Source organism: Epinephelus lanceolatus, chromosome 8, assembly GCF_041903045.1.
Source record: "Epinephelus lanceolatus isolate andai-2023 chromosome 8, ASM4190304v1, whole genome shotgun sequence".
NCBI lineage: Eukaryota > Metazoa > Chordata > Actinopteri > Perciformes > Serranidae > Epinephelus > Epinephelus lanceolatus.
Window position 1 is genome coordinate 10,585,334 of NC_135741.1, and position 106,064 is coordinate 10,691,397.

The window sequence follows — 106,064 nt, forward strand, 5'->3', positions numbered from 1 at the left end:
CAGATTAGCTGAGCGTTTGAGTTTAACCATAAGGATGTTTTTCTTTCAGACTTAAACTTTAATTGTTTCTTACGAAGTCGAGCAGTATTATACAGAAATACAAGTTTTCAGGAGCTTTGACATGCATCAATTTACAAAATAAAACCATATGTTATAGTAAGTTATTGGATCAGTTGGCCTTTATTGTTGGAAAAAGTGTATGTTTTTGCATCACTTGGCAGCAGAGGAGCATAAAATCTACCACAATAGGCCTTTTTCACAGCAGACAGTTTGACTTTTCACATTAGGAGAAGCGCAGGTGTCACCAATAACACTAATGATGGCTCTGCTCTCCTTAAGTGTTCCAGTGAGAGTAACCATGAGCCAGCATGCACAGCACCAGGACCCTGAAATCAAAGCAGCTAAATGATCCTCAGCAGTCATTCATTCATTATTCAGAGCTGTGCTTTTCCTATTTTGACATGTCAAAACGTCTCCTGTGGAAAAGATGATGATAAATGAAACATTTCTGAGAGGAGCTCATTCAGCAAAGGTTGGACCAGACTGCAGTGAAAATTAATTGCAGTGTGCTGGACTCCTGTACTGGAAACTAGAGGTAGAGTTACATCATTAAATATAAGCCTCTGATGTTTTCTTCTTCGAGGTCTAGTTAAAAAATAAACTTAATTTTGGACCAGTTGAAGGTGCTGAATATGACAGTTTGTATGATATCTAATGAATTAACACCCCTAAAGGTGGTTGGGCATGTCCTTTTATGTACCTAATGTAAAGCTCCATGGTTAGTTTTAGGAAAGTAAAGTTATGTAGGTTAGGGTTAGAAAAAGAATCATGGTTGGATGTCATCACATTATGTACTTAACGTAAGTTACGTAGGAGAGTTGAAGGAAAACTTAAGCATTGTCACATTGTGTACTTAACATTAAGTTAAGTATTTAATGTAAAGTTAAGAGGTTAGGTTTAGGAAAGCAAAGTTAAATAGGTGAGGTTAAGGAAAGTTAAGTTATGTAGCTTGGGTTTAGGAAAAGAATTACGGTTGGGTGTTGTCACGTTTTGCACTTAACGTAAAGTTACATACTTAACATAAAGGTACAATAGTTGGGTTAAAGTAAAGTTATGCAGGTTAGGTTTAGGAAAAGAATCATAGCTGGGTGCCGTCACATTATGTTGGCTTATAATGTAAAGTTACACTGATTAGGTTTAGAAAAGTTAAGTTATGTAGGTTAGGTTTAGCGTTGGGGCGTCGGTGGCTTAGTGGTAGAGCAGACGCCCCATGTACAAGGCTGTTGCCGCAGCGGCCCGGGTTTGAGTCCAGCCTGTGGCCCCTTGCTGCATGTCATCCCCCCTCTCTCTCTCCCCCTTTCACACTTAACTGTCCTGTCAAATAAAGGCAAAAAATGCTCACAAAAAAAATCTTTAAAAAAGAAAAGAAAAGTTGAGCGTCATCACATTGTGTACCTAACCTAAGTATGTGATTTTACATTAAGTGCGTACCGTAACAACGGCAAACCATGATTCTTTTCCTAAACCTAACCTACATAACTTTACATTAAGATGGCATATGTAATGTAACGACACCCAACCTATGTAATTTTACTCTCCTAAACTTAATCTACAGAACTTTACTTTAACCCAATTTACGTAACTTTTTTTAAGTATGTAACCTCACATTAAGTATGTAACACGATAAGGCCCAATCATCTTTTTGTTTCCTAAACATTACCTACATAACTTAACGTTCCTCAGTCTGTGTTACTTTGCTTTCCTAAACCTAACCTTGTAACCTTACGTTAAGTATTTAACAAAGTTATGCAAGTTGGGTTAAAGTAAAATTACATAGGTTAGGTTAAGGAAAAGAATCATGGTTTATGTAGTTAATGCAAAGTGGTGTACTTAACGTAATGTGACAATGTGACAATGTTTCTTAAAATAATTTAAAGTTTACTTTGTTTCACATGGGACACGAAGTTGTGCATCTGTCCGACCCATCCTGCCTCCTTATGGGCAATTTAGTTCTTTATACTACTTCCTTCTTTAATCCTGTTAGCTCATTGATCCCATGATCACAGCCTTCATGATTACGTGAGTTATATACGAATTACTGACACAGCATTATGTGGGTTACAAACAAATTGCTGGCTCATGATTACATGGGTTATATGAATTCTGGTACATTATGTTCTGTAGGTATACATTCAAACAGTGCCTAAGAAAAGCCTGATTTGTTATGTAAAGATAAAGTGGACTAATGACGACCTGAAGAGAGAATGAAGTCACGCTTCCTGCGTTGTAATCCAAACTTCTCTGTTCTTTGTCAAGGTAGCCAGTCTGGCTACAAGTGAGTTTTCGTGCTTGTCTCTGTGTTTATCCCACTGGCTAGCTAATCACTGCTGTTCTGGTTACCGCTGATACCACGTTGGCGGAATGGCGTTGTCATGGAAGCAGAACACCCACTTTCTGGTTTCCACCAGGCTAGTACTGTTAGCCTCTCAGCCAGGGTTGGAAATCAGCAATAGCCAAATTCTGGTAAAATATGCAAGTGGCTGCTAGATTGTCTTTACTAACAAGCCAATAAAAAAACCCACAAAAAACAACTGTAATCTATTGAGTGGCTGGTAAATTTCAGAATCCACCAGCCACACTGACTGGGGGACAAAAAAGTTCATCCCCAACCCTGCTGTCATCACTGATGCAGCTGTTTGCACTGTTTGTGCTGTTAGCCCAGTAGGCTAAGTTGCCAGCTACCTCCATGTTGAGAGCTGTGTGCAGACAATGTCGGCTCATACTCTAAATTACAGTCACACTCTGAATGTCCCGTACAGTTCATTAACGGGACACTCCACCGATTTTACTCATGATCAGTTTACTTGTCATGATGAGTCAGCTTGTGAAAAGAGTTGTATGTTGTCCTTTGTGACTCTGAAAGGTGCTTTTTAAATTCTGGGAAAATAACCCAGATGATGTCGTCACAGTTATCTCAAATATGAGACAGGTCAAAACTCCAGCAACACTTGTGGTATAAAGAACAGCTCACTGGTGTTGTACAGTGACTGTGATGAAGGTGTCACTGTGAAGTAGCTCTTTGTGTCAGAAATCCCCTCTGCTTCATATTTTTAACAGATAGCTGACGTTAAATACTTGAAGGTGGAGGTTGAAAGACACGTTAGGGTCTAACGACAGATGTTGCACAGTGACTTGCATTATAAATTGTAGGATGGCGTTTTGTACTAAAAGTCAGGATATCTTGGGCTTTGCTGCATTAATCTGTTGTAATATGTCTTTTGTGTGTGTCCCAACCTGGTGAAAGTTGAACACTAAATAGCTGCTGTCTCTCTTTAAAGGATTAAGAGGGGAAAGCAATTAAAATTGGGTTTTACTGAATAGATCTTCCATTGTAAAGCACATCTGTTTTTAATTGTTTTGGGGCAAAGGGAAGTCGCTGCAGGATCTGGTAGATTTCAGTCTTGCATATCAGCCGTCATCTTCGTTAACGAAGTTAGTATAGGACATGAAGGTGAAACAGTTTACAAAGACACTAACTGAGAAATAAATTTGTTCAGTTACTGTAGCAGCACATCATATCTCTTCATGTGGCCATCTCAAAATAAGACCTTAAATGACTTCTCCCACCCACCCAACCTCCCACACACCCACACACACACACACACACACACACTTATATATGTATATCCTGTTTAAGCGAGTGACAGGTGTGAATGTCTGTGTCATTGAATATGCTTTTATTTCCCGTTGCTGCTCATATGTCACACAGTCATGACCATTTAGCTTAACTTCTAATACAGGAAACACAGCAGCTGCATGTGGCTGATCTCAGTGTAAATTTAGGGGTGAATGAATGAATGAATGAATGAATCATTTGTATATTAGTAGGTAGTCATAGGCTTAGTCTTAATACAATACACATGTGACTGTGTTTGGCTTAAATGCTGCATCTGTCTGTCTTTTTTGTCCTGCTTACAAAAGCACCAGCGATACATCAGATGTGGAACAAATCTGGGAGGTTAGATTTGGATTAAACCTAATCATTTGCAGGTTATTTTCTTTGATTTTGGACATCTGAGGCAATTTTCCCCAGGATGTGAAACATGTACGCCCTACACAGTGAGTGAAGTGTGGGTGTACAGATGGTATACGATAGGCCTCAGATTGAACGTTCAGATATTAAATGGGTTCCTCTTTTTCATGATGGTTTTATGATGTTTGAGAACACAAAGTCAGATAAGGAACCACCTGCCAGTCACTTCCACTCTACAACCCAGCCATCCACCCACACAGAGAGAAAACAATACTGTAAGTGTTAGATAGCTTATACTTTAAACAACTCTGAGACCAGGGGACTCATGTTGATACAGTATGTATTTTCAGATAAATATTAATTTTTGAAAAGAAAAAAAAAATCCAAAACATTAGGGGTCCCAGACCCTCAATTGAAGACCCAGGTTTCAGACTCAAATGGGGCAGTGATCAGACGTCAGACTAACATTATTACTACCTGTATGAATCAGCTGTTTTTGTTAATGATAAATCAATGGTATGTTGTAACTTTTCTTAAATTCCAGACCAGAATTATTCAGACTTTCACAACATGTATTCGTCATTATCATGATTAAAGGATCAAAGAGGCAAATCTCTGCTGCTTATACTTAGGCTACTTAAGATAAACTACGTAGTAATATCTTGGACTACTTTCTCTTTCAACTCTCTTTCTTTCACCTTTAAGGGGAGTTCTCTGTACTCATAAGGGATTTTTTTGGTAATTATTTTAAATCCTATTACAGCTTTTCTTTTACTTTATTTCTTTTAGTCTGTGTGATTCTATTGTATTTATTGCACTGACACATGAATTTCCCTCGGGATTAATAAGTAGTAGTAGTAGTCTTTAGCCTATTTGTCCCCGTAGGGAAATTGGGTTGCAGCAGGTCACACAAGGCATTTCAGAAATATATAAATAAATAACAATACATCAAACAGTGACCAAACCTTCATCACACATGTACGTATTCACATCTCCTGTACAGATATAGGAGGAGAAATAGTTTTTAAGCTTTATAAAATAACAGTAATTAATAAAGTAACAGTAACCTGCCCACACACCTACCTACTAACCCAAAAATCCCCCTTTCTACCTACCTAATTTTAAATTAGAAATTTTTGAGTAGCTAGTGTTTAATTTAACCAATTAATGGTAGCTAGCTAATTACCTTAACACTGACTAGCAACTGCCAATTGGCTAAATGATAGCTAGCTAGAGTTAATTACCTAAATACTAACTAGCTACTGCTAATTTACTAAACCATAGTTTGCTAGAGCTAATTACCTAAACACTAACTAGCTACTGCTAATTTACTAAATCATAGCTAGTTAGAGCGAATTACCTAAACACTAACTAGCTACTGCTAATTGGCTAATTGCTAGCTAGTAGAGATAATTACCTAAACACTAACTAGCTACTACTAACTGGCTTAATTCTAACTAGCTAGCATTAAGCCAGTTAGTAGTAGCTAATTACCTAAACACTAACTAGCTACTACTAACTGACTTAATGCTAGCTACTTAGAGTCAGTGTTGCCAGATCTCGCGAGACAAATAAGCAACCAGACCTGTGAAAACAAGCCCAAAACAAGCGACTTTTTCTACAGAGCCCCCCTAGGTTCCGGGGAGAGAAAAATAAATAAACTGTGTGCACGGTTTTACAATCCATGGGGACGGATTTTAAACTGTGGATACAGATTGTCAATATACATCCATGTGGACAGTTAAGTAAACTGTGCGCAGTTTTGCAAAACTGTACCCACGGTACACAGTTTATTGATTTTTCTCCCCCCTTGAGCTTCAGAACAATGACCACAAGAGGGAGTTAAACCACCTTTTAACATTATTTAAAGGGCCAGTGTGTAAAATGGGTTGAAAACCATTGAAAACAGTGACATCAGTGGTCAAATTCTAGATTGCAGGGCTCACTTGCTCACCCCTCCCGTAGGGTAAATGACGGTGGCCTCGTAGGGACAAAAAGCCTTGCGCAGACACGAGTTTTTCAGGAGTAGGTCTATCTAGCGACGAGGTGAATGTTTATTTAGAAATCTACATGTTACGATATTGTAATGAATCCCTCACGAGTAGGAGACGTGAGTATAGAGCCATACCTGTTTGAGCCAGAGCATACAGATGAGGAATTCCATGTCTTGGATACTGAGCGGGCGAGAAGAGAGGCTGAATCCTCCGCTCCCATTTTGCTGCACAGAATGGGATTCGGTGCTACCATCGTTGGGGAGATATATCATCAGGAGGAAAAGCGCCGCAGAGAGTGCATCACAAGGAGTGAAGTTGCGTCTTCTTTTCCTCGCAGATGACAGTTCATTCTCTCCTGTTGCGTGGTAAATGTGGTCCATTCGCAAACTTTATAACTAAAAAAAACTTTCACTACTCTCTATCGATGAACTACTAACACTCTCTGCTGTTTCCTCCTCCTTCTTCCTTCCTTCCGCTGTCTTCGTTGGTTTATTTATACACGCGAAACGCGTTCTCTGGCTGGCTGGATTTTCCGCTCGGTCTACATGGTGGTGCAAGATGGAGACCTCTCTAAAGCAAGGCCCTTGCTATATATATATATATAAAAGCATAATTACAAGGCTACGAAAACCAAATGAATTTTATTTTATAGTGATTATACACTTATATAAACATATTAATGGGTAGAATATTCAGATTCAGATTCAGATTTTACAATAAACCATGCCAAATATTACACACTGGCCCTTTAACATTAGAAAACAGATGGGATGTCAAATATGGACTGATGTACCAAGTACATTATATACACAGTAAACCTCTGATAATTAAAATTTGCACACACAAATAAATATCATCCTGAATTCACAATTTTTTTTATTTATTATTGCTTTTTATGCACTCATCTTCTGACGTTTTCCTAACCAGAAAAAAAACAGATTGCCCTGCTCTGCCTCTGATTGGCTAGTACTCGTTGCCATCAGGGTCAGAGCCAATTAGAAGCAGGATGGTGGGAAAAAACTCTGCTGTCTCCTGTATGTATGGGGAAAGGGGAGGGACAGAGGGAACAGGCAAGACAAACTATGTTTAAATAACATATCGAAAATATCTGCTTGACAACTTATTATGGAGCTGGGAACAAGCCCAAATAAGCAACTACACTTTAGAAACAAGCCCAAAAAAAACGTGACCCGCGACTACCAATATTTGTAAGCGACTTTACAGAAAAACAAGCCCAAAGTCGCTTATAATAAGCGGACTTGGCAATACTGGTTAGAGTTAATTACCTTAACACTAAGTAGCTAATGCTAATTGGCTTAATGCTAGCTAGCTAGTGCTAATAAGCTAAATACTTGTGCTAATCCAAACGCTAGCATGCATCTCAATTATGGCAGCAACAGTTACGTTAGCTAGATAGCTAATGTTAGCTAATTAGCTAAAAAGTAGGCGAATTTGATTATAGCAGACACCCTTATACATGATTCCGATAATTGTTAGAAAATTGTCAACGTAATGTAAGACAATCAATTCTGTAATATCAATTTCTGGGGTAAAGTCTATTGATAATACTTTATATGTAAAATACTACTAGCCTACTAAAAGAGTGCGGAGGCCGAAGCAGAAGTTAGCATTGCCCTGGTTTCCTTGTCAAAAAGCCTATGGGATTTTTCAATTGGATTTTAATTGCAGAATATAGGTTCTGTGGCAAACAAACGTTCATAATACTTAGACTACACGTTTTGTTCAGCAAGAAAATCTTCACAGATGAACACCATTTTTATGAAAAAAATGCATTTAAAAGCTAATGTTAGGCTATAAACGAGAAACATCAAAGCTTCAAAATAAACAAGTATGGTATTTACTGATGAATTTTATGTCATAGAACAAAATGTTAAAGTCTTGTGAGCTTGTATGAACCACGGACCTTATTTCAGGCATCTAACAAGAAAACCCATTCAAGGGGTGCCGGTGGCTTAGTGGCAGAGCAGGTGCCCCATGTACAAGGCTGTTGCCGTAGCGGCCCGGGTTCGACTCCAGCCTGTGGCCCTTTGCTGCATGTCACTCCCTCTCTCTCCCCCCCCTTCACACTTGTCTGTCCTATACATTAAAGGCAAAAAAGCCCCAAAAAATATCTTAAAAAAAAAGAAAAGAAAACCCATTAAAAAAAAAATCGTTGACTTCAAGCCGATGGAACTGGGATTCATGAAATGCTAACTAATTTATGGGTTTAGGACTCATGACTGGCCACTCTATAATAAACGAGAGGACATGTGGTCCACAGTAAGTAAATGCCTGACAGAAATAAATTATAAGGATTGAAGATTCCTATTAATTTCCATAGGAAATGTATAAAATGCTTTTTGGTCATTTTTGACCCACTTATGGAGAGCTTAGGTTATAGTAGACAATAAAAAAATATGTAAAAAAAAAAAGAAGGTAAAAACAAAGAAATACTCTAGATTAAGGAAGAAAGACATGAATGAGGGAATTCAAAACATTTTAAAGGGGTAGCTCGAATATGAAATGCTGAAAAGTTTTGTAATTAAAATGTTGCCAAAAAATTCAGGGCAGTTGTTTTTGACCCACCCATGCATCCAAGGGTTAAATGCTGAAATGCTGTTATATAAAACCTCTGACAGCTGTGAGTGTGAGGGAGAAAGTCCTCAAATACAATGTCAGGAAGTGTCATGGGGTTGTGTCTTTACACACAGTGTGGCCTCCGTTTGAAATCATTTCCCAGAAATTTTAACAGCTAAATATTTTTAGAGAGCCATCACTGTCTTCACTGAAATAAAGCCCCAAAGCTTTAGATGTGTCATATCTAGAGCAACATGTGGACTGGTAGGCATCCACACGTGGGTAAGAAGAAAGAGAATGGCGACAGTTGCTCCTTCCTGTCTCCAAAGACAGGAAGTGGTGGGGATCACCCTGTTCTGAGTGTCTTTTTTTTCTTTCCAGAGGATGCTGAACAAACACAACCACCACGTCCACACTGACTGAATATTACAGCCAACAAGAGAGCACAGCATATTGTCCTCATCTCCCACCACGCAGAGCAAATGAAACCAGCATGCCCGCCTGAAAAGCTCAGGCTGCAGAGCATGAGTGTCTGGACTTCAGGAATGCTGTAAGCTGTGGTGTTTGTCCAAGTCAAGAGGAGAGAGGATGTTGACTCACCGGGGTATTTTCAAGAGCTGGCTCCAGGAAAACAGAGAGGATGGAGCCCAGAGATACTGTACCATGTTCCAAGCAAACTGAAAGTCCCTGTTCTTAGGAAGATGACATTACGCTTTTGTTTGATGACCCACGGAAAGTCTCAAACAGCCCCTCATCCATCATTAAAACCACCTGAATCTGACACAGGGTGTGGTCTATCCATGAAGCTCAATATTATTCATATAGTGTGTGGGTACTCTGTATACAGACAGTTGCTGTTAATTTGATGCAGTTGAAAATATTCACACTTTTTGCCCACACACACTCCACCTCAAAGTCCTTCACTCTCAGTCCAAGAAGGTAGAACTGACTCATCTGCAGTGACAATGAGCCACTCACACTCTTCATATTGAAATGAAAATGTTTTGAGTAGGATGGCGATACGCGAATGACGACCATGAAAGGAGACACTCGGCAACTTGTGATATCACGTTGTTAAAACTACCCCAACTGATCAACACTTCTTTTCAAAAACCTAATGGGAGAGGAGGAAGTTTGCGTGTCTGTCTAGTCACTCTGTGGTTTGTTGGCTGCTTGTTCCTCTTCTTTTTGTCTCTATTTGGTTTTACATCACATGATTACTAGAGTACATCTCACCGCACTCTTCTTGTTTTTCCAATCATTTTAGAGCAAAGGTCGTTTCAGTGTTACATTCCAAAAAATCTCTTTTGTGTTAAATCTTTAACACCTATAGACCTGTGATTTTCACAACTTCCCGTTTCATCATTTGGTCTCTTCAGTTTGGTGTGAGAGCAGTTTGTTGGGCTGGATTCAGCACCAAAATAGACACTGACTGTACTCTGCATGCTGATGAGACTGGGGAATTCATTGTGATTTGAAAAGAGACCAAACATAAGCACATTGGGGCAAAGCTATTATCCATTTCCAGCTGAATGGCAGCTGTGGTTGTAACAGCTGACATTTACATACAAGCCAGGCTTTGTATTGTTTGGGGATTTCAGTTGCATCAGTGCAATCAACCCTGGTGCACACACACACAAACTCTTTATAAAGTCCCCCTGCTTACTCTTAAACAACCGGCTCCTGACCTTGAACAGGTCCAGGAAACTTTGAGACAATAACACCGCTATTTCATCCATGGACTGTATCTGGAAAAACAAGAGGAAACTCATTGAAGAAAAAAGTTTAGGATGAAAAGGGGCCAAAGTCAGCCAAGAGCCAATATGTGTGAGTCACTGATGGCGACTGTCCCGGGCCTGGAGATGAATCAAAACAAAAGAACCAGCAGCCCACAAGGGCGGCCGCGCAGGCCTGTGAGGAGATAGGGAGTTCCTGGAGGTGTTCAGCGCTGCCTCCAGCATTTCTGGCTTGGCCAAGTGTTTTGCGGCCTCATGTAATCCTTCCTGACTGTTTTTCTAGGAAAACATTCCCAACCCTTATCCACACCTCTGTGCAGAGACAGCAGCGATGACCGCAAGTACGACGACATTTCCTAAAAACCACGAGACATGAAACTCTGGATAAAAGCATTAGTGTTTCCTGTGACCTCACTGTTCGCTTTAACAATCAGAGTAGCAGTTTTTTGAAGAGGTGGATGTAACTAAGTGTTTTTACTCAAGTACTGTACTGTATTTCAACTAGGAATATTGTTCTTTCTACTCCATTACATTTATTTAACAGCTTATTACCAGTTACTTCTCAGATTTTACATGAATAAGCTTATTAAACACATTTTGGTAAATGAAACCAATAATTTCCGATGACTTGTGACCCCATTCAAGAAAGCAGTCTATACTTGTATCTGCTCTGTCAGATGTCTATGAGTTAAGCAGATCCACCAAAAAGACATTTCCCCTTTAAAATGCACAGATGGTTCCATTTAAATCACTGTTTAAGACCCAAAGAAGTAAAATTATCCAGTAGGCTATTTCATTAAAAAGCTGATTTATCTTGTCACACTTTGGAAGGAGCTGGATTAAACTTAACTTCCTAGCTGTATAAAAAGTAGTTAAATCTAGCTACAGGCTACAGTTATGAGCCAGTTATCTTAGCTTAGCTTAGCTTAGCTTAGCTTAGCTTAGCTTAGCGAAAGAACTGGAAGCAGGGAAACAGCTGTAGAGGTTTTTATTGGATGCTAATAGTTATAACCAACAGAAGACAATGTACAAATGTGTACTATGACCAACAATTATTTCACTATCCACAAACGTGTTTGTTTGTTTTTTTGTATTGTGTAATGTTGTATGATTTGCAAATACACCTTACTCTGTAAACACATATTTTAATTTCACATAAAAAATGTTATAGGTTGCACAAATGTAAACATTTTCACCACAATACATGAAAAGTCATATTTAAGCATTAGCTTAAGGTTAGCATATGGGTTGTGACAATAAAGTGCTCCAGGGATGACATTTTTCTGTAGGCCAACATGGAAGTTAGCATCGCACTGGTTACCTTGTCAAAAAGCCTGTGAGATTTTATTATCAGATTTTGGAGTATTGCAGAAAATAAGCTCTGTAGTTCACCAAATGTTTTTTTCAGCAAGATAACCTTCACAAATGAACACCACTTTTATGATTTCTGAAGTGTAAATGCTAACGCCAGAAGTAAAAAGCTAACGTTTAGGCTATAAACGGACTACACTACGGTTGCATGACTTAACGTTGCCCTCTCATCAAGGCTGTTAAGCCGTGTTTAGCGTGATGACGTTCTGTATTCTCATTTAGCTGCTTATTAGCAACCGCCTTTTTAAAGTAACATAAAAGCTTCAGAATTCACGAGTGGGGTATTTACTGACGTATTTTATTTTGTAAGCTTGTGTGAACCACAGACCGTATTTCAGATAAATAACCAAAAACCCAATCAAAAAACTTGCTGGTTTCATGACGAGGGAACAAGGAGTGCAAAAATGCTAACTCATGTCTGGGTTTTAGGACTCACTGGCTACGGTTACATGATGGCTTCTCATTCGGAATGAAATAAATCTGAATGAAATCATTCGGAATTAAAGTCTTTCCAGGTAGTTTACATGGGAAATATTCATTCTGAATGAGGGTTTACATGGGAGATCAGTTCAATCGCCTTTATTCAGGCCTGTGCAAGGTTTGGGCCAGGGAACGTTTCTGATTGGATAGGGGGCAGGGCAGATGTTACGTGTTTACGTTTACCGGAAGAAAACACTGTAGTCCTCGCTCCGGATAATAAGATGCTTGACAACGCCGTTCTTAGTGCCTTTTTCGGGCATGTTTTGCTTATATTCTTGAAGCAGCAGTACAACAACAACCTTGTTCTGCTAATGCTTCATCTGTTGAGGAGGAGAAGGGAGGTAGAAGGTCGAAGAAGGGAGATAGAAGACCATGCTGTGGCGAATGGAAACCGGTGAGTGCAACGAGTCCGATTGCTCCATCTCAGCCCGTTGCTATGCAGCCCGTTGCTATGTGCGCTATATACGTCATCGCGCCAGAAGGGCAAGGAAACGAGCATGCGCAGAAAGACCGGAATGAACTTAAAGAGGAATGAGTGTATACATGCACACAAAATTCTTTCATTCGGAATGACAAAAGGAATAAACCACCCCCTTTAATCGGATTTAATTTTCAATCGGAATGACCGTTTACATGACCACTTTTAATCGGAATGGCCTTTCATTCCGATTAAAAGTGGAATTAAACTGTGCATGTAAACGTACTGACTCTGTTTCTTGGCTCTGAGCAGTTGCCAGGCAACCAGAGGAGACAGGAAGGAAGTTAGCTAACTGACTGTCTGGCTAGGAAATATTCAGCACACATCCCCTTTAAAAATGCGAAATGTTGTTTTTAAGCTTCAGTTTTTGTGCGGTTTAAACAAATGAGGCAGAGCCAGGCTAGCTATTCCCCTGTGTTTTCTGCTAATAAGATAGGCTAACCGGCTGCTGGCTGACTGCTACATATCTAAGGATGTAAGTAGTACTGTTTTCTCATATGATCAACTGTAGCTCAGCAATCCTCAACTGAAACAACATACTGTGTCCTGAGACTATCAATGCCTCTGCCCCAGTGACACAGACCCAGTGCCGGTGTTTGGCCCAGTGTGTGGCCCAGTGTCCGTGGGCAGTTGCTGAGGGAGGAATGTGAGAGTGGGAAGACTCAAAAAGGGGGGACATTCTTGTGACCTACAAATGGACGACAGAAAAGATTTTGTCCTCTTGAGTTGACAAAGACAAGCATGAAGACAGAGCTCATTATTCAAACTCTACTGTGATGAAATGTCTCTGATGACAGGCCAGCCGGGCCTTGTGTCATTTTCACTTTGTGTAATCTTGATGGAAAGTTATTGTTCAACACTGACAGCTACTGTAGCGAGTCTGTCATGAGTTTGTGGCATTTAAGTTCCATGTCGGTCTATTGATTCTCTCACATTAGTGTCTGTATGGTGTTAACCTCCAATATTTGATAGATGAAGTAATAACAAATCCAAATTTATTCTACAACATCATTTACATCTTACATTATTCAAAGTAACTAATCATTTTAAGGATCTCAGTTGCGGAATGAATACCATATTTTAACATAATCTTCTCACATAAAGTCTAAATTCCAGTTCAAAGCTCATCTTGTACATTGCAGCCATTTCTCACTACTTAGTTTTTAGGCCTATTAGCAGCAACTGGAATATATGTGTTTGTTTTCCTACCTTTGTAAATAGCTAAACTGATTAATTAACCAGTCGTAGTGTTGCTTAATACATTGCTAAAGTTGCTGATGATCTACAGCGATTGATTTTCCAGCCAAAATCAACTGACTGTCACAATGTTTCCTTATAAGACAAGACAGAGTATTTACTGGTAAGTGCAGTGAATGTAAAATTTACAGTGATGAGATTACTCAGTCATGTCAGGATACTGCCCTCCAGTGGTAAACCAGCTCACAAACAGTGGTTCATATACAGTGTCAGTGGTGTTCAAGTTATTGAGGATGTGCTGTACAAGGGTTAGTGTGCAATAAAGAATATGCATTTAAATAGGAGTAAAAGTAAAGTCTCATATCCAGATATATATATTTAGACAATCAAATTACTGCTGATTTAAATGAAGTAAATGGTCCAATTTTGCCAATTTCAGTCCCATTTTCCCACTGTACATTACCTGAACAATACTAAGCCTTGCTCTTTGTTTGGAGCATTAGTTTTACATTTATGTTTTTTCTTCCACAGGGGTAATTGCGACTTGTCATGGTAGGAAAAGCACAGGTGTTGCTAATGACACCAACGATGGCCTCGTTATGTCCCAGTGTGACAGTGAGCCACATTACCAGGACCCTGACACTGAGGCAGCGAAATGGGATTCAGTCCAGTCATTTACACCTGTGCTTCTTTCTACTTTGACATGTTCAAATGTCTTTATAAAAAAGGGCTACTTGTCTCATTGTGTCATCTCCACAACCAGTATTAAAACCAAGATTTTACCCATGTCATTTTAAATAAAAGTAAAATGATTGTAAAGCAGTGAAAATATCAACACCTACCTAAAACTGGCTAGAATTTCTTAGTGACTTTTCATAAATGTCCAAATCCTATGGAAAGAAATTAAATGAAGGATTTGATGCTCTGATTTTTTTGTCCCTAACATACGGATATGTCAGACAGACACAAAAAAATTTAGTGGTTCTTAACTTGTTTGACCTCTGTAAGAGCTTCATTAGAAAAAAAAGGTCTTTATATATTTGTATTTCAGTATAAACCTGTCAGCTGTACAGACAGGGGTTTATTGTGGTCATTGGTAGAAAGCAGTTAAGTACTGTGCTTATGTACACTTTTGAGGTACTTATACTTTGTGTGAGTATTTTTTATTTCATGCTACTTTGAGTTTCCACTCTTTAGAGATGTCACTTCAGTGTGCCTCAGTCCTGTTTCTCCTATTCCAACTCTTTGTCCCTCCACTTCCACAGTCCCCCTGCATTTCTGCCATCCATCCACCAGATGTCCTCAGACTCACCTGAGTCTCTCATCTACCTGTTCACCTGTTTCCACTCTCCCTCATCAGCCATCACCATTCTCATTCACCTGCTCACCTGTTTCCACTCTTCCTCATCAGCCCTGCCTGATATAACCAGCTATTTTCCACTCCTTCCTTGCCACACTGTAACTGAACCTGAACCTGAGCTCGAGCTCATCCTCGACTGCTGTTTTGGTGCCTGTTCCTGCCCTGCTCACCTGTTGTTCCCCTCTTAGATATGACAACACATGAGTACAAATCTGAGAATCAGAAGGTTTTCTTTCTTCTTTCCTCTCTAATTGCTCATCCCATGACCTCTCAGATTTATCTGTTGTTATGACCCTATGGAGAGGGCCTGACTCTCCGAACCAAAAGACTAAATTAACTGACATTATATAAACTATTTAACTAGCTCCAATTCAACCACCCACAGTTCAGCTGTTACTGTCACTAATACATCAGTATTAAAGGTCTGGTGTGTAGGATCTGGTGGTGCCTTGCAGCGAGGTTGCAGAACTGAAACACTTCTTTGTGCCAACTATGTAGAGCAACTACTATGGCAGAAATACACACTCCCTGCAGTTAGACAAACCAATACACTTGTCAACAAAGTTGTGGTAATTGTGTGGTTAGGTTAAGGCCCAAAAAAACACCTGTGTTTTGGCTTAAAACACTCACATTTGGTGGCACAAAAGTCACTGGAAAAGCAGGGACAGGTTGGTGAAAAACACCCAGGATCGATGGCTCAAACACAGCTGAGAGACCAAACTGCAGGGAGTTTGTCTTTTTAGAGAAACAAGACTTCAGAGTGATAGGTGTTTTGTGTTTGGATTACTGGGATGCACCACAATTCATACATAACCTACGTAATCATGGGCCAGTAATTCCTGTGTAACCCAGGTAATCAGGAAGGTTGCAATCATGTGACAAATGCACTGATAGGAGTGAAGAAGGAAGTAGTTTAAAAAGCGAAAGCCAGTGTATGAGGCAACAGGCAGGACTTTCCCTAGGAGTCTGGTTTTAGTGTAAAACCAAGTGAACTTTGAGTTATTTCAAGGTATAGTCACCCTGTTTCTTTTCCTAAACCTAACCTATGTAACTTTACTTGCCTTAAACTAACCTACGTAATTTTAAGTTAAATATGTAACTTTACATTAAGCATGTAACATCATTCCTGGAGTGCTAATTCCTCAGATATGACATGGCTCTCTATGGTCTTGCATGCTTCCACTTCTTCTGTTTGGGATTTCTTGTTGAATCAGCAGCTCTATTTTTGCAACAAGTCTGCAGTCAAGACCAGAAACAAACTATGTTAACCTTCTGAGTTACACTTGAATGTCATGTTACTGTGTTGGACCACAAGATGGAGCACAGACAGCATGTGAAACATCCTCCCAGTGGTGCAAACGTCAGCAGAAGTTGAGAACTCTAACGTGACAACAGACATAAAGGATAATGTGTCACTTGCTGCTGTACTGAAGTGTCTGATAATAAATTGTCTCACAGTTTACAGTCATGTTACTTTTCACAGCTAATTAAAAACACTAACTCTGATTATATGCAACAATGAGTTAGACAAAAGGACAGTAAAGGCTTTAGGGAAGACACGTGGAGGAAGATCATATTTTATGTGATAGTATATAGTCTATGAGATCTCTTTACTGTGTGATGTCTGATCTTTTTATTTGAGAGTGGAAAGTGGAACCTGATAAGGACAGTGGCCACTTAAGCCTCACAGAGGAATGTGAGAGCGACAGAAAAGTGTCTCACATGTTTGGTCAAAAAAAGAGGAAGAGTCACAAGGAAGGCGAGTCATGTTTTCGTCACGGGCACAGCAGTTTCTCCAAATATGTGAATTTCATGGTCTGTACATTCAGATTTTTTGCAATATGTTCCATACTGTTGTATTGAAGGAGGGATGTGGATTATCCCTGACAATTCTTCAAAATGCTCTTACATTTCACATGTCTGTTTTACAAATGAAACATAATAGAACAACATGGTTATGATGCAGTTGGCCAGAGTATAGCTCTAATGTGTTTACTGAAGTGTCAAAACCTCCCTGTGTTAGAGGCATTCACAAAAATGTCTCATCCTACTTATTCTTGTATTCAGATCAGACCAGATCAAAAGATTAAAGATATAATAGATATAATTGTCTCCATTGTAGAAATACAAACCAAAGACATGTTTAATAAAAAACATGAAACAGCAACCACTTTGGTTCTTAGACTGAAATGTATTGTCCCCAGTTGATTCTACTTACCTAAGTGATACCCTGACTTTTCCTCTAGTACTACCATATGGTTCCCATTTTTAGGTTTTAGTGAAATGTCTCAATAACTATTGGATGAACTGCCTTAAAATCAGTTCAGATAATCATGATCCCCAGATGATATATCCCTAAAGACTTTGGTAACACCCTGAATTTTCTTTTAGCACCTCTGAAGATGTCTATTTGGGCTTTAAGCCAATTGTCTCTATGTCTTTTAAGTGGACTGCCATTAAATGCAGAAAAAACATTCATTGTCTCCAGATGATGATCTGACTTTGGTGATACCCTTACTTTTCATTTAGCGCCAATATAAGGTTCACATTTTTTTGTTTTGATTTAATGTCGTAATAACTGTTGGATAAATTGCCTTGAAATTTCACACAGACATTTATTGTCCCCAGAAGATGGACCCTACTTACTTTGGTGATACCGTGACGTTTCCTCTAGCACAATGATGAGCTTGATATTTGTGAGTCTGAGTGAAATATCTCGACAACAGTTGGATGGATTGTCACGAAATTTGGTACAGAAATTTATTGTATTATGATCCCTGAATTTTTTGTCCAACACTTTGGTTTATGACAAAATAAAACAAATAAGCAATGGCATTTCCATCAGCCTCAGCTGTACTTTATGTCTACTTCCAGTTATCTGCGAGTGTGATGAACATTTAACCTACAACCCAGTGGACAAAATAACCCGCTAATACCCACCAACATCTGGTTATGTATGAAATGGGAAAGGTTATAATCAGCATTCACCCCCAGGAAAAATGACTCTGCAGTAATCATGTGTATGTATCCGCTCCAGCCCAGATCAGCTCCGATCGGCAGTAATGGAAATACAACACCCAGGTGGATGTGCTAATTTTAGCCTGGTTTGCCAGCGCAATGCAGTGGCAAACTGCCACAAAATACCATCCGTCTCCGTCTAAGCAGTGCTCGAACATCATTCCAAATTCAGTTGGCAATGGGTTGGAAATGAAGACAGAATAGAGCGACCCAGAAATTAGTCAGCATTTTATGACACCCAGTTTCCTCGTCTCAAAGTCAGTGGGTTTTTTAAATAGGTTTTTGGTTAAGTACTGGAAATAAGGTCAATGGTTAACACGAGGTTAAGAGACTCAAGCGTTTTTGTTCTACGATGTAAATACATCAGTAAATACCCCACTGATGAATTTTAAAGCTTTTTTGTTTCTTAAAAATGGTGGTTGCAAACAAGTGGCTTGATGAGGCAACAGGACATCATCACATCACATCAAGGCGGCTTTACAGCCTCTATGTGGTAGTGATGTTAAGTCATGTGATCATAGATTATAGCCTAATGTTAGCTTTTTACCTCTGGTGATTGCATTAGGGCTTCAAAACTCAAAGTGGTGTTTATTTGTGAAGAATATCTTGTTAAAAAAAACATGTAAGTATCGTAAACATTTGTTTGCCATGAGTTTATTTTCTGCAGTAATCCAAAATCTAATGGAAAAATCCCAACGGCTTTTTGATGAGGGAACAAGGGCGAAGTTAGCTTCTGTGTTGGTCTACAGAAAAACGTAATTCCTGTATCACTCTATAAGTAAGAGATATTTTAAAAAGTTACCATTGTAACATTATTACTTGCCTCAGTGATGCTTTCTACTGTTTACTAATCTGCTTTCTGGCTCGTCCATGAAGTCAAACGTGACACACCAGGAAAAAAAAACAAAAATAAAAAACCCCAGAAAGGCCTGCTCATCCACTGCAGAGCCTTGCACACGGTTCTCATGTACTGGCAATGGGAAATAAGTCTATTGCCTATTTTTAGCGGGTTTTCCCTTGTTAAAAAAAAATCTGCATACACATGCTGTCTTTGGTGGAAAAAGGGTATAATCATCAGCATGTTAGTCATTTTGAGCACGTTAGCATGCTGATGTTAGCATTCAGCTAATCACTGCACCTAAGCACAGCCTCACAGATAAGCCTGAGTGACTTAAGACTGTCAAGCCATATGTCATTGACATCAATCCATACTGCTTGTTAATTTACACTTACTGAGCAGAAAATCAGTAACCTTAATGTCAACCTTGGAAAAACAGCCTTTTAAACACTACTTTGTAAAATTTGTCACTTTTAACTACTATCATTCTTTAACTGTTGATCAAAATGTTTTTAATTCAATTATTATATTAATGTTTGAGGCTATAGTTTGTCACATTCTTGTATTATCCCATTGAAATGCCATTGTAATCTAAAAGAAGTGGGCAACATATTAGAAATACCTTCAACCCTAACCCTTCAAAACACACCATAGAGTCAAGCATGGTAGTCTTCACTAAAACTGAACTTTTTAAGCATTTATAACGGGCCTGTTGCACTACATTACATCATACAGGTGTTTCTATATTTCAGAACGCTCTGTGTATAAGAATAAGTAAATATAACATCAAGTGCAGATATAAATAAAACATCCAAGGAAATACATACAGATTCACACACGTACAGAACATGTCTTCATATCATGTTGCAAAGCTCCGAACAATCCACACCCTGCATACCCTATAAAACCATCAATGTGACTGCTTAGCATGAAGACGCCAGTGGGCACAAAGGCATGTTTGAACCCGATCACCTCCTACTGGTGTGCCCGATGTTCCGCCCACCAGGAGATGCTGATATTTTGGGTGCAGAATGTGAGCTGCATCGGACTGATCGAGGTAAAGTCTGGCTGAAGATATAATTGCATTAAACCACGTGTTCATGTAGACAAGCGGCTGTGTCTTGCACATATTTTGCATACTGGCTTATCTACTACGTGTGTTAGCCTACTGGCAATTTCCAGTAGGCCAGAAAGCTCAGACCTGACACAACTTCCAACTTCACATGATAAAAATGTGACGCTTTAGGAGATTAGTGTACTGTTTATTCATAGATGATGGCAGAAAAAGCAACAGCAGTGCCATCATAGATGTATCTAAGGCCTGTCACTATGGATCTGTACTGGAAACCCTATTTGTTGCGAACCTGTCCCCTGACCAATGGGTCATCAATCATGTCATCACCATACTGCTCCTACACTATCCCCACCTTTCATGTGCGTATTGCATCTTGCAGACGAGTAGCTGAGGAGGTGGTCAACCAACGCTCAAAACGGACGCAGGATACATGAAGCAGCCGTCATGCACATGCGAAGGCGTAGTTAAAAGCAAGTATATCTCCGACCTAAAGAGACAGGTGTGACTTTACTAATGTCACATTCACACGGTGTGTTTTCAGACAGCGTAAAGCTGAGATACATGTGAGAGGAAAGCAGAGTGATGGACTTGTTAGGTTACCCACAGGTTTGTTTTTATCCTTTTTATATCTAAGATAAATGTTGTCATGTTTCAAACACTGATAGATTGCTTTACATCAGATATATCTTCACATTTAATGTCATGTTCATGTGGTGACACATAAACAATTTGACAATCGAAATAGAACAGGAGATATGACACGTCCCCCGGAGAGTGTTCATACTCTGACTTCCTGTGTACAACTACTAAGTAATGAATGACGCTGCTTAACTGTAGAGGAACTAACCTTAAAAGGGAACAACGCCTATTTTCAAAAGTTGTACATGTCATTCCTATGATCTAATACAGTCTAAAAATATTAGCTGATATGAACAACTCTTTCAAATCTAAAAGTCAAAGTCAGAGTGCTAGAACTCATCAAGTATAAAGTGCTGCTCCATAAAAAATGAATTAGAAAGATGTCCTAGATGACACTGAGGGCACCCAGGGGAATATTCTGAGTATCTGGGTACATTTTCTGTTTCAAAACTGAGAACACTACAACAGAGTGAAACTCATTTGGGTATAAAAGAAGAAAAATATTCTGTGGGTTCAAAGACTCAGGCTCCCATTCATTGTCTGACTTTATACCCCATGACATCACAAGTGAGGCTTACTTCTGGTTTCTGTCTTTAAGAGTAGAGTGTAGAGTAGAGTGGCTCATGTTCACAAGTAGTGGTTGAACTTTTCTAGACCATGGACATAACATATAAGAATTCTTCATTTGGCTGGTGTCCCCCTTTAATCTCTGTTAACTTCACAATCAGTGAGTGAAGTCAGAAATGTGCACAAGCAGTGGAATCCTCTTAAGTCTGAAAAAAAGATGCAAAGCACAGCTGATAGCATCATCTCTGCCTCATTTACATCCGTATGCAAACTACCAGGGCGCTAACACACAACTGACTCTAACAGCTGAAACTTTTTTTCCGACTGCAGCAGTTGGAGCTTGAGTCCCTCTATCTGATGAAAACACGTTGTTATCAGTGGCATTACAGCGCTGATCTCCCTCATGGGTCCCCCCACAGTTCCCCTGGTTACGTGAATGAGATGTTTAGCAGGTGGAATCTCACCAGAAACAAACACAGACCTGTTGTCAGGGCGCAACAAGTTTAGACTGAAGAACTAGAGGATTTCTCCACAATGACAAACATCTTCTCAACTCAAAAATAGCACTCTGAAGGAGCAACAGGTGGTGGGTGGTGCTGTGGCTACGCACGTGTTAATACATAACAAGTACAGTGTGTGCGTGTGCATGTGTCTGAGAACAGTTGCGCCTTTACAGACGCACAGATACACTGTAAAATCTACATTACAATTGAAAAACAACGGTTATTGTACTGACAACTGTGTCCTTCCGGCAAATAACTTGAACTTGTTCTCTTTCAGATGAATCTGCGCCCAGAGGATGTTGTTGATGTCACAAAATGTGCCCTGTGTCCGGTAACCCAGATCAGATAAGCACTGAAATCAGTTTCTGTGCAGCAGGGAGGCCCAGTCAGTGCTGGCATGACATCACAGATGCCCAGTCATTCACAAAGGGGGAAAAAAACTTCAATGGGAGGGTTATTATTTTCCACTGCAGTCTGCAACCGGAGGCGCTCGAGCCAAAAATGTGTACCATCCAAGAATTTTGTCTGGAAGCTGATGGCAGCCACATAACTCTTGATCTTCTTGTAAGAATGACCTTGAACAGACAGCGAGAGCGAGGATCACTGTGGTGCTCTCTTTATTAATATATTCAGCATTTTTGTCATCATTATTTCAACTTGATGTGCGTGTGTGTGTGTGTGTGTGTGTGTGTGTGTGTGGCCTGCTTCCTCTGTTATTGCACCAGACTGTGAACAGCTTTTTCTATTATGCATGACATTGAGGGGGCAGTAATCATTATTGAGTCTCTGTGGGTTCGAATGGTTTGAGAAAAAAACAACTTCAGGTGCAGAGAGACGTGAATGTCTGGGATCTGCAGAGACTCTGAGTGCAAATAATTGTTGGTTTCTCACACTACTTTAGGAACATATAGGAATAATAGGCACACTATACAACGCTACAATACACAGCAAATATTACCCTTAAAATGACCTTGAATTAGCACATACGACAGACTCAAATGATCTAATGTTATCAGCTTTAGGAAGATTATTACTATCATGATGAGTACAGTAATTGGATTGGATTGCATTATGTTGTACAGGTGGTATTGTGTCCTCACGGCTGTACGTAGCTGGATTAAATAAACCCGTTGGGCCCCTTTTAATCCTCTTGTTCTTCCCACTCTCTGTGTAATGTGAACAGTACCCAAGGATACTACCTGCTGTGTGGTAATTTGATTAAACATGATTTAATTCAGGAAAATAGGATACAAAAGCACAAGAGTGACTTAGATTTTGACAAAAGACCCTCTTTAAGACAGACAGTTGAACCCACCTTTAAGGGACAGATCACCCCCCAAAAAAGGAGATATCCACTGCAGTGATGTCTGCCCACTCTCCAATATAATGGAACTAGATGGTGCTTGAAAAACTCAACAACAATGTGTCTTTCGAGAAACATGACCCAGTTACTGAAGATAATCCACAGACCTTGTTGTGAGCAGTTTCATGTAGGAACTATTTTCTCTTCATCAGACTGCACCTGCCAACTGTATCACCAACACGTTCTCACTCTGATTAGTCATAGACTTTCCACATCCAGGTACGATGTGCAAGGTACCCTGTGTGCGATACACTTCTGTTTTCAGAGGAACTTAAATGTTTATATACAGTCTCTTTCAAAAAAAACACACTACGTCAGTACACTGCAAATTGACATTTTTCTTTTCTTCAACAACAAACGCACATGGTTAGGTTTAGGAAAAAAGAACAGGGTTTGGCTTTAGAATCTTACAGGACGCGAGCACCACTCTCCCGGTGAAAGTTAGCTTTCGTCCTTGTCCCGCTGCGTTTCCCCCTGATGCTGCCTAGCACCATTAATCTATAACTGCAACCAGCCCCGTATCATGCCAACATTCAAGGACGGCTTTTTTCGTCAGTGTCTGAGGATGCAAGTCACAGCCCAAGCACCTGATATTGATGACTTTGGAGTGAGACCGGGTTGGTATCACTGCGCAGCGGAAAGCGTGCATCTACTGCTAGCTCACCTAGCCCCACTAAAGATATATAGTGAGAACTCGATACCCCAAGATGGCGCCTATTCAGTCCAGTGAAAATGCTCACCTGGTGCATACGCCAGTGACAGTTTCTAGCTTCTGGGTTTACTTCTCCAGAATACAGCCCACTGATTATGCGCTGTAGTGTTTCTCTCACTTGCCCTGCCTGTGAGTTCCCACTCAGGTCATTGACTTTACATTCTGATGACATCACAAATTTTTAAAATCACTTTTCTCAGCTGAAGGAAAGTTTTACAAATATGGATCAAAAATTCATAATAGAAAGAGTCTTCATTGATCTTGTTTGCAGTTTTACAGTTTTACAAATGCTCTTCTACGTGGGGAAAAATGCTTTTTGGGCTGCAGGAGATTAGCGAGTGGCTACTGGGAAAAAATTGAAAGCAAGGCTGACCTGCTTTCCCAGCACCACTGACCTAGTTACATTACAGCCCAGATGAGGAGGTCACCTTTAATGTTTACATCTCGCACTGTCACGAGCACGAGCCTCTCGCCCATGAGTAGATGCTTTCTTCTGTGCTGTGATATGGTTGGCAGTTTTAGTTCGGTAGACAGAAAATTGCGCCTGCACAAAACTGCATGTAACAAGGTCTGTGGAATATCTTGAGTAACTGGGTCATGATTTCTCCAAAGAGACATTGCTGTTGACTTTTTCAAATGTATGTTTTTGGTGCTTTGAGCACCACAAGCTGAGTGTCATCTAGTGCCATTATATTAGAGAGAAGGCAGACATCTCTACAGCAGACATCTCCAACACTCAGCACCTCACACTGAAACAATATAGACAGATAAATGACACTGAATGAGGGGATATGTATTTTTGATTTTGGGGTTATACCTTTAAGACCTTCATATCAGAGAGCAATGATGCAGATTTTTAATTGAATCAGCACAAACAGTTCAGACATAGTTAACCTGGAGCTGGACTTTTAAAGCCCTGGGATAGTTAACTACTTTACTCATCTGACTCTGAAGCAGGTGCAGGTATTTCTGTTATCAGTGATCCACACCAGATAAGATTTTTTAAGTGACGTTTTTAGCCTCATTTATCTGCACTTTTACCATAACCCAACAGGTATTAAAATAGTTTTCCGACTATAAATAGAAAAAAGTCACAGATAGTGTGACTTCCTGTTTATAGATAATAAAATCATTCTCCAGTTTGTCAGCAGAACTCACTGTATTATACAACAAAGACGCTCATGTGCAAGCTGTCGATGTGTCAGCATCTTACTGCTGAAAACAAAAAGTTATATTCATCTTAAATGAGTTTTGTTTAGCTGTGTGTGTGTGTGTGTGTGTGTGTGTGTGTGTGTGTGTGTGCGTCGGGAGGACAATGCTGCGGTTCTTCGCCATACGCGCGTCAACGGAATCCCGGAGTGCGTCATTAAACGTCTATTCTCTCGAACGCGCGCTGTGATTGGCCACACGCTGGAAATCTCCCCGCCCACCGGCCAGCCTTGTATGGAAACCTTTCTCTGGCGTCATGGGTACAATAACGCGGATCCTATAAAAGTGTTGCGGAGACCTGTGCGCGGACGGACTCGCTCCTCAGCTGGGAGACACTGAAGATGACAGACTGTTGTTTGTGGAGTACAGACAGTTCAAAACACGTGTAGACGGGCCTAACAGGTAAGAAACGTTTATGATTTATTAAAAATTCAGTGAACTTAGATGCGGAAATGTGCTGATCGGAGAGCAAAGTGAAGCTGTGTTTACAGGTGTTGAGCTCCAGCATGTGTCAGTAGATATGCATAAAGAGAGAAAAAGGCTTTTACTGTAGAAAAAAAGACACTTTGCACAAATATATTGAATTAAATAAGGTAATAATATTTAATATTTTGCACATTCTTGCACGAATCGCAGTTTTCCATTCAAAAAAATCTAAATATTTTATATATTTGTGTTTCTTGACTTTTGCAGTACTTGCTTTTTATTTTTAGTTGTATTTTCTATTACTTTGTTCATTATTATGCACAAAAACACATTGTATGTGAAATCTTTTTGGCAATAAACCTCATAGTAATTAGATTTAACTTTATTGCCATTGCACAGTCTTAGTACTGAGGCTACGAAATGAAGTGTAGCATCCAGACAGAAATGCAAAAAGCAGTGAAGTGCAGATTAATATACAGAATTAACAGTAATATATAGAATAAACAGTTAGAGGCAGATTTAAATGTGTTACGGTACATACAGTGCAACATATGCAAAGAAACATTATATTTTGCCATCTATTTGTCATCTGTCCCAAAATAGAGCTTAATTTATACGTGTATTTGATACATGTATGTAACATGTGCCTCATGTGTTGGCACTGAGCTTGAAATTCAACCCCACTTACTTTACTTTCCAGGCATGAGCAGCTGACCATATTTACAACATAGTAATATATGATACAGAGATTTTTGACTTTTGCTATGCTGAGCAGCAGAGCACTTTCTAAGTTTTCTTGTTAAATGGAGGATGCTAATTCATCTGTATGCAGTTTGTCTTGAATGATGCCCAGCTGAATCAGAGCCCCTTCTCCCTCAGGGGACTCCCAAAGTCTTTGGTTCACTGTGTGGTCAATGGTTTATGGTAACACAACTTAGGTTAAAATAAAATTTAATGTTAAAGTTATTAAATAGCATATGACTACTGCACACTGTGCACAGAGAGGGAGAAAACAAGGGCCCAGTTACTCATGTCTGCCCCAACTGTCTCTCGCAGCTTAGCTGACTACAGCCTGAAGGTTAAAAATTAAAAGTTAAAGTGTTAAAGGTCCAGTGTGTAAGATTTAGGGGGATTGACTGGTATCTAGCCGTGAGGATTGCAGATTTAAATCAGCAGAAACTTAGCCAAATTATCCACAGAGGTCTCCTCCTGTTCACAACAAACGACCTGGTGATCTAAACCGGTCAAAACACTGAATAAAGCAGTTTCATGTTACAGATTGGTGTTTCTCCAATGTTGTTTGGCACATCGCAGACGGGCCGCATTCCCAGCACCTGCTAATGTGTGCTCAGCTATTTTCTCTGGCAACTTAATTTCTGCTCAACTTATTTCTGGTGCTGACATTCAAAAGGTTTTTAGCAGGAGCCAAATTATCCGCAGAGGTCTCTTCCTCTACAAAACAAATGAAACCGTTGATTCAAACCAGTAAAAAATGCCAAATAAAGCAGTTTCAGATTTAAACACTGCTTGTCATAGAGGGGCTGCGAACTATGGTGGCTGAACCCTATCTAGAGCCAGTGTTTGGTTTGTTCGTTGACTGTAGATACATGGTGGTGCAACATGGTGATCTCTGTAGATGAGGACCTGCTCCCTATCCCAATATATCCCCCTAAATCCTACACACTGAACTTTTAAAGTTGAAAATCTGAAAACCCAGCTTGTTTGGCTCTAACATCTTTGATTACGTCTTTTTCAGTCTTGTAGCCATGACTTGCATACACCCCCAGCATGGCTCTCAGCCCTATGAGAACAGCCTTGGCAGCGCAGAGCTTCAGAGCACAGACTTTATCTCCAAGCTGGCTGCCGATATGAGCAGCCCACGGGACCACCTCTCTGCTCCATCCCTGCCAAGCATCAGCTCCCTGGTGGACACGCACGTGGGCGACTTTGACGCATATTCGTGTCAGTTCACTGCCGCCCCTGCCCACGTCACTCCATCGTCAGGCCCAGAGACTCCCTTCAAACTGGATGACCTCCAGGTGTATGGCTGCTACCCTGGAGCGTTCACGCTGAGCTATCCAGATGAGGCTGTGTCCCCTGTTGGATCAGATTATTTTGGCAGCCCAGCATCGACCTCGTCTCCTTCAACCCCCCGGTTCCAGACACAACATGCATCCAACTGGGATTCAGCCTTCGGGCCATACTCCCCCAATCCAGGATACTGGGTAGCAGAGGACATGTCAGTGCCACAGGAGCCGTCTTTCTTCACTTTTGGTTCTGTGGAGGATATGTCTCATTTGGGTCAACCACACTTACGAGAGCAGGATCCTTTCACTTTGACCCACCCACACCCGTCTGCGCTGACCTTGATGGAGCAAGCGCGTATACTCGACGGCACCGAGCAGCTGGATGGGAGCTTATCACCCAAATTAAAAAGTCCCAGTGGGAATGAGGGGTGCTGTGCTGTATGTGGGGACAACGCCTCCTGTCAGCACTACGGGGTTCGCACCTGTGAGGGATGTAAAGGGTTTTTCAAGGTAACAAGATCTGATCTGTTTGTGCAGCCAATTAAACAGAATAATGTGGCATCTGACTGATGGTTTTGTGCCAGTATTTGTAACTCTTCCTTTTATTTCACAGCGTACAGTGCAAAAAAATTCCAAGTATGTCTGCCTCGCCAACAAAGACTGTCCTGTGGACAAGAGGAGGCGGAATCGATGCCAGTTCTGCCGTTTCCAGAAGTGTCTGGCTGTGGGCATGGTGAGGGAAGGTGAGTTCAGTACAAACCCAGATGAATGGTGCAGAATCAGGATGGTGACGCTGAGCTGATAGTTACAGATGACTGTCATTATTTTTGTCCAGTTGTGAGAACAGACAGCCTGAAAGGACGAAGAGGTCGCCTGCCTTCGAAGCCTAAAGTGACCCAGGACGTGACGACCAGTGTGTCTCCAGTGAGCATGATCGCTTCACTTGTGAGGGCCCACATCGACTCAAACCCTGGTGTTGGGAAACTGGATTACTCCAAGGTAAAAAAAACCCCCAGAAATCTGTCATTTTATCCTTTGGGAATATCGGATAATCTGATATCTGACTTACAGTAGGCATCTGTTTAAACTTCTTCTTCTTTGTAATTTCAGTACGATGAGACAGAAATCAATCTGAACCAGAAAGAGGACGCCAGTGACATCAAACAGTTTTATGACCTGCTCACATCATCCATGGAAGTCGTCCAGAAGTGGGCGAAGAGCATCCCAGGTTTCTCTGAGTTCTGCTCAGAAGACCAGGAGCTGCTGCTGGAATCTGCGTTTGTTGAACTCTTCATCTTGCGTCTCGCATATCGGTGAGTGCAGCAAAAATTTCATTATGTTTATTGTACAGCTTAGGTGTAATTTTCCTGATGCCTTGAATAAAATAAACAAACAATTTTTTTTGTTCTTTTACAGTTCCAATCCCGATATGGACAAGCTCATCTTCTGCAACGGGGCTGTGCTCCACAAAACACAGTGCGTTCGAGGCTTTGGTGACTGGATTGACTCCATCTTGGAGTTTTCTCACAGCCTCCATCGGATGAAGCTGGACGTGTCTTCCTTCTCTTGTCTCACAGCCCTGGTCATAATCACTGGTAAGAGTCGCAGTCATCTTTTAGAGGAACAGTGTGTAAGATTTAGGGGGGGTTTAGTGACATCTAGTAGTGAGGACTGCAGATTGCAACCAGCTGAAACCTCTCTTCTTTAGTATTTCCTCCATGTTTATTGATCAGGAGGTTTTTATCAGAAGCTGAATTAACCGCAGAGGTCTCTTCCTCTCCAAAACAAACAAACCAGGTATTTAAAACCTGCAAAAGCACTGAATAAAGCAGTTTCACATGACTCACTCTTTCGCCTGACTCCTTCGTCATGGAGGCGCTGCTTGCTATAGTAGCTGACACGAAAACATAAAAATGCGAATGGCCCTATCTAGACAGTGTTTGGTTTGTCCATTCTGGGCTTCTGTAGAAACACGGCATTGTGGCAGGTTGATCTCTTGGACGAGAACCAGCTCCCTGTAGATATAAAAAGCTCATTCTAAGGTAACAAAAACACAAAGATATTATATTATATGCCCTTTCTGTCAATAAATCCTAAATCCTACACACCTTTAACACCATTAAACACATCATCAGAGATATAAGCTTTAACCCAGTCTTTTTTCCCAGCTGAGTTATTTTTACCCAGTGAGGAGAACAGTTTGCAGGAGCAGGTCTCATTGGTGTGAACAATACAATGCAGTTACACAACACAGGATTGACACAACAGGTGTCTGACAGAATGTAAAACGACCTCATGCCCAGTATAGCGCAGAGCACATGTATATCACAGCAGACTAAACATAACCACAATGCAGATTTACATTTAAACCCAAGGAATTGTTCCAATGTAGAAGCATTAGCACTACTTACAGCGCCAGTGGGTGCATTGACGTAGATTTGGGAGGGTAGCAGGGGACACGTCCCCTCAGTTTTTAGAACATGTGTGTTGTGTCCCTCATTAAGAATATAGACGTAACAGAGGACTTTTATTTGGATGTATAAAGACATGTCCGCCATACACTGATGCAGGAAAGGCACAAATTGGTGCATAGAAATTCACCAGAAAGCAGGAAATTAAAGGTTTGATGCTCAAATCCCCTGTTTCACATGCACCCCCCCACTGTTGAAACAAAACCTACACTCTTGAGAGTGTGTCCACTTTAGCAGTGTAGTTTTACGCTTAATGTAGTTCATGTTGTATTAAGGTTTTCTGAATTCAACCTGGAGTTGTGGCAAGAGGAAATTATTGGATTAAAACAAGATGAATCCACAGATCTGTCATTTATGGTTTCAGAGTTTGCAGCATTTTTAGTGTGTTTTATTTGGGTGTCAAAATACTGAAGCATCACTCTGACTTTAACATGTATCTTGTTCTGTCCTGCAGACCGACATGGCCTCAAGGAGTCAAAACGCGTGGAGGACTTGCAGAACCAGCTCATCACTTGCCTTAAAGATCACATCTCTGGTTGCAGCTCCAGCTCGTTGCAGCCCAATTATTTGTCCAGACTTCTTGGGAAGCTGCCTGAGCTCAGGACTCTGTGCACTCAAGGCCTACAGCGTATCTTTTACCTAAAATTAGAAGATCTTGTTCCACCGCCACCGATTGTGGAGAAAATCTTCATGGATACGCTTCCGTTTTGAGTGTGAGATGGGAGATCTGTGATGTATAAAATGTGGAGTTGATGTGAGAGCCAAAGAAAACAGACTGACTCATACTTCGGGTAGTGTCAAGTGAAGAAGCAACAAAGAAGAATGTGAAGGGATCATGCAGCTCCAGAGGAAAAGGGCTATGTCTGAATTATAAAGTGAAGTGAATACTCTTCTTAGTTTGTTTTTCCAGGAAATTGTGTACTCTGCAGATGGGCCAGCTCATGGACCAAAAGCTGACTGTTTACATTCAACAAGGTGCCATGAAAGGAAACATTTCTAACGGAGGGAGGTTGATTGCACAAACAATATCTGCGCCATCATTTCAAGGATGTAATGAGCACAATAATTTTGCTTTTTTGTAACAATGTTTTGACTGTAAATTGCACAAAAATATAAGACGAAGCATTATTGTTATACCTTCAGCTCAAGTGTTAAAAATGGTCATTATATTTCTGTTTAGATAAAATCTTTTAGGTGCTCTGCGATGTTCTCAGACAAGCAAATTATTTCACAGAACCACTCAAATACACTTTACAGACCCCAAACTTTCAGTTTGGTGAGTCCACACACACAAATATCCGAAGCATGAGTCCCTCGGTTTGCTTTGTGTCTAATCCCACCATATGTATTTGGTGATAATAAAGTAGGTCAAACCTACAGAATCATTCAGTGGTATCATTCATGTATCATGAATAGACATTGAGCTGAGCAGCTAATATACTGTGTATCACCCAGTACAGTCTTATACACTGGTCTTTTATGTAGATTATTTTGAATCTGTGTTAAACCTGCTGGTGTTGTTGCCACGTGAACTGTATTCTGCAGTCTGGGGGAAATGTAATTTTGTTTGGGTTATTTTTACATACTAAGAAGTTATATTTTACTGCAGCTAAACATGAAATAAAATTTACAACTGCATATTCCAACTACTTTTGTCGTCTTTAATCAAGATATCTGGAGAAGTATGTTGAAACCTGCAGAGAAGGTTGAGTTATTATTGTATAAAAATCCCTACTTGTCATTACTGTGGACATTATAAAACTGAATTAACAATATTTCTACAGTTTATTCTTCCATTGTATATATCCATTGTGTGTCCTGCTGTGCCAGCACTCTGTACGCCTGAGTCAAGTGTAACTTCTTCTTTTGGCAACAGATCAAAACATACTCCTGAAAAATGTACCCCCGTCCACCTCCCTCCCAGTTATGTGCTGGTCTCTTTTTAGAAACCAGTGGAATTCCCAGTCCGGTCTCAAGTGACTCAGACTACTTCATCATTGTATAGTGCCACACTCTCTTTCTTGTGTGTGTGTGTGTGTGCTTGTGTGTCTGTGGCACACTGTGACTGTGGCACACCTTGTACTTCTTAAAGAAAATGTTGCTACAGAGTCAGGGCAATAAAAGATTATTTTTAGTTGGTTAGTAATAGATTACTCAGATGCACCTGTTAGAAGCACGAGGACGTTCATGATCCACTATAATGGTCCAAGATAAGCAAAGTCAGCAGGAGTGCCGAGGCTCGGGATCATGGGTGAAAAGAAAGAAAGATAACAAAGGTTAACCTCATGGTGGCGCTAGAGGAAAGGTCAGAGGATCATCAGGGTCCTTAAGCTTCATCCTCTTGAGGCCATAAATGTATGTAAAACATTTTAATGGCAATCCATCTAATGGTTGAAGAGATATTTCAGGCTCGACCAAAGAGCCAGGCTAATAAATAGGGTAAGGTATTACATCACCTTACTGCCAATGTATAAGTACTGGGGTATATGGTGGCTGATAAGTACCAAGAAATTGCAGTGCAGTGCATAAATGTAAAGTAAGCGTTTGATGACATTTAAAAAAATAAGTTTATTTTTCAACTGTCAAATGTCCCAGTCAGTGCATATCTTGGTTGCAATTCTTTAATAACCAAATTAATGGATTTAGTTAATGTTATATGTGTTATATGTGCTTAAATTCCCAAAAATATCCCCAGAAAAAACAAAATATTGTATGCAAGTTAATGTGAAAGGAGCTGTAAAGGTAGCGCTGATTCACCTCATACATTTTAACCTGTTCTTATTCCCCCCAATTAAATTGCTGGCCCCCTTGGAGGCCGTTATAACTGTCTTTCAGAGAACATAGCGCATTCATTTTTAAAGGTAGTGGCATTTGGTAGGGATGGACGATAACATCGGCACGGCATCATTTAAAATGAACTATCAGAATTAGCCAACGTGCTTTTCCTTATTTTACGCAATTAATCAAGGTTACATACACTGAGAAGCATTCTGTGTCATGTCTCCATCTGCTGGTGGGCCATCATGATAAAAGTATGCATGCATAATATAATGTTAATGCCACTACTGAAGAGAAAAAAAGCATATATATCGATATTGGTATCGGTTATCTGCCAAACAAGTTGTTTTATGTTGGCATACTGAATATCGGCAAAAATCCAATATCATCCCGAGTATTTTGTGAAACTAGACGGCCTAAGGCATCCAGTGGTATCGATGCTGCAGACATAGCATGTCAGGAAAGGGGCTAAATATTGTTTCAGATTGAGGTTACATCTTGGCAAGGGGCCAACTGGTGTGGCCACTTTCAAAGTGTTCCTTGAACTCTTACGTCAAGATATCTGAATGAAAATGGGTTCTATGGATACCCCTGAGTCTCCCCTAAACTTGAGAAGGCTTGTTCCCAGTAAATGGTTCCTTACTGTCAATGTACTCCTTCAAACTAAAGCTGTATACTTGTCATTTTAAGGAAAAGGTGGACAAACCTACTTGAAGAACAATGAATCACCTAACATGTATAGATAACAAACTAAAACAGGTTTGCTTTGGAACTCAAAATCTTAACCGTACTAGTAAGTGGTCATATTAACAGTAAAAAAACAAAGTATATCAGTGTTTTTTAACTCTCATATTGACATAATTTTCAACTAGCCTATATACGGCAACAGCATAAAAGAATTCCTTAAATTCAGTTATGGCTTTTGGTTTTGGTGTGCCATCCCAAGATGTTCATTGGCCCCATCTAACCACCCCTATGAAAAGTTTCTGGGCACGTCACTGTTTATAAATAGTTCATATGTTTGTTTATATGTCGCACAATGAAAATATTTTTGACCCTGTTCTGATTTCACACTGTGTTATTATGAGGTGGTACCAGCATGGATGATATGCATTCAGTGCATTGTGTTTATAGTTCTCTGGTGTTCAACTTCATACATGTCATTCTCTCCGACAGCACAGTGGGCCATCAGGAGTCAGTTAGTGCGCGTCCGTCTTTAGCTGTAGTCACATTGTAATGTACACTGTGCTGTGGGCCTACATTACATGTGTGGGTCCATCAGTATGCTTCAGTGTCACCAAGATAAATTCCTGTAGATTTATTGCACTTGGTCCGATGTCATATCAAACACTGAGAATAGACTTAGCTATTGGATTTAGAGGTAACTTACAGCTAAATTATCTGAAGCAGCAGCCAGCTGGTCTCATGCTTCTCTTGAGTTACAGATTCAGAAATTTGTCTGGTGTTGTAACGTAACTCAATATACAAGTTGGAGGACTTGATAACATTTCAAATGAAGGAGTTATGCAACAAGAGCAGTTGGATAAAGCCAACATCACTCTGATTACAGAACATACTGTATGGAGGTGATGGTACCCTGATAAGGATAAGATGGGTAGAGCAGCTCTCTTATGATCATGCCTCAGTGGAAACTGGGGAAAGCGAGAGCAACTTGGATGCAGCTTGTCTGTGTGGAGTTTGAAATGCCAGTGATAATAGAGGATCACAAGCTTCAGACAGAGTTACAGGATTAGAGGGCAGCTACAGAGACTAAACTGCCGACCGCACATTGTGCAGGTCTCTTATGTCTGTGAGAATATGAGAATGTCACATTTATAAAGGAAGATCAGCCGAGAGGCTTCGGTTTCACTGCGTGCCCGAGACTTGTTTGCAGAGTATCCAGCAACCAGTATGAGCGTGATGAGTCTTATAAGGGTCACATCTCAATGAGAACAGAAAAGCTATATTAAGTCTATATGAAATATAATTTCAGGTTAAAGGTCCAGGGTGTGGGATTTAGTTGACACTCTTACTCCAACCTCGTCACACATCGACGCATAGTCATGGACTTTCCACGTCAACCTGGATGCGTTAGTTGTTGACGTTCTAGGACATAATGTCAAATTCAGCTTGTTTCATGCATTGTGTGTTTCCAAATTCACTTCAGTTTCCAAAGGAAATGTGTAGTTTGCATATAGTCCTTTTTGAAATGAAGTTACTACGAGGGTACAACAAACACCGCAAATTGATATTTTTTTCCCTTCAACAACGAACGCACCTAGTTAGGTTGAGAAAGAAATAACAGGGTTTGGCTTAATGGGAAGCGAACACAGGCATCCCAGGTGAAAGTTGGGGGTTGTTGAACCCATCCGTCAAACTCCCACCCAGCCTTCTTTTCGCCCCCTTAGCTTATGTTGTTGTCCTGGCCGTGTTTCCCCTTGACACCGCCAGGCACCCTTACACAGTTCTAGCAACTGGCCCAGTATCAAGCTGATGTAAAATGACTGCTTTTTCTTTGGTGTCTGACACCAAAAGTCACCGGCCAAGTGCCGGTATTTGACAACTTTGGAATGAGACTGGGTTGATTCAGTGGCATCTATTGGTGAGGTTGCAGAACTGAAACTTCTCCAGTGCAAGCATTTGGTTTGTCAATTTTGGGCTCCTGTAGAAACAACTTGGTGGATGGACCATGTATCCAGTTCTCTTCATACATCAATGGAAAGGACCCGCTCTGTATGTAGATAAGCTCATTCTAAGTCAACAAAAACACAATGATTCTTAGATTCAGGTGATTATAAATTAATCATGAATAGCCTAATCAATTTCTGCCAAACGATGCCCCTAAATCGTACACACTGGACATTGAAAAGGCAAAGGTGTCCAGAATGATGTCAGTTTATTAAACATTTAATCTAATTACATTTCTAGGAGAAGTAAACATGCACATGTCACATTACAATAATACTTTAAAACCAAACTGAAACACATTTTTAATTGATCTATTACTCATTCGAATTATTTTGTTTAATTGTGATGTTGATCTGGTATTTTCAGTGTATTTATTGTATCTATTTTAACAAGACTAAGAGTCATGCTAGCAGCTCTTTGTGGCTGTACTTAGCCTGCTTGTAAGCACAGCAACGCTTGGAGCTAAATGCTAACATCAACATGCTAACATACTTAGAATGACTATGCTAACAAACTTAACTAAAAAGTTAAACATGCTTAAAATTATACCAGCTAGAACATTGTCAGCATTGTCATTTTAAGCATGATAGCATGTTGATATTAGCATTTAACTCAACGCTGTGCTTTCAGGTAAGCTAAGTGTAGCCACACAGGGCTGCTAGCATGGCTGCAGACTCTTGTTGAAATAGATAACAATAACAACCAAAATACCACACAAACATCAGAACAATGTTAATTTAGTATTTTAACAATGTTCACTGTTTTAGTTTGGCGTGTTAGCATGCTAACGTGCCAGTAGCATTAGCATGCCAATTAGCATTAAACACCTGAAGCTGATGTCATTACTTGGGCAAGAATTTGGTCATAAACCAAAGTATATTTTGACCTGATGATGGAGCTAGATGAGACCTAGAAACTTTTAATCACCAAAGTGATTAAAATTCTTCCTGAAGGGGGCATGAATGGCTGAACTGAATTTAGTTCCATCCATCCAATAGTTATGGAGTCACTTAAAATCACAAATGATAACCTCATGGTGACACGAGAAAAAGTCAGGAGATCACCAAAGTCAGTGGGATTCATCCTCTGAGGAGGTCATGAATGTTTTCCCAATTTTTATAGCAATCCATCCAGTAGCTGTTGAGAGGTTTCACTCTGGACCAACCCTGACACATACACTTAGAACCAGTAAAGACAAAATACACTGAAATACTGAAATAGAAGAGGGGATTAAGTCTCGATGGTGACTGACAGTATGCAGTTTGTGTCTGCTCCAGCGGACTTACAGCACTTCTCCCTCCGACAGTGTCTTGTGCTGAACACTCAGTCTGGAACAGGATGTACTGAGGATATTTAGTTTCATTTTATGCTGCTGGTTGGAAGCCGTGCAGATATGGATTCGGCATTAGATTTCTAGCCAAAAAGGAGAAAAAGGTTTTAATCAATGATGATTTATTACTGATCAATAGCCACAGCAACATTAATCTAAATGAAGACGGTTTGGTCTCACATCTTGAAAGGAAATACAGTCTATTACACTGGACAAAGACCAAATACATTTTTGTTATAGATTAGAGTGACATTTAATTATGTTTATATGTATGACATAGACAATGCCAGCAGTGAGTGTCTAAAATGTTTAAAATCGTATATATGTATGTGTGTTTTTATGTTGCCTTGTGTTTGTTTGATACCATGTCTTAAAGACCTTTTGTTGTAAATCAAAAAAGCATCTCCCAAAATAGATTCTCAGAAGGAAATATCAGCAATAAACACCCACAGTAGAATTTGGAGAACATCTGAGCAGCTATTTATATATCTGGCTCAGGGCCATTTTTCTAAAACTTGTGTTGCAGATCATCATCAGTTCTGCTGGTTTCTCGTAGGTGCGGCCCACAATGAATTATGGGTCCTGCTGAGCACCACTTAACGCCACCATCTGTGGTTCAAGGGGGACACAACATGATATTTAAACCTCATCGGTGACAAGGTCAAGAGTTCAAAACTAGCACGAGCTTCTCCGTGTCACTCAGCATATAGGTAGTAACAGATATATGGTACACCTTCGAGGAGGCAGCATGCGAGGGCCTCCTGAGATCCAGCAATTCACTGATGACACTGCGGCCATTGTTTCAAACACCATCAGTGTAGTCCATTTGAGTCCTGATGCACCATGTAAAGCACATCCTGGGCTTTCTAGTGATGTAACACACATGGGGGTGTGGCCAACACAACACATCTTCTGTCTTTGCAACAAACACATTTTATAACAGTTATTTGTAAAGATAGTTTCTGTTCTCTATTCAGATGTTAATTTATTTATGATAGCCTTATATTATTGTAGCAAGCTGGTGTTTTTGCTGATAAGAGAGCAGCAGAAAGATAATATCTGAATCAATAAGTGTTCTTTAATTAACCATAGCACACCTACTTGCTCAATTTTCTGATATCTACACAGGTGGGAGGTCACAAACTGTGTGTGCAACTTAACTTAACTTATGTCTTTTATTACAACATTAACCGTAACCCATTACAACCATTGTGAAATGCATGAACATTAATCACTGCATGATATGTAACGTGAGTGATTTAGTACACATTTAAACACAGTGTCCTTTGGCTAATGGCTCTAAACACATTGGCTCACAGCATGCTGAGAAACTTTACGCATTTAGCCCCCAACACACCACATTATAGTGGGTAACACATTTTAACACGTCCTTTGTTGTTGACTTGCTTCTTCTCATTGTCATCCATTTTCCATACGTCAGAAAACAGAGCATGGAGAAGGCAGAGAAGATTATTGGGGAAGAGTGAGACATAGATTATTTGTCTTGTAAACACACACATACATGCACACACACTATGTATAACCAGTTAAAAACATGCACAGTACCTTCAGTATTACATTTCTTAAAAGTGAATTTAACTTTGTGGAAAAGATTAAGCGGATGTTCACAACAAGAGACATGTTATGAAAAATAAAAAACATTATTTTGGATCTTTCTTACATCCAAATCACTTTACATAACTTACTTACTACAACCACCACTATTTCCTAGTAAACAACTTAATTAAAACCTTTGTTCTTGCGTGTCTCAAGAGGGTAGACCAGAGGTCCTGCACGTATTCTGCTCTGAGGAGTCGTATCTCATCCTTACAGATGGTGACAAGGCAGCACAGAGGCCCGTCTGAACACTTCTAATAATAGCCCCAACTAAAATAGACAGTCATCACATGAAATCAATAATGCCACTTAGATATGACAGAGTGCTCTGGCTGGCCGGCCTCCTTATCCCGACACCCGTCACACTTAGGTCATTCCTGCTGCTTCCACCTGGAGACACTAATGTCAACTTCCCACTGCTGGAATGTAACTTATCACATTTACTCAAGTACTGTACTTAAGCACAAATTTGAGGTACTTGTACTTCAGTGTTTTCTTTTAATGACACATTCTACATATGCTAAGGTACATTTCAGAGGGAAATATTACCTCATTACAGTTATCTGACAGCTTTAGTTACTTATAGAAGAACTTATAGAATTTGATATCATGAATTAAACTAGATTTAGTTTAGTTTGAAAAAATGAGAACTGACAGAAAATTTCAACTGTTTTAGTCATTTCAGTCATTTTTCATGCAAACACATGTCACCGCTCCAGCTTCACAATTATGAAGATTTGCTGTGTTTCCATTTTTTAAATTTATTTTTTAATAATTTTGAGGCGTGGAATGTTGGTTAAACAAAATTTGAAGCTGTCACTTTGGTCTTTGGGTAATTGTGATGGCATTTCTCACTATTTTTGGAGTTTTCACAAACCAAACAATCAATTAATTAATGGAGAAAACAATCAGCTGATTAATCCATAATGAAAATAATCATTAGTCGCTGTCCGACAGAAAATAATTAAAAATAAGTTCAACCTCATTTAGACTACAACAGTAAAATCCTGCTTTTACATTAATGCATGAGTATTAATAATAATTATATAATATACAACAGTATAACAGCCACAGGAGACTGTTTTCTGCATAGTGAGCACTTTTACTTCTGATACTACATGTTACCGTGTAGTATTAGTACTTAAGTAAAAGATCTGGATACTTTCTCCACCACTGCACCTTCCTAATGTCTTACTTCATGTATGAAGAGTGCTTTTATTATAAATATTTGATACCCATAGGAGCTACTTGAATCAAAAGCAGAAATATAAAATCAGAGGAAGTTTGAAGTGCTTGTGTTGATGAGTGCTGCCACCCAGTGGTCATGAAGTGACATTAGTATGTTTAGACAGCGACATAAAGTGCTGCAGACTAACTGACTACAGTCTATTATAATTTATTATAAAGAAATATATATGTACACTAAACCAGATATTAAGATATCCAGTGTTGGCGAGTAGTGAACTACATGTATTTAAACTAGTAGTTGCTTGCTGGTAGTTCAACTACACCTATTTGCACTGTGATTCACGTTAATAATTCCTTTTTTGACATTTTTTCTGTACTTAACTATTGATACTAAAACCAATTGCCATAAAAGTGGATGAATGTTTTTTTAATTTATTCTACCACTGCTTTTCTAATGTAATTGAACCCCCTTTGACTAGCGCCCAGCCCTCCACAGGGCTACTCCAGGAAGCTGGATTGTTGGTCCACTTATGAGAAATATTTGGCTTAAGTTTTGAATCTTAAGTGGTAAAACCAAACTTAAATATATTTGGTGTCAGTTTGTCATAAAGACTGATTATAACCATTTGTAAACAAAGGTTCAGAGAAGCTGTTGCATACTATTTTAGAAGTTACCTGGCTTATTCAAGAATCCTGCTTAGCACAGCTTGGTGAACTGCAAAACTATACAATATGCACTGTATTATTATGCACTTTTTGCATGCTTCTTGTTCTATTTCCTTATATTTCTTTCTGTCTATGAAGTATAAGAGCAACTGCTGGCAAGTAGACTCTCTGGAAGGCTCGTGACTGAAAAAACTGTCTTCTCTGATTTGAGGTATAGTGACAAATTTAGGCCAAACCAAGTGTAATTTTCAAGAAGGAAAGGTCAACATGGGCTCAAATTGAAGTTTATCAACTTGGGAAGTTTTCTATGTACAAGTGAAGCAGTGATAGTAAACACAAAGTGATGAAAAATAATAATTTTTGATGAGAATTTGTCAGTCACTTTTTTGTTTTTTGGGGGATGTTGTGTGTGATATTTTGCCAGATATATGTCCCAAAAGGGAGAGATGGGGCTGCTCGTTATAAACTCTTGGTGGTCCAAGGTAAAGGCTAACAGGAAACAATGACAAAAGGTAGCAGACAACATCATGAGGGTGGGACCTGGCCTACATGTAGTGCCCTAATTTCTGTCTGAGGATGAATAAAGTATGCTCAATCAGAGACTCTAGTTTCTGAAGCCAGGTGTCTAACCGATGGACATTTCATACAAAACCAAAGCTGACATTCCTGCGCTTTCCCATGATGAACATAGGAGTATTTTCATTTTTTGGGTTATATGACCTGTCACCAAGTGGGCACTATTTGCAATAAACCCAGTTGAGTGACTTTTTTAAATTGGCATTTGACTTTAAATATTTGGCTGTATTTTGTGTCACATGAATATTATCAATTTGATTTTTTCCCCAGGTAGTTGGAGCTACTTTTTCTAAGAGCTTCAGTTGATCAAAATACAGTATATTCCTCACTATGGTAGCATTACTGTAGTTCAACTTCTTTCACTGCTAAATAATTAGTATCTTGGAAAGCCATGCTTTCAAAGTAGCTTCCAACTTTATTTTTTATTGTGTGCATATGTAGCATCTGTACCAGTTTTTTTTTAATGTGTTTAATGTTTTCTGATTTCTTTATCCTTTATATTTTGTAATATTTTCAATGAGGCTCAAGGGAAAACACAGTCCCACCCTAAATTACTGCAAAACTCAAGCTGTGCACATTACATTACCTACTGTTTTCATAACTAACCACAGAAATTATTTGAAACAAACAACTTTAATAAAATGAGGACACAATATTCAACCTGTGCCATTTGTCATTGTAACCGCAGGTAATCCAAGGCAATACAGAAGAAAAACAAACTGGAGGCACTCATGCGTATATGCCACTCAACAGGAAATTTTCCACGCAAGACATTTTGACTTGTCTTAATAGGAAAAGCACATTAATGAAATTAATGATGGCTGAATTCCACTCCTTTCACTCCTACTGGAACACGTCAACATGTCTGCTGTGACAAAGGTCTACTGTCACCATACTCTGAATTTAGGGTACTTGACACATCAGATGACTAAAAATAAGATTGCTGCAACTAGATCCAAAATATGAATAAAATTTAGAAATAGTTGTGCAAATTAAAAACTTCAAGTGGCAAAGAAAAAATTTAAAAACAAAACATCCATGCAAACACACATACAATGAGCCTAAATCACACTTCTATGTTGGCATGCATAAGAATTCTTTATAGCTTATATTTCCATGGACCATGGGAAGCTGTTGGGGGTTCTAAAACTTGGACCAAGGTTGTTGGTGGGCCTCATCTCCATCCTGCTGAGAGAACAAGATAAAACAAGAGTTAATTAAAGAGTAAAGAAAAAATGCACCGAGAGAGCCAAGAGCTGAAGCCGACTGGGTGGAGCAGAATACTTACCTTTGAGTCAGGGCTGTGTTTACACCCCACACAAACGGAGCAGCAGCATCATCAGCCTCTGCAAGAGAAAACGTTTTGTCACCTTTACAAACAAATTCAGTACGTTCAAAGAAAGAACATTGTGAACATAAAGCTTTAGATCAGTGGTTCTCTCTTCAGGAGCCCAAAAAAAATTCATGTACCCTCCACCCCACAACTATCGATCGATCAATAATTAAAAACCGGGAAAGCAACTACTGAAAAAAGATGCATGTTGACTTTTAGTAAAATAAAAGTCAGCGTAATTCCAGCAAACTTGTTTATGTTCCGTACATAAATCATATTCACTCAACTGTGTTTCACTGCATATTTTTCCCCCAGTCATCCATGCCCCACCTGCAGTGGCTCTATGCTCCTCCAGGGGTCCCACCCCACAGTGTGAGAACCACTGCTTTAGTTAGTGTGCATTAAATATTTAATTAGCAAGCGCTGGTTGTTTATTAAAAAGAAAGACATTTTGTGAAACACTTGTGGTGCTGAGAGTAAACCGATCTATTTGTGAATTGGCCGGTGTGGCTGCAGGTTGTTGTTCCAACCAAGCAGGAGCACATGTGAAACAACAAATCAACTGTGTGAAGTCAGTTCAGTTGATTGAGTGAGTCAAATCAGCTTGGTTGCAACAAAAACCTGCCGCCACACCAGCCTTGACACAGATCAGATTGAGACCTCTGGCTTAGCATAAAGACTGCAAACAGCTTGAACTGTAAAAGTGTACAAACAGATGTGGTTATCAATAATACCTTTGTCCCAGTCTTCGGTCATATCCGGGTTTACCCAGGTACTGACCGGGACCTGCAATTTACAGTATCCATTTGTGCTTCCATCTGTAAACAGAGCATAATTCAACTCAGAAACACTGTCACCACATGTTGACTCTGCAGGGCAAATTCACAGACAGCGTCAAGTGATAATCTCACCATCTTCAGTGTCCAGAGATATTCTGTCCTCACAGGTTTCAGTGTGGTATGTCAGCTCGTGCTTGGGGACCAGGTGGCGAGCATTAAAAGGGCAGGTTCTTAGCTCACTGGCCAGTTTCGGATGATTCTACATTAGCAAGAGAGAGAAAACAAAAATCATTTCAACTATACATGATACACATGTTCCTGCACTCGACAATCATTTTCTACACCTGCTGGTGTTTGTTGCTATGAACAAGAACTCGACTCACCTTCCTGCACTTAAGAAGATGGTAGGGGAAGCGGCAGGCCCGGATCTGGTGGTTCTTGTCAAAAGGACACTGCAAAAGTTTGTCTGGGTCACAGTTTCTTTCATCTATCAAATCAGAGAGGAACAAATTAATACATTTCATTTATCAATATTTACTAAAACAGCAGACAACCTAAAGCAGTGAAAATGTGGATGAATATTTTGAGTATTACCTGTTTCCTCTGCCAGCTGTGCTCTCCCCTCCGAAGCAGTCCTGCATGGACCGCTTGTGGTTCCAAATCTAATGGAGGTTGCCATCTCTTTGTGGGATTTCCTGAGGTCACACCAACTGGGGAGATCACAGAGACAATGCAAGTTAACATGAAGTGCTAAAAGACGATGAGGACAACATTTAGAAGCAAATACTGACGAGGTTGCTAGAAGCACATGCAGCATTCAAACGCTGCAGAACCATGGCAACTAATCAGCTCATTAGTGTGCAGGATTCTCTGGAACAGGTGTGCTGAAATAGCTGTCACCTTAAAGTGCTTTGAATATTAAACCAAAAACACCTGAGCACACCTGGCTTTAGACTTCAATGCAAAAAAATAAATACATAAATAAAAATCAGGATCATTGGGTCTACTTAGTAGCAGGTATGGGCTACTTACTTCTACAGGGTTTTTTAAATGGTGGCTTTAGATGGAAGTTTAAGAAATTAGATAAAGATCTACTGGTATGAGTGTTTTGTGCTTTATGGCCTGAGAGTGAAGTATTAGTCGCCAGGAGGAAGATGACGCTATCTTAAGTTAGCAGCCATGTATTCGTATCTTCAGGCCAAACAGGCCTTGTGGAGAAAGCTTCGACGCCACTGGCTTTGATTTAAATTAGCACTATGTTACTTTTACTCTTAAACAGGGTACACCACATCGCAGGTTTGCAGTAAAGGTTAGTGGTTACGCAGTCAGCCATTTGGTGAACTTTAAACTTCACTTGAATAGTTTTAAGACCAGAGTTTAAAACGCAGGATAAAGTTAAAGACTGTTAACGTGTAGCAAAAGGCAGCTTATCTAGAAACAAACCCTGAGCTTTAATCAAATCATCGTCAAACATTTTGGCATTTAAACTGGGCGTGCAGAAAGTTGGCTCATCGCCAAGTTTGCTAGCAAAAAGTTACGATGTTCCCTATTGAAACAAGTCGCTCTTATCACGTGAACTGAGATTTACCAGGGAGAAAAATCTTCTTTATATAAGCTAAAATACTAAGGTTATTATTTATGAAGTTGTCAGCAAGCGTTTTAGTTACAGTCTGTTAAAAAAAATATGGGGTTTACACTCCCCCAAAAAATCACCTTTTATGATCCTTTGTTTCTTGGCTTCTTTCCACCAGCGGCTAACGCGAGACTAATCGATAGCTTCGTGGCTCCGCCCCGAATTTACTTAAGCAAACATCGCGAGGTCACATGACTTCCGGTTCGAGCAAAACAAGCGTCCATTTGAAAAAAAACAAAAAAAAAACAACATCTATGGAACTAACTGAAACTTTATTCCAGTTAACCCGAAAGTCATTACTTTACTAATATCTGAAGATGTGAAATAAATCAGAGAGTATATTTTGTATGTAATGAAGAACTCAATAATTGAAGAGTCTTGAATAATTTACTCAAGTAAAAGTAGCAATATTAATTACAAATAAAATTTAATTTTGTACACAGCAGACTTTTTTTTAAAATGTATTTTATTTAGCACAATGAAAATATACAGACCGAGTCAAGGAATAGATGTACAAAAACAAGATTAGAGTGTAGTAGCAATGGTGGAAATGATGTTATACGACACAATCAAATACAAAAAAGAACAATAAAGGTGACATTATAATGAAAATAAAAAAAAGATTTTTTTTTAAAGACAAAAAGACAACAGAACAGACATGGAACAGGCACTAATTAGGTTAACCTAGATATATAGGCTATGTAGGCTAACCTATACAGTTTCTTAGCTTTACTATTTAGCAGAGGTGGAATGTAACTAAGTGCATTTATTCAAGTACTGTACTTAAGTACAAATTTCAGGTAGTTTTACTTTACTTGTGGACTTAAATATCATGCCACTTTCTGCATTTACTCCACTACTTCAGAGGGGAATATTGTACTTTTTACTCCACTACAATTATTTGATGTCTTAAGTTATTAGTGACTTTACAACTTTTACAATAAAAATATAAATTACACCAGTAGCCCATTACTTACTTTGCTCCATATGTTTTCCAAAATGAAATTGAAATGTATCATCAGTGATTAAGTCAGTAGGTAAATCATTATACTTGATCCAATTTAAAGGTCAACCTTGGACCTTCTCATGGGGTGGAGGGGTCCATAGAGAAAGTGGGCTCTTGCATGTGATTCAGACTGCCACCTTGGAAATACTGTATACCTGTTTTCAAAGATAAATGATAAAAAAAACGAATATTAGTAATTTTGAAATGGTGCTGTTTGCTGTATATGTCCTTAAAATGGGTTTATTTATCTTAAACATGTTTTTTTCTGTACAAGCTATAACATCTATTGATATACTATAAAATGTCAGATATGCAATGATGATTACTGGGTAATATGTATAGTGATGTTATCCAATGACAAGTCTCTACTTGTGTCAAGACAATACATGCATGACAGTGGGCACTAGGGGCTGTCGTATCTTCTTTATGCCCCTGTGCTGCTGGCATTAACAGTATCTGAAATATTTGCATTCAGGTTGTCCATAAAATAATATATCATTGTGAGTAAATTATGGTATATTATCAATTTTTAGAGACCGCCAGTGTGAATTTCAGACCAAAACACATCTGTATGGACATTCTAAGTAAAAATAGGTGGTCGCACAGCAGACATTACGGTATTAGTGAACGGCTTTTGTCTATGAGGGTCATTACGGTAACTGACGCGGAACTCCACCGCATCAAACATGGCGCTGTCCTGCTCCAGTTTGTGCAGCGGTTTGTCTTTGACCCGACTGTGTGGTTTCAGGACGAACAGAATAACATATGGACTCTACTCTCCGTATTTGTCCTCACAGTCCAGGTATGTTTTAAAATCTTTGGGTTCATTCGTCCGCCATTTGTCGCTTTGTTTTTATAGCATCTCACTTGAGCCGTTGCTAACTTGCTCGCCGCAGTCCAGAATATTCTCAACCGTTTATAACTGATAAGAAACATTTAATCAGGTGTGTCATGATGTGAAGACAGCTTTACACTTTATTATTTAATTATGGTAGTTTGTAACGTCACAGGTACACGTCTGACATAAAAGTACCTGAGATTTTTGTCTTTAATACACCCAAACACCTGACCATGGAGGTGTGGAGATGATTTCCGGTTTGTAATTAATTTTAATGCCTGATGTTTTAGTTGGATATAATTTACCTATGTCTACTCTGCAGGTTACCGCTGTGCAGACACTACTCATCGTCCAAAGTCAGACGAGGTATTGGTCGATATATCCAAAGGCTAAATACCAAATATGAAGTTTTCCTCAAAAGGCGGTTTCCTCGCTTTTACCAGCTTTATCACACATTTGTGGAAGGTAAGATCAACTGTTAATTCACCTCTGACATCTTCAGTACTGTATTACTAACTTTATATACTGTAGATGTTTTTTTGCAGGTGTTAAAGGTGTTCACAACAGCTTACACTCACACTCTTATACATTGGAGTTTTATTTCTATCTTTCTATTTCTGTAACTCTTAAATAAGTGTAACATTGCACCATATGTTTCTTCCTTGTTTTGTTTGCATTTCAGGTGTGGTCTGAGTGTTGCATCATCCATTCATTCGCTGTCTGTCTAATACTTCACTGTATACAGATAGAATGACAGTTACACCTCTCATATCTTATAGAGATTCAGACTCCTAGTATCATAGACAAAATAACTTATGTTCTTTATACTGTATCCAAATATATTGTGCATATGGAGCACTTCACTTCATAATTACACAGGACAAGTTGGCTGTAGCTCAGGAGGTGGTTGGTGGTTTGCTTCCTGCCTCTTCTGTGTACATGTCACATGTGTCCTTGAGCAAGACACTGAACCCGATTTGCTGCTGATGGCCAGGCCAGCACCATGCATGGCAGCTACATCGACATCAGTTTAGTATAGTCCATTTCTATCTATAGTTATATTATGCCTCTGTGCTGGCAACAGCTGTGGCCGACATTATGTTTGCAGGTTGTCCATATTTCTGTACGTCCGTCCCATCCTTGTGAACAAGATATCTCAAGGCATTCTCAGGGGAATTTCTTCAAGTTTGGCACACATGTCCACTTGGACTCAACAATGAACTGATTGGTGTTTGGTGTTCACAGGTGAAAGGTCAAGGTCAGTGTGACCTTGTCTGTCTTATTCTTGTGAACACGATATCTCAAAAATGCCTTGAGGGATTTTTTTTTTATTTTGGCACAGAGGTTGACTTGAACTCCAGGATGAAGTCAATACCTTCATGACCTATGACCACCAAACACTAATCAGATCATCGATGAATCTCAGGGGACATTTGTGCCGAATTTAAAGAAGTTCCCTTGAAGTGATTTTGGTGGTCAACGGTCAAAGTCAATTTGACCTTGCATCTGTCTCTTTCTCTTGAACAATATAATATATAAGAGAAACTTGACAAGTGCGTGAGGCAGTAATTCTAGTTGTCATAAACGTAACATTTTATCATTAAATCATTCCAGGATTCAAGCTACTGTTCCGAGATGCCAATGAGGTGCGGAGGATAAGAACAAAGATGTTCTCTGATGGAGTGCAGTTCAAGGATTTGCCCTACAGGGAGATGGAAAAGCTCAGACAGGTGGGTCTCCTCCACCACCAGCAGTCACATTTTTTTGTCTTTCTTGCAAAAACAACTTAGTTTCCAAGGATTTGCTTCAGTGTGCTCATGAAAATACAACAAACATTCCCAGCACAACAGTCCAGACAGCAGAGATGAAAACACATGATACATAAACCTTACACATTACACACTCAGTAGATGTTTAAGAGAAGCTGTTAACAGTCCAAGAGGAAAATCTGATGTAAAATCAGGTACTTTAAATCTCGGGTTTAGTGTTTTGCTTTTCTGAAGTGCTGGTGCAGAACTGGGGCCATTTAGTAATTGGATGGTGCTGCAGTACGTGCTGTTGAGGAAACAGGATGTCTTGGTATTGATGGCCCTGAGGGGAGAGTTACTAAAAGGAGATTGGCAGGGTGTGTAGAGTCCATTGGGGTGAGCTTGCAACTCATGATTTTTGAGGAGGATGAAACAACACTGTCTGCCTACTTCCTCTGCTAAACTGTGGAGTTGTCATACCACACAGATACAGAAACGTTAGAATTCTTTCTATCGCAGCTCTCTAAAACTGCAATGTCCCCTTGCTGGACACCCCATACTGTTTGAGCTGGTGTAGGCAAAATAGTCTTCTCATTTAGAATACAATATATTGTCAATTTTAAAACCAGATATTGAGTCAAAGAATTGTGATATAAGACTCAGCGAGATGTTAAGGTGGCTAGAAATGCTTCAGATTATTGATCACGTTTGTTCACATTTTTCAAAAAAGGTGAGACTAACTTTAGAAGATATGTGCAGAAATGGTTTACTGTATTAGGAATACATTTTTGTAATGAAGGAGGACTGTGGCTTTTGACTAATCTTTTATGGAATTGCATGAAGAAGGGATCACTTTACGCTTCATGTACCAACAATTCTTTCAGTGTACTGTACGTACAGTGTGCAAAAGTGAGTACGACAATAAAGGAATACTTCACATACAAAATGACCCGTGCGTTTTATCTAAAACCGTACTATTTAAAACTGAACTGAAAGTGAAAGTTATCGATGCTCTCTTCAAGGCCAGACTCCAGTACTAAGGGTTTTTAGTGAAAACGCATGATTGGAAAATCAGATGTCTGAGGTTAAGCAGCAGATTTCACAGTAGGAAGGAATCTAAGGATTGTATCCTCATGAGTGAGCAGTGTTTTCACTAAATACTTTGCCTTTAGTTGTTTAATTTCAGCTCTGTAGTGTTATGTTAGAGCTGTTTTACTAACTTTTCATTTGTGTTGCAGTTTCGCAGAGACATGATCAAAGCCGTTCCGCTGGTGATGATATCCATCCCTCCCTTTGCCAACTACCTGGTTTTTGTCTTGATGTGAGTTGCTTTGAAAAATCATTTCCGATGGCATCTTTTGATTCTTATTCAGCGAAGCACTCTGAAATGATTGATAGTAATATTCATTTATATCCCTCTTAATATTACTGCAGTGCCTTGGATCTTCCTTCCTGTCTCGTCCCTGTTGATTCATATTTCACCGTTCCTCCATGTTTCCCTCCTCTCTGTGCTATCACCCCCTCCTGTTCACCGCCAGGTACTTTTTCCCCCGCCAGCTCCTGGTCCCTCATTTCTGGACTCCAAAGCAGCAGGTGGAGTTTCAGAGATTGTACCATTCCTACAGGGCGCAGCACCACTGGCCGGTGCTCAAAGGGCTCGAGAACACGAGCCAAAAGGTCAAAGACGGCCAGCTACAGGGTTGCCTGAAGGACCTGTGTGCTAAAGTAAGTGAAAACATCAGAAATGTCTTGTGATAGGAATACTGTGTTATGATGAGAATATGTGACATAGTGCAGAATAGATCATATGATATGCATAATTATAAAGCATAAATTAATGCATTCCCTTTTCATAAGGTGACCAAAATTAATAGATATTATTAATTACCTGACAGACACCAAGGGTCTCATTTATTAACTCTGTTTTGTGATTAAACCATGCATACCTAGAAGCACGTTAGTATTATTGGCAAAATGTGCTTAAAGTATCAAAAGTTAAAGAGCTCGTTCTGCAGAAAAATGCCCCAATGACTGATATATTAATATATATGTTACATTATTAGATTGTCATTTTTAGCATTTTACTGTTGTGGGACAGTTTCAGCTACTTTATATACAAGTGTTAGGTGACTTAATTTAATGGTTCCCAACCATGTGATTGGCCTCTCCAAAGGGCCAGATGATATATCTGAGGGGTTGTGAGATGATCGATGGGAGAGCAAAGAAAATTAACAAAGTTTTATTCTTTGGACTTTTTCCTAATATTTGCTTTTTTGTGTTATATTGAACATTTAACTCCAACAACACACACACACCATCATCTGCTGAGCAACCTTTAACTCTCAACATTTAAATGCAATGTACTATATTTTTAAGAGCAGTACACAGGTTGTAAGTGCAAAATCCATCCTTTTTATTCAGTTCAGTTTAGGACTAGATGTTACAATTCCTGATGCACATACTCGAGACTACAAGTGGGTGAAATAGTGCCGTCTGGGGGTCAGAGTGGGAGGCAAAGGGCTAGATGGATAGAAAGGTAGGAAAGAGCAAAGGTAGATAGAAAAGTAAGAAGTAGTTTCATATTTGTTGAATGAGTGGTTGTTGTCTGTCTTTGGTTTGTCTTATTACTTGCATTAATTGAACTGACCAGGAGTAGCACTCCTAATTTTGTTGTACTTGTTCAGTGAAAATAAAGGCTTTCCATTCTTTTCTATTCTATATTTTTTCCTTTGGCCCTTAAACAGCTTTTCAAACTGCCTGTGAAGTTTAGAAGAGAAATTTCTCTTAGTTGTGAATGAAAACAACTCATAGATTTGAAATGTGACAGGGGACCAGAACCAGACATGAATTATGTTTTATAAACTCATCATCATTTTTTAATGTTAAATCTTTATCTGAAAAGTAATTAATAGCTATAACTGCCTGTAAACTGTAGTGTAGTACAGTGTAGTACTGTACAATATTTGTTTTTGAAATGAAGTGTAGTAGAAATGCACAATTAAAGAGCCAATAATTTTAAATTGAATTTGAGTAAAGTCTTTGAGTAAGTGTACTTAGTTACTTTTCACCACTGTAACATGGTCGACATATCTGAACTGACTGATTGATCCAAGTGCAGTTTAATAATATTGTTAACTAGAAAGATTTTGAATTATATCTCACAAAAATACACAATATATCTCAAATTATTAAAGACTAAATGGCCAAATATCCTTTGTTAGGTAATCAGATTTTGTCCCTCATTTAAAGTGAACAATACTAACTCTGAAACACACATATTTCTCCATGATTGCACATATAAGTACAACAGCAGATTAAAACTAAATCCATTATTGCATGAAAGAGGGATAAACTGAGTTTTTGTGCATTTTCAGGTACAAAGTGGATCAAACCCCAAAGTGTCTGAAATCCTTGCTGTTCGCAATCTGTTCTCTGGACCTCCTCTGGGTATAAAGAGGATGAGTGTGAATCAGATGGTCAGTTGTCCACTCACTCATTCATTTTACATGAGACACAAAATTCTTGGTGAACCTGAACACCACTAGAATATCTCTCCTCTGTCTTCACGGCCAATCAGAGAAACATCAGCCCGCTGCTCTTTCTGACGCCGCGCCTTCCGGGTTTCCTGGTTGGCCGGCGGCTGAACAGCCACGCCCTGGAGCTGCTCCAGCTGGACCGGGCCCTCAGCAGGCTGGGCCCTCACCAGCTGAGTGAGCCAGAGCTCAGACAGGTCAGTGACACTTCATGCTCACCGGCCAAAAATAATTTACAGCATGAACACTTACATCATTCTTTTCTCTTTTCAGGCTTGTTACATCAGGGGGCTCTATTCTCACAGTCTGGGCATCAACCAGTGCCGTGAGTGGTTGTCCCAGTGGCTTCAGGTGTCCTCCGCACTCAAAGGTATTAACATTTGGATGTGTGGTATTTTGCAATCTCAACCTAATCCTGTTGACATTTCTGTTTCAATAAAGAAGGAATAATTCAAAATGATTTACTGTCTGTCAAGAGTAAGATGAGAAGTTAACATTGTCATGTGCGTACTGTAAATATAAAGTTACAGCCAGCAGCTTTTCTTAGCACAAAGAAACAGGAAAACAGCTGGCCTGGTTCTACCTAACAGTAATAAAGTCAGCCTGCCTGCACCTCTAAGGCCCCTTTGTCACTGGACAAAAAAAACACTAACACCCACGAATATGTTTTTTCTTTTTTTTTTTTAAATTTAATTGGAAAGGAAATAATCGGTATTCATTCCTGGGACAAATGACTTTGCAGTGTCATGGTTAATAATCGGCTCATGCTCCATTAGGCAGCGATGAAAATACTATATCTGGCTAGGTGCATTCATTTTTGCCCATTTTCTGACCTGATGCAACGACTTAAATAAAATACCATCCGTCTCCGTCCAAGCAGAGCTCAAACATAGTTAAAAATCAGTCTGCACTGAGTTTAAAAGAGAGACTGAATAAGTAACAGATATTAAAAAAGAAGTAACCACTGTAACATTTTCACTAGCCTCCATGCTACTTTCTGTTGTTTATTAAGGCTGTTTTCCGGTGTGTCTGAATGTCAAAGGTGACACACCAAGAAAAAGTAACAGGAAGGCATATTCATCTCCTGCAGAGTCGTGTAAAAGGTTTTGGGGTCTTATTTATAAAATAATGCATAGGATCCATACTAAAAATGTACGTACGAACGAAAGCCAAAAATGGTCAGAGGCCAAAAATATATTTGACAATTTCTACAATAAGGCTTCCACCTCACCATCTGCATCACCAATTTCCCTCTCCAATATGTTCGCAAGCATGGGTCAAAGTTTTTCCCATCAAGTCTGTTTTTATAAATCACAAATTTTGCTTGGGAAATGGCGTACACCTCTTTCAGGCCTTGATTTGTGCGTACGCTATGTTTATAAATGAGACCCTTGGTCTGCTGGTAGTGGGAAAGGACTCTATTGCGTATTTTTAGCGCGTCTTCCTGTGTTTAAATCCTGCATATATGCACATATTTAAGCGGATAAAAGGTTATAAAACTTACTAATTACCACATCATGTCTCGTTTGTTTAATCTGTACAAAAATCTAAGAGTTTCAAATACAATTTGCTGTTTTAAGAGGATTTTTGTGTAGCTGTTTTCTCCTATTTCCAGTCTTTATGCTAGCTTTAGCTCTATATTGCAAAGGAGTATGCCACCAATTTAGCTTTGTACTCCTACCAAGTTGTCAGACTCACGGTTTGAAAAAAAAAGAGGGTCTGAATCGATGCTGCGGAACCAGAGAGATCGTCTTATTTATTCCATGCATTCTTTTTTCCTTGTCAGTACCTGGTGCCTGCATTACCCACAATGCAGCTGTAGTCTTCAAACCCATCCAATGCTGACTTAAAATAGTACTTCACCCCCCAAATATTATTTATATATAAAGTTCTCATCCTGTTTTTTTGAATTTGTAAAGACTTTGTTGCCTCTAGTGAACAAAGAATCCAGAAACTGAGAAAATTCCTGATTAATTGGAGTAAAGGAGCTCCACGTTTAACAGCAGAACTAAATCAAAACATCTGTTCACAAACTCTCACACAACTCATGCTGTATAATCCAAGTTTCATTTTTTCCAGTCATATGCTCAGTACTTCCCAAACACGTGCGTTTTCCCTAAACCTTACTATTTAAGACACTTCTGCTTACAGTCTCATTCACAGATGAGTAATGCGCCTTCTCTTTTTATGTGAAAGTGTTTTCAGCTGTTCCTTTAATCCTAACTTTAAACATGTCTTTTCTAGTCTAAAATTAAACTCTGTTTTAATGTCTCTCTTGTTTAATTTTCTGCAGACTCAGAGGTGTCACTGCTTTTGCATAGCATGGTCTTTCTCTCTGCCAACTACCCCAACAGTGCCAGCCGACACTGACAGGAAGCCTGAAGCAAGCTGATTTTGCGATTATGTTCTCTTACATGCACTTGGCAGCACAACTTCCTAAAAGTTGTCAACATCTCCTTTTTGCAGAGGGGGAAAAGAGATTTGAAGTGTTCTTGGCAAGATTATGAGATTTAAGAAGGAAAAAAATGTCTTAGCTCAACAGTCAAAGCAGAACTGCAAAGTACATACCCAGATAATAGGATTTAGTTTTTTGAAAATAGGATGAATCTATCGTGTCTTTATCAGAGGAGTGGTATGTGGTATGGAATCATACTTCATGAATTAGCACAATACGACAAGTGTACTTTCACCTGAAAATCTTCCTTATTGGAGTTCTTATGTAATTCAGACTGTCACGAGGGACTTAAATTGATTTTGATGCACTGAATGAACTATATGATGCAGTGATGTTGAGGTAACACGATTACCTGTCGCTGTGTTTCAGGCTTGCTACCACTGTTAAGCTCAAGATTCTCATTTGTTTACTTCTCTGTTAGCACATCATTACACAGCCTCAAAAATGTGCAGGGAAACAAAGAGGACATTATTTTGTAAAAGGTCAGCCACATTTGTTCTGTTAATTATTCACTTGTGTAATGGTAAAGGTGTTCGGATTCATTCCACATAAAAACACAGATATGGTCACTTGTACGTGGGCGTGTGAAAGGTTTACACATGTTCACATCAAGCACATCGTTTTGTAGCTTCTCATACATTTACCTCGCTTTGTGCTCTATGTTTTTTTTTTTTTTTTTTTTTTTACAATATCACTGGTCAAATTGGAATTTCGTGGCAACAGTCTTGAGGGAAGGAAATACTTTGGTTACACAAAGGGTCCCCTGAAAGAAAAAAAATGTTAATTAAAGCCTGCTTATATTGTTTGCTACTGCAAAGACATTCATTATGTTTGTGATGTGAGAAATTGAACTACTTCTTGTAGATTAATATCCTTTCTGATGTGCAGCACAGCATTTGCAGGCTGTCTGAAAAGAGTCATGATGGCACTTTAATTTATTGTTTACTTGATGTTTTCTGGCTTTGGAGGCTTCAGACCACCAACTGCAGCACTGAATGTCACTCGAGCAGAACAAAGAGGAAGCTGTGCTGGTGTTTGGTGTTGAAAAATGTACAACAGGAACTGTCATTTGCTTCCTGTGCCTTTCGCAAGGACAGGCGCAACACTCCAGAAATACTCGTAAAAGTTATTTTCTTTTCAGGATTTTCTTTTTTAATATATGATATTATTTGCTCGGCAGGTTTTGAATATTGTGCCAATATTATACACATTGTACTGGAACTGTGTCTGAAATAAATACCTTCAATGGAACATCTTTTTTCCCTGTTTTCATTTACACGTAAAGCAAATTCAGATGTAATTTAAAGAGTCTTTAATAAAAACAGAAGCTGGGAACCAGCAAAACATAAAAACAGATCTTACGTCTCTTAAACACGAGTAAAGTAAAAGATGTTAGAATCCCTCAAAACCAGCAAGAACATATGCTGAAGATAAAGTGGACAGGAATCATTTCTATAACGGCCTATGCACATACAGTGACGAAGCAGAGATATTAACCTGCGAAAATATCCAAAATCAATACAAGTGAAAATACATTGTTCTGTGCATTAAATCTGAAGTATAAGATGAATTTATTAAAAGTTTCCAAACCAAGCTCTTAACAAGGGCGAACTGAACTACTCAGGTGTGCAGCTGGATCACATGACTTCGTAGCCGCTGCGGATGCCTCTCATCAACAAGCAGGCGAACACGATGCCCAGAATCTGAAAGGAAAACAATCACATACAAGAAGGAGAGGACGCTGATGTCAGATATTTATAAGACACTTAAAGACCTGTGGTAGCACTTGTACAAGCAACATAAAAACACCAGATATAAAAACAAAAATGTATTCCAACTAATTAAATTTATAAAGAAATGAGTTAAAGCTACAGTTGGTAACTTTTATGAAAACAACTTGCTGAAATTGTCATTACATCCACACAGAAGTACATGAGACAGATAGTCTGTATAAAAAAATAATTTCCCTCCTTGTAGTGCTTCTCAGGCATTTGCTGGAGTCCACTGTGGCTGCAAGAGTCTCTAACGCAGCTGTCAATCATGTCAATCAAATATGAATCAGGTTTCTGTTTCTGCCTTGCCTATTTCTTGCCTCAAATATTTTCATGTTTTGTTTTAGTGTACTGTTCAGCTGAAAAATAAGATAAGTTTGTGACCCAGCCGCCATGTTGAAAACAGTCGAGCTAAAACGATGTATCCCCCTACGGCTGAAACAACTTTCTCATCTTACCACTGAACAGCACGGTAAAATATGGTTATGAAAACATTTGAGAAAGATGAGAAAATAGGCAGTAACAGAATCTGAGTTTATATATTCGATTGGCGCTGCCAAGTGTGAAAGTCTAACCGCAGTTCACGAGCAGTGATGGACGTGACTGATGGCTGCTTTGAGGCCTTTGCTCACGGAATCCATTACTGTTTGTTTGAAAGACACCGACATTATCAACTCCTCCATCTTGTCTTTTTCTGATTCTATTTGATCAGCTAAACACTGTGAACTCAGCATGACAGAGTGAAATCGGTACGTGTGCATGTGGGGGGTGAACTGCTTCATACCCTGACCACCTTGTTCCAAACCACTTCCCTTCTGCTGCCTTCCCCCTCTTTAAAATGACTGAAGGTGGTGAGTTTCCGTGCAGCGATATAAAAGCCCCTTAACAGGAGGCAAAGGGACATGATTTATGTTTTACATATTCTCTGCCTCGTACTACTGAGTGGATGTAATGACTGTTAAAGCAAATATGACAAATAGTTATTTTATAAAAGTTACCAACTGTATCTTTAAATGACAAAATGAATACAAAAACACATTTAAATAAAAATCATCCTTGCAGGTAAACTTTAGTAGTAAAAATGAACTGCTTAGGAATTCTGCACCGAGTCATGTCTGGTTATAGTAATGTCTATTTTGTTGATGTTACGTACCTGCAGGAATGCAATGATAAGAGCTGCGACTATCACCCACAGGATGTTTTTCTTCAGTAAAGCCTCAAAAGCATCGTGACATCCCTGCAACAACAACACAAACAATAGCAAAATAAGTTGTTAGATCCAATATGGAGATTTCACTGGTTGAGTTGTTATCTGAGAAACCCGTTGCCTCGGGGTATAACCTTGACTTCTTATTAACGGTTGAGGTTTGTTGACTCTGGTGTTACTTCCTTGTTGTTTAAAACCCCACACCCCAATGCTGTATGTGTAAAATATGCATTACTGCAAAATCAACCATCTGTTCCCCTTCAAATCTTTCTTTAACTGCTTGTAAACCTTATTAAAACCCAGTGCGTAGAGACGTACTGAAGTGGTTAACCCTTCACTGTACCACAAAGTGGGTGAGCACATTTAATGCAGGTGACAAAATACATAAATGATCATAAAGCACAGTTACCACATCACACAGGGAAATATTTGATCTTTTCTTAGTTATATGGCCTACGTCATACAATACAGTTTGAGACCATTATACCACAGAGATGTCTGATTTACATGCACCTGTGTAGAGACTCATTACACACCAAAAGTGTATGTGTGTGTGTGTGTGTGCCTATTTGGCACAGAGAGCACCATTATAATCCTACTGGAGTCTTGTTTCTGTCTAATGTTTACTTTCTGTCTAGCTCCTGTTTGGTCTCAACTATTAGTTCTGCAGCTCTGATGCTTGACCTTTTCCAGCAACAGGTCCTCATCTTTGCCAACTGTTTGGTGCTGAACGTGTTGTTGACAATGGGTTTATTGGGGCTTATTTTTCAATGCATAACCTCTTTCTCTTCACACTCGAGCCTGACCAATAACCCGGCTGATGTATCGATGAGCGCAGATATACTCATTAAATGTCTGTTGATAACTAAAAAGAACCCAAAATGCCAAAGATAAATTTCAGGGAAGTTAGAAACAGTGGTATTCGCGCAGAAAGCAATATAGGAACACATCCCTAGTATTTTTGTAGCCTTTTTATGGTGGCATCTCCACAATGCTTGGGCACGTGCTAGAGTCTTTGCACATGGCATATGTGTATATAAGCCAAATTCTATGAGATCTTACTAATTTTTGTTTTTACTTCACACTTGCTTTGTAAATGTATATGTATGTTTCCCATGCCAATAAACCCCATTTGAAAGGAACTGAATTAAACCCCACCATTTTAAAAGGCACTGTGCTATTCTCACACAGCAGAGTGTTCATTTCAATGTTCATTTCACAGTTTCCATTTCAATAAAAGTTTTGCTACGTTTTGTTGTATAGTGTTAAGGGGGCGTTACCTATGCTAATAGGTTACTTAAGATCAGGTGGGATTCATCATTGAGCATACCTGGGTAAGAGCAGATTGGTGCATCTTGAGTTGACTTCTCTTATTTTTTCTCTTAATAGAAAATTAACAAAATGTTTCTGCATGAGGACCAATGTTGCAATCAAATTGTTTGTCACTGATAGTTTTTCCATTACAGGAGTGACTCGTTTTTCATCTCTAAAATGTCCTGCACAAATCTTTAAATATGTAAAAAAAAAAAAAAAACATACAGATTTTTTAAGCCCTAAAATATCAGCTGTGCTCAGTAATTTGTTTTATTTATTTATAATTCTTGGAGCCGTATATGCCTTTGATTAATAGTGGACAGTAAATGTATGTATGTATGTAACCCAGTGTTTCTGTTCCTGTTGTTCCTACAGCCGAATCAGGGCTGTGATAAATTCGTGCTGATGCAAACATTTCCTTCTACAGTCACAGTTTACCTTCTGGTGCACTTTGGCGGCGTCTGTCATGGCCCCGACTCCACACTTTGGAGTGACTTTGATGCAGCACGAGTCAGGCACAGTCTTTCCATCAGGGCTGAAGTTCCTCCAGTCAGAGGAACTGTTCCCACCACAGCATTTCAGCTGGAAGTGAGTCAAATGAAAAACATTTGAAATGGACATGCCAGCAAAGTACAGTAAAAGGATCTAACTTGTGTCAACAGTCGGGGCAAAGAAAAACATCATGTCATGTCATGCAGCACAGACCAGCAGGATGTAGCAGTGTTATGTGAAGGTGTTGTCAGGCTGAGTAAACAGTGAGTAGGAGAATTTACACTGAACTCACATCCTCCTGCATTTTGTCCACACTCTTTTTGAATTCAGCCGTGCCGTTCTTGTAACTGTTGATCATGTCAGTGAGACTGTCCTCAACCACAGCTGAGAGCTAGATGGGAGACACAACGAAGACGTTAAACAAAACCTCCTGCAGGGTCTCATAGACTTTAACAAAGGAAACAGTGAAAGTGTACACTCACTTTGTTCCTGAAGACGTATCCAGCGATTGCTGCTGCAATCTCAACAAGAATGACCAGAAAGAGGAGGATGGCGAACTGAGGGAAACAAAAAGATATGTAAGTGCCTTACATGAACTTAATTTTTGGAATGGCTTAGTTAACTCAACCTTTTTGTTGTTAATAGATACCACACTATGCAAATTACCGTCGTGACCATACAGTAGTTCTCCTTCCAGGCGCCACAGCAGCCAAAGAAAGCGATGAAGAAAATCACCACGCCAACTGCGATGAGAACAATGGGGGCTCCTGAGGCTGACACATCACGGATCTTGATGGTGTTGTGCAGACCCATTTGCACTAGGATTCCCACGACAATCAGTGCTAGGCCACATAACTGCAGGAAGGAGAGGAGAGGAGGGTTAGTTTAAGGTAGAGATGTTCAAATACTATTTTTTTCCACACGTGAAGCTACTTGTTAGTTTATTAGTAAATTCTATGACATCAGATCAGTGCTCAAACTAGAGTAATCACTGATACCTGCATCCAGCATTTTAAGGTGGTATCAGAGGCATTTTTGATACTGCTATCAGTACTAGAAGAACTCTAGTTTAAGGTGGAATTTTTGGGATTATATCTGCTCATTTTTATGTAACGCAAGCATGTGTCTTTAGTTTGAGCCTTCAGATTATCTGGTTACAAAACAGAAGAGAGGCTGAAACAATTGAGTTTTATAAGGAACTAAATGCCTAATATTGAAATTGAACCACTATTAAATATTTACCATAAAGTTTTAAATGTTATTCATTACATTTAAATATGATATACAGTGATCTGTATTCATATACATGGTCTAGCCATTTTAAAAAACTGTTTTTTTTTTCATGTCTAGGTTAGTTGTTTTTTTTATCCAAAAGGATTTTTTGATACTTTTATTTTTTAGTTTTTGTATGAACATAGAAAAGGAAAGAGGTGGAACAGTAAAGCACTGTCAGTGAAGAGAGAGAAAAGGAAGCAGAGGTAAAGTTCATAATGCGCATAAAGGGCTCAGGAAGTAAAGTAAAAAGTTCTATCAAGAATGGATGATTATAACAATCCCATTTCTCCCAAAAAAGGTAAGTGAAAAATTAGATTTAAGGCTCAGAATCTCTGAGACCAAATGCCTCAGTATTTTCCAAAAAAGCCTAAATAATGGTCTGCCAAAACCGATCCACCCTCCCCCCAGCAGGTGATAAGGACATTTTTTTTTAATAATGTCAGTGTCTGAATTAAATTGATTTCACTTTTAAAATCCAAAACTGACCAATCAAATTTCTGTTTAACTTAAGTCCTTTTTGAGTCTACAGCCATGCTGGTGGCTCTGTGAGGCTGTACTAAGCTTTATTCTAACCCCCAGGACATGCACACATATTCACAGTGACAATGCTAACATGCTGATGTGTTATGTATATAATGTTTACCATGTTTTATGAGTTAGCATGCTAACATTTGATAAGTAGCACTAAAGAGCAAGTTGATCCCAGCCCATGGGAATGCCATTACTTTTGCAGGTTAACAGTATTGGGTGGGGGATCAACAAAGTCAGTAGGATACATCTTCTGGGGACCATGAATGTCTGTAAATTCATGATAATCCATCTGGTGGTCCGATTAAGTCTAGACCAAAATGGTGGACTGACTCACAGACCACCCTTGCCATCCATAGAGCCAAGTTCATTCATTCATTCATCTTCTAACCGCTTCATCCTCTTGAGGGTCGCGGGGGGGGGGCTGGAGCCTATCCCAGCTACATTGGGCGAGAGGCAGGGTACACCCTGGACAGGTCGCCAGACTATTGCAGGGCTGACAAATAGAGACAGACAACCATTCACGCTCACATTCACACCTACGGACAATTTAGAGTCACCAATTAACCTAGTCCCCAATCTGCATGTCTTTGGACTGTGGGAGGAAGCCGGAGTGCCCGGAGAGAACCCACGCTGACACAGGGAGAACATGCAAACTCCACACAGAAGGGCTCCCACGCCCGGGATCGAACCGGCAACCCTCTTGCTGTGAGGCGAGAGTGCTAAGCACCACACCATCGTGCCGCCTAGAGCCAAGTTGTCAACTGGAAATGTTAAAGGCGAGAAATAAAAACATATAAGCAGGGCTCAACAATAAGGACTGCCCGATTGCCTGGGGCAAGTAAAACTCACGGTCGGGGATGTAAACTAACAACTCACTTGCCCGACTTGGCAAGTTGCTAAAAATAGTAAAAGTTAATAACTACTTGATAAAATAAATGTATTTTAAAATGTGCTCTTTGGCTCTGATGCAGCGGTCTCTCTGCCTGAGGTGACAGGCACACGCTATGTAACAATGTCCTGCCCACAGCCCCCATTGATATTATTTTGCGTGACGGACGCTTCATATAATAACATAACAATATACTATTTATGGTGTTATGCCATCGTGTCATTTCTGTCTCTACATGGTCACGCGTTAACAATTCTCCTCTGCTCTCTGTATCGCGCACGGCGGAGTTCCACCACACACACAGGTGATCATGCTAGAGTGGCTCGGGCCGCATTTTCCTGACCAAACCTGACCCTGAGTCCGGTGCAGTTTGTCAGCTGACAAAGCTATTGAAATGGACAGTGTGTAAATAACCAACAGACTGCTGTTACGCACAGACAAACACGCTGCTCGCACAGCAGCTCAGCACGGCACTCATGCTGAGCTTGTGTTGCATTCAGGCGTTGTCACGTAAATAACAACTTCCAACACTTAAATAGGTCATAGCACAAAACAGCATGTCAAGTGACTTTTTACTTTATTATATTCAATAAAATTGTATGTTCCTAAATCTTGAGACACCTCATATGTAAGATAGACAGACATTTCACCTGCTCATTACTGTGCACACATGTACTGTATGTACTTAGTCCTAAAGAACCCTTCTGGTGCCAGTAGATACATAGAAACATCCCAGCAGGCTGTGCTTTGCAAGCATACAAAAAAGTTTCATGCATGTGAAAATTATTTTTCATGCATGTGCTTCACCTCCGCTGCTACAACTCCATCCTAGGGGAAACACTGCTGTGTGCGTTTTGTGCAACAGGTGGATGTGGTAGTCTACTGGTAGAGTAGAGAGAGCGCTAAGTAGCGTTGAAGTAGAGTAGAGCAGGGCAGAGAGATGGAAGCAAAATATATTAAACCCGGTGTTAATACAGCAGAACTGGAGAGAGGGGTGAAAAATAAATAGAGGTGGGCATCGCTCAAGTAGGGTGCAGAATTATAGACGGAGAACGATTGACAAATTTTTCACTTTAAGCCCTGACACTGTCATTTTTGTGTAGGAATTAAGGTACAATACATAACATATGTTGTTTTATTTAATAAATACAGTGTGAATAAAGATTACATAACATGAAAATAACTGCAGTCTTTGTTATTCGATAGCCGCTTAAATTAAACAATTTTTATAGGGCAAGTAAAAACTGACTTCGGGCAAGTAGATCTCTGACCAACTTGCCCGACCGGTCGTTGAACCCTGCTTAAGTGTAGATGGATGGATCTCAAAATATTCAAATTTCATGAGGGGTATTTAAACTTGAACATTATGTATTTAATCATGAGCACAGGTAACAGTTAGATATCGACTTGCTTGTAAGGTTCAAACTTTTCTTTGCTTCTCTGTGAACACCTCACTTTAACTAAATGATTAAGCACTTATTGTAAACAGTTGAAAGGAAGTTGCAACAGTCTTGAGTTCCCTTATGCAGATGATGTGAAATGATCAGATGATAAAATGTAATATTCATGTGTCACTGCTTTGGGTGGGGTTGACAGAGCACTCAATTGGATCTTTTACAAACACTGTGAGGGTGGACTATTTGACTGTGATCAGCTGGGATAATCCCGCCCTAAAGTAAACAGCACAGTAAACTTTACATCCTTCACTCTGACTGCAGGCTGTACATTCAGGGTAGACACAACTGTGGTAGAATCAATTTGAGGACAGGAAGGGATTTAACCACAACAGCTGAAACAATCAGTCAATTAAATATGTATTTTTATAGTTTTATGACCAAACAATTAATCAAGAAAATAACAGGCAGATTAATTGATTCGGAAAATAATAAAAAGTTGCAGCCCTATCAACCGCTCAACTCTACCGCGACTCCTCTGTGTGTATTTGTTTTATTTTATTGGACATTAAACAGACCTTCAAGTCTGTAGCAGAAAAACTAAACAACGAACTCAAGGCTTTCAAAACTCTCCTTAATATGTGGAACTGTAAAAAAAGCCAAAGGGCTTTTTACTGCCATATTTTGTACATAAATGCTGACAGGTTATGAACATGTCCTTAAACAGCAGTCTACATGATGACACATTAATGTGGGTGATTGGATGAGGTCATTAGTCAAGTGATACATGGAGACAGCATGAGGAGTGGAAAATACTGACCACAAGAAAACATATTATGGAAAATCAAATGACTCTGACTGTGAACTTGTCTCATTGTTTGTGACATCACTATAATGTTGCAATAAGCAGAACATACTGATAAACAGACACATCAGTGTCAACTGATGCTTCTTTTCATTATTGTTAGGAAATGATTGCATTATTATTTTCTTGATTGATCGATTAGAGGATAAGTGTCCAAATACTGTGAGAAAAATACTCTTCACAGTTTCACGGAGCTTAAATTGACTTATTCAACTGTCTTACCATCAGTTTGAAACACAAAATATTAACTTTACTATCATATAAGAAAACTAAGAAAAGAACCAAATATTCACATTTGAGGGGATTTTTTTTGTTGCTGTTGACTTTTTTGCTTTGAAATAATAATAATAATAATAATAATAATAATAATAATAATACATAAAGGCTTCATTAAGTATATTCTGTGACAAGTAAAAGTCCTGCATTCAAAATTTTACTCAAGTAAAAGTACAAAAGTATTGGCATAAATATATATTTAAAGTACCAAAACTAAAAGAACTTGACCCATATCAGAATAATGTATATCATATTGGATTATACACTGCCTGGCCAAAAAAAAAGTCGCCACCTGGATTTAACTAAGCAAATAGGTACGAGCCTCCTATTGGATAATTACTGCATGGGCGATTATCTTTCAGCTGGCAACAAGTTATTTAACCCCAACTGGTGCAATGAGTTGCTTCTCATTTCCTAAACAACCATGTCGAAAGACACATCCCGTGGTTGTGGAAAAGATGTTAGTCTGCTTGAGAAGGGTCAAATCATTGGCATGCATCAAGCAGAGAAAACATCTAAGGAGATTGCAGAAACTACTAAAATTGGGTTAAGAACTGTCCAACGCATTATTAAAAACTGGAAGGATAGTGGGGACCCATCGTCTTCGAGGAAGAAATGTGGCCAGAAAAAATCCTCAATGATCGTGATCGGCGATCACTTAAACGTTTGGCGAGATCAAATCGAAGAAAAACAACAGTAGAACTCAGGGCTATGTTTAATAGTGAAAGTAAGAGCATTTCCACATGCACAATGGGAAGGGAACTCAAGGGATTGGGACTGAACAGCTGTGTAGCCCTAAGAAAACCACTAATCAGTGAGGCTAACCGGAAAAAAAGGCTTCAATTTGCTAGGGAGCATAAAGATTGGACTCTGGAGCAATGGAAGAAGGTCATGTGGTCTGATGAGTCCAGATTTACCCTGTTCCAGAGTGATGGGCGCATCAGGGTAAGAAGAGAGGCAGATGAAGTGATGCACCCATCATGCCTAGTGCCTACTGTACAAGCCTGCGGGGGCAGTGTTATGATCTGGGGTTGCTGCAGTTGGTCAGGTCTAGGTTCAGCAACAGTATGTGCTCAAAGAATGAGGTCAGCTGACTACCTGAATATACTGAATGACCAGGTTATTCCATCAATGGATTTTTTCTTCCCTGATGGCACGGGCATATTCCAAGATGACAATGCCAGGATTCATCGGGCTCAAATTGTGAAAGACTGGTTCAGGGAGCATGAGACATCATTTTCACACATGGATTGGCCACCACAGAGTCCAGACCTTAACCCCATTGAGAATCTTTGGGATGTGCTGGAGAATGCTTTGCGCAGCGGTCAGACTCTACCAACATCAATGCAAGATCTTGGTGAAAAATTAATGCAACACTGGATGGAAATAAATCTTGTGACATTGCAGATGCTTATTGAAACAATGCCACAGCGAATGCGTGCCGTAATCAAAGCTAAAGGCGGTCCAACAAAATATTAGAGTGTATGACCTTTTTTTTTGGTGGTGACTTTTTTTTTGGCCAGGCAGTGTATATAGTAATGTATTAAAGGAGAGCAACACCTAAATTAAGAATTCCAATATCTTATTTCAATGGCCTAGGAATGTTCAATCAATATTGTAAACATGAGCAACTCTCTCAAAGCCAGAAACCACACACATAAGTCTCGAACTTCTGATGTTATCTTTTATACAGTCTGGAGCTGCTCCATAAACAATGAATGGGAGCCTGGACCCACACAATGGTTGCTTTCATTTTTATACCCAGATGAGCTCGACTCTATTGTAGTGTTCCAGGTACTGAAACAGAAAAAAACCCCACACACTCAGAAAATTCCCCTGGGTGCTCTCAGTGTCATCTAGAACATATTTCACTGTCTGTTGTCTGGGGAGCAGCTCCAGACATGTTTGAGTTTTGGAATTTGGTAGAGTTGTTTGTGTTAACTAATATTTTTTTTTATAACATAACAATAACATGCATACATTTTAAAAATGGGTAGTTCCTCTTTAACAAATAAGTTATTTCAGCTAGTTAACAAATAATCAAAAGATGTGGTTATAACCCTAATAATGCTTTAATGGCTGTTTATGAGCCAGACTGACTGAATTTATTGACCTTTTTATCACTCGCACTTTACATGTCCCCAAGCAAAAACAAACACATCCTGACAGGAAGTAGAACAGGATAGAGACATCAATTCAGCTCAGGATGATTAACTGTATTAACTCTCAGTCCGTTCTCTTTAGTAGCTTTTTATCAACATCAAAAAGCAGTGGCGCCGAGTTGTTGTAAACATATGAACAAAAGCACCAGGGTTGACAACGCCCAGCCAAACTGGTCTTACTACAAATTTAGAGTAAAATTAACAGAGGGATAAAAACTGTGTGTTTACACTGGAAGTCTGTCAGTAGTCTTATTTATGTGAGGTGACTGTCAGCCCAGTTGGTTGTGTGTTATCCATATTAAGCCCTTGTTGCAGCCGAGGCCCTCTCCTTTGTGGCAACACCAATGTAAATATTTGAGCGTGAGTCAAATAAGAGGCTAATGGCTGAAGTAGGAAAATAAAAAGGAGTGAAGAGGACAGGCAAACAGAGTGACGACAAAGACAGAACAGAAAAAAAGAAGAATGGAATAGAATAAAATGACTAGAGGACATCTTATGATGGGATCGCGCCACCCATGATACAGCAATCCGCTACTTAAAACATATGTGGGTCAGGGGTGTAAAGTGCCAAGGTAAATTCCCCCTCTCTAATTCAAGATGGACTGATTTTTGTCGGCAGGATAATGTCGCAACAGTGCAAGATGCAGTCACAAAACTTTACAGATGTGTAGTAAAGATCACAAAGAAGGCTGAGTTTGAAGTTGGGTGCAGTTCAAACAAGTAGTGGGACAGGAAGCAGGAAAAGGACCAGTGCCCCCCCATCTTACGGCCCTGGCCCACATTTGTTTTAAATCACAGATTGCTGTGTTGCAGCTTGAGTGATCCCATTGCAAAATGGCCTCTGGTTTACATATTAACAACAAGGTTTTAATATATTATTATTCATTATCTGTTTATATACCTGCTTCCACTTACAGATGCTCGACAAATACATCAATAAACTCTTATATCTGCTTACAAGTAGAGTACAGTGAGTAAAAACCATGTGTTAAATTACTACATACTGCTATTTTTTTGTATTACTGTAATAAACTGGACTGTTGGACAAAAGAAGACATGTCAAGACGTCACCCTGGCATTCCCCCCCACCATTTTACAGACTAATATAACTGAAAAATAAGAATAAATCAATAAGGCAACATGTTGCTTTGACCCCTCACTTAAGGAAGCCATAAATGTTTTCTAGTACACTATAATGTAGTTGTAAGGACCTTTTTATGAGTTTACTAAAGAACAGCATTTGTCAACGATTTTAAGTTCTCCTGTAATGACATATATTGTATTATTACAACTGTTTTTTAATCTATTCTTACTCATTATCTGTTTAGACACGAGCCATAAGATTAATTTTTTGGTTATTCTCTACATTAGTCTATAAAACGTTGGAAAATGTCTTGTTTTCTCCAACCAACAGTCTAAAGATTTTCAGTAAATTACAACAGTCAAAAACAACCGTGAAAATAACTTGGTTGCAAAGCTGCAACTCTAAAAATGTGCGCGGAGTAGAGCGAATAAATACAGGCTTGTCATTCTGTACTTCCTCCTGTCCTGTGTGAGATGGTTATCAGAGTTTCACTTGGTGCCACAGAGTTCACTGTGTTAAGCTGTCAGTGGCGTTGTGTCAGTAAAGGAGGGAACGGAAAAATAAAACTGTCATATGATGCTGTTACACTTTTTGAAATCTGGTCATAAGATTCACATTCCATCAACACCACCTCTCGCTCCAAAGCTCTCTGACACACAATAAGGAGACTGCAAACAGGTGACATCCAGGAAGCGTTCAGGTTAATCCAGGATACCTGAGAAGAATGTCCTTCTGTTCGTGTTCCTCTGTATTTTCATACATGCTAAGCAAACATGTATTAAACAAACACATGGGCCAGTGAGCAGGTGTTCAGGAGGGATAAATCAAGAGGAGATGTCACAGGTTGTGTGTTTGCTCATCAGCTGATTTTACAGATGATTATATTACTGTTATGATAACTGTGCGTTGGGATAAGCAGACCAAAGTTCATGCTCACAGTCACGGGTGCTGGCAAAAAGGAGAAATGCCACATAACTAGTCCATATTTCAGACTGCCAAAAAGATAGGCTGACTTATCTTGATAACACTAATCACACTAGATGACATTAGTTCCTGTTTGCTCCCTTGTCACTTTCACTTTTTGCCACCAAGAGCTCCCTTCTCTTCGCAGTATCATTATATTTAGAGCCATCTGCATCTACTTTGCTACCTTTTCATCTTAAATATTTAAAGAGGAGGTTAGCTGCTACTCACCCAGAAAAGGAAGTTGAAAAAGAAGAGCAGGAACTTGATACATTTCATGCCCCCCTCAACACCCATGGCTGACGCTTATCTGGTTCCTGGATTAAAACAATGTAAACACACGTTGTTAGATTCACTATTGTTTTAAGGCAGACTAAATGAACATTGCATCAGATGTAATATGAGCAGCAGCATCAGCAGTGTGGAAGATATGAGTCATTTGATTTAACTATAACAGCCATGGACAGCCATGATATACTTTTGTTCAGACATTTTAGTTTCAGTTATATACATATTTCTGTGGACCACACATGTATCTGTTGTTTGAATGAAATAATTACACCCAAGGCGAACTGCGGTCAAGCCATCCGTGGTTCGCTTTTGCTTGGTCAAATCAGCCGCACATTTTTTTCTAGTGCGCGAATCTACTAACACTTACGGTAATCGTAATGAAACGGCTCTGAAGAGCTGCTGGTCGTGACTGTTGGTCAGACTGCAGAGGACAAGTTGAAGGATATTTTGCCCAACTTTGACGTAGAATAAAACACTTATTTTCCATAAGTAGTCCATGATTCATACACCGCTGAACTAAGTACTTCCTAGACTACGTGCATGAATAATATGAAGTACTTTTACTGTGTACTTTTTGAGTAATCCTGTGTCAAAATCCTTAAGAGGACAAGATCAAGGATATTTTGCCGAACTTTGACGTAGAATAAAACACTTATTGTCTATAAGTAGTCAAAGATTCATATACCACTGAACTAAGTACTTCCTAGACTACGTGCATGCATAATATGAAGTATTTTTACTGTGTAGTTTTCGAGTAATCCTTTGTCAAAATCCTTAACAGAGGATAAGATTAAGGATATTTCACCCAACTTTGATGTGGAATAAAAAACTTATTTTCCATAAGCAGTCTATGATTCATATACCGCTGAACTTAGTACTTCCTAGACTACGTGCATGCATAATATGAAGTATTTTTACTGTGTAGTTTTCGAGTAATCCTGTGTCAAAGTCCTTAACAGAGGATAAGATTAAGGATATTTCACCCAACTTTGATGTGGAATAAAAAACTTATTTTCCATAAGTAGTCCAAGATTCATATACCACTGAACTAAGTACTTCCTAGACTACGTGCATGAATAATATGAAGTATTTTTACTGTGTAGTTTTCGAGTAATCCTTTGTCAAAATCCTTAACAGAGGATAAGATTAAGGATATTTCACCCAACTTTGATGTGGAATAAAAAACTTATTTTCCATAAGCAGTCTATGATTCATATACCGCTGAACTTAGTACTTCCTAGACTACGTGCATGCATAATATGAAGTATTTTTACTGTGTAGTTTTCGAGTAATCCTGTGTCAAAGTCCTTAACAGAGGATAAGATTAAGGATATTTCACCCAACTTTGATGTGGAATAAAAAACTTATTTTCCATAAGTAGTCCAAGATTCATATACCACTGAACTAAGTACTTCCTAGACTACGTGCATGCATAATATGAAGTATTTTTACTGTGTAGTTTTCGAGTAATCCTTTGTCAAAATCCTTAACAGAGGATAAGATTAAGGATATTTCACCCAACTTTGATGTGGAATAAAAAACTTATTTTCCATAAGTAGTCCAAGATTCATATACCGCTGAACTAAGTACTTCCTAGACTACGTGCATGCATAATATGAAATACTTTTACTGTGTACTTTTTGAGTAATCCTGTGTCAAAATCCTTAACAGAGGACAAGATCAAGGATATTTTGCCGAACTTTGACGTAGAATAAAACACTTATTGTCTATAAGTAGTCAAAGATTCATATACCACTGAACTAAGTACTTCCTAGACTACGTGCATGCATAATATGAAGTATTTTTACTGTGTAGTTTTCGAGTAATCCTTTGTCAAAATCCTTAACAGAGGATAAGATTAAGGATATTTCACCCAACTTTGATGTGGAATAAAAAACTTATTTTCCATAAGTAGTCTGTGATTCATATACCGCTGAACTTAGTACTTCCTTGACTACATGCATGCATAATATGAAGTATTTTTACTGTGTAGTTTTCGAGTAATCCTGTGTCAAAATCCTTAACAGAGGATAAGATTAAGGATATTTCACCCAACTTTGATGTGGAATAAAAAACTTATTTTCCATAAGTAGTCCAAGATTCATATACCGCTGAACTCAGTACTTCCTAGACTACGTGCATGCATAATATGAAGTACTTTTACTGTGTAGTTTTCGAGTAATCCTTTGTCAAAGTCCTTAACAGAGGATAAGATTAAGGATATTTCACCCAACTTTGATGTGGAATAAAAAACTTATTTTCCATAAGTAGTCTATGATCCACATACCGCTGAACTTAGTACTTCCAAGACTAAGTGCATGCATAATATGAAGTACTTTTACTGTGTAGTTTTTGAGTAATCCTTTGTCAAAGTCCTTAACAGATGACAAGATTAAGGATATTTCACCCAACTTTGATGTGGAATAAAAAACTTGTTTTCCATAAGTAGTCTATGATTCATATACCGCTGAACTGTGGTATTGCTCCCTTTTTGTTAAGTAAAAGATCAGAGTATTTCCTCTACCACTGTGTAAATCTGAAACTTGGATTCATGAGTAGGTGTTTTTCCAGTCATAACACCCCAAGCACATACGGCCATGGATACAACTTGAGAATTGAGTTGACCATCAGCCAGCAGATGTTGACTGTGGTTGACTAGGAGCAGAAGAGAAGAAGAGTTGAGATAGATTTGCCAATCCTAGCTGACAGTAACATCAAGAAGATGGAGCACCAAAAGATCCCAGGGCTGGGAGACCACAGTGACAAATATGTGACCTGTATAATGCAGGTAAAGCAGGGGAATGAGGACACAGTCTGTCTTGTTTCCTTTCCAGATTGCCTCTCTATATGATTTATGGGTAACACTTTACAATAAGGTACACAGAATTATAGTAGTTAATGATGAACTAATGAGGAACTAATGAGGAACGAATGAGTAGTTACTGAGGAACTAAGCTACACAAAATTAGAGTAGTTACTGGGGAACTAATGAGGAACGAATGATGAACTAATGAGAAGTTACTGAGGAACTAATGAGGAACTAATGAGGAACTAACTATTAGTTAATGGTCAGTTCTTCAGTAACTCATGTTATATAATATCCTTGATCTTATCCTCTGTTAGGGATTTTGACACAGGATTACTCGAAAAGTACACAGTAAAAGTACTTAATATTATTCATGCACGTAATCTAGGGAGTACTAAGTTCAGCGGTATATGAATCATGGACTACTTATGGAAAATAAGTTTTTTATTCCACATCAAATTGGGAGAAATATCCTTAATCTTATCCTCTGTTAGGGATTTTGACACAGGATTACTCGAGAAGTACACAGTAAAAGTACTTCATATTATGCAAGCAAGTAGTCTAAGAAGTGCAAAGTTCAGCAGTATATGACTCACAGACTACTTATGGAAAATAAGTTTTTTATTCCACATCAAAGTTGGGTGAAATATCCTTAATCTTGTCATCTGTTAAGGATTTTGACAAAGGATTACTCAAAAACTACACAGTAAAGTACTTCATATTATGCAAGCAAGTAGTCTAAGAAGTGCAAAATTCAGCAGTATATGAATCTTGGACTACTTATGGAAAATAAGTTTTTTATTCCACATCAAAGTTGGGTGAAATATCCTTAATCTTATCCTCTGTTAAGGATTTTGACAAAGGATTACTCGAAAACTACACAGTAAAAATACTTCATATTATGCATGCACATAGTCTAGGAAGTACTTAGTTCAGCGGTATATGAATCACAGACTACTTATGGAAAATAAGTGTTTTATTCTACATCAAAGTTCGGCAAAATATCCTTGATCTTGTCCTCTGCTAAGGATTTTGACACAGGATTACTCAAAAAGTACACAGTAAAAGTACTTCATATTATTCATGCACGTAGTCTAGGAAGTACTTAGTTCAGTGGTATATGAATCATAGACTACTCATGGAAAATATTTTTTTTATTCCACATCAAAGTTGGGCGAAATATCCTTAATCTTATCCTCTGTTAAGGATTTTGACACAGGATTACTCAAGAAGTACACAGTAAATGTACTTCATATTATTCATGCACGTAGTCTAGGAAGTACTTAGTTCAGCGGTGTATGAATCATGGACTACTTATGGAAAATAAGTGTGTTATTCTACGTCAAAGTTGGGCAAAATATCCTTCAACTTGTCCTCTGCAGTCTGACCCACAGACACTACCAGCAGCTCTTCGGAGCCGTTTCATTACGATTACCGTAAGTGTTAGTAGATTCGCGCACTAGAAAAAAACGTGCGGCTGATTTGACCAAGCAAAAGCGAACCACGGCTGGTTCGCAGTGGCGAATGGCACACAACCATAGCATAATTAAAAAGACAAATAAAAGTGGAGAGCCACCAGCTACTTTCTTTAACCATTAAACAGACCCTAACAGAAGGGCAGGGTTATACTTTAAATACTATAAAAATCAGTTAAAGTCTTTAAAACACATCGTTAGTACCCTGAGGGGACCAACAGTCCTGTTTTGAGGAGGAAGCAGGGTCCCGTCCGGCCCTGCCCCGGACCGTTAATCACCGCTAATAGTTAGCAACAACATCTGCATTGTCCCGGACCTCCTAATTACATCAACAAGTGCGACTTAAACTTATTGAATTTGTTGGAGTTTTACAACTTAGTTAGTCCTTTCTTCCACACATGTGCAACTGGAAAAAAATCCTCTTTTTGACAACTTTCTTTGTGACGACCGTTAAACGGCTAATTTAAACACTCCGTTCCAAAGCTGTTAGCTTAAGACACGGTTAGCATTAACGGATAAAAGTTCGGTATTTCGGCGGTATTTTCAGGTTTACCTTTGAAGAGAAGTCTTTAAGGTCCTGCGATGAGAGACGAAGACGACTGTGTGTTGAAATTGTGGACTAACTTGTGCTGTTATAGTCCCTCCTACCTAGACTCCTTCGCTTCCCACCTCCTCCTCCTTCACTTCACGACTTCGCCTTTTATCCACCGCAACTTTATGATGCTGCCTTCAGGGTCTCCTCGTTAAACACAGAACTCTTACCTGGCTGTTAATGAAGGTAGTAGTCAAAAGAAGTTACTCGCAGTATTCAGAGCTTTAACTGAAGTAAAAGTAGCAACAGTTTATTTTTTTATTCTTATTTAACCAAGAAGTCCCGTTGAGATCGAAATCTCTTTTACAAGAGATACCTGGCCAAGGTAGCAGCCAATCAAAACACATTAAAATGCAATAATACAACATATGATACAAAAATCCACAATAAAACAACGAGTCATCAAACATAGCGGCCTTAAAGAAAAACAAGCACATGTCTCTGTTACCACATTCCTTATGGTGGCCTTAAGATCTTTTTGAGCATTGTTCCATGTCTAAGGTGCAGAGTAGGAGGATGCAGGTTTCCGCAGATCTGTTAAAACCCACATTAAAAAGCAACCACTTAGAGGAGCGTAGGTGGTAACCACCAGAGCTGACATATAAAAGGGTGCAGAGGTAGACAGGAAGTTTGCCCAATATTGCTTTATGGATAAAAAAAAATAGCAGTGATGTTGTCTGCCAGTGGTCAGTGATGGCCAACCCACCAAATCATAAAGAATGATGAGTAAGTGACTTTGCATTTATAATATGAGGTAGAGATGCATGGTACACTGAATCAAGGCTACCTAAAATGGAGGTTGCAGGTATATACAATATGCAATCTTAGCAGTGAAATTAAAACAAGATTTATTTCTAATTAAAAGCCAATCTTCACTTTAAGCTTCCTAACTAGAGTAGCAATATGTACATTATGTGCTGCTCTTAAATACAGTTTTGAGGCAGTTGTTACTACACTACATCTGTTTAAAAGCTTAAGTCACCAGTTTCTTTGCAGATCGAGATTATTAAAAAGCACAGTTTAAACAACAAATAAATTATGATGTATTATTGTCAGTTGCTGTATAGATTATTACAGATTCATCCCCTTTTCTATCATTGAGTAAACTGACGACCCCTGACTAAGTTACATATTGTATTGATATTTCATATTATATCAATGCATAACAATAACAGCAGATAATCTGTATAACAAACCCATTTAGTGAACACAATAACTGCAGGAAGTTTGTGTGAAACAAGCGATTTGATTGAGTTTTGAGCAGATATTTCCACATCAGATAAGAGTCCCTGTTATTTTTAGGAACTTTCTATACAATTCTGTGTCTGTCTGTCTGTATTAAGTAATTTATTGATTTATTCATTACCAGTGGTACCTGCTTAATAGGCTTCATTTTCAACAAAGTCTGTATTTTCTTCTCCCTGACACTTGGCCATTGTTCTTTTAGCTCTGTGGTTATTTCAAATCTATATCATGAATAATAATCCACACTTTAAAATCAACAATTTCACTTGGTTTCTTTTTTCCCCCACAAAACGAATACATTGAGATATAGGCCTAATTAAAAACAAACAAACAAACAAAAAACCAAACAGACACTAAAATAACAAAACTTATTTTGACACTTTTTACACTCAAATCAAGAAGGCCTCATGGACCCTAGGGAAGATTTGGTGATCTCTGGTCCAGGCATGAAACCAGTCGATTAAACTACCCAGCAGTGTATCGAAAGTAAAAGTATTTATTGTGCAGAATGGCCTATTTCATAATAATGTGTATTATTGTGTTATAATTATTTATGCATTAATGTGGGCAAGTGACTCAAAATTTTACTTAAGTACAGTACGTTTTATCTTTTATTCTGATCTTTTATTTAAGTAAAAATAGGTTTATAGAATGTAAAAACAACAACAACAACAACAACAACAACAAAACTCCATTAACTGCTAAATAATGTTAATAATAATGCTAATGTTCAATGGAAATGTATTAATGCCTCACAGATCAGTTATTAGCCTTTGATAAGACACATTCTGGTTGCCAGATTTTAAAAGATCCCATTGTGAAATATGTTAATTGCATTATTCCCACGTTTTTCCACTCCCATGTGTCCCAGAACAGAGACCCTATTAATGGTGATGCAGATTCAGTGACATTCACAGGAAGTGAAACACTGTGTCAGAGGCTGGTAAGAAACATAATTTCTCAAATATTTCCTCTTTTACAAACTGAGCAACATCCTCAGACTGCTGAATAACTCTCCTTGAGCAATATGTTCACCAAAAGCAATGACACCCAGCCTCTGGTAAAAAAAAAAAAAAAAAAAACAGAAACCATTTTACAGCTTTACATTGACAGTGTGCTTCACTTCAAAGACGGAAATCATATGGACAAAGTAAGCAACACGATGTATGGGAAGTTAAGGTCTGGACAAAGTGAACTTGTTGGTCAAAGTTATGGTCATGTGGTGAAAGTCACAAGTTGTTTTTGAGTACTATGGACGAATTCATTATCCAAAGTGCACATTTTTATGGTGTGACCACCAACATTTCATTTTCATCAAATTTAGACATGTTTATATGAATAAATATGACATTCTTGATGACATGCTCTGTAATATCAGTGGGTACCTCTGAGTCACACTGTATATTTTCTCTCACATTAATGCTGATAACGTGAGTGCAGTGGATCAAATTCTTGGCCTCAGTTGGTTCCACTGTACTCTATACGCTCATTGTACCACAACCGTATCAAAAAGCAAACACCTGAGTGACCCACATCCCTGAGCAGACCTTAATGGACTGATAATATCAGCATACTGTAAAAACTTCACATGCTCAGGAACTGAATTTGAAACAACGTTTTCATTTGAGTAGTTTATGAAGCAGTTAGGAACAAGTATAAGGGTTGTGGTTGGGCACTTTGACTCATATGTGGCAGAAGGGTTCAGTTCAATCCTCCTGTAAGCTGTCGGACCACAATGATAACGCAGCTAAAATGCAGAGTCATGTGGTTAAGCCATTTGTACACCACACACATCATGTGGGCCTGTTCTTCAGTGGTTCAGTGTATAACAAGAGTAAAGTCTACAGCCATGATCGCAGCTCTGTGAGGCTATAGTCTGCTCAGGCACATAAGGCTGACTTTGAGCTACATGTTACTGTTAGCATGCTAACACAACCACAATGGCATTAGGCTACTAGAATACTGGAGCTGTATTCACAAAGCTTCATAGTACAAAGAGGTGCTCCCAGTGGTGAACTTCTAAGAAAATTCTAAGAATTATAATGTTTCTTAGAAGTTCCTCTTAAAGTTAAAGTGTATGGTTCACATACATGATTCACAAAGCATCTTAGCCTTTAAGAGATCTCCTGGGTGAAAACTGTAAAGAGTAGAGAGGAGGACTTTTAAGAGTTTCTTAAGCACATGAGAAAATAGTGGAAACACAAAAAAGGTAGGTGACATATTGTCCAAACACTGAATGACTGTGAGTTAATGAAATGCTACAGATTAGATCCTGCAGGAATAATGTTTGTGGTCGATCTCATTAGTGATACACACACATTTCCCACCCAACACAAAAATGCTATGACGCCAGAAATAAAATGAACATAACACTAAGATCTATGGAAAAATGCAACAGTGCAACAGTGATGACTTAGATCAGTCTTGACCTTCCAAACACACTTTCACAGTTTCATATTGTGATGCAGTTAATTACATTTCCACTGGGTGTCCACACCTTGCAGGCTCACGACAAGCCTTGTCTGTGACAACCAATCACATCTGTAAAAAGAACATATACCTAGCAAAAGGGTCAACCACACCTCCTCAATAAGGTAAAAGTTTAAGATATTTTTTCTCAGACTCCAGCTGCTGTGAGAGGCAGCAAAACATCCTTTCATTTTATAGTTACAGGTTACGAATAAAACTCTGCATGGTATGAACAGTGGTTACATGAGCCTCAAAACCAGTCACAACTCAGCCCTCTATTGACCAATCAGACTGTAGTGTTCACAGCGCCACCTTTTAGTACCAGATCTGTGTGCTAGGTACCCCAACAGAGGGGGGACCAAAAATGGGGACGGTACAGTACGGTTCCATTGGTACCATCCACAACTTTTCACAGTGGAGACGAAAAGAAAAGTACCAAAATTAACTGAACTGTACGCTACTGCTCGGTGGAAACAGGGCTTTACTGTCCCTTCCGTGCTCAAAGTTGCTCTGAGAACTTTCCTAAATCATTCCTAAACTAGGACTCCTTACTAATCTTTTTAGGCTAAGTTAGGAGTTCTCTGAGAGTTTTTTCTATACAAAATGTCACGTCAGTCCATCCTTGTTGAGTGTGGCTTGGTGTACAGTTTATTTGAGCTACCTTTTAAATCATACTTATGTTCATTGGCAATGTGCACATGGTATCAGTAGTAAGGTAGTGGTAGTTCAGGTTACCAAGAAGGAAGTAGGTATACTGTCCTATATTCCAATGGCTTTTTGGCTGAGAGGCGTTTACTGTAAACAGCCAGAAGAGGAGGCGAGGGGAATACCCCGTATACCTGCATACACCCTCCAATACACCACTGAGTGTCTGCCTGTTTGTTTCACTGTAAATACAGCATGTCTGGGCATGCATGGACAGCTATTTGCAACTCTGGCATCTTATGTATGCATATGTTGTGTCTTTGCTTTGCTTTTTTTTTATAAATTCTATATGTCAGTGGGTGTATTAGGGTTGTGCACTGTAGTTGTCTTGTTTGTCTTTAAAGCTCTCAGTGTCTCACATTGATGGAATATCATCTGATTGTCCACAAGAGGGTATCACAGAGTCCAGACAGTGTCGGATCCTCTCTTGTGCCCCTTTTCCACACTCATGGGATGGCTTGGCTTGGTTTGGCCCGTCAGCCCAGCACAGCAGGGATTTGCATTGCCATTACAACAGGGCTACCTTCTTGAAGGTGTGTCTTTAGCTGATGATGGCTTGTCTTGAGTGATGATGTTCAAAAGCAGCAGGCTGATCCACGTCTAAAGTTCCCTGTTATTTTTGTCGTATGTGTTTTTCCATCGCACAGCACGGCAGGTAAATAAAGTTTACCTGTTGAAGGTGAGCTGTTTGCAGAGGTGCTGTAAGAGCCTGTTGTCTGCAGTTCTAAATCTAACTTTGCACATATGATCATGGGAAGAATCCTTTAAATTCTTGTTTTAATACTGTGGCTGCCTGTAGATGCCAGTTTACCAGTTTGTTAAAAAAAAAAGACTAAAAATGGGTATTTAAGTCATTTTTTACATGTGAAACTAAGAAAGATGTAAGAAAACTGCCAAATATGGAGATATACCTAATTTTTCTTACCATAGAACCTTAAAACATATAAAATTTGTCACAGGCTCTAAGCTCTAATGCACCAGTGTGTTTTTGTAGGACAAATCCAGTGGTAATATTTTAAGTGAAGCTTATCCTTAAGCAGCCTCCATATCTCTCCTCATATTTACTTACTCCACCAACGTCAAACTACAGATGCTCACGTTTGTACTAAAGGTACACAGTTTGGCAGAGTTTCCATCCGGGCTGCACTAAATAAGCTCCTAATAAGCTACAAAAAAACCTAACCACAGTCAAATTACAATATTTCAAACACAGAATAATGGACACTTGATTTACTGTAGTGGACACATGCAGAGGTTTTAATATTTTCGAGTAAATTATGTGTTTTTACTTTGGTAATAAGTTTTATTTGTGGTTAACAACCTCATAGTAGGGCACACAATACACATTTTCATACTTTACCATTCAGTTTTAACAAAGAACATGTACGTATATAAGTCCCATTTTGAGGTTCTTGTAGTTTACTTGAGTATTTCCATCTTCTGCGACTTCACAGGCTACTTCTCCCCCACATCTCAGAGGGAAATATTGTACTTTTCACTCCATTACATTGATTTGACAGCTTTAGTTACTTTGCATATTAAGATTATTAATACAGAATATATGACATCTTATTATAGATTGATCTTTCCAGTAGTGTATAAAGTAAATAAAATTAGCTCCACCTCGACTTGATGCAACATTAAAATGATGAACACATTAAAGGGGAACTATGCCCATTTTGTAAATTCATACAAGTTATTTCTGTGGTCTGACTCTCAAAAATATTAGTAAACGTGAATACTAGAGGGCTAAAACTCAAATTTGTGATGTCAGGAATGAAGTTTAGAGCTGCACCACAGATAATGAATGGTGAAACGTGTTCTCGATGACAATGAGAGCAGTCAGGGGAATTCTGAGTATACGGTTGCATTTTCTGTTTCAGAACTGAGAACACTAATAAAGCTCATGTGGGTATAAAAAGGAAAACAAACATTCTGTGGGTCCATAAAATCAGGCTCACATTCATTGTCTATGGAACAGCTGCAGACTTTGGCAGTATGACAGTGGTTTTCAAACTTTTATTGCCCAAGTCACATCAAAGGTCAAGCCAAAATCTCAAGGCACATCTGTGTTTATATCTGTGCCCAACAGCCTCTGTAACATGTGTAATCACTCTTACCACAACATAAGGCAATAAAATAAGAAAAGTAAGACAGGTAGCTTTTGTGATACTGTCTACTGACAGTTTTCTTTCTCTGTTGTTTTGGTGATAAGTTGTCGCTGGTGCTTTGTTGTAATTTGCTCTGTGCAACACTGCCATCCATTGTCCCTCTCACGGCTTTCTCCTTTCAGTTGCTATCATCCCTCACACTGGCTGCCAATCAGGGCTGTGTCACACACTTGTAATTCCCCCATGTGAACGGCAACAAATAGATTCCCCTGTAAAGGTTTTTAAATTAAAATCACATAATTTGGGTTTGCCTCTTTATTAGGAAATGGATATGCACAACATACTGATACAGTCAATTAAAAAATTTACTCAGAACTTTTTTGTATAGGCCTGGTTGAATATATCAGTAATCATGTGTGGTTATCACAAAATTCCACAGCACACCTGGATTGGCAACAGGGCACACCCTTTGAGAACCACTATGACATCACAAGTTTGAGACTTAGCTCTGTGGTTTCTGGCTTTAGAGGAGAGCTCATGTTCACAAATATTTATTGAACTTTCCCAGGCCATGGAAATAACATATTGATACTTATAATTTAGGTGGTGCTCCCCTTTAATGCATTAATAAATATAATCCAATAATATGATATACACTATTCTGATAAGGGCCATTCTGCCTAATGAGTACTTTTACTGTTGGTATTAAAAATATATATTTATTTCAACACTTTTGTACTTTTACTTAGGTAACATTTTGAATGCAGGATTTCTACTCTGTGGTATTGCTGCTTTTACTATAGTAGAATATCTAAGTACTTAGTCCACCACTAGTTGTAGCCAGTAACACGACTGTAGAAACATCACTCCACCCAACTGTGCAATAATTAGTATTTAAAGAAATCCCAAAAGTAAATTTAAATGTTTTTAAATCCTTCACTACTTTGACAGGTATGTACTGTAGTTTTAGGGAAACATGTTTTATCTTTATTTTGTTTATTTGACAAATAAACCCGTCACAATTTGTGTTATTTTATCTAAACATAGCGTAACAATTCATCTGGCTAAAAGTGTAACCCAACTGTACGCCTGGAGAGACGTTGAACGCACACTGACGATGACGACATCCAGTGTGACTCTGTGATTGGCTGGATGGCCTGTAACTCAACCGAGCTGTCAGAGGCGGAAGGGGCGGGGCTAAGCATTAGAGGAGGGAGATATGGTGCTATCATCATGGCGGGATGCATGAAAATGATAAACGATTTCACCTCTATAAGTATTAAATTAACGGCTATCACGGTGCTGCTTATCTGTTTACCTCAAACCTCAGGGCTCCAGGATACGGGTAAGAAGCAGTGTTAGTCAGCAGTTACGGAAACAACAATTATTTGATACGTATTTTAAACAAGTATCATTGCTTGCGGCTAACTCATGTTAGCTTGTGTTTGGTGTTTTCTGATGAAGTGAAACTGTACAGAAGTTATTTGATGCTAAGTCTTTCTGTCAGCCCGGTCACTGCGGACTGTCCTCTGTTTCTGTCTATGTACAAGGCAGGACTTTAATTTAATTTAATTATTTACTTAGATGTTGTATTTTTCCTGAGAACAAAAATCTAAACTTTGCTCGAGCCCTGCCCCGCCCTCAGGTTATTTTTATCATGCTAATTATAAAACCTATGCGTCACTAATAGAAACCTTTTTCATATGTGCAGCAACATAAACGATATTCAGGGAGTGAGTACAATAATGTAAACACCTAAACATTTCTACTCTGTTCAAATACTATATCTGTTAAGCTTATGATATGCATTTATGTATTAGTTTAAGCTTAATATAGTATGTTATTGGGACTGTAAGTCAACAAATGATCAAGCTAAAAATACATGTAAGGTAATATTAAAAAAAAAACAAGAATAAGTAATAAAATGAACAGTAAACATATACAGTAGGTAAATCCTTAAACAAAATAAATAAGTGTTGCATGTGGAAGAAGTATGAGTGTACATGGTCCTACCCCTTTTTTATAACTTAAATAATGCACAATATGTTTATCATATATACACATACATAATTGCTGAAATGTTAACTATAATAAGAGTAATAATAATATTTTATTTGTGCAGCACTGATTTAAACAAGGTTACACAGTGCATGAAAATAAGACAATAATAAGATAACAGTGAAAAAATGTTAAGAACTAAGAAAATGTTGTGTACAGAGGCAAAAACAGAACAAAAGGAAATAAATCACAAAAGTACAAATCAGGCATTAAAGGGAAAGTATTCCAATAAAAAAATGTATTAAGCAATGCAATGCCTTGGTGGCAAAAGCCTGATCACCTCTAGTTACCAGCCTCGATCTAGGGACGACTAGTAAGGGGAGGCTTGAGGATCTCAGGTTGCGACTCTGAGCATTGGTAGTCAGAAGGTCAGCTATATAACTGTTGAGCTTTAAAAGTTATTAGAAAAAGCCTTAAAATCAATTCTGAAGTTAACTGGCAGCAGTGGAGGGAGGCAAGTATTGGGGTGATATGTGACCCAGTTAAGTAGCAGGATTTAATGGTTCATATACAGTATACTTTAGCCCATAGAAATACCTTAAAACACACATAATCATTGTGCAGATGCCCATTCGGCATGTCCCAACACACAATGAGTTTAATATCCAAGCTGCTGTGAAATGTTACGTATGTGCACTTACGTTTCCTAACCAGGGACAGGGACAACGTATGCACAGAAATATAAACAGACATTCAGCTCTGATAAGACAAGATAAGATAAACCTTTATTGATCCCCAGCAGGGAAATTTGGTTTCTACTGCACCACAAGAAGAGAAATATTACAGATAAAAAGTATTAAAAGACGTAGGTCCATATAAAACTAAAATAAGAATAGATTAAAAAACTGACTACAAACTATACAAGAGCATATGGAGACAAAAATTACAAGGTAAACAGACAGTTTGATTAATAGAAGCAGAGTCAGTCAAGTCTGTGTTAAAAGTGTACACCAGACTGATGACTGATTGTAGTGGCCTTCTGGGTATCAAAATAAGCCACGAATGACCTGTCGGCACAGTTAATTTAGTCTGATGTGAATGACAGGAGATGTAATCCAGTTTAAAACGTTCACTGAAGAAGTTCAAATTACATTATCTGCTCCTGTGCCTAATGCAGCTCTCTGCTCAGCTAAACTGTACTTGAGATCAATCACTCAATTGAAAGGGGCATCATGATCAACATTCAGTATAGATGTATTTGTCTTTGCACATTGTCACACATGATCTATGATTTAATGTCTGAAACTGAATTTTGCACGATTTTTAATGAACGTGTTCACACATAGTGTCTCTTACACTGATGATTAAGTAGTCACACTTAGTGTTTGTGTGTATTAGAGCAGTAATATAAATGAAATATAGAATATGGTGCAAACAGGAATATAAAACAGAACAGACATCTTTTAAATTTGTTGTCCATATCACAGGTTTCTTTTAAAGTAAACAGGCCAATTTACTGTTTAAAGTAACGTGATGCAATCTCAGTATTACGTGCATGTTGCTGCTTATCAAACGCAGGTAACACACATCCAGTAACTGATCTCCAGGATGGTGGGGAGTACGTCATGTCAGGGTCCAACAGGTTCTGTTACAAAAACACTGTGGTGCCAACTTGGAAGCAAACATGGACAAGAATTCAGGTAAGTTACATGAATGGTGCTCAGCCAAATCCAGAAGTGTTAAAGTTTGTATTTAATGCACTTTCTCATAAAATAATTAGATAATGTTTCTGAAAAAGCGCAGGTAACAAAAAGTTCTGTGGTTCTTGGCAATGAATTCATTGTGGTGTAAAGTGTAAATATGTTGTGATCCATGACATCAAGAAAAAAAGAAGCCTCTGCATGAAATATGTCAGGGATGTAGTGTCAGCGGTTATTAACAAAGGTTGTATCTTAAAGCAGTTCCTTATTGTGAATTAGGTCCGTAATAACTGAAGGTTTCTGACAGGTCAAAGTTTGGAGTTCAAACGTGTTCAAGGTGGCAACTGTGGAGGGTGAGGAGGAGCTGCAGGAGCTGGATCGCTTCAGTGTCTGGGGCTGGTTTCAGAGCTTGTTACGTGAGCGGCACAATGAAACAACTATTAACATCAATTTATTCAGCAAGAAGACGTGCTTCAAGATCGATCCTGCTGACAAAACAAAGTACACTGTCAAGCACCTTCGTAGTAAGTGGGGAAACAAATGAATACTGTTTGTTTTCTGGTTATATTGAAAGATATGACACGGTCAACACAATGTTCTTTTTTCCTTGCAGAGTTTGATATCTATCTGTTTTTGGTATTCCTCGCTGGGGCGTTGTTGTTCATCTTTGCAGGATCACTCAGCAGGTAATTTTTCTTCCTCAAAAAATGTTCCATTGTTAGGATTTAACAGGGTCATCATATGTTATTAACTATTCTTTCTTCTTAAATGAAGGAGTCAGCTTTTTTTCTACTCAGCTGGGATGAGCACAGGCATGATCGCCTCTCTCATCATCATCGTTTTCATTTTGGCACGCTTTTTGCCAAAGGTAAGGAATTTCATTGCCCTCAAATATCCATAATTTTATGAGTGAAGTCACTTTGACGTCATACTTAATTATTGTTCCCCTTGTTTTTGCTGTTGCCACAGAAAAGCCCTTTTTATGCATTGATTGTTGGTGGCTGGTCGTTTTCTGTGTACGCCATCCAGCTTGTCTTCAGGAACCTCGGCGTGATTCTGCGAGAACACTGGAACGTGGTGCTAGGTACAGACCCTTCATTAACAATGTGACTTTTTGGTGTTTGAAACATTAAACCAAAGCAAGACTCTTGATGTAGCATATTTAAAAGCTATTTTTGGACCACTAAGCATAAAAGTTATGCACCCACTATATTTGTAACGTTTAGAATAATCCTTTTAAGAGAATATACCATTTACATAACACGTACTGCCTTGAATTCGTGAAGACTGCTTTGTCTTTCTTGCATGTCCTCACAGTGACTGTAGAATCCAAAAAAGGCGAACATCCTTATTGAATTTAAGTTAACATGGCTGCATTTAACAGCAAAACCAAATAAAAACATCTGTATACAAACACTGACACAACTCACACCGTTTAATCCAGGTCTCATTGATTCAGCCGTATCCTCAGTACTTCTCAAACACATGCATTTCCGCTTAAACATTACGATTTAAAACACATCAGTACAACAGTCGTATGAGTAGGACGCATGAACGTGCGTTTGAACACTTCTCAAATGGAGCTCATGGGCATGTCGTGTCCAGGCACGCAACTAGGTGCCACCTGTAGGCAGAAGTGTTTTAACTAGTAAGGTTTCAACAAAAATGCTTGAGTTCTGGAAGTACTGAGCGTACGACTGGGAAAATGAGACTTGGATTACATTGCACGAGTTGTGCGAGAGTTGTAAACAGACGTTTTGATGTAGATTTTCTGTTGTTAAATGTGGATCCCTGTGACTTCAGCTCATGGAGAATGCTCGCCGTTTGTGGATTCTCTGATCACTGCTGACGCATACGAAAAAAATAGAGTTTTCTTCATGAATTCAAGGTAACATGCAATGAGTTATTGATAGACAAATGATCATTTTGTGGGTGTTAAGTCTCTATTAAGACACAGATTTGTCTCCTGCCCTTGTTTTCTGTTTGTAATACTCAAGTATATGGTGAAAAATGCTGCTTAAATCTACATGTAGTACACCATCTGCTTAACATTGAACCTTGTGATTTGAATGACCAAGAGACAAAATACAGCATATTTTATTGGCTGCATGTCAGGGAAAAAACATGTAAAACTGTAAATAATTTTTGGGTTAATTCTACTTTAACACTTTGTAAGTCAGTATTTCTGTTTTTGTCAGGTTACGTAGGAGTGGTGGGATTCATCACTTTCGCCGTGTGTTACCGTTACGGTCCTCTGGAGGATGAGAAGAGCATTAACATCTTGTCGTGGACGCTGCAGCTGTTTGGCCTCCTCCTGATTTATTTGGGGATTCAAATTCAGCAAGTTGCCTTTGCCATCATCGTGGCAGCTCTGTTCTCCAAACACCTGGAGTACCCAGTCTCTCTGGCCGTTGCTGCGTGGAGGTGAGTGTTCACAGTGCTGACAGAAGGTGGCGTAAGAGTACAGTTACAGATAAAACAGAAAAGCCACTTCGAAAAAGCTCATAAGGTGTTCCTGTTTTATCATGCTTGTAATGTAGCTCTGTGGTTGTAAACAAGATTGTCACATGTTAATTACTGAGAACATTTGTGTTTTTGAGTCTTCAGGAAATAATTTAATAATCTCTACTGTAGTTTAGGTCATTGGTTCTTTTGAAAGTCTTTAATAATTTCTGCTTATTTCTACCTTTTTGATTTATCCAACTTGACATTGCTTGAACTACTGAAGCATCATTTTTTATAATTTGGATTTTTTTTATTGAGCATTTGCTGTGTTGTGCAGGAAAATCAAACGGTATATTCGTTGGAAGCCGGAGCCACGGCGACTGCTGACTGAGGAGGAGTATCAGAAAGAGGCGGAGGAAGAGACTCGGCGTGCTCTGGATGAGCTGAGGAAGTACTGCAACAGCCCAGAGTTCAGCCCGTGGAAGGCAGTGTCCAGGCTTCAGTCTCCGAAAAGGTCTCTTTCATATATATATATATATATATATATATATATATATATATATATATATATAATTTATATAAGACATGATGTAAGCTCAGCCCCCTCTTTGGTTTAACAAAAATAGGAAGACACTCTTGATTTACACACTAACTGACATTTTGCTCTGGCTAATAACTCATAAGAGTATAACCATGAAGAGATCAAGTTACTGTGATTCATTACAGAGCCTTTCGAAAGTATTCCTCCCCCACTTTGGGAGTTTTCATGTTTTAACATGTAACACTGAATCATAGTAGATTTAGTGTGCCTTTTATGACAGTCATCAACAGAGAAAGATTAGAAGTGCAGGTTTTGCCAAAATACTGACTCACCAAATGTTGGACCTTCCGGAAACACTACAGGTGTATCCATTCTACATTAAGTTAAAACCCCGACTACACAGGTCATCTCCATTAACTTACTATGTGACCTCTGAAACCAAAATGCTGACCCACAGTTGATTTAGGTGTGTATTTTGTATTTGTTCATGTAGGGATGTGTTTCCATCACAAAATCTACTTTAATTCAATATTTTTAGATTGTGAAACATAAAAACCTCCAAGGGGGTGAACACAACACAGATTTAGGTATCACAATGAACAGATTTTAGTTTTTCATGCTTTTATATTACTTTGAGGTTTAATCCAATGGACGTTGGTGCTGTGAACATTAGTTTAATTATTACTCATGTGATTTTGCCTGTGTTTTTACAAATTACAAATCATTACAGGAATAATTTCTAATAATTATCATGTCCCCCAGCCCTGTGTGAGCATCCTCTGATTATCCCATAATTGAATTTCTGGTAGCATCAGAAGGTTTATAGACCAGAGTAGTTGGCTTTAAAGGGAAACGTCTTTATTTTTGAACCTGGACTGTTATTTCCCATGTTTTTCTGTCTAAGTAACTAATGGGAACTCCAGGTTTTGAAATTGGTCCATTATTGAGAAAGAACACTGCAGCTGCAGCAGCAGAACAAGCTGCAGTGTAATCCATGGGGGCAATTGTGCACTGTCAATTTACATCCACAAATTGTGCTTGTTTTTGCCACTGACAGGCTCAGATTGTTATTACAAGTGTCTGACAAAATTATGGAAAATACCCTACGGAGAAATTAATGTTTTTCTACATCATTTGCTGGTCTGTTTGTTATTGTGACCAAGTCTCGCTCAAGGAAAAGTCTCTCGTTCTGAAATCTCACAGACTTTTCCACATCGTCAAAATCAGCTAAGTTTTCAGCCACAATGTAACACAGAAAATCTTTTAGATGACACTAAGCTGTGCTTTGTGTACTCTAACACAACAAACTTCTCAGCACTCCACTCTCCAAGTCTCACTAACTTTTACATCTTTGTTTTTCCTGCAGGAAGAACGAGCCTTTCCTTGAGCGAGTCTTGGTCATAATACCAGAAATGCCAGCTAAAGGCAAAAACAAATGTTCAGTTTCTCTGAAGAGTTCTTTCCATAATTCTGTCAGACACTTATAATTACAATCTGAGTTGGTCGGTGGCAAAAACAAACACTTTTAGTGGATGTAAATTACCAATGCATAATTATCCGTAGGGACAATATTCCCACCTGTTCAGCTGCTGCAGTGATGCCAAATGTCACCCTTAAGTTGTAAATATAGGTGTATGTGTAGTATGTAGGTAGATACAGTACGTGGTTTATATTCTGTGTAACCCTGATGTTGTTGCTGATCTTGTGATTTCAATCCACAGGTTTGCTGATTTCGTCGAAGGATCTCCTCACTTGATGTCAAATGAGGTGTCTGTCCACGCGCAGGAATACGGCTTCGGAGGATCTTTTTTTGAGGACGAATTTTTTGACACAGACGACGAGGAAGACGATCTTAAGCCTATGATGAAACCGGAGTGAGACGCCACTGTGTTCAGAGACTTATAAAGACAGAGACAGTTAGAGCCTTTCAGAAAGGTAGGCAGAGATCAGCTCTCCGTGGCTTCTGTACAGATGTCCGGACTGATTTGTGAGCAATCACTGTGGAGGCTGGATTGAGACAAAAACATGAATTGTGGTTTCAGTCACAAGAGGCACCACAAGGAAAAGTGACTGACAGTCACAGACAGAACGATGTGGTCAGATTTGTTATGAGCATAAAAAAAAAGACAAAGAAATGTAGTTTCAAAGACTGTGCACTAAAGCCAGATCTCCTCTTTTTCTAGGGAACAAAGGCTTCTGTTAAACTTGAAGTTACAAATGTTGATACTCGGTGATCGGGACCTTTTATTGGAGGTCAAAACAGTGAACTTTTTACTGTGTGATGGTAGTTTGTGTTGTCTTTAGCTTAGAAAAGGTTTTTATGTTTTGAAAACATTGTGTTCATAGCTGTTAGCCTCTAATGAGAGCATCCAGATTACATGAGCATTATGGTCTCACCTCTCAGAACAGCAGCATGATGAGGCCGCAGGTATTGTTCTAGCTTTCAGCTCGGGGAGGAAAAGTTTGGTCAAGTTTGTATTTCGCATTTTTTTCATTTTAAAGGACATAAGTGTTAGGAAGTGTCCCCAAAGTATTTTGAATAAAAAATATATTTGAACTGTGACGAGCCTGCTGCCTAATGACTACTTTTTACTTTAAATACTCTGAGTACAGGGGGAAGCGGGAATCACCAAAGACCCCATGATACAATATCACAATATTTAAGTCAAGATTTTACTGCGATTTTAAAGGTTTTTGCGATATGCTAAGTCTGCCTCAGTTAACTTTTAAAACTTTGCTTTTATCTAATAGATAAAGTTCTTGGTCTGTTCATCTCACTTCAGTCAGTGTCATTGCGGCCCCTGGTAGGTTCAACCCGACCAGATTGGTCTCAGGAGAGGAGCCAGACGAAAGTATGCACACTGGCCGTCCAGACCTGGGCGTGGCGCTAACAATGCCACCCCATAAAATACACACTGTTACCAAAAAAAACAACCCTATTTAATTAAATTTTGCTGCTGATATTTGCATTATTTTACTTAGAGGTACTGCTACTTTTAATTTCGTGAGAGATTTGAATACCACCTCTTTCACTACAAGATTTCTTTATTGATTTTCTGAAGGATAATTTAAGATATCTGGAGTTTTACTGTATTCCTTTTTGCATCTATGGCTGCAACTTCATGTTGCCATTTTCTGTCAATCATTTACAAAACAACAACATCTTTGTCAAAAAACTGCTGAATGCACAAAGATAATCAGTGTACAGTGGTATAAAACAGATAATCATAGCATTGATAGGCTGAAGAACTGCAAATATGGGGCACATGTTTGACAAATTAATTTACTGCCAATGCTGTTTCTGGTAAATGTCTTAGTATCTGATCAACTAATCTCCTCAGAGCAGCAGAGACAGAGACTTTGTCCTAATTAAATGATGTGTGAGAGGAAGATGAGGATGAATTTGTAGAATTTCCACTTAACAAATGGCAGAGGGCTGAACTGTGTCAAACACGGCACTTGCAGATGCTGCATTTGATTATAACAGATGCGGCAAACAGTTTGAATCTGCATATTGGGGAAATGAATCACTCAAGGTCAGTCTGATGAATGACACCTTTTGTTTTTCCCTCCTGTTATCTAGATTCCCAAATGAAACGTCATTTTACTTGAACCCCCTCCTCTTCTTTTCATAAGAATTCGCAGGAATTTCTTGCATCTGCAGCAAGGTAGAAATTTCTGACCTTTCTCATTTTTGCAATTTCACTCTGATATCTCCTTTGGCACATCTTTCCATGTAACTCTGTGAAAGTCAAAACTAAGTGATGACTGGCACACACTCCCATTGCGTGTCCCACTAAATGTCTGGTCAGTTTTAAAGTCACAGCATATATCTGCCACCTCTCATTAAGGCTCCCTGAGTTCACGTTGAAATGAAAGCGAAAGCGGGGAAAAAACCTGCAGTGGATGACCATAAATTTGCTTTTCAAGTGAGATAGTGTTATCTTAAATCAGGTAGCTTTCAGTATATGTTGCAGAGAAAAAACATTGTGTTCATCCTTTCTCTCCCACTCTCTAAACGTCAGTGAGCCATATCTGATGACATTTAGCCCATCTGCATGCCATCGCTGACTTCTTTACTGTAATGTGACCGTCCTCACAGCATCTGAAGGCAGGGAACACCCCAGTAACAGTGTTGCAAATGATTTCACTCGATTACACAACATCTATGAAACAGCTGATAAAGCTCGCATGATTTGCATGCATCCTGGGATCACGTTGGCACACAGTAATCATATGCACATGCAGCTGCATTTCCTGTGACTTACTTCCCTAAAAAATGCATCACCAACAGGGAAACCTCACTACAGTGCAAACATGATCATATTGCATGCGTATGAGGGGGGAATCCCTCGCATATACGGGCATATTGCACATGCTGTGACAGCCTTTTTATGATGGCTTCATGTAAAGTGTCTGGAGTTTCCCAAAACGTATAACTAGCCCACAATCGATCAATGGATTCTTATAAACCTACACATACAAAGGAATTAGCTGTTTATCTGCAGCCCTGATTCTAAAAAAGCTGGGACGCTGTGTAAAACGTACATAAAAAAACAAAAAGCAACTATTTTCAAATCCTTTTTGACATACAGTGAGAAAATAAGTATTCAACATGTCAGTTCTTTTTCATTAAATGTCGAATGCAGCTATTCACAGTAAATTTAGACCAGATCTCAATAAACCTACACAGATAGAGAAATCGTAAAAAAAATTGCAGTTACAGCTTAGATCCATGTCTGTGAAAACATGAATGCTTCACCCACACCACAAAATATCTATACAATCAGCACAGTTTCAAAGTGGACGCCCAAGATTATTATCTCTTATACAGTATGTGACCAAATGTCGTTCTCTCTCTGTTCCTGAATTATGATGTTGAATAATGGCCAGAATTTATTTTTTTGCAGAATAAAATGATATCACAGTGAAGTTGACCTTTTGATATAAAATGTCATCACAGTGACACACAGTCACAGTGACCTTTGACCTTTGACCCTTGACCCATGACCACCAAAATCTAATTAGCTCTTTGGTTAGTCTAAGTGGACGCTGGTTCCAAATTTGAGGAAATTCCCCCAAGGCCTTCTTGAGGTGTCACGTTCACGAGAATGAGGCAGATGCAAGGTCACAGTGACTTTTGACCACCACAGTCTAATCAGTTCATCATTGAGGTCAAGTGAACATTTGTGCCAAATTTGATAAAATTCCCTCAAAGTGTTCTTGAGATATTGCGTTTGAAAGTATGAGACAGATGGGATTGCAGTGACCTTTGCCCACCAAAATCTAATTAGTTCACTGCTGAGTGAAAGTGGATGTTTGTCCCAAATTTGAAGAAATTTCCTGAAGGTGTTCTTGAGATTTCCCCCGTTATAGTTTTTGGGGGGGGGAGTTTTTCCTTATCCGCTGTGAGGGTCCTAAGGACAGAGGGATGTCGTATGTTGTAAAGCCCTCTGAGGCAAAATGTGATTTGTGATATTGGGCTTTATAAATAAAATTGATTGATTGATATCGCGTCCATGAGAGTTGTACGGATGCACAGACCAAGTGCCAAACCTTCAAGGCTGAAAAATGAAGCCAGTACCCAAGTGCCAAAAACTGCAGTTCCTTGAACGGCCACATGAGGCTGGCTCCAAAGCAGAGTCAATCCCCATAGACCCCCATGTTGAAATGCCCAAATTTACAGCAGAAATAAACATGTTTACAGCCTGGTACGAAAAACGTTTTTGGTTTCTGTAGCTAATTTCAACACTCATGACAAATGTACAGAGTGTGAATTTTGTGTAACTCACCCCTTTACATTTTTTAAGGCGCAAAGTTATGCATATGAAGGGGCAGGGCCATGTGAGTGACAGTTTGTTGAGGTGTAGCTACAGTCTATGAGCCAGATCCATCCCTTGCTGCCCCACAGTGCCACCCTCTCATCCAAATATGGTCACTTCTGGCTCCAAAAAACCAAGATGGTGACGGCTGATGCCAACTCAATGGGTGACGTCCCTAGCTACATCCATTATTTATGTAGTCTGTGGTGCAGACATACTGCATGGACAACCTGAAAGCATACTGCCTCAGTCCACAGCTATCCCCGGCATAGAGGCATAAAAATTGCGTGCAATAAAGTGGAATGACAGGAAAAAGTATTGAACACGCAACATTTATTTGATACTTGGAGAAACCTTTGTTTGCAACACCAGCTTCAAGACGCTTGCTGTATGACAAAACTAATCTCTGTGTTAATTTGGGATTTTGACCCGATCTTCCACACAGCTTGTCTTAAAAGCATTTTCAAATGGTTTTGGTAAGTCTGAATGTTAATGTTGAGAAAGAAATTTCACTTTGAAAAACTTCAACAGGATAAGCGGAGGACGACGAGACGAGATGAAAACTTCAACAGGAGGTGTCCTCAGTTCTCAGATGCTTACTGAGTGTCGTTAAAAGAAAAGGTGATGTAACACTGGTAAATTTGCCCCTGTCCCAACTTATTTGAAGCGTGTTTGATGAGTTTTTATCATTAACTATTTTATCTTTGTAGTGTATACAATTGAATATAGATTGAAAAGTATTTACAAATGATTGCATTGTTTTCATTTTTAAAAGCGTCTCAACTTTAAGACAACCAAGTGTGCACAGCATGTAGCTCTCACTGCTCATTTTTATGAGTGGAAAAAAAAAACCATACAGCTTTTAGAGAACACGTAAGTAACATAAATATGTGTGTGATAGCAAGACTGCAGTGTTTATTGTAGGCGTGAAAATGCATGCTGCATGTAAATCCTTCATAGTAAATCAAGACAAAAAGCATGAAAGTAAAGGGAAACTTGCAACTGTCATTCAGAACATGAACCACACTGCCACAATGAATTCATTCAGATTTATGGCAACAACCAGAAACAGTTTTACAGACGTGCAGCCAGTGCAGTTTGTAACAGAAATTAACAGGAACGAATAAAAGTCACATTTGAAAGCAGTGCAGTTCAAATTTGCTCTTTCTTTAAGCAAAAGTGTAGCTTTTTGACAAACTTACATCAGGAATGTCAGTAAAGGAATAAAATTACTTTCATAAAACAGCAGCAGTGCACTTACATATTTTTTTCCAGGCTGCAACAGGCAGCACACACTGCAGCTTTTAGAAATCGTGCCACACGTTCTGTACAGTAAAGACAAATCAGTCCAACTGGTTCTCTTCTCTTCAACCTCCAAACATAAAATCATTCAACAGAAACAGAAAACTAGAAGTCCAGTGTTGGTGGTTTAAAATCCAGTGTTCAAGTCAGTTCTGTCAGTATTTGTTGATCCCAAATATCCGTACGCCGTGAAACTGAGGCAACTTTGGGAGGAGGACGCTGAGGAGGGAGCTCGTATTGATTAGGAAATGTGTGGCATCGTATTTTGTGTAGAAACTGGCAAGAATGTACCTGCAGAGAGAGAGAGAATAAGGTGAATGTAGCATCGACACGTCAGGATCAACATTATCACAAAAAACTTCGTACAACAAAAATTCATAATTTAAAAGTGAAAATACACTCCACAACTAATCATACAAGTGTGATAAAGGTTTAAGTTTTTCAGTTCTCTGAATTCAAGTTTAAAAAACTGCAGCAGGCTGCAAACGGGTATCAGATTCTTAAATGTAATGCTTTTCAAGATTTTTTCATGATAATTTTTAACCAAATTTAAGACAGATTTTTGGACGAATAATGTTTTTCTTATCCAAAAATTACATGTAAATATAAAGCTAAGTAGTTTATGTGCTGGTTTCACAAACAGGGTTTAGCTTAGAGGCCGTTTACACGTACACGGTGATTTTGATAAACGGCGACATCTTCCTTCGTTTGTGCCCTTCGTTTACACGCAAACGGAGATTTCTCCTCTGAAAACGAGTCTTTCTAAAAACTCCGGCCAGAGTGGAGATTTTGGAAAACTCCGGTTGCGCGTTTGCATGTAAACTGAGATAAACGCAGATAAACGGAGTTATAGGCAGCCCACGTCACTGTATGCGCCGGAACTTGCGCCTGTGTAAAAAGTGCGACCTATGTTGCTATGGTGACAATGGATACATGGAAGGCTTGAGCTTCTCGTTACACTGCCACCTACAGGTTTGGCATACTCTTGTGTATATATACACGGGTAAGTGTAAACGAAGATCTTTTTGAAAACGGAGACGGTGAAATGTCCGTTTATGAAAATAGCCGGCAACGTGTAAACGGCCTCTTAAACCAGGAGCAGGCCTTAATGTGGACTAGTTAAATAATCACATTTGAGTGGCTTTCATTAACACGGTTTAAATTTGGCTTAGATAGTAGAGTCCCAGAGTAAGGTGTGTAAGACTTAATGAGAACACCTGGGTTAAGCCTCATTATCTTAAATACAGGCACATGTTGTTGGTCTCATGGTGCCCATAAAAACACCATTACTGGTGTGAATCTTGAGACCAAACAATGCCAGAGGCAAAAAGAAATGTGTTCAGAAAACTGAGTGAGTAGGAAAAAAACACTACTAAAACAAATTGTGTCAAACCATTCAGTAACTGAAAGACCATGCTGCTGCTACTGAGCAAAACAAAAGCAAATTAAAATGTAACCACAAGGACAGTGCAACAACTTCAGGTGAGACATCCTCATAATATCATTTTTTTAATATTGCTTATACTGAGTGATATCTGCCTTTGTAAACTCTGTGGAAGAACCTTACACTGGCTTTAAACAGAGAATGCAGAAACAAGAAGAGAGTAATTTCTCATCCATCTGAACCGCTGCAACGTGAAAGCATCATCATAAAGGTAATTCAGTAAATAAGTCCTATCAACAAGTACTCGTCTGACTGACCTCTGTGTTGCACGTTGGTCTTCATTTAGATATTCCAAGTAGTCCATGCTCTCTCACAAACATTGTTAAGCACAAGTTAAACCTGCCTCCTCGGAGGATCCTAGATTAGCTCTGACCCTCCCTCTTGCAACCGCGCTTAGTTTAATCCAGAACAGGCTAAACCTACGACTATTTTAAGATATGTCTGTGCAAGTCTCTTTAAGTTAAGAGAGCTTAAGTGAGCGTTTTAGTCCGACACTAGGCTTAAACCTTGTCTATGAAACTGGCCCTTTATGTGGTCCTGTGTAGAGGTAGGTTTTACACGGGAATATGGTTGTTAGAGTGAGTTAGATTAATCTACTTTTTGCCAACAGGTAAGTACAAGTATAAGGTAAAAATTTAGAATTATGTTCAAGGGTAGGTTTAAAGATTTCATTCAGAAGAGATGTGGACTTTTCATACAGAGGAGCTGGACTCACTTTGACAAAAGGAAATTAAAAGATGGATAAATGATAAGAAAAGATGTGAAAAGATAAAATGTTTGTGTCAATGAAGTCCTTACAAATTCAAACTAAGGCCTTATATTTGCCTGTTTGTTCTTTGTTCAGTGAAATAATATTAATGAATGTTATTCCCGACATTTTTGCCTATTAATGCATTTTACAGCATCTTGTTTCCAGCCTTTCAACACTGCATTGAGACCACTGCTTAATGTCAATGTCATTCACCTGTGCCATTGGTGAAGGGCATTTGCTTTCATCCTCTTGTTTCTATTGTTTACCAGAAATCATTTGTCAGTCAAATCAGTCATCAATCATCAACACCTGTTACACTCGTTACCTGTGGACAATGACATCATACATTTGCCTGTGTAGTAACCCCCTGCCTACATTCATTTATTAATACAAATTCTGCACTATAAAATCTGGACTCTGCCTGTGTTAGTATACAAGTGAAGCCAGTGAGTGGGATTTAATTTACCCAGCCAATGCAAATTGTTTTCAGTGTCCTACTAATGGTGCCCTGTAGAGTTGTCTTGGAAACAAACACATTTTGTTTACATCCGTTGTTACTCACCAAAATGCAATGTGTGTATTCTTATGAGATTTAACTAACATGATGAAAGCAGCAAACTTGCACCTTAAGTTTTCTTAAAAGTTTGAAACTTGCTGGCACATTACTGCCACCTGTAGGTCAGTGGAGTAGTGTGAAACCATTTGTGTACTGCATTGCCTGTGTGCATGTGTCCTCGTATGCATGCATGAGACATACAAAAAGGGGATCCACTCCACCTACAGTAAAAACACAGCGCTCAAAAAAGCTACTACAGGTTGAAAACTCCACAGGTCACCTTTACGTGCATCAGTGTAACTACAACCTTTTAATTCCAAAAGTCTGAGTGATCCATTTCTGGTGCTCTGTTAGTGCTCTGTAGATAAAACATAAGTTGATGATGATTCAGGCCTTCAATCTGGTCTTATGTCTTCAGTAAAAATTCTGCAGATAAAATGACTCTCCTCAGGTAAAAACATAATAAAGGATGTGCAGACAGTGAATTGTTTAAATGACTAACTAGCATATTTATTCCACTCAGCAGTTTGACAAGGTGAGACAGAATCAACTGTACTCCAGCAAAACTAAAGGCTGCTTTTTATTTCGATGACAGACTGCATGAGGTTAATGTCGTTATCCACCCATGTCAGGAGAGTCGGCATGGACCCCTATGTGGATTTCCACATGTAGCCCATTTTTGTGACTGTGTAAACTGTACACATAGCAAGTGCGCCAATTTTTTTCATTATATAAATTATTAATATCACAAATACAAATTAAACTTTAGGTAGACTACTTGAATAATAAAATCAATTGCTTTTTGATTTGAGAATGAAAACTAATAAATTGCAACATATTTTACTGCAATACTCAGCATATCACAACACGTTTAAAATCACAGTAAAATTGTATCATGACTTAAGTATCATGATAATATCCTATCATGCGGCCTCTGGTGATTCCCAGGCCTGATAAAAATGTATTAATGTGCTCATGTTTAGCAGGTATAATGTTTACTATATTCACCATCTTGATTTAGTGTGTTGTTAGCATGCTAACATTTGCTAATTAGTATTAATCACAAAGTGCAGCTGAAGCTGATGGGAATATCATTTGTTTGCAGGTATTTGATGGACAATTAAAATACTGGAGGAATAAAAAATTTGGTCTGTGCTATAGATAAAGTTAGGGGATCACCAAAACTAATTAATCCCTTTGGGGAAGATGAATGTCTGAGCTAAATTTCTTGGCAACCAACCAACAGTTGTCCAGACATTTCATTAAGAACCTCACACATAAACCTCATGGTGGCACTAAAGGAAAAGTCAGGGGGGGATCACCAAAGCCATTAGGATTTATCCTCTGGGGAACAATGTTTCATGTCAATCCATCCAAAGTTTACGTATTTAAGACCCCTTTAAAGGATTCTTGTTTTGAAATGAGTCAGCTGGAAACTTTGATTGGCCAGAGACAGTTTTTCCAACCAAATCATGAAAATAACATAAGCTACAACTGATTAAATGCTGATAACAGCTGTCAATACAGCCAACAACATCAGTGGTTGCTAGCTAGAAATGAGAGGCTGATTCTATCTACCACTATCTGAAAACAAGGACCCACTGTTTTTGAAAAATTACAAAGAATTTCTAGAAAATCTCTCATAACAAATGATGCGTGTGAGAACAGAAAGCTTGACAGGCTCATTTGCCTAAAATTGTTCCCAGGTGTTCTCAAAAGGCCAAATTATTCCCAACATCCTGAACGACTGAGTCAAACACATTCCCGCTAACTCATCACATATTTGACTACATGCTGATTTGACCACCATAATGAAAGAGAAACCACAAACTGTCCCGCTCTGCAGAGGACTTTTCAAACATACTCACAGAACAATTGGTGAGATAGTGAGGAATTTGCGCGACGATGTGAACTGGACACCGTAGTCCATCTGTTCCCAGTGTGTGAGTAGGCGGGCTTTGCCTTGGTCTGGTGTCTCAAAGGGAGTGCCCTTCACTGTGTGTAGAAACAGGTACATCACCTACAGGGGACAAAACACACAGAGGAGATACACAACCACTGTTAGACACAAACACAGATAGGTTTCCCTCCAGGTCACACTTTTCAAGAAGTGATACTCAGACGTACATACAACTGAATCATTAGCTGTCTCACAGAGGACATTTACCAAACATAATCATAACAACTGTGTGAATATGCCTCATTCATGTGCAGGCCTGCCACATATTTAATAATTCATAGATGCAGCTGTGGCAATTTAAACTGTTTAAAATGTTTGATGGTTAAGTGGTTTCATAGTGAAGTGGGAAAATGTAACAAAATTAAAGTTGTTTAGGTTAAACAGGACTGTAATATTATGTATTACAGTTTTACTATATAAAAATAAATTAAGGAGAGCAACAAAATTCTCTTTCACAGTGTATGTAATCTTAATACAACGATATCAGTAATAATATTTTTTGTTACAGTAGATTTTCTGGATAATCAGAACATCTTGATATGTGCTTTTTGCTGAGAGTCAAGAAGATTAATACTGCTCTCATATGTCCATTAAAACGAAGCTGGAGTCAAATGATGGTTCGCTTAGCATTGCTGCTCTGTCTAACGGCCCTGACACACCAAGCCACATTCTTTATTCAAGATTTTTTTGGGCCCTATTGCCTTTATTTGTAAGGACAAATACAGTAGAAATGGGGAGAGAGGGGGGATGACATGCAGTAAAGAGCCACAGCAAGCACACAACCACTGCACATGGGGTGCCCGCTCCACCAGGTAAGCTAGTGGGCACCTCACCGAGCCACATTCTTGCAGTGTGTCCCACTTGTTAGCACTAGTCGGCCCTTGTTGGCTTTTGTCGCTTTGTACAAATTATGGTCACCAGCTGCTTTGGAGAGTTATCTCCTCTCACCCAGGTGCAGAACGTACATGCTATTTGACTGTTAGCTGTAGTCATTGCAGTGTGTTCAAAGTCAACTTCTTGGCTGAGACACAGGTGACCTGAAACTATGCAACAGTACAGAAACTACCCAGCGAAGAAATATTCCGACACATAACCCCCCTGTATTTACAGCTCTATTTATCAACCTGTCCAAAGCCTTTGATACTGTTGGCCATCTTAATTTAAATCAGAGGTGGACTAGTATTGGTATATCTGACCAGGCTGTGGGCTGGTTTCTGAATTCTCTCTCAGATAGGCTTCAGTGTGTTCAATTTGTTAGGCACACCTCTAACTGGCTCAACGCTTGTAATAGTGTACCCCAGGGTTCTGTCATATCACAGTGATATATTGGCCGGCTCATTTGTCACAGAGGCTGTGGCTGAACTGCAGGCTGTCTTTAATGTAATCCAGATTCAGCTTTCACAACTTAAGCTGGTTTCAAATGCTGATAAAATTTAAGTAATATATTTCTTAAATGCAAGGAAGAAGCCTGTGAACACTCCTATGTTATTACTGCTCATGGAAAGAAGTTTTGGTGTGCTGGTCAGGTCTCCCTTGTAAAAGAGATTGTTGATCTCAATGTGACTTACCTGGTTAAATATGGGTTAAATAAATAAATAAAATTTAAAACTGAAACTGATTTTTTTCTAGTTATACTTAAACCTCTGGACTGATCCATGCTAGCTGCACACACAATAAAATAATGATAAATGTGAATGTCTCTGCAAGTCCATGTCTAACACTAACTGGCTACTAACTGGCTCTCTGTCAGTATTGTCGCATGGTGAGTATCATATTTTTAATCCCTAAAAATAAAATCCATACTCTTCAAATATGTAATAAATACAACATGATTGCTATATACAGTATCTCTGTCTTTAACTGACCAGGTTGTGGATGACGTTGGTGAGGGTCCAGACGAGCGGCACAGTGAAGAAAGGAATGCTGAGCAGGACGATGTGCAACACGACGGTCAGCAGCAGGTAGGTGAGCCATATTCCTCTGCTGTTCATCACCCGCGTGTTGGGGTTCACCTCGCTGTGAGCCACGCCCACATTCATCTTCAACACAGAGAGACAATATGTAAGAGTTCAGGATACTGAAAATAAGAGTCTGTTGTTTAGGGCTGTCACATCCTAGTCGGTTGGTTGATATGCTCTTGTCAGACCTAATTCTCACTGGTCGCACAATGGCTGGTGTTACTTTAAAAAGTTTGCGTGTCCCCCAAAGCGTTTCTTGTTTTAAGAGACACCCACGTACAATTTAATCCCCTGTGATTCCAGATATTCAGCTTTTTTTAACATCCTGAGATTGGAGAAGGTGAGACCACAGAATGCTGCAACTAGTTATCATTTACATTATCAAATAATCCACCAATTATGATGTTAATTAGTAGATTCATTGTTTGGATTATAATGTGTCAGGATATCATCAAAAATGCCCATCACAACTCCCCATTGTCCAGTCGGATGATTTGAGAGGCCGGCCTTCTGTGGTGGTCACAACAACAAGTTTACAGTTGGTAAACAATGGAGGAAACACTGGTGGTGCTCAGTCATTTGGCAGGATCAGTGGACTCCCTGTTGTCCCTAGACTCCTGATAGTATTCAGCGATAGACAGCAGGTTGTCAAACGGGCCCCGAGTCATCCTAAAATATGCCTGGAAACAGCCATCATGGAGGCGAAGCTCCTGGACCAGCTGGTGGTACTCCCTGTGATCCATCCTCTTTTTTAGGGTCTCCTGTACCCACACAGATCTCCGTTTATCTGCTGACAACCTCTCACCCTCAACCAGAGCTACAGCAAGTCCCCTCTGCCTCAACATTTTAGTGACTAGCTACTAATTACTGTGAAATAAATAAATACACAGTAGATTGATTACACAGGAAGGTTAGAGTAAGGAGGTGATTGGGTGGTTGCCTTGCAACAATAAAAAAGCACAGCAAGCATTTTTTTAGTAGTGGCATTCAATTTAAAGAAAAAAAGAGTGGTGCCTTGCGTTTTGCAACCTGTAAAACACTTTGTGTGTGATCAGGGCCTTAACGAATTCTTACCAAGAGAATGTTCAGCTAGTTGCAATCTATAGTCCTCACTGCAAGATGCCACTAAATCCCCCTAAACCATACATGCTGGACCTTTAACTAGTTCTCTCTGTAGTTTTCTGTGAATTAAGCTGTTTTACTTTTGCAAATTGATAAGACCAACTGTGTTACATTTGTGTGGAGCTAGGGCTGAAACAATCGTTTCATTAATCCAGTGGTTCTTAAATGGTGTGCCGTGGGATTTTGTGATAACCACACATTACTCCAATATTCAAATGGGCCTATATTAACGTCATGCCTTTTTAACTGACTGAATCAGTATGTTGTGCACATCCATTTTACTAATAAAGGGGCAAATTCTCCTTAAAAGCTAAATTTTGTCACTGTTGTCACATGGGAATTAAAAGTGTGTGACACATCACATTATTTTACATTATCTCACATTATTTCCAGTTTAAATGGATGCGTTATTTGTGCTTTGAGGTAATTTTAAAAAGTTTAAAATGAATTCTTGAATCCTCAATCAAAACTTTTGAAAAGCACTGCGTTCATCGATAAGCTTATCAACAGAAAACTGATCATGGATCATTTCTATAATCGTTCAATTGGTCAAACATTTACTTGTTCAGTTTGTAAAAATGTGCCTATTTTATATCCTTGTACATTACTATTCTGGGGTTTGGCATCTTGTAAGAGTCAGTGTTTGTGGTGTAAATGATTAAACGACAAAAATAAAACCACATATTGAACTGAATTTCAACTCTGGTGTAAAGACTCCGCCCGACTGAAGTGTTCAGGGTGACTAAACCTGCGCTTCCTCTCGGGACTCCCTCATCACTCAGCTAGCCGCAACATTCACACACTAACCGGCGCTAAAAACATTAACGAAACAATAATATGGTTAAATTCGTACTTATTAAGCGAGATTATAACAGTAACCGTTCACTCAAAGCCCACACAGTTTAACTTTCAGCCTAACAGTTAGCTTTAACTGCGGTAACGTTCGCATGCTAGCTAACAGCTGAGCTGCTATCCACAGGTTGACATGCTAACATCAGTTCAAAGTTACGTTAATCGGGATGTAACGGCTCCCGACTACACGTTAACACAGACGGGGTTGATAGGTCGTGTCAAATCGTGATAAATCAGCCCGACCTTTGCGTCATTTCGAGGTTTAAAACTTCACATTTCAACGGAGCCAACTTTACCTTCCTGTGTTGTCGTAGCTCACCAGGAAATTCCTTGTTTTTTCTTTAACCCCGCCCTCCTTAGGTTTGGGCTGGTTCCTCTGCAGCGGCGGACAGCTGTCCAAACTCCAGCCGGTGTCCTCCTGTCCCCTCCGGCCGCAGGTGCGCAGGTGAGGGGGAGACACTGTGTAGGTTTTAGCGAAGAGCAAGTGACCTCCAAGAAATTCCCTGGATCCCCCTAAGAACAAAATGCGAGCATTACTGTAATATCATATCACTGTTAATTCCCATATAACTCCTAAATGTCAGGTCAATATCAGGATACACAGGGATGAGTGTTGACTTTGGAGGTTTCACTCTGCAGCCTACTGCTTTCACAAAACTTTCAGTTTAGCTTTTCAGCTTGTTTGTCACCATTAAGGCTTTATTCAGTGGTGCATTGTGTGGGCTGCTCAAGTATTGTGTTATAAGCAGTGGTGGGAGCTCTATTACTTGAGTAAAAAGTAAAACCACAGGGTAGAAACACTGTTACAAGCAGAAGTCCTGCATTCAAAATGTTATTTAAAGGGTTAGTTCAGATTTCTTTATGTAGGGTTGCATAGGATACTTATCAATAGTCAGTGTATTAAATACAGTAGATTTGAGTTGGTATGCCCCCAGTTTGGAGAAGCAGGCTGGAGCTAAGCAAATGTCCTGCTGTGGAGGGTCCAGCAACAAAATGTATTTTAGCCACCTAAAAAAAATCTTTATCACTTTAGGTGTATGCTATATTAAGATTATTTTCATTACCTTTCCATCTGGCTGAACATTCTGACATGAAGCTGTTAATGGCTTCAGTTTCATGTCTACCAGACTCCATTGAGAAAAATGGCTATTTTAGCTCACTGAACACAGCAGCTGCTGATCTATTGCTGCTTCAATCAGTTAATTAGTTTGGGTTATTGTGTGATTTTAGTGAACCAGAACTAACCCTTTTATACACCAAAGTCACACAATAATGCAAACAAAATAACAGATTGAGGCAGCAGTAGACCAGAAGCTCCTGTGTTCAGTGATGTTAAATCACTATTTTTCTCAATGGAGTCTGGCTGTAAGGACAGCAGTATTATGGCTTTATTTTCCCATCGGAAATTACTGTGTCATTAAGGTACAGCAGTGAAAATACTCTAAATATAAAGTATAGTACTTGAGTAAATATAGGATACTTATTCCACCACTGAATTTAAAGGTACTTGTACTTCACTTTAAGTATTTCCACTTCCCGCCAGCTTATATTTGTAGTCCACTACTTCTCAGAGGCAAATATTATACTTTTTCTCCACTACGTTCGTCTGACAGCTTCATTTAGTTTACAGATGACACTCCAAATGTGTCAATTTTGTACTTTTCTGACTGGATTAAGTGTTAATTTTATATGTTTAGGAAAATTCTTCCACTTATTAAGCAAAACAAACCCTATAAAAACCGTCTAGGATCAGTTGGAAAGTGCATCATCACAAAGCTGAAATTGAGGCTGCTTCTCTGACACCACAAAAGCTTTTAGAGATCTGTGATACTCACGTGACAGCCATGTCATTAACTCATGATAAGCTTACAGAATATAATGCATTGCTGTAAATTAAACTACCCAACAGTAAATAAAGAAGTTAAAGTTCATGCAGCAGTAATATTAATTCAAAAAACATCAGATATAACAGGAGTACACTGACTGGGAATATTTTACTGCATGACTACTTTTGGTTTTGATTCATGAAATAAATTTTGCTTATAATACTAACATGCTTTTACTAAGGTAAGGTTTTGAATGTGGGACTTACACTTATTTTCACAGGTTATTTTCACAGTGTGGTTTTAGTTCTTCGTCAGCCCAAACATCGGTGAACTGAATGGAGGCTGGTAAAAAAGTGGTTTGACACATGTGGTTGAAAGTACTTAAGGGACATGTGTGGTGATATTCTGTAGTTTTTGTTTTCATATGTTCTACTAACAAGTAGTGTCAAAGCCTGATCTAGCTTCCCTTTGTACCACAGAGCTCCATTGTTGTCCAAAGACTGCTTAAAACCACATCAGTGGACCACTCTGTTGCACTGCATGACATGTTGACATATGACATAACAGTGTGCATGGGCACCAAAAAGCACCAAATCTACATAAGAAAACAGACCCAAATCAAATCCAGTTTGAGGAACTTTCGCTTAACTGTACCCAGCTGTTACAGGAAATTACTGAGCACTTTAAAATGAAGCTGTGATTTTGTGTACCATTGTTAAAGATTTATGTCTTTCGTGGGAATCCCTGGTCATGGGGCTATGTGCTACAGACCAGCTGTGTCTTGAGGCACCCAGGTTTCACTTGAGTATTTGCACTCCTAAAATATAATATCAGCTAAGGTGAATCATGCATTATTGGCTAGCCCTGTGTAGTAGAGGGATCTGTGTCAAAATCTAGTTTGAGGAGCATCAATATATTTAGTTTATACTGTGCACACATATTCCTAAATAAAGTCAAATATGTCAAATTAAATTACCACAAACTGAGAGAAATTAAGAATCATCTAAGCACCACTGGTACTTGTACTGGTTGCACTGGATTTAAAAAGCAGCTTGAAGCAGTTAGCAGCTAACTCAAAAATAGCAGCGACCGAAAATGTTCACAATTTGGGAAGACAGTGAGGTTCGGTAGCTCCTTACCCACCTAGCAGAGAAGGAGATCTACTGCCATATAACAGGGTCAATAAATGATTGTTATTACTAGTAATGCTATTGTTATTTTTTAGGAAGCACTACTGACACATGTGTTGTGTGTCACACAAGGGGAAGGTGCTGTTGTGTTACACATCATGCCCCTAACGCCTCTTTTGCTTCCAGGATGCCGGCTCGCTAACTAAAATCACACAACTTATGATCGTTCTTTAAATACAGGTATATTTAGCTATCACCCACAGGACATTTGAGGGACGTGCTGGTGGTGGTGGGAGCTCCTTGGACTGGATTTGGCTCTGACATGTCAAGGCATGGACACAGGACCTCTGGAAGGTGTCCTTTGGTTTCTGGCACCAGGGCGTTAGCTTAAGGTCTTTTGAGTCCTGTGAGTTGTGAGGTGGGGTAACAGCACGTCCCACAGATGTTTGATCAGATTGGGATCTGGTGAATTTGGAGGCCAGGTCAACATCTTGAGC

General features: G+C 39.0%; 6 protein-coding genes across 8 annotated transcripts; 3 read left to right on the forward strand and 3 right to left on the reverse strand.

Moving 5' to 3' along the window:
* The first annotated feature begins 25,448 nt into the window (after positions 1 to 25,448).
* Positions 25,449 to 31,720, forward strand: nr4a1 (nuclear receptor subfamily 4, group A, member 1). The gene is made up of 7 exons (XM_033627956.2): positions 25,449 to 25,552; positions 27,333 to 28,113; positions 28,217 to 28,346; positions 28,439 to 28,602; positions 28,714 to 28,916; positions 29,020 to 29,198; positions 30,529 to 31,720. The coding sequence occupies exons 2-7, from the start codon at positions 27,343 to 27,345 to the stop codon at positions 30,783 to 30,785; spliced, it is 1,704 nt and encodes a 567-aa protein (XP_033483847.2). The 5' UTR covers positions 25,449 to 25,552; positions 27,333 to 27,342; the 3' UTR covers positions 30,786 to 31,720.
* A 9,811-nt stretch (positions 31,721 to 41,531) lies between these two features.
* gtsf1 (gametocyte specific factor 1) lies at positions 41,532 to 44,818 on the reverse strand. Of its 3 annotated transcripts, none has more exons than XM_033629750.1 (7): positions 44,743 to 44,818; positions 43,624 to 43,739; positions 43,413 to 43,516; positions 43,162 to 43,288; positions 42,985 to 43,068; positions 42,206 to 42,263; positions 41,532 to 42,105 (listed from the first exon to the last, which is right to left on the reverse strand). In XM_033629750.1, the coding sequence occupies exons 2-7, from the start codon at positions 43,706 to 43,708 to the stop codon at positions 42,024 to 42,026; spliced, it is 540 nt and encodes a 179-aa protein (XP_033485641.1). In that variant the 5' UTR covers positions 43,709 to 43,739; positions 44,743 to 44,818; the 3' UTR covers positions 41,532 to 42,023. The 3 variants fall into 3 exon arrangements, with proteins under 3 accessions (XP_033485641.1, XP_033485640.1, XP_033485639.1); XM_033629749.1 differs by lacking the exon at positions 44,743 to 44,818 and adding an exon at positions 43,821 to 43,911 and having other exon boundaries at positions 41,532 to 42,102; XM_033629748.1 differs by lacking the exon at positions 44,743 to 44,818 and adding an exon at positions 43,821 to 43,911.
* Positions 44,819 to 46,312: 1,494 nt separating this feature from the next.
* letmd1 (LETM1 domain containing 1) lies at positions 46,313 to 55,493 on the forward strand. Its single transcript, XM_033629531.2, has 9 exons — positions 46,313 to 46,470; positions 46,829 to 46,971; positions 48,121 to 48,236; positions 49,493 to 49,575; positions 49,793 to 49,979; positions 51,629 to 51,730; positions 51,832 to 51,984; positions 52,061 to 52,157; positions 54,081 to 55,493. Exons 1-9 carry the CDS (start codon positions 46,355 to 46,357, stop codon positions 54,155 to 54,157), a joined length of 1,074 nt encoding a protein of 357 aa, XP_033485422.2. The 5' UTR covers positions 46,313 to 46,354; the 3' UTR covers positions 54,158 to 55,493.
* Positions 55,494 to 55,537: 44 nt separating this feature from the next.
* cd63 (CD63 molecule) lies at positions 55,538 to 73,746 on the reverse strand. Its single transcript, XM_033629532.2, has 8 exons — positions 73,592 to 73,746; positions 68,698 to 68,783; positions 59,694 to 59,882; positions 59,510 to 59,584; positions 59,320 to 59,418; positions 58,974 to 59,117; positions 57,168 to 57,251; positions 55,538 to 55,945 (listed from the first exon to the last, which is right to left on the reverse strand). The coding sequence occupies exons 2-8, from the start codon at positions 68,761 to 68,763 to the stop codon at positions 55,880 to 55,882; spliced, it is 723 nt and encodes a 240-aa protein (XP_033485423.1). The 5' UTR covers positions 68,764 to 68,783; positions 73,592 to 73,746; the 3' UTR covers positions 55,538 to 55,879.
* Positions 73,747 to 81,372: 7,626 nt separating this feature from the next.
* On the forward strand, positions 81,373 to 89,407 carry nemp1 (nuclear envelope integral membrane protein 1). Its single transcript, XM_033628317.2, has 9 exons — positions 81,373 to 81,505; positions 83,737 to 83,858; positions 84,166 to 84,382; positions 84,472 to 84,544; positions 84,633 to 84,726; positions 84,828 to 84,942; positions 86,057 to 86,282; positions 86,641 to 86,817; positions 88,566 to 89,407. Exons 1-9 carry the CDS (start codon positions 81,394 to 81,396, stop codon positions 88,720 to 88,722), a joined length of 1,293 nt encoding a protein of 430 aa, XP_033484208.1. The 5' UTR covers positions 81,373 to 81,393; the 3' UTR covers positions 88,723 to 89,407.
* Positions 89,408 to 93,700: 4,293 nt separating this feature from the next.
* ormdl2 (ORMDL sphingolipid biosynthesis regulator 2) lies at positions 93,701 to 103,054 on the reverse strand. Its single transcript, XM_033628047.2, has 4 exons — positions 102,908 to 103,054; positions 100,545 to 100,718; positions 98,588 to 98,739; positions 93,701 to 94,259 (listed from the first exon to the last, which is right to left on the reverse strand). The coding sequence occupies exons 2-4, from the start codon at positions 100,716 to 100,718 to the stop codon at positions 94,124 to 94,126; spliced, it is 462 nt and encodes a 153-aa protein (XP_033483938.1). The 5' UTR covers positions 102,908 to 103,054; the 3' UTR covers positions 93,701 to 94,123.
* Positions 103,055 to 106,064: the final 3,010 nt, after the last annotated feature.

Coding starts and splice junctions, on each gene's coding strand:
- nr4a1 (XM_033627956.2), top strand. CDS start 27,343: ATGACTTGCATACACCCCCAGCATGGCTCTCAGCCCTATGAGAACAGC. Junction 28,347..28,438: donor TGTGGGCATGGTGAGGGAAG/GTGAGTTCAGTA, acceptor ATTTTTGTCCAG/TTGTGAGAACAGACAGCCTG. Junction 28,603..28,713: donor GGAAACTGGATTACTCCAAG/GTAAAAAAAACC, acceptor TTGTAATTTCAG/TACGATGAGACAGAAATCAA.
- gtsf1 (XM_033629748.1), bottom strand. CDS start 43,846: ATGCTGCATGTGCTTCTAGCAACCTC. Junction 43,069..43,161: donor ATCTCTGGACACTGAAGATG/GTGAGATTATCA, acceptor CTCTGTTTACAG/ATGGAAGCACAAATGGATAC. Junction 42,106..42,205: donor AACACAGCCCTGACTCAAAG/GTAAGTATTCTG, acceptor TTGTTCTCTCAG/CAGGATGGAGATGAGGCCCA.
- letmd1 (XM_033629531.2), top strand. CDS start 46,355: ATGGCGCTGTCCTGCTCCAGTTTGTGCAGCGGTTTGTCTTTGACCCGA. Junction 48,237..49,492: donor AGATGGAAAAGCTCAGACAG/GTGGGTCTCCTC, acceptor TTTGTGTTGCAG/TTTCGCAGAGACATGATCAA. Junction 51,985..52,060: donor GTGAGCCAGAGCTCAGACAG/GTCAGTGACACT, acceptor TTCTCTTTTCAG/GCTTGTTACATCAGGGGGCT.
- cd63 (XM_033629532.2), bottom strand. CDS start 68,763: ATGGGTGTTGAGGGGGGCATGAAATGTATCAAGTTCCTGCTCTTCTTT. Junction 59,585..59,693: donor ACTACTGTATGGTCACGACG/GTAATTTGCATA, acceptor TGTTTCCCTCAG/TTCGCCATCCTCCTCTTTCT. Junction 55,946..57,167: donor TTATCATTGCATTCCTGCAG/GTACGTAACATC, acceptor TTTTCCTTTCAG/ATTCTGGGCATCGTGTTCGC.
- nemp1 (XM_033628317.2), top strand. CDS start 81,394: ATGGCGGGATGCATGAAAATGATAAACGATTTCACCTCTATAAGTATT. Junction 84,727..84,827: donor TGGCACGCTTTTTGCCAAAG/GTAAGGAATTTC, acceptor CTGTTGCCACAG/AAAAGCCCTTTTTATGCATT. Junction 86,818..88,565: donor AGGCTTCAGTCTCCGAAAAG/GTCTCTTTCATA, acceptor TTCAATCCACAG/GTTTGCTGATTTCGTCGAAG.
- ormdl2 (XM_033628047.2), bottom strand. CDS start 100,718: ATGAATGTGGGCGTGGCTCACAGCGAGGTGAACCCCAACACGCGGGTG. Junction 98,740..100,544: donor CCAACGTCATCCACAACCTG/GTCAGTTAAAGA, acceptor TGTCCCCTGTAG/GTGATGTACCTGTTTCTACA. Junction 94,260..98,587: donor ACTATCTCACCAATTGTTCT/GTGAGTATGTTT, acceptor CTCTCTCTGCAG/GTACATTCTTGCCAGTTTCT.